The sequence below is a fragment of the Conger conger genome, chromosome 4 (assembly GCF_963514075.1).
Source record: "Conger conger chromosome 4, fConCon1.1, whole genome shotgun sequence".
Lineage (NCBI taxonomy): Eukaryota > Metazoa > Chordata > Actinopteri > Anguilliformes > Congridae > Conger > Conger conger.
This window is the reverse complement of record NC_083763.1, coordinates 31,809,309-31,953,487: the sequence shown is the minus strand read 5'-3', so window position 1 is coordinate 31,953,487 and position 144,179 is coordinate 31,809,309. Positions and strand designations below refer to the sequence as shown.

The following is a 144,179-nucleotide window of genomic DNA, read 5'->3' as shown; positions in this document are numbered from 1 at the left end:
ATATTGTTATTCCAACTAAGGCCTTGAAAGTATACCCCAACAGTAAACCGTGGGTTTCTAAGTCTCTCATGGGTCTTTTGCGTGAAAAGAAAAGAGCCTTTAAGGAGGGTAACTTTCAGGTATTGCACAAACTTCAAAAAGATATAAAATGGGAAATCAGGGCTTGCAAACTTAAGTATAAAGATAAATTAGAAACACAGCTCATAATGAACAACCTGGGTTCAGCCTGGGATAGTATGAAGGGCTTAAGGAAAGGGGAAAGAGAAAGTTAGAATTTAACAACAAATCTGACTCAGTACTGGCAGAGGATGCCAACAGGTTCTATGTCAGATTTGACACACATGACTTCAGCAACAGACATTCTGAACTCAAGAGGAGTCTCCTGGCATCCCCCCATTTATCTCTAGTTTCAATGAGTATAGTGTTGTTAGGTGCTTTAAACACTGCAGACCGAAAAAAAGCCCTGGCCCAGGTAACATCAGTGGCCGCACGCTAAAAGTGTGTGCCGAACAGTTAGGTCCTATCTTTCATCACATGTTCAGTTTGTCACTCTTCCAGCAGAGGGTGCCATCTCTATGGAAGCAGTCTGTAGTGGTGCCTGTTGCCAAGGTCAGTCGCCCCCAAACCCTTAATGATTTCAGGCCGGTTGCCCTCACATCCCATCCTTTGTGAAGTTGATTAAAGCTGAGCTCCTAGTTAAGGTGGAACCCCTCTTGGATCCTTTTCAGTTCGCCTATAGGGCCAAGAGGGGGGTGCAGGATGCTACCATCACTCTACTTAATCTTCTCTATAAACATCTGGAGAAGAGTGGGAATCATGCTAGGTTGCTCTTTGTTGATTTCTCCTCAGCATTTAATACCATTTAATACCAGGCAACCCAGGGGGACCATGAATATCTATCAAGATACAAGTCATCCTCTGTATACAGAATACATGTTGTTGCCATCTGGCTTACGATTTAAAACTCCCATTGCTTTAAAACAGAGGTACAAAAATTCCTTTATCCCTCTTTCTATCCAAGCACTGAATGCACACAACAGAAGAAGATAGCCTTGTCCATTTAGTGACCTATCTATCTATCTAGGTATCTACCTTATATTTATTGAAACTGTATCTTGATTTTAAATGACTCAGTTTTTAATGCACTGCCAATATTTATCACAACTGAACTATTTATTATGCTTCTTGTGCAGAATCTGTCTGTCTGTCTGTATTGTGTTATGCCTATTGTTGTGTGGTATGTGTGTGGTCCTGCTGCAAACAAATTGCCCATTTGGGACAAAGAATAAACTGAACTGAACTGAACTGAACTATTCATAATTATCTACACTATATTGCCAAAAGTATTTGCTCGTCTGCCTTCACACGCATATGAACGTGAGTGACATCCCATTCTTAAACCATAGGATTTAATATGATGTCGGCCCACCCTTTGCAGCTATAACAGCTTCAACTCTTCTAGGAAGGCTTTCCACAAGGTCTAGGAGTGTGTTTATGGGAATTTTTGACCATTCTTCCAGAAGTGCATTTGTGAGGTCAGACACTGATGTTGGACGAGAAGGCCTGGCTCGCAGTCTCCGCTCTAATTCATCCCAAAGGTGTTATATCGGGTTGAGGTCAGGACTCTGTGCAGTCCAGTCAACTTCTTCCACACCAAACTCGCTCATCCACGTCTTCTTGGCCCTTGCTTTGTGCACTGGTGCGCAGTAATGTTGGAACAGGAAGGGGCCATCTCCAAACTGTTCCCACAAAGTTGGGAGCATGAAATTGTCCAAAATGTCTTGGTATGCTGAAGCATTAAGTGTTCCTTTCACTGGAACTAAGGGGCCGAGCCCAACTCCCGAAAAACAACCCCACACCAAAATCCATCCATCCATCCATTATCTGAACCCACTTATCCTGATCAGGGTCGCAGGGGGGCTGGAGCCTATCCCAGCATACATTTGGGGGAAAGGCAGGAATACACCCTGGACAGGTCGCCAGTCTATCGCAGGGCACACACACCATTCACTCACACACTCATACCTACGGGCAATTTAGACTCTCCAATCAGCCTAACCTGCATGTCTTTGGACTGTGGGAGGAAACCGGAGTACCCGGAGGAAACCCACGCAGACACGGGGAGAACATGCAAACTCCACACAGAGAGGCCCCGGCCGACGGGGATTCGAACCCAGGACCTCCTTGCTGTGAGGCGGCAGTGCTACCCACTGCACCATCCGTGCCGCCACACCAAAATCCCCCCTCCACCAAACTTTACACTTGGCACAATGCAGTCAGACAAGTACCGTTCTCCTGGCAACCGCCAAACCCAGACTCGTCCATCAGATTGCCAGACGGAGAAGCGTGATTCTTCACTCCAGAGAACGCGTCTCCACTGCTCTAGAGTCCAGTGGCGGCGTGCTTTACACCATTGCATCCAATGCCTTGCATTGCGCTTGGCGATGTTAGGCTTGGATGCAGCTGCTCGGCCATGGAAACCCATTCCATGAAGCTCTCTACACACTGTTCTTCAGCTAATCTGAAGATCACATGAAGTTTGGAGGTCTGTAGCTATTGACTGCAGACTCTGCAAACTATGTGCCTCAGCATCCGCTGACCCCACTCTGTGATTTTACGTGGCCTACCACTTCGTGGCTGAGTTGCTGTCGTTCCCAATCGCTTCCACTTTGTAATAGTACCACTAACTTATTGCACAGGTGGCATCCTATCACGGTACCACACTGGAATTCACTGAGCTCCTGAGAGCGACCCATTCTTTCACAAATGTTTGTAGAAGTAGTTTGCATGCCTAGGTGCTTGATTTTATACACCTGTGGCCATGGAAGTGATTGGAACACCTGAATTCAATGATTTGGATAGCTGAGTGAATACTTTTGGCAATATAATGTATCTCTATTTATCTGTCTGTGTTCCTGTAGAAAAGGCAGGTACAGTGCATTCTGTACGTATTTGGACAGTGACACATTTTTTGTCGTTTTGGCCCAGTTCTCCAGCACAATGAATTTGAATTAAAACAATGACAATGAAGCTTTACTGGCATTGACACTTCTTTGGCCTTCATGTTGAGAGACAACAATAGCAGACTCCCAATGCAGATGGCAGTCCTAGAATCAGCTCAAGTCCTTTTGTTAGCTCTTTTATGCACAAACTAACGATGAAACAACACACCTGTCCAAGAAACATTTCAGCAGCCAATTGTCCAATTACTTTTGGTCCCCTAAATTTAGGGCGGACTATGTATAACATTTATATTTATAATTTTTATTCCAACACAGTTCACCCAATATGGATGTAAAAACTCTCAAACACACAGTGATTGTTTTATTTCTTTCAACTGTTTGCTGGAGTACAGAGCAAGAACAACAAAAAAACTCTCCAAATACTTACGGACTTCACTGTAGTGCACACACTTTTCACAGGTGCTCGGGTTTGAAATATTAATGATGAATACATGCACACTTCCATATGTTCCACGCTCCCAAATCGAATTGAATCGAGTGTGAGTGGTCAGACTGGCTGCCCAAACTGTCTGTAAATCAGGCAACCCAGGGGGACCAGTGCTCCTCTTCACGGAAGACTCACTCTTTACATTACATTACATTACATGGCATTTAGCAGACGCTCTTATCCAGAGCGACGTACAACGAAGTGCAGATCAAACACAAGTATAAGTGCGAAGAGGACCTGAGAGGACAGTACAGTTCCGAGTCCTCTTAGATGTTTAATCAATCTCTGCGGAAGGGTGCCGTAAGTAAGAGATATGTCATGGCTTTACCTCAATGCAGAACGTGGGCTGGACAGCAGGGCGGGCAGCATACAGGCCTTGATCACCGTGTCTGTGGCTTCCAGGCAGATAGTCTTTATATCCCAGCCTCTCTCTGCAGGCTTAATCACTCCCATAAAAACGCCACCCACAACGCACCACCATCGCCCTATTCGACCGCGCTCCTATAGTACTGTCCAGTGTGCATGTCAGGAACAAACTCCCTGTAAGCAGTTCATAAGTCACTGTAAGAGAGGTAAAACCGTTTGGTTCCAGGATATCCATTTTATTGTAAAGAAAGGACAATTCATGACCTTGGAAATATAAGGTTCTTTCTACGTTCTGAGTGGTTTTGAGATATTGAGCTTCAAAATTGTTGGATTTCGGTATTTCTTTTGTATATTTTTATTTGTTTCCTATTTTAAGTAAAAAAAAGTTGTTTTAGTTCATTGTTCATCGTGTCAATGTCTGTAGTTTGAATACCTTTTTTGCATGTAAATCTCAACCAACAGATGGCCCGAGAGATAGGTATCCAGAGCCATCGGAAGGAAAACTTGGTTGAATAGAAATTATAATATATATATAATATGTGAAAAGTGATCGATCTAGCCAGGAATGGAAGGCATTGTCTTAGGTAGGAGTGAATTATGGCATGCACGGAGCCTTTCATCCTGGCTAGCCCAATCGTAGAGAACTTGTACTTAAACTGTCAATGATGATTTGTGTCAGGCTGGAGATGCTTGTAAGACAACGCAGATTTGTAACTAAGGAATCAAGAGCTAAAGTGTGTCTTTCACCATCAAATTCGATAAGAATCTTTCCTTCCTGAAACGCAGCTGGAAGCAACAGCAGCCATCAGGATTAATTAAGAATTTAATTTAATTAAGAAAAATAGAAGAATTCTTCAAAAGATACCAAAGTGAATGGGCTCAAAGCAGATACAGGCATTTACATTTTGCATTTTTTAATCTTAAACAGTATTTATGTGTAACGCTTAACACATATACATTCACTGAGCATTTTATTAGGAACACTTTATTACACTTACTTATTCTTGCGATTATCTAATAAGCCAATTGCGTGGCAGCAGTGCAATGCATACAATCATGTAGATACGGTTAAGGAGCTTGAGTTAATGTTCGCATCAACCTTCAGAATGGGGGAAAAAGTGACTGTGGAATGATTGTTGGTGGCAGATAGGGTGGTTTGAGTATCACATGCTCTAGTTTCTACAGTTTGCAAAGAATGGTGCAAAAAACAAAAAAAAAAGCAGCAGTTCTGCAGACAGAAATGCCTTGTTAATGAGACGTTAGAGGAGAATGGCCACTCATTTTTGTGCAAGTTTTTATTTAAGTTTACCTTATGATTCTAAAGTCTCGAGTTGCTCCACGCCCCCAAATACCACTGCTCACAAGGCCAGGTGAGTCTGTTGGTCTGTTGGTTCAGTAATGGCTTTTGCAGACATTTTGACCTGCAGAGTTCTGGCTGCAAGCATCCTTCAAAATGTCATTTGCACAAAGAAAAAAGTAATGACGGCTGTAATTCCACATTCAAACAGGCTGTAATATATCAGTTTGAAGAGCCAAGACTCCTGATTCTGTGCTGTGGCTGCTGCAACGTCAGAATGTAGGTCTGCGTTTACTCGGTAAAAAGTATATTTTTACATTCAGTGCAATAAATGAAAAGTGAATAGGGTATAATTACGTGGCCTTCATTCTCCTGCTAAAGGATGAAGCAGCTTTAGACCTTGAGAATGTCAGAATGTGCATTTAAAAATGTAATTATTCTAAGTACTGTAGCTCGAATCTGGGTAACGCAGGAAAATGGTAAGAACATGTAAAATGGAATTGATGCAGTGAGTTCCTTGGAAGGTTATATACAGTAAGCCCTATTACTAAAATGGTGTTAACCCACAAAATTGAATTTAACCAATCTCACTACAATGAGCAAATCACCATCCCCTTTTTATTGTGGGGAATTTAAATTATGAAGAAAGTATTGTTCTTTTCATAGTAAATAAACTGGCACTTCTCATGTTTCACTGTGGTATAAATATGACGTGGCGTACACCGTTAGTCATCCATCAACATGAAGGAGGTCCGAGAACACACAAAGCAAATGGCACAATGGCACATAAATCAGGCAAAGGCTTTAATATCCATTTAAATGTCTGTTAATATCCTGCACTGTTAATTAAGAAGTTTAATGGCTGGATCTGTGATGAACCTTAAGTGTATTTTGCCATCACATACAGTGAGTGGTTTGAGAGCCAATTAATTCTCCAAGGATCACAGTTGGTTGCATCTTGGTCAAACCTTTGTCAAACATACAATTAGTGACTTCCTCCTTGCCGCCAAGCTAAATTTCTGTTTAACAGAAGAAGGCCTCTGCTATCATCGAACAATAGGCATAAGCCGCTCTTTGTTAAATGTCATCGGGACTTTGATTTGGACCAGGTTCTGCATTCTCCTACATTCACAAAAAAATGATTAACTTACTGTACTTCAGAAGTGAGCTTTTGCTTGGCCACTGGAGACCCGGACCTAAAGCAAAAACAACTCGCTGTTCTCCAAAACAACAGATGTACTAAGACTTTTGGCACAATTTTCAGGCGCACATATGACGCATTCAGCCCAGGAAACATTGTTGTATGTAACCGGCCCACAGGGCTGGAACTACAGTGTGCATGTGATCTAGGCTGCTCTTCTCTCCTTAAAGCATATGCATTAAGCAAATGCAAATAAAGGGCAGAGATATTATACGTGTGGCTGATTATGTATTCCGTTGAATTTACTAAAGTTAATGCCATCAACGAGGGTCGGTTTGTGCACGAAATTCATCCACCTCTAAATAGCAGCCGTAAACAGATACAGAGACATAGGCTCCAAATCTTGGAATAACTTCAAATAATCTTTGAAACAAAAATTACACTATTTCACATCCAAAAAATCATCAAACATTTTATTAATATTACATATTAATTCATGATTGCAGCCAAGCAATAATTAAGGCTGGGTGTTTGTCACAGAAAATATTTAGAAAATAATTTATGAAATTAACCAATAAATGAAATAACCTGCTCAACAATAGTGACAGTAGCAAGTGTTTGAAGTTACTGTCATGAAATATGAGTAGGCTGAATGCATTGATATGCTGCTTTTAATCACTTTTGTCCATCACGGAAAGACATGCTTTTTGCCTATTGTTAGAAACAGAGCATGCTCAACTGGCAACTAAAATAATAAAAATCAGGGTTGTGTGTTTGTTTGTATTCGTTATCCTCCAAAACAATCACAGAAAATAAACGGGGAAAGGCTTTTGTGACAAACAACCAGCCATACAAATAATTGCTCTGCTGGGAGAAATAAAATATGTCATGCCTTCGACACAACGTTCCCATTCTATCCCCACAATAGTCAAGCTCACATTTTACGTGGCAGCTGATATAAGAAATATGCCACATGCCATGAAGATTTTCAATCCACTAAACATGCACTGTTTAAGGTCTGTCTCTTTGCAAAATGCAGTTTGAACGCAGTTCCATTCGCTGATTGCATAATGAGCTGTAGCCTTTGTAAATGAGACAATAATTTCTGGCAGACCTCGACCGCACCAACATAGCTTCGTCAGGCCGCATTTTGCGCTGCGAGTGTCATGTATGAAATCTGGTGGACCATACACATGCAGCGAGCAAGCCACAGGCACCTGCATGGCCAACAGGGGTCTCGCAAGCAACGAACACTGCTCTCGCCACTGACTGAAATCTTCCCATATATGACCCTTGGGTGATGCAAAGCTGATTGTGTGCCATTCCTGTGGGGCTGCTGGCCACAGTGAGCACGGGCACCAGCCCAATTCTCGCCCGCTACAAGCATCGCTTTTCTCGAGTGAGCTAACCAGAAGCCCCAGAAGCCAAATAGTTTTCTATTCAAGATTTTTTCATAGTCATAGTATCACAATAAGGTTAAATACATTTTTCTCATAGTGTTAAAGGAATACACCAACATTTTGGGAAATACCTTTTTTCCGACCAGAGTTAGACGAGATGTCCGATTTCATTTTCATTTTTGTGCATTCACTGGCTCTGTTTCCATGCCTTTTAGCTTTGAAAACATTTAATAAACAATGAAGTGAATTATAATAATAATATATACTTATTAACTTATTAATTGGTGTTGCCAATAATTCTGTAGGGCATGGTAGTGTGTGAAATCAGACGATTGCTTTACCTAACTACTGTCATGTACCGTATATGTGGTTGCATACGGTACATGACAGTAGAATTGAAGAGTTGAATTGACAGATGTCTTTTGCTTTCAGTAAAACCCTGTAGTCCTTGTGGTTGAGGAGGGGGAGGGGCAGAGGTTTGGGTAAGGGTGCAGAAGTTTTTGGCATTGGTTTTTATGCTGACAGGGGAAGGAAAGCTGCCATTTGTCCTGACTGATGTCACTGGATGGTTTTTGACCAAGCAAGCCATGAAAATAGGCGAGGCTCAACACAACACAAGATATGAGATAAATACTGGCAGTTCATATCAACCAAGCACAGAAAATAACTAAATGTCCTTCTAAAATGGCTTGTTCATGAAGGGGGTGTAATTTTAAGCTGTCTGTGGTATTGTGAATATTGCGATTGCTGGTGTAAGATAATGTAATAATATTTTAAAAGGTGATGGTCAATAATCTGTTGAATCATGAAAACCTCTAAATATGAAAATGAACCTGCAGGCAAAGTGTTTAGTTGCACTTTTTTATTTTACAGTTGAACCAGATAATTTGATTAAAACATACTCTTTTTTTATTTCCTGAAGCCAAGCCATACCAAGCATTTATGGGTTTTGAAGTACATCAATGTACAGTAGACTAAATTATATGTTTGTCCATTCGCACACTTTATCAGTGTATGGATGTCTTGCAAAAACACCCAACTGCCCTAATTTACAATAGGTGGACTCTGATAACGGGCTTCAAATAGCTTCAAATAGCCAGCAGATCTGCGACAGTAAACTCAAACAAAATGCTGTCATTTTTCACGGCTAATAGGCTCCGGGGCTCTGAGGAGCACAGAGGGAGCATGCTAATTCCGGTAACTACCTTCTAATGTCTTTGTAGTAATGGGAGAGGGTGGTAATTGATGAAGGAAAATGGCCGCCCATCACAGCTTGGTGCTCCTTTCCTTTCTGCAAATACGTAAACAATCTTGTAAAACACTGCTGCCCAGGCTGAAAAGAAAAGACGGAATCGGCCTCAAGTGCATCTCCTACCTTCAGTGGTAATTTGAGATGATTTGCCTTATGCAGAATGCAGTCAGCTATTTACTACTGCAGCAATACTGTTATATGCATAACATTCATTAGCCCTTTTTAAGGTTGTTTTTTTCACCCACTCTAATAGAATGAGAGTATTTGTCCCCGTATTAGATACACCAGTGCCGGGGAAATTTTCCAGCGGCCCCTGCCAAAGTGCTTTTTCTCAGTGGGACATGGCAATTGGATTGCTTGCCTGCAGGGAGGTGGTCAAATGCCATTAAATCCCAGCAGCAGGTATGCACACTGGAAGCTGGTGGAGTTGTGAGAACTTCTGTTTTCTTTACACTGTTGACTTCCACACAGGGCCTTTATCAATTAGCTCTTTCCCATATCTTCTTAATAAACTTAATGAGTCAAAGAAAGCCAGTGTATTCTACCCCCTCTGCAAAATGCATGTTGATACCCTCACCAAAGCAAATGGTTTACAAGGAAAGTGAGGGGTAGGATCAGTTTAATTTTACATTTCTTACTTACTTCAGTCTTCAGATTAATGGGATTGAAGGATAGAGTTGGATTTTATTTTCTGATATGCCAGAGTAGGGGACTTTTCTGCCACAGTGTCCCTGTCTACAGCTTGCCATTTGTCAATGCCAGTTCTCATTTCTTTCCTTTCCTGTCCTTTCCTTTGCAAGGTCAGTGAGAATAACAATTGATTTTTTGATAATGTCGCCAAACAGTACTGTGGAATCTGTCTCCGCTTTCAAACACAAAATAAATTACAAACTGTAATTTCGAATTGTAAAGTATGTACATGTGTTAACTTCAGAAAAGCCTAATGCTACTGACCAAGAAAAATGCTAGGTAGAAGGGTACACGGAAACAGACGGTGACTTCAAAGTAAACAAGGATGACGTTTGCCATGTCAGAAAGGAATGGCATCAGTGAGCAGGTGGCTTCTCCCCCCTCAGCTCTACTTGTAAGGCTTCAAGCTCTGTTCTTGGACATTTTATCTGTCAAATGTGGCAAACAAAGCACTAAAACACATGTTTTATTGTACACAGGCAGGTAATTTATTTTTGTTTTTGTTTCTTTATGCAGCGACCTTGGAAATGTGCTCCACAAAAAGGAGTTACCGGCTAGTTTGCATGAATCGCTAGTTCCCCCTCATTTGCTGGAGGTTTTAGGCTCCCGCTCCCTCCTCTGTTTCACAAGATTGAGAAAAAGCTGCTATGTTACTGTAATGTGAAGGTCATGGACAATGCCTCTCTTGGGTATCTATCCTGGTAAAAGTGCTCTGACAGTGCAGCTGAACTGACCCCTGCATGCAGAACACTTTACAGTAGGCATGCTCTCCACAGGATCATTTGCCTGGGTGATTTCCAGGGACATCATGAGCAGTTGCATAACACAATTCTCTGCGGTTATGCAACATTGTGTACATATATGCAATATTGATATACAGTGTAATATAGGTGTAGCAAATGTTGTTGACTTGGCCAGTCAAGATGGCCCTATAAAACACATTGATCGCATTAGTGTTTGGAGTTATTGATCTGCTGCAAGGTAAAACAAAATCCAGAGCAGATTCAGGGACAGGATTCATCCTGATGCTGCCATTAGCAGTCACATCATCAATAAAGATAGGTGAGGCAGTACCAGTGGTAGACATACATTCTCAAGCCTTAACACTACTCTTTCTGCACAGTTGCCTCATTCCATCATTTTCTCACAAGTTAATACTCACCTCATCTCATCATTGGTGCCACAGGAGATAAGAGCAGTTGCCTGGCAGTCGGAGGGTTGCCGGTTCGATCCCACCCTGGGTGTGTCGTAGTGTCCTTGAGCAAGACACCTCACCCCCAAATGCTCCTGACTAGCTGGTTGGTGCCTTGTATGGCGGCCAATCACCGTTGGTGCGTGAGTGTGTGTATGAATGGGTGAATGAGGAGCATCAATTGTACCGTGCTTTGAATAAAGGTGCTATATCTCTCCATAGTTTGTTCCAAAACTCTGTTCCAAAGAAATGTACTTTTAGGCAAACTTTGTATGCCAACGGATTTGTATGTACTAACCTGCCTGTTGAGGCTCACCATTGGCTTGCATGTTGCAGTGAACCCTCTGAGGTTATGATGTTAGTATTGTCTTTATTTCAGTCTTTGCCCACATCCTGGAGAGTGTTTTTGATTCATTCGACAGTTGAAAATGGGGTTTTCTTCACAATTGAAAGTATTCTGCAGTCAAGTTTTCTTAGTTTCTTGCACTGTTTGTTAACAAAGGCAAAGGCAAAATGGGAATGAATTTTAAACCAAGGAACAAAATGGTGAATGTTCCCTTTAAAATAATTGGACAGATGGGTGGGTGCAACCTGGGGAGAGGCTAAGGGTGAGGATGATCTGGATGGCTGGAACACAATAATGAATAATTATACATATTTATGCCTTTATTGTCTCTTCTTTCTCAGTCACAATCTTCTGTTGCATACAAAACTGCAAGATTATTTCCTGAAGTGGCTAATTAGTGGTGGCTAGGCCATGGAGTGCAAGTTTTAAATCTATATTTCAGTACCAAGCCCAAGGGGCTTTGGTTGAGAAAATTGAGGAAGTTGAGAAAATTCCGTAGTGTTTTAATAGGGGCTCAAAACAACAGACAATAGTATAGCAGTCATCTTTATTGGTTGAATATGTCTAAGATCAAGAGTGCCATATGGCACTTTTGGGACTGAAAACGTTAAATATCAAGTCTATTTTTATTTTATTTTTCAGTCTCAAGATCCAGGCCACCAACGAGATCGGCGCAGGCCCGTTCTCCCAGGCCCTGCAGGTCCGGACCCGGCCTCTGCCTCCAGAGCCCCCTCACCTGGACTGCGCTGCCTCAGGACCCCAGAGCTTGAAGCTAAAGTGGGCCGACAGCAGCGGTGCTAAGATCCCACATAGCGACAATGTGGCCTACGTCCTACAGATTGAAGACAGGAACCAGAGGTGAGACCAGGACTGCCGTCGCTAAACCCGTTTAAACCGTACTCCAGAGCCAGGTTATTTTACTGCATGAAACTATTCTATGTATTGAGTTTGGTTCAATACAATACCATTTTATCCTGATATTTAAATATAGTACATTTTGAGATGTCGTAACTGTAATAAAAAGACGTAACATTCCATTAAGCTTCTCAGCTCAATGCCTAGATCTTCAAAGTGGTCTATATTGGTGCTCAGAAAAATAGGTATTAATTTTAAAACAATAGTCAAAATAATATTAAAACAATAATATTATTAATAAGAAGAAGAAGAAGAAGAAGAAGAAGAAGAAGCACTCAATAATTAATATGAAAATATTAAAATGAATAACCTTAGCTTTGGAAGGAAATAGGCCACTCTCTGTTCAAATGAAGACCATACCTTAGAAAAAAAATATATCTATGGATAGATGTATTAAGCAACATGGAAACAGTCATGGATATCGGCACAGTTTGAGGGTTAATGTCACTTTGCTACTTGGTGTGCCTAACTTTATCCCCTCACTGTGTCATATTCCTATTATATTAATGATACACTGTAACACACGTTACATATCACTTTAATATCCTCTAGGCCACTACTGAACCACACTGTCCGATTCAACATGGTACACTGTACCGCACTAAACTATACTGTACTTAACTACACTCCATGCCAAGGCAGGACTGTGTACTTTCTAAAGCACCTCTATGTGTCTTGCATAGATGTAGCTGCCATTCTATTTATGGCAAGTTGAGTCTAGTTTTTGTAAATGCTGTTTTGTAATGGCCCAGTAATTTTCCTGGTAAATGTTTTTAGTGAGCTGAGCCACAATGTTCTTTACGGTGGCTGCTATAGATGACTTGTTGGTGCTGTTTGATGCCTGGTGAAACAGAACCAGCTCTAATGACTCTGTACCGTCTCTTGGCGCAGCCTGGAATTAAACTCAGGGAAAGGTCATCTTGACCGCTTTTTAATGACTGCAGAGACGGAGATGGCACTCATTCTTTGTAGTTAAGTGAACGCCTGGCTGTGTGCGGGAACCGTTTGAGCCTTCAGTGCTCAGAGCTTAATTAATGACATCAAATCGACCATCCTGAACTCCTGCAAAGGTACATTCCACATACATGTGCTAATCAACCTGCACTCCCCCCTTTGCAGGAGAGAGCCACTGAAAGACATGCTACTGCATTAATCACTCTCCATGTTTTACTGCTTCCAAAGTGCTCACACAACATCAACACGTTACCTTGGAAGGCCTGGTGTGAACCAGTACAGCTTGGTTGTCTTCTGAGGAATTTACCAACATCTCATTGTAGCCATATCTGTGTGTCGGTGGTGCCTGGTGGGCCTGAAAGCTGAGAGGCAGGGTTTGGGAATGGCAATTCCCCCCCCCCCCCCCCCCTCACAAAATTAGATTGATTTCTTGCAAAAGGGTGTATAGACATTATATATTCTTTTGCGTCTTTCTCAGATTTTCAGTGCTTGTTGAACATTCTGGTGTGAGTGTGCTGTACACTTTTCCCAGGAATACATTTGTCAAGTGTAGCTCACAGTGTCAGCCTGGTCCTTACATAACAGGAACTTCTCTGCCTAATAATTTGAAAAGAAAAACAATGGTTTTCCCAGTCATGTTCTGCTACCATCATTTCCGACTGGCTAAATTGGCTCTGCCATTACTAGGCTACTTCCTCCTCTTCTGGAGCAGACTGTGGAGAAGGAGATGGGCGGTGGTGGGGGGGAGGGGGGGAGGGGGGGAGGGGGGGAGGGGGGGGGGGGGGAGGGGTGGATATAGAGAAGAGAGAGAGACAGAGAAAAACGCAGTGATAGAGAGATGGTGTGCTGGTTCATAGTGGCCAGAGATTGTCACTGACACATGTAGTTACTGCCTCCTCACTGTGTCAATTACAGCGCAGATAAATAGGAGCTGGTTTCAGCAACCAGGATGGAAATCATCTCTCTTGTGTGAGAGGTTGCATCAGAAATGGTCAACTAATCCCCAGGCAACTATTCTGTGGGGACAGGACCACGACACTGGCTCTGACCCTATTGGCCCCTGCTCAGAAATGCTATAGGCATTACCTGGTGCCTATACCTGCATAATGACTACATAATGTACGTGAGGAAATGTATAATACATTGATAAAACATGGAGCAGGGGTAAAGGGTCAGAGCTTATGTAACTGAGGTTACTGCTTCACATATCAGGTAGCAAACATTAAGGACTATGCTGAAACCCTTGAGCATAGTCCTTAACCTGCACTGCCTGATATTTCATCCAGAATTATAAATGGATAATGAGCTGGACATGCAATTGCAAAGTCACTCATGCTAACTGCATCAGTTGAGTGTATAGTGTTGTGTAATGATAAACCTGCAATGAATCTGCAAACTAGTATTTTTTCTGGCTTTGTCGTAGTGAAACATTGACATTTCTTAGTGTTAGACAGTTGGCTCTTGTGTTCCTGTGCCGCTGAATGTGGTCTGTTGTTGGCTTGTTGATAGGTATGGTATTTTTAACCACTGTTGACAGCAAAAGGCCTTACATTATTGTTAATCCATTCTAAGAGTTTCTGACCTCCACCACATAAAACCCCCGGTGTGTTAGGTTGACACTCTTTCACAATGGACATAAGTAATCAGCTATGCCATTTACACACTGGCATTTCAAATCAGTTAACGTGAATTTATTCTTTCACTACATTTTCTCATACTGAAGTCACAAAGCAGCCCAGCGAATGTCATGAAAGGATATCTGATTCAGACCGAAGCTGAGAGAGAGGGGAACACAGGAAAATGAAGAATCGGAGAAATGGCAAGAGGGCGGGAGAGATGAAAGAAAGATTAAGAAGGTGGATAATAAGAAGCAGACAGAGCCAGAGAAAGTAAATATTGTAAAACTGTACCTTGAAATTGAAAAATCTTTTGACCAGGTTCTGTGCCGCAGCTAAATTAATACGAACATTTGTCCATTGCCTCCAATTTGCTGAATATCAATTTTAACAAGGGTGTGACTTTCCATGCTAAACACGCTGCTGTAGATGTTTCACTACTGCACACTACCACTCCCCAGATTTCTGGTATGTATATGACTTTATACTTCACACAGATCCATATTCATAGCTGTATTTAGTAGTTTTTCATCACTTACTGTAATGTTGCACTAATGTCTTGTCACTGGTGCACTGGTGAACAGAGAGAGCAGTATCTCTATTAGAGGCCTCTCCTCAAAGTCACCAGCAGTTAAACCCCCCACCCCTCTAGTAAAAGTGAAGGTTGCTTTGATATATGATTCCTCTTTGGGGTTGTGGTCATGGATTCTACGCTAGTTCATTGAGGGCGGTTTTCTGATGACGCTTTCACATTACTAACTATATAGACCCCCCAGGTCCTGGTACAACTATTCACGACAATACACCATCACCTGAGGGACAGAACCATTGGCAGGTGTTACTGCCAATGGTGGAGGCAGGAGGTATCACAGTTCAGGTGGTTTCTGCTGCTGATTGGATGTAAAGCCTCCTTACCTGTCCCTGGGCAGAGGGGTCTTGCAGTGCGTGTCTATAGAATGCTTCCCCCAGAGAAAGACCTGGAGGAATATGGCCAGTGGAGGAACATTACCACTGCATAATAAAGCCAGTGCCTGGGAAAAATTCCCTAGGGGTGCAAAGCTTTTTAATCACCTTTTTATTTGTTTTTATAATGTACAGATAATAGTTGCTAGCATTTGCTGAATGACAACTAATGTCTCATTATCACAACGGCTATACAGTGAAGGGGTAGTAGCACCACTGTATCACCCACCTGAGTGATGCATTGCAGCAATATTGTGCTCAAATGCTCAAGGGGAAGTTGAGAAACAGCTAATCTTTTACTTCCTTCACATTTACCCAACAATGAAGCAGCTGTAATTTCAGTTTATATGCATGCAAATGCCTCATTATCATTTTAATTAAGAGTGCTGGTAAACACAGAACCGTTTCAATTAATCATAATGTTGTAAATTGTACAACCTTGCATATGAGATGCACTATCTGGTTCTCTAATTGCAAATATTTCTGGGATGTAATTTAGAAATTAGGGCTAAATTTGCCATAGTAACCGAAAATGCACAATTCCAAAAGTAAAGTACGGTGTCGTGAACTGATGTACATTTTGTCCAATCAAAGGCAGAAAATTGGCATCATCTCAACAGTTTGTTGAGGAGTGGGGTCTTCGTTCGACTTCTGGGGAGCTTGGTGGGAGAACCCGACAGTAACATTATAGTCTTGTATTCTTCAAGCTCATTTCCGCAGCTTTTGAACATACTTTACGGCTTCCTTCTAGCTGAAATAATAACTTAGCTATTCTTAGTATCTGCACTTTGTTTGAATATTGGCACATTTTTGCATGAAGGACTCTGGAATAAATGGCAATTTATTATTGTAAGTAATTTATGAATTGATTTGATAATTATAGATAGTTCAATTAATTTCCTCCTTGTGGTCTTGTTGCGGTAAGTAGGCTTGTGTTCCTCTAAGATGCTATGAGCAATGCCATTGGGATGAAAATCTGTTTTTTTGCATACTGGACAGGTCTAAGGTGGGAGGTCAGCACAGTCAAATAAACTGAGTTATTATAGAAAGCACTGCGTGCTCACGTGTGTGTGTATGTGTGTATGACTGCCTGCATGTGAACTCCAAAGACAAGTTACTGTTTGTGACTTTCATACATTCCTGTGAAATTCCTTAGTAAGCTTAAGAACTAATAAAATGGATGCTAAGAGGATCGGCCTCATTTCACACAGCCCCTGTTTGCATATTCAAATTAGAGAGCTATAATAATATAATAATTATTCGTTATTTAGCTGATGCTTAGCATTAAACGCAGCAAGCGACAATCCCGCCTGGAGCAATGCAGGGTCAAGAGCTTTGCTCAAGGGCTCAACAGCTGTGGGGATCTTATTGTGGCTACACGGGAGCTACACTAGGGCTTGAACCACCAACCTTCTGGGTCTCGGTCATGTACCTTATCCACTGGGCTACAGGCTTACCCCTACATACACAGTAAGTATAAGATAAAACCAAGACACAGCAAGGTAAAACCAAATGGTTGATAGAAGTGAATTATTATTATGCATCCTCTTAACAGAAATGAGAAGGAGGTCATTGCAATGAGGTGACTCTGGTGCCTGTGTAACACCACGCCCTCCTGCTTCCTGTCCTATAAGGTTTCTGACAATCTACGGGGGGCGGAGCCACACCTACAAGGTGCAGAGGCTTACAGAGTCAAGCAGCTACACCTTCAGGATACAGGCGGTGAGCGAGGTTGGAGAGGGACCTTTCTCCGACCCCTACACCTTCTGCACCACCAAGTCCATGCCCCCTGCTCTCAAAGGTACCGGTCCTCCTTCACCCTTCCACCCTCCCACTCACTCACCATGCATAACCATCCGTACACACCAAGGGGCCAGCTTTCACTTCTCCACCCCAGCACCAGAAATAATATTGCCCTCTGCTGATATTTCTAATTCCATTCAAAAAGCCAATTTCTCCATCCATTTTTGACAAATCAATTGAAAATCAATTCTCTAATAAAGCCTTTTTCTTTTCCAATTGCCAAGGAAATCTGCCTAAACCAGAGATGTAGAGCTGTATGTTTTCTTCTTTGAGAAACAATGATTTCAGAGAAATATCTTTTGTAATAATCTGCCATATATTATGCTCTATATTACATTACGTATGGAAACTTTTAATCAGCTTTTATTACCCAAGGAAAAGGAGGGTTGGCTTTGACCCCCTCTTTGCACACGTGATTAGGAATGTGACCAAAGACACAACATTGGTTTCTATGGGCACTGTCTCTACATATATACTCAAAGATACATTCTCATTTCTTTTCTGCTCATTCTGAAGAAATGCACATCATTCAAAATGTAACTTTTTGTATTCCCACCTGATGTCAAAATCCTATTTTGTAGATTTCACATTTTCTGCTCCAGGTCAGTGTGACACTGTGCATTGTCCTCTCCCCTGCTCTCCCCCAGCCCCCAGAGTGGTCCAGCTGGAGGGAAACAGGTGTGAGGTCACATGGGAAACTGTACCACCAATGAGAGGAGACCCGGTCAGCTACATCCTTCAGGTCCTGGTCGGGCGGGAGTCGGAGTACAAGCAGGTGATTAAAAGAAGCAAGCAGACACTGGGTAGAATTTCACTTCCCAGATGTAGGGCAGTTGTCTTCAACTTTTTTTACCCTCTACTACTCCCGACACCAAACAAATACTGTATATCTCAGGGATGTAAACAGCACCCATAGACGTTAGAGCCGTTCTGGATGAGGATCCAATGACGAAACCACTTGTTGGAAAGACCTGGAATAGTCAGTCCATCCCTGGATTTGCAAATAGTGTCCCTTTCATTTTTTTTAAATGCATGTCTTTTAAAAAGGGAAAAGTTATATTTGATCATTCAGTGCCTGCCATAATGTTTCTGCGCTCATTAAGGTAATACAGTGGGCTCAAAAACTATTGCAAAAATAGAGAAAGAAGACTGCATATAGTTAACAACATGGATATTGATCTATATTTTATGTGCAAACACAGGAAAACGATATAATTGTATTTCAATACATTCTGATGTTTAAATGTTTTTTTATTTAGTAATCTATTTTTTTCTGAAAACCACAGGTGCCAACATTATTGGCACCCTAACAATTATTGTACATAAAATCAAACAAAGTGAAATGTAGTTAATTAAGTTACTGTCATTTCATCACTTCCAGTTTAACTAGAGTATAGAAAAAAAAAGCATGCCAAATCCCTTTGTCAACCATCTGCATGGGAAAATCCAAAGAAGTGTCGATTCAGAAGACACCAATGGTAATTTACCTTCACAAGTCGGGTAATGGGTACAAAAAAAATAAACGATTAAACGTCCCCCTTAGCACTGTAAAGGCAATAATAAAAAGACGTAAAACATATGGAATGGTTGCAAACTTGCCAGGAAGAGGATGCAAGTGCATATTATTCTAGAGTCTGCTATATCTTGTAGTGTGCAAATCATTCTCTAATAACGCTAATACCTATTCTGCCAATTGCCAAGGATATCTGCCTCTGCCTACACCAGAGATGTGGAGCTATACGTTTTCTTCATGAACTTAAGAAAAACAAAAAATATATATATTTAAATAATCTGCCCTCTCGCATATACTCTATATTACATTACATTACGCTTCTATCTAAAGCGACTGACAGTGAAACTAAGCAGTGCACAATCCACCCTGGAGCAAAGTGGGGTTAAGGGCCTTGTTCAAGGGCCCAACAGCTGTGCAAATCTTTATCTTGGTGACACCGGGGCTTGAACTACCAACCATCCAGGTCCCAGTCATGTATCTTAACCACTAGGCTACAGGCTGCCCCATATATGAAAGAAAATATGTGTTCCAGCCAGAGATTAATCTGACAACAGGGACCAGGTTAACAATTTCCTCAGTTGTTATGAGTATTGATGTGTATTGCTGTTGCCAGCACTATCCGATTTGATTTGGGAGATTCATCTACTCTGAGTTACCAGCTGTTGGCTGATAAGGCATGAGATCAATGTTGCCTTCAGCAGAAACCTTGCTGTGGATAGTCTGATGCTTGCGGCAAATCCTTTCCCATTTCAGCTGCTATTAACAGACTCTGAAAAAGTCAGAGACGAGAGGACTTGGTTACGGTATTTGTGTTTCATTGCTTTCAGTCTATACACACACATACATAAATATAAACTGTAGAAGTGCACACATTTCACACAATTTACTGGTGACAGAATGGGAATAGCAGATCCATCTGGTTTCTGTAGACAAATCTGTCAGTCAGTAAAGGTACAATTCCACCATTGCAACACTGAAATCTATTGCCAAGCGAGTACAATTTGTCCCCCCATTTTATTAATCCAAATGGACATTTGATGATGGATGTGCTTCCCGCTGGGAATATAACAGCCTTTTATTGGCTGTAATTGGTGGCAGGCTCAACAGCTGATGTCGGGTCCTGATCTTGATGAGATCCTTCACATGAACTGCCGAGCAGGAGCACAGCGTGCATTCTCCTGTAACACGAGGGCATGTGTTGTTCTGTGTTTCTCTCAGCTCTATAGATATCATCCACAGTAATATACTGTGGTTTATCATGTGGGTTCAAGGACCAGTAAATAAAAGAGTGGAGGAAGAGCTGGCATTAAAGGAATACACCACCATCTTGGGAAATAAACCTTTTTTTCCCCGACTTATCCAGACTTGGACTTAGATTTAATTTTAATTTTTGTGCATTCACTGGCTTGGTTTCCCTGTTAGCATAATGTGTTAGCTTAGCTTAAAGACTTAGCATAAAGACTTGAAGCCTATAGGAGTCAGTAGCCACCTACGTTAACGTTGATGGTCTCCTAATGAAAAAGATGCAGCGAGAGAGAGAAGTGAGAGAAGAGAGAGGAGAGAGGTGTCACCAACGTTGAATGTTTAAAATGAGGTTTTGGGGTTTATAATACATATATTTTTATTCTTAGAAATATTTTAGCAAGATTTATTGCAGAAATGGTGAAACGAACATGTTGATTTGTTGATCATTGCTATCTCTTAATGAATGCTGGAATATTATGCCCGTTCTTGTAGGGCAAGAACGCATCCAATGCATCCTCGATAAACGGGACAGATCAAGAAGACATCATGACATTTTATCCGTTCTTATTTTCTTGCGTTCTTGACATTGAAACCATACTTAGACCATTAAACAAGTTCACAAGAATACAAGAACGAATAAGAACAGATACTTAGAAACACCCCAGGCGTTTAAAGTAGAGGGGTACAATGAAGGCCATATTAATGGTGCAGTCTTTGTCTCCTTTTCTCCCTAACCAGGAGTTTAATGTAGAGGTGTACAGTGAAGGCCATGTTTGATGATGCACTGAAGGCCATGTTTGATGATGCAACTTTGTCTCCTTTACTCCCTAACCAGGTGTATAAAGGAGAGGAGGCCGGGTTCCAGGTCTCAAGCCTGCAGTGCAACGCAGAGTACCGCTTCCGTGTGTGTGTGTGCCGGCACTGTGGGGGAGGCCCACAAGAGCTGCACGGACCCTTCAGCCCCGCCTCGTTCTTATGTCCCCGCCGGGCAGAGCTGCCGTTTCCCGGGGGACCAGTGGCCTCCGAGGTGGGCAAGGCCCACGGCTTCATCTCCTCGGATGAACAGTTTGCGGCCCTCATCGTCCTGGGCTTCGCTGCCCTCTCTGTCCTCATGGCCTTCATCTTACAGTTCTTCTTCATCGAGTGAAGAAAGGTTCACCACATTCTTGCGAAAGGACAGAGAAAAGTATGGGGAGTGGGGAACTTGAGGTATATTTTTTAACTTTAAGTCAACATGTTTTATTCCCATATGCATATGTATTTCTCTCCCACTATGTCTCTGTCTTTCCAAATCTCATTGTTTCTCTACCCTGTCTACATTCTCACGTTCAGGTTTTCGGCATCTTCTTTGTCTTTGGGATAGATTTAACCTTCACAGGAGTCTTTACCTTTGCTATGCATTGACTGGGAAAGCAAAAGCCTTAAACTCAAAAGCCTTAAAGATAGCTATTATTTGCATATGTGTGTATCTTTCAACAACAAAAAAAAGATTTTTCTTACATACATTGATAGCCTTTATTTTCACTATTCTGCCTTGGCTAGCTTCTACTTTTTATCCCATATGTGTCCTTAATGTGGATTGTCTTTGCTAATCCCAGTTTTCTTTGCCCTGCAGTCACCGTGATTTACATGCAATGCTGCTATCCTGTGTTTTTAAAAGAATGAAACCGTATACTTTAATGGTTTTCTGTAGAGATGTTGAGAAACAAATAATTGATGTATTCACACACACATAACAGTAATTATATGGCATTTAATGTAAATGCCCTTAACAGCATGTTACTTCTTAAGAACAATATTAAATGTATTAAAGTAATTCGGTATAAAAGGGCCTTGTTTTGAAGAATCACAGTGTTGTGTTTATAAGCTTGGCTGGTAGCTTGTCTGTTCAAGTGGAGCAGGTGGCAGATAACAACAGTTTGCTTATGGCCTTAAACTTTGACACAGAGAGGAATGCATTGATATGGCATGCTGACACTTATTATCTTCCCCTAGCTGTCTGGAGTTCACTCATCTCCAACACCTCACCCTTATGAAAAAAATACAACAGCCTAATAACATCTTCTCTCCTCTCTCCTCTCTCCTCTCTCTCTCGCTGCATCTTTTTCATTAGGAGACCAACAATATAACACCAGTGCACATTCCAGAATTATCTCTTCAAAACCATTTGCCAGCTATGTTCAAGAATTTCACTATTCCAAAGAGTATTTCCACCATTTCCACTCTCACTTTAGAAGGGCTTTTACATCAACATTGGGGGAGAAGGAAAGCGGTTTGAGCATTGCATTACCTCAGGGACACAGATCTTGAAGGGAAAAATAGAGCACTATGTTTTTAGAGCTTCAAACCATACATTTTACATTGTGACATCACTGCCATCTTGATCATGGCATCCTGACTCTAAGCCCCTTCTCCCTCTTTCAATGTCATTGCTTCTGTTTCTCCCTTCCCCAAGCTTTACCTGCATTGTGGTTTACACAAGTAATATTGTTCACTAGTTAAAAAAATACCTTAACCAAAGTTAATGGGAAATAAGATATGGTAAGATATGATTATTTATACTTTATATTGCATAAAGTACTTTAAATGGCAATTATAGTGCAATCTTCATCTATTTATTTTGAAAATATTAAGCCGAGTAGCAATATCACTTTCCCCCTTGTAGTATGTTTTTTTCCCTGTTTTTATGTTTATTTTAGGTTTATAATTACAGGCCAGCATTCCAATAATCAATAATCCTTTATGTTTTTTGTCCTCATAGTTGTTGTTGATTGTTTGTTGAAGTTCTTCCATTAATTGGCGACATGTAGCATATTAAATGTCAATATCATTAAAGACAATGTTTACATGTAACCAAAAGCATATTCATCTCCTTTCAAATATGCTTTATTTTCAGAGATGTAGCACATGTTTAGCAAGGTTATTGTTTTCCATAACATAAATAAATTGCAGTAGCTCAATTTGTAATATGCTATGAAAGTGCAGGATTATCAAAGTAATATGTAGGTGAGAATGCACATAACCGACTGACACACTCAGTCCAAATAAAACGATGCCTCTCATTAGTTCACACGGCATCTGTACTTTTTAACGATGCCTAAACTAACAAAGCTTGGTAAACTGCTGTATAGCATATCTCATGTTCACGCTTTTTGTTTTATTTTTCTCTAATGTAAGTTAATTAACGTTTGTCACTGACTTAATTGACGTTAATGTCATTAGCCTACTTGGCTAAGGAACAATGTTTTACATCTAGCTAGTTGGCTAGTTGGTACATGTAATGTTCACTAGAAGTTGCTGAACATAAAAGAACACTAAAAAAGACCACTTTCCCAGTCATTGCAATGTGGGCAAAGGAAGGAACTATGTTGTCAGCAATTCTAGTGATGTACTGTTGGCACTTTCATGGCATTTTTCAAAATGGTGTTCTAAAAACCTTTACCATACTGTTTGCCATAGCAAAGGCATTTCCACTTCATTTTCATTTGTATTTAAAGGCTTATATGACAAATTCTTTGTGACAGTGTACAATTATATTAGACTGTTCCCTGATATATTTGCCTATTTTGTCAAATGGAATGTGCCATTTAATTGTTTAACCCTTTTGAAAGGGTTTTTAAGAAATTATTTCACACTGAGAAGAAAACAATCCTTTTTGCAATCAAATTTTTCATTTCATTTTTCCCAATCATGTTTGTTGGTTTGTTTTTCTTCTTTTCTTTTTTCATATTTCACAAGAGAACATATCCGGTATTTTGGTAATATTTTTATCATTGCATATAATATGATGGTTATACAATATATAACAAAAGTGAAGCATTTTTTAAGCAAAACTGTAGTCTTTATTAAATGTATCATTTAAGGATACTGCTTTAATTGAGCAATGTATTGGTCACACACCTTTCAGTGCTGTTGTATACAATGTTTTACGCTGTTGTAAGTAGCACGGAACTCACTGTGCCAAGGTGCATACAAAAAGGAAGAAACTAACAACTTCACATTCTAGCTGTACTGTACTGTGCCTGTGTCGGACGGCGGCCAGGTGCCTGTTGTATCAGGCTTTGGGACAAAGCAAAATAAGTTCCTCTACTGAACATGATCTGGGCATCATCACTAACATCATTAATTAAAATATTTTAAATAGAAGCAAGTAGCAGTGAGAATATCAGATTAAGTATTATATAAAATGCACAAAGAAGGGATTACTCCTTGTACGTATTTAGCCAGGTAAATAATCACTTTATGGCTTAAAGGGGCCAAAAAACTTCCAGCTATGTAGCAACTGCTCCCACTAATTATATTACATTACATTATATTAAATTACTGACATTTGGCAGATGCTGTTATCCAAAGCGACGTACAACAAAGTGCATACCCATACCCAGGGATAAGTGCGCTGAAAGACCCTAGAGGGAAGTAAAATTTCAAGTGCTAAGAATACAACAATGATAAGGACGTTGTCCTTGTAGATTAATCTGACAATGTATAAAACCGTTTTTATACAACACAATGCAAAAGAATGATAGGCTTACATATGAACAGCAATGAACAGCTTAAATAGCCAATAATAATACCATCCTAGCGAACACAAGTCTAGACATAATGACACATTATTGTGAAAAAATAACAGCTAGCAATCAATTAGAGATTACAGGGAGATAAGGAGGGGTGAGTAGAGGTGCAGCTTGAAGAGGTATGTCTCTTCAGTCTGCACCTGTAATTACCAGTAGAAATAGCATGTTTATTTAGCTAGTGCTCCACAAATATTTGTGGAGCTACCTGTCTAACTAGTTAATGCAGAATATTTAAGGTATAATCTTTTCATTTTTTATGTAGTTTCATCAGGAATATGCAACCCATTGGAAATGCCAGAATAATAAACAGTTCAGCTGGCCTTCCTTCCATTTAATTCCTTCGCATTATTCTGAGATCCGCAATGTTTTGGTCAAGGAACTTATTTTGCACTACACTATTTTAGTTGAATTTGCATATTCAAAATCCATTTTTAATAATAACGGTGCAAGGTGTGTGTGGAAGCAATCTGAAAGAAATATTGGAGTATGTTTTTTCTAGCAATAATGGTATGTGTAACAATACATCATTTAACAGGACCTCATTTGAAAAATTTACTTCTCCCTCCCAGTTTAAAAAGGAAAAGATTTATACCTCAAAAAAACAAAAAAAACATTCCACGTTTTCATGATTCACAATGTTTTTAATAATCTTGTATTAAAATACAATTCTTGTATTGTACATTTTTAGACCTTATATGAAAATTACTGCCATACCAATTGTATAGTTTTTTGCAAATACTACCCTATGAATGTAAAACTAAACTGTATCTGTAGCGTATATGTAATATATTTATGCCCAATAAATGTTTAAATTTTTCTGATATTGTGTTTTTGTTTGTTTACATCATGTATTTCAGTTCCTCCACCATAAGGGTTTGATGGAGCCTCCATATTAAGCCACATCACAGCAACTGTACAATTGTGTTGATCATCTCAGTTAAGCATCCACAGGCTCATCAAGATGACTGGTCCATTGACAAATATTCAGTTATATGGTCAGTGTCCAGCTGGCGCAAGAATTTGTGTTTTAGCAGGACATGCATCCTAGTAGTAATATACACTCAATGAGCACTTTATTAGGTATTTATTAGACTTATCTTTTAGATGTGTTAAGTCTTCTGCTGCTGTAGCCTGTCCTCTTGGAGGTTTGATGTGTTGTGTGTTCAGAGATGCTCTTCTGCATACCACTGTTCTAATGTGTGGCTATTTGCGTTACTGTCACCTTCCTGTCAGCTTTGACCAGTCTGGCCATTCTCCTCTGACGTCTCATTAACAAGCCATTTCTGTCAGCAGAACTGCTGCTTTTTTTGTTCTTTTTTTGCACCATTCCTTGCAAACAGTAGAAACTAGGGCATGTGAAAATCCCAGCAGTTTCTGAGATACCCAAACCACCCTGTCTGCCACCAACAATCATTCCACAGTCACTTAGACAGTGACATTCCACAGTCACCTTTCTCATCTGACCTCTCTCATTAACAACGTGTTTCTGCCCTCAGGATGTTTTTCGTTTTTTGCACCATTCTCTGAAAACTGTAGAGACTGTTGTGCATCAAAATGACAGCAGATCAGCAGTTTCTAGGTCTACCTTATAACTTAATCACTGAGTGTCTCTCATATTTAATTGAAGTTTGCATTCTCAAGCATTTCTGTGACTGATGTTATATTGTGATATTAGTGTTACTTCTAGGCAAAAAACATAGTTTCTATGAAATATTAAGAGTGAGAGGACTGATGTCTTAAATGTCATACAGTAAATATGACACATTAAAATGCCAGTGCATTGAATGGAGGTCATACAGAATGCTTAAAGTCAGTTCACGAATTCATTTCCATCCCTTGGAACTATTGCCACATAACCTTTTCTTCCCCAAATAAGAAAATTTTCATTTTGTCACTAAAAAGTTTAAATTCACCATAAAGCGAACAATTGTAATCAGGATCTCATTAGAATTATTTTTCTTTGTATATACTTGATGGTTTGGAGATATGGTGATGTTTTTCCATTGTCCTGTAGCCTATCAACGAAGATTTTACATTATACGTGAACGTTTTCAGAAAGATCTAGGCTACTACTACTGGTGACTAAACTGCTGAAATGTAGCAAAATGTATGCATGGTTTTCAGACGCAACCCTGGTTTTATTGTTGGTCGTTTTGATGTATTTGAGAGTCTGGCTACATAACAAAAAACTAAAACATATAAATGAGCTAGATGATATCTAGCTGCTTTTCAGGCATTTACAGTAAACACAATTTTTGGCTTGAAATACGTTCAATAATCAGGTTTTTGTTCTTTTGCTCTTTTGTAAGACAATTGATTGCCCCAATTTTCTACAGGAATTTTTCTAAAGGATAGTCAATGAAAACTGACTGCTTTACCCCTTAATTGCCTTATTGTCCCCTTTTCTTAACACAAGCTTGAAAATGACAGTCCCAAAATAAAATGGTAACTATTCTTGAACCCTTTTTACTACCCGCATAGTATCTTCTGAAAGGTAACCCTTCTGGGTTTCTTTTCCAAGAATAGCTCTACATATTACTAAAACAAAGTTACAGAAGCTCAAAGAGTGGACGTAGAAGCTTTTTTCTCTCACTGAATAATAATTTGAATTTGAATAATTTCTGTATTTTCTGAGCAGATACAGATTATTGACGCTGTGCCCGGTACGAATAAAAACACAATGAAGCCACAGCCATAACAGTGACCCCTTTCAAATATGATGACAATATCACCAAAAATAAGTATGCATTGTTTTGTTTTTTTAAACCATGTCTAGGCACGTTTCCAAAAAGGACATTTGGAGACTACAAAATGACACATGGAAACTAAATGATATTATGGGTCTTATAAGGTGTAAAATACTGTATTTTGCTTACTAAATTATACAATACTTTTTATCCAGAATTTTTTTGTTGTTGCATTTTTCCCTGCCTGTCACCTTCCCTCTACCTCTCCCTCTCAACCTCCCGCCCATTGCACTTTCTTCAGACAGCAACAGGTCGAGAAGATTGTAAAAAAAAAAATATATATATATTTATATATATATATAATAATAATTAAATAAAATAAAAAAATAATTAATAAATAAAGGACAATCGTCACAATAATAACATCTTGTATACTAACCTATTGATTTGAGTTCAGTTGATTGAAGTTTTTCTCCAATACATTTTATTACCAAATATTTTTTAAGATGGTCACTCACATTGCTCTATATTGTGCAGTCAAAGGTGATTTTACTCTCTATTTTCTATATTCCCTCAGGCAAGAGATTCCTTGGAAGTCAGAGGCGGAGTCCTCTATTTAGACGTAGGCATCACAATATAAATTTTTTGTTGTAAAACATCAAGAACTGTTTTTGCCGATGCATCACAGTCTCAGTGTACCTATTGAAAATGCTCTGGATTTGTTACACAGGCAGAAAAATGCTGTGTTGTTTTATGCAAGCCTAACAAACTACACTGCTCCAAAAAATTAAGGGAACACATGCCCGTTCCCCAGACCTGAATCCAATCGAGCACCTCTGGGACATCATGTCTCGTTCCATCCACCAACGCCACGTCGCACCACAGACTGTCCAGGAGTTGACTGATGCCCTGATCCAGGTCTGGGAGGAGATCCCTCAGGAGAGCATCCGTCGTCTCATCAGGAGCATGCCCAGACATTGTAGGGACTGCATACAGGCATGTGGAGGCCACACACACTACTGAGCCTCATTTTGAATTGTCTTGAGGAATTTCCACAGAAGTTGGATCAGCCTGTGATCTGATTTTTCCTCTTTAATTTTGATTCTGAATCCAGACCTCCATGGGTTAATGATTTTGATTTCCATTGATCATTCTTATGTTATTTTGTTCTCAACGCATTCCACTATGTAATGAAGAAAGATCTTTAACTGGAATATTTCATTCATCGAGATCTAGGATGTGTTGTTTAAGCATTCCCTTTATTTTTTGGAGCAGTGTATATACCATTGGAAATTAGTTGCGGGCCACGGTGGCACAACAAAAGGAAATGAGCTAAAATGCTTCTCAGTCATCAATTCAATACCCTACCCCTAGGCAGTTGTATGCTGATCAGAAATTATATGTAGGTAATTGTATGCACTACTCAAGTTATTATAAATTACATCCACAAAACATAGCCTAATGGCTGAGAAATTTTTCTGACACAAGCCAAAAATTGCCCCCAAAAAAAGTAATGGGACTCACTCTTTCACAAAACGGGCAGGTTTCCCGGACACCAATTAAGCCCAACAAAGGTGCTACACAGAGAGCAGAGTATATGCAAATAAAAATAGAAGACAAGAGTGGATGAGTTGATGCTGCTTCAAAGGGCAGTATGGCTTGTTTCAGTTCCAATGCTTACACAGTTTTCTTAAAATACAATTACATGGCTGATGCTCTCACTGTATAACAGAGGGGTAATACTAGACCAGCATGTATATGTTTGTGTATTTTACAGTGTAAATATGATTTAGTCAAGGACTAGGCTAAATCCCTTCAATTCCCCCATTGCCTCTTGCACTGACTGTTGATTTAATGGTACAATAGGTAATTTCGGACTTCTAATGCTCAACAGAGGAATTGCAGCAACAATCACGCTCAAAACACAACACTGTTTATCCCACCCCTTCTCTGTGAAAGCTGACGTTGAAACGCCATTGGCTGTGGCAATTAGAGCTACTTTTCTACCAATAAGCTTTAATTATTGTACAGCTATATTATGTTTTGGGACAGCATGCCAGCCTGCCAAATGCCCATTTTCAAACCCAAATTTAAGGACAGAATATAAACACAGGCAGAGGGTGAGTCAACATGTCAGTGAGCCTTTTTTAATTATAGGAATGGAATGGTCAATGTTTTAATACACAAAATCTTACCTATTGGTCTACTGCACTGATATTTACATTTTTGTGAGGGAACTAATTTGTGATAGTGGTGTCTGTGTACCCACCCCAACCCCACATGGACATGTCCCAAAGACCAACCAGGTTGAAAAGGATACATTTACAGTTTATCAGAGTGATGAGAAGCTTTTGAATTCAAATTAAAATAATCTTTATTATTGGCTAAGTTCCATGCAATAAAGAGGGCTCCTGGGAGGCAAGACTGTATTTTGTGCATTGAGTCAGAGGAAATTCTCAAGGAAAGATCGTGGAAGAACATTAAAAACTTTGTGCACAACACAATCCAAACTGAAAAGAAGAGACTGGCCACATTCAGTGCAAGCCAGACAGGGGATAGAGGTAATGGGGAGAATTCTGCAAAAAGGCTCAGGTTTACATTGACATGGGCCTAAAATATGTCTGTTGATTTATTCAGGTTCCATGCTGTTCCATGCCATTGAAAACACAGTTCTAAATTCAGATATAAGAATGTTCTCTTAAGTTAGCATAAATCTGCGCAGCTGCATATGCAAAAATACAAGACAGATTGATATTGTTCCAAAATCAGTTCTGATTTATTCTAGTTCCATAGTGGCCATTGAAAGCAAGTTTTAAGTTCAGATGGAAGAATATTATCTTAAGCATTACTCTGCCTGTCAAGTTCAAATGCAAAAATATTACATTTATATTGATATGGGTCCAAAAGCAGTCTGTTGAATTCAGGCCTTTATTTCTTATTTGGCTTCTGTTGTAGAATTTTATTCTTAGAAATAAAGTAAAAGGCTACACTTAAAGTGGGCCAACACTGTTCAACACTTCCTGTAACTGTTCAGAAATCAATTAGTGTAGGCTAATCAGGAACACCGTTTGGTAAGTCATAGTGTCAGTCTTAACAGACTTAGTTTATTGCAAATATTCTCAAACACAATAAATCCCATGCAAGTCCAGAATCCATAAAATAACAACTTGCCAGACATGCCTTCATTAACAATAACAAATTAGCGTAGATAACAGCAAGTTAAGGATCTTTTTCCTAAAGTGCGTTTTATTGTGAGACATGCGTTTCGTTTGGAGCAGCATACCGGTAGGCTATCAAAAGATTTTCGCTTTGGTTTGGGATTTAATTTACTTTTGGACTGTTTGATTCTATTGCTAAATGTTGGGACTGATGGGCACTGAAATCTGGGGGGTATTTGATGATTCACTGATAAGTTTTATGTAGTTGAAAGAGTGTCGGGATTTCCACCCGTCTGTTTATTGCCAAGGCAGCCGCTTTCATTCATTCATTGAACGTGCGCTGTGCTGTAAATACATGGAAGCCTTATTACGTAGCCAAGTAGCCTAAATTTTTAATTTTGCCTGATTTACTTCTATTAAATTCGTAGGCTGGAATGCCTCGCGGCAACAATTGTGTTTAAATGTATACTGCTTCAGCAAGCTACTCAGAAGGGGATGGCAAGCGACTGGTAGCTTGAGAGCAACGTGTTGGAGACCCATGGTGTAGGACTTTTCTGGTATGTTGTACCCTCAGCCTTGATAAGATGTTCTCCTCTTTAGTGCTCCTTTTAGCTGTCCTCACTGTGGCCACTTCTCACTGCACTGCATAAAGGTGTCATCCTGTGTTTCCTGTATTCCAGCTGTGCTGCCACTCTTTAATGAGGTTTCTTTTAATTATTCCCTTTGCTTCAGATTTACTGAATGAAATGTCTATGATCTCCTCATGTTTCAGAGCCTGTTTTGCTAATGCATCCACAATCTCATTGCCCTTTATCCCTCTGTGAGCTGGTATCCACATAAGAGTTATCAAATTATTCATATTTCTGTTTCATATATCTCGGTAACTATATCCTGCCTACTGTGAGATGTAAACGACTGCAATGACATTAATGCAGAACACAAAACTGTGCAAAGAATATCTTGACTGTGTATATGGATAAATGATCTTGGTTTCACAAATTATCTTTTTATTTCACCCACCTCAACCTGAAGAGTGGTCACAGGAGTCATTTTGAAAGCGCCACAACAAAGTCTCAAAACTTGGGCTTGCACCACCTCCAACTTCTTTAATGAGGTTTTTGCTGCTGAACCATTACATTACATTATTGGCATTTGGTAGACGCTCTCATCCAGAGCGACATATAGTTGATTAGACTAAGCAGAAGACAGTCCTCTCCTGGAGCAACGCAGGGTTAAGGGCCTTGCTCAAGGACCCAACGGCTGGGCAGATCTTATTGTGGCTACACCGGGATTAGAACTACCGACCTTGCGTATCCCAGTCATTCACCTTAACCACTACGCTTCAGGCCGGACCATAAGCAATACACCCATAATATTAACACTGATCTAATCAGCACTACATAAATATTTTTATCACAGATCTGCTCGCTCCCTGTTCTGACCTTGTAAAATATCTAATCACATTTAATATATTTTTAGACTTGGTATTTATCTTATGAATATGTTCATTCCATGTTAACTTTGTGTCAAACCACTCAACTAAATCTCAAAAGACTTTCACTTGTTCTATGCTTTGCCCATACATCTTCATCTGTGTATCACTACCTCTCTTTCTAGTGAACATTACTGCTTTGGTTATTTCTATTAACAACTTGAATTCTCACAAATATGACCATATGTCAACCACATTAACTGCCCCTCATATTTTTCCCATAATATGATGAAACTTCTTTCCCCTTTTCCACAAGGCTCCTTCAACCCCAAACAATGACCGCCCAGAAAAGATTTCATTTATCAGGATGGAAAAGAGTATTGGACTTTGGAGAGTAAGCGTCTTTGGGTACCATGAAAAGCGCTATATAAATTTGATGTATTATTAATGACACTGCCCTGAGAAGTGTCATTATCTACCATATACACTCACCGAGCACTTTATCAGGAACATTTTAACTTTATTACACCTATTAATTAATGTGATTATCTAATCAGCCAATTGTGTGGCAGCAGTGCAATGCATACAACCATGTAGATATGGGTCAGGAACTTCAGTTAATTATTACATTACATTACAAGGCATTTAGCAGACACTCTTATCCAGAGCGACGTACAATGAAGTGCAGATTGAACACAGGAACAAGTGTGAAGAGGACCCTAGAGGACAGTACGGTTCCGAGTCCTAGCGTGACCATACAGATACAATTGGAACCCTTGAAGAATTTACAAACTAGCTTACCACAATTTGCAGCTAGAATGCCCCAAGTACAATAATACAATAGCTAACACAAAACACAACAATATCTATATATAACTATAAGTGCCATTATAGTCTATGGCATATACAAGGCTAATCATGGTGGTGAGATGAGTCTTCAGTCTGCGTTTGAAAGAGGTCAGAGACTCTGCCATTCTGACATCCATAGGGAGGTCATTCCACCTCTGTGGGGCAAGGACAGACAGCAGTAATGAGCGAGAAGTGCAGGTGTGGCAAGGGGGAGGTGCCAGATGGCACGAAATGGTGGAATGGAGGGGTCTTGCTGGTTAATGCTGGTTAATGTTCACATCAACTATCAAATGCCAGGAAAAAATTTGATCTAAGTTACTTTGACTACGGAATGATTGTTGGTGGCAGCCAGCATGGTTTGAGTATCTCAGAAACAGCTGATCTCCAGGGATTTGCAGACAGAAACGCCTTGTTAATGAGGAGAATGGAGAGAGAATGGGAGAATTAACAGGAAGGTGACAGTAATGCAAATAGCCACACATTACAACAGTGGTATGCAGAAGAGCATCTCTGAACACACAACACATCGTAACTCTAACTGGATAGGATACAGCAGTAGAAGTCTAAAAAATAAGTCAAATAAATGACCGAATAATGTGCTTGGTGAGTGTATATACAGTGCTGTGAAACAGTATTTTCCCCTTGTATTTCCTCTATTACTGCATATGTTTTACAGTGAATGGTTTCAGACCATTAGGCAAAATGCAATTTTAGACAAAGTAAACACAAAACACTTTTCTAAAATTGTAATTTATTTAATGAAAAACGTTCAAAACATCCATATCACCCATGTGAAAATCATTTATCAGCAGGGTCATTGTTCATTAACACATTACAACATGACTATACTCCAAATATGACTATCACATGACCATACTCCAAAGTTTGCCACCAATGAGCAGACATGAATTCAAGTGCACATATTTAAATGCAAACATACATTCATTTTCTTTTTTTACATTCATGTAGTGGTAGTGCACTACTTTCAGACCCACAAGATACGGAGAAGTTAACATTTGCAAAGGACTTTAAATGCTGTACTTGTATGCCGGACAATCAAAAATTAATTCAGCAAATTGACATTTAATTTTAAAACATTATTTAATCGCACTGTATATTCATGATAACATGCATATGCATATGGAAAATGACAGGAAATCATTTGTGGCAGCTGCTGCATCAGATGATGTTCTAATCACAATGTCCTTGTGTACTGACTCGTGGTGAAATCAATATTCCAAAGTGGTCAGGACAGCAGAATCATCAGTATCTTTCCACACAGACTGCATCCACCTTATAGCAATCCCTTTTTGGGAACGTTGTGGTATTTTCATGGTTTATTGAATTTTTTTGGGGGCGGGGGGTTTATGTTTCTCTTCTTGTTATAGATTAAGTCAAGTGCTTTAATAATATTGCTTTTTTACTCTCTGGTCTGGAAATATTGTTCACCATATCTAGCATTATTGGTCATATTAATCAGACAAATACACTTCTGTTTCCCTTATATTGTAAGTTGTTCTGGATAAGACACTCTGCTAAATTAATGGATAGAAGTAATGGAAGTAACGGCATGTAATTAGTAAAGACAGCGATCTTAGTCCATCCATCAAGTTATAGCAACAAACAACTAGTGGGTGAAGTCATGTGGGAAGAAGAATATAATTCACAAATACACATCCAAACAATTAGTTAATTCACACCAGTTAGAGTTAAAACAGACCTAGTTCATATAGCAAGGCTAAGAACCTCACCGTAAAAGAAATATACACAATGTAAAAAAGTAGTGGAAAACAGAATGTTGAGTGAAATAATTTAATACTACATTTATTTCACTGGTGAAAGATAATAAATAATAAAAAGAAAATCTTAAAAAAAAACAAAGAAAATACATGTATGGGTGGGGAAGAATCCCAGTGTGTGCTTATCTAGGAGCCACACCCAAAAATGCAAAGAAAAAGATAAATACAAATACACACATCCACTACTGAATTCCCATGTCAATATCAAGTAATGCTAAAGGCTAAGCCATACAACTTTTCACCCTTTGTGTCTATCCATAAGAGGATGCCAAGAAACCAACACAAAAATGAAAATATTTGCAATTATAAATAGTATAATGATAATAAAAATACATACTAATATATATTACATATAATAATGTCATCTAATAATATATCATATTCCTATATTTTGATCAACTGATCATCATGATTTATGCATTGGTAAATGAAGATTATCTGCTTGTTTGGTTGGGTAAAACTGAATTTGTGAATTGATAACCAAATAATTCTTAAAACAGTGAGCTAAATCTATTCTCTTGTATATCTAATGTATATCTCACCTTGAAGAAAAAATACAGGAATAAAGAATATTAATGTCAAGGATATGTTGTAGCTGTCATTTTAAAGAGTGGTGCCCTTAAAAAATTAGTTTTAGAAAAAGTTGCTAGTAAAAAATGTTCTTCTGCAAAATAGTTGTATGGAGATACTATGTTATTTTTAGGTCTTTTTAATGCATTTGATAATGTTAACCATGATATTTTGTTTTCAAATATGTGCAGATATGGTTTTGACCATAATATTTTTAAGTGGGTCAGTAGGCATGTTCATGATAATACGTTATGTCAATGGCATATACAATGTGGTGTATTACAAGGATCCACACTAGCAATATGAGTACACTACTTGTGTATATTGTTTTTGAATCTAAACATGATCTGATTCTATACGGAACCCTTGCACAATTAAAGAAAATAGCTGAAATTACAAAAAGTATTCATCCCATCTGGAGACTTTTCAAATTCAAACCCATACCATCCCTCATCTCAAGTCAAGTCCAAGTGGAATCAATGTGGATTTAAATGCACAAGAATCACTTTTGGGAACCAATGTATTGCTTTGCTTTCCGAAGATCAGTTAAAAGACAAGAGCAAGGATAACTGTGGAAGCAAAATCAGTAGAAAGCCTCTTTTAAGTTAATTTAATTGCTGAATCAGAAACGCTGAAAAATGGGGCTGGTGAGTGGCTCATTCGGTTAAGAACTTGCACACTGCAAAATGCTAATGCTGAATTTATGATTTATCATTCATGTTTGATGAAGAGCTTTGCAGCTCAAACTGTAAACACATTCTGTATTTGCCCTGCTGTGTGGCTCATTTACCAGTTGGACATTCCAAATTAGGACACTCCAAATTAGAGTCGGAATTGGATTGGCCCCATCTAAATGGGCAATATAAAAAAGAAAACAATAAAAGAAACATGACAGGGTAGGCCCTGTTCTATTGCAGTGAAGTGAAAACTATTAGCAAACAAAAGGTCATTCCTTTCTGAAGGAGTGGCATAAATACTGAAACTATTTTAGAGTATTTAATTAAAACTGAAGTATCACGAAAAACAGCATAATCTGGACTAGAAAATTGATGGTCTCACACCATTACTGTATATTAAATTAAGATTTCTCTTTAAGATCTCTCATCAGCAGAGATGGGGTTGTTCAAAATAGGAAAGGAATCTGCACACCCCAAGATCCTCCCTTATGGCAGTATCCATGGTCATACCCTGTAATAGAAATGATCGTCTAAAAAAGTAGGTCTTGGAAAGAAAAAATATGCTGTAACAGTAATACACTCTGTGGGAGGAACAAGGGACTTGGATTAAAATATGGCTTTCAGGCATTTCTTATGGGTGATTAAGTGTGGCAAGAATAGTACCTGCATTAAGATGATTACAGGAGTAAATGACCCCGCTCAACCACTCCGCTCTGCTGCCACAGGGCAATTTGCACATCCTGCCAGCTGCATAAATGGCTCTCGCTTGTCCCAACTGCGGAGCTTCTCAACCCTACCCCAATGGTATAACGACCACCTCATTCCAATAAGAACTGCTTTGCCCATTTTTTGCCACTGTCTGAAGACTCAAACAGTACCTTGACTCCTCTGTAGGAGTATCCATTGCCACTTCTTTGTTCACCTGTCTGAATTTGTAGCCCCTTGTTGTACTTTCTAATCTAATCTAGTAACACTTGAATTTGTATTTATATTATATTTGCATTTGTGTTTCTTGTAGGGTAGTGTAGTTAGTCCTAATTCCTTACTTGCCCTACTTGCCATGTGCACTGGAAATGATGTTCATGGCTACTCAACGATTTCTTTGTTCATTGTAGCTTATCCATCCTGCTGTGTATATTCTAATGACCTTGATATGCACTTAATTGTACGTCACTTTGGATAAAAGCGTATGCTAAATACAATGTAATGTAACGTAGTTATATCCACCATAATCGGGCACCCAGGTGGTTGCACAGACTAGACTTGCACACGTTTAGGAAAATGTAAAACACCGATTTGGTAGGGGTAGAGTTAATAAAATATGACAGTTCATTATCAGATATCAGGACTGTGCTCGTGCAGCCTTTTTTCTGCTTGACCTCTGTGACTCATCTGTTGCTGTATTTGTACAGTGCTAAGTAATAAAATGGATTTCAAAAGGAGTTTTCTCCTTTTAAATCAAAGTGAAGAAAAACCCATCAGTATTAGTATAGTGACAGAGTATAGACATACTAGTGAACAGTTAAAATAAAACAATCCCTATTTGGTTAGTGCACCACATAGTTTTACTTCAACTGTTTGGTTGCTGGAGTAGAGAGCAAAAAAAAAACAAAAACAAAAAAAACTGTCCAAATACTTATGGACTGTACTGTAAATGCCTCTGATACATTGACCAGTTATCAATGTCCCTCAGAGCAAATGCCCTTTTATCTTCAGAGTTCTTTGCTGTGTTAAGTGCACTTTTACTTCAGTTTCTTCACAATACCTATGGAGACAAAGACATAGTACATGCACAACATAAAGGTTGTTCCACACTTATAACTACCACAGGTTCAAATATACAAGTGTAGCACTCTTGCACTTGCCTTTAGTTAGGGTACAAAATGTGGTGCTACAGTCATCTACAGTGCTTATATTGTCATCCAGAATTCAGTAGTTGTTTAATTAAGGCATTCATCGTTGGGATATATGGGTGTGACAATGGCCTGGATTCAATCAAAACCCTCCGCTTCATCCTTCATGAACACAATTTGCCAAAACCTTTGGTGATTAAAAAAGTTGGCGAAATGTCTTTGATGGATAAAGAGAACACTTGTCCACAAAGATAAGGACAAATGTTGCTTGAATTAGGCCAATGCGTAAATGTGTAGGAGATTTTTTTCTAGATAGAAAATGCCTATAGGCAGCAAATACTATGATTGACTGTAATTTAGAACAGCAAATACAAAATTATTTGTGTGTCAACATGGCTATGTGATATGTCTGTGTGCTGACTCCCCAGTGTCCTTCAAATGTTCAAATGTACTGACTTCACTGCTATCAGATAAAAAATACATTTATTGGCTGCTATGATTGTAGTCCATGCACTATCGTCGAATATACATGTACAATAACAATTTGTAGAATGTTTGTTTGCAACCTCGTTCATAAAAACTATATTAAAAAGTAATTACCATCTCACATGACGCTGAATGTGCATTTCTGTATTGAAAAAATAAAGGAAACGCAAGGACATGTAGGTATGACAATTCCTGTTCATTTTCTTTGTTTAACGAGAATGCATTGGCTTGGGCATTCTCCCACTGGTTTCTACGCTGCTGGTATATTCATATAAATCAGTCACCTTCCCAGAAATCCATAAATAACTTTCAGGTACCCGTCATGATTCAACCATTAATCAGAAGATTAAAGCTTTGAAGGCAACAACGCATTCCTTTCATTAAGAAGTGGGCGATGCGACGTCACGTGCTCAAACTCGACTCTGTCCAAATTGGGCAGCTTTCACCCTTCAGGGTAGACGCTGACCTACGCGAGGTCTGTTTCATCCCAAAAAGTTTTCCGGCTGCGACCCTGTACTTCTTTGACATTATGTTGTAGAGGATGGGGTTAATCGCAGCGCTGAGGTAAAAAAGTACAAAGGAGACAAGGTTGCAATATTCGCTGATCTGCGACATAAGGGGAGAACCGACCTCCGAGGACTTGGAAAATAAATAGCGACCCACGTGAAAGGGCAGCCAGCAGAGCACGAAGGCGAACACGACCACAGCTGCAACGAAAGGGAAATTATATTCTGATTAGAATTCATCTCCAACATTACTGAATCACACTGAAATGTCTAAAAGGTTCAAATGTAAGTCGCTGTAGGCTTATAGACACTGAGTTTTAATAAGCCTGCAACCTTCATTTGGCACTCACAACACATGAGAACCCAAACATAGTTTGAACTATAATTTACCCATTTGACAGTTATGATACTTATAAGTATTATTAACGTTGCAGTTTTTCGACAGTATATAAATTTAAGTCATGCGTCATGGTGTCTCTTTCGATGAAGGCATTGAGCCCACTATCTCGACTATCCTCCTGAGACACGGCAATTATGCTAATTGTGTCCCCTGTAGGGGACCATATTCCCTGGTCTTAATCTCAAAAAGCATCATATTCGACTACGATTAACATATACTACTGGGACATTAAAAAAAAATAAAATATATATTTCTTAAACATATGACTGCAACATGTTTTTCATCCAAGAGAAAGTTTTTTCTGCCGAATCTCAGGAGGATATAGGCTAAGTTTAGTAATCCTTCCCCACGAGTTAATATTAAAAAACATGACCGAATTATCTAATTTAAAATATGATTATCTACAAAATAAATATGTAAATGGCTACATGTTTCCACGAAGAGACAGTCTTACCTAACATTTTTACTGTTTGTTTATTGTTTTTGTCTCGACTCGAGATGCTGGGTCCCATTGTTTCTCGCTTACGCCTCCACAACCTCCTCCCGATAAGGCTGTACAATATAGTTAGGCAGAACACTGGCAAGAAGAAAAAGAGGCTGGAGACCCACACCATGATGGTCAGTAGTCCAGACCTGATAGCGTATTGTGTCACCTTGCACTCGTTGGTCTCCCATGGATTCGTTCCGTTCTCGTGCTCGACCCCAACTAAGACGAATACCGGTCCAGCACTGAAGAAAGCCACCATCCATAGGACGAGGATGACGCCCCTCACTCTACCCTTCGTAACTGCCACCTTGGCCCTGAGAGGAAAACAAATAGCAAAGTACCTCTCCACGCTCAGAGCGGTGATGTTGAGAATAGTGGAGTAGGTGCAACTCTCGCTGACGAATTGAAACAGTTTGCAAAGTTCATCTCCAAAATTCCATGGCCGGTACCTCCACATTCTGTACAAGTCCAGAGGCATACAAAGAAAGATTAGGAGGTCTGAAAGGGCCATACTGGACAGGTACAGGTTAGTAGTTGTCTTCATGTCCTTGTAATTTGTGACCACCAGAATGGTCATTAAATTCCCGGTAACACCAGCGAGAAAGAGGAGAGAGCAAGTGACGGTTATCCCCATCAGAATTGGGGCGGGGAAAAGGGTAACTGGGTAATCCGACTCCCATTGTGTCCAGTTGAGCCGACCATCCCCATAAACTGAACTGAAATTCAACGAGCAATTGTAACAATCCATCCAGTTAGTCATATTTGTGGTTATAAACCCGATCTGTATGAACCTGACAGTGACTTCGCGAAAAAGATGTGTGGCCAGTAATCCGGTCGGTGACTATGCATCTCCGCTTTTTATTGGAGAGAACGAGCAAACTCTTAAACAGAGGTGAAAGCAGGTACAGGGGCTTTGGTACCAAGAGTTTTGTGAGGCAGATAAAGTAACAGGCGCTGAAGCATTTCCGTCCGAGAGAAGGATTGTAACGACTTTTTATTGTTTATTGAAATGCCACGTCCCAGTTGTCGAAAAAGCACCAAAGCATCCTTAAAACCACAATTCACTTCAAGAATCCACTGATAATCGCACAACGTACTATATTGGAAAGCAATGATGAAAACGATTAAACGTAAACAATCAAACACAAACTTTAAGGTTTTTAAACAACAACAAAAATAATGTGTCAAGTTTTAGGGAGCCTCTGCTGTCTCCACAGTCAAGTGCCTTCTCCTGCATCGCCCTGGGGAGCACGTGGATGTCACCAACCACACAGACATGCGCACAATCCCATAAACAAACCACTTCATGGCATAGCATACACTTGAACAAGGTTTGAAAGCAGCGATTCCATAATTGTGTGTGTGTGTGTGTGTGTGTGTGTGTGAGAGAGAGAGAGAGAGAGAGAGAGAGAGAGAGATTTATACAAAGAAAATAAAAATGAGTTGGTAGGCTCATCATTTTTACCAAATAAAAAAAGTACACTCCTTAATCAAACATGTTGCATGTGCTGCCATCTAGTGATGCGAATTAATATTGGCCTAATCTGTTGGTTCATGTACTGTATGGTGTTTAATGTACGAATGGGTTTAATCCCTTTAAACGGCATCAATATTCTGTGAAAACTTAAATATAAACTATATATATATATATATATATGAATTGGTTGCTGTCCTGGGTCCTGAAGTCTGAAGAGATTCTAAATGATCAATTTCACAGTAAGAGAGCGTATATTTAGTTAGTTATTAGGAAATAACTGTCCGACAGGGTGCTACCGTTTACCATCCTGAATGGCAGTTATTTCCTCATAACTGACTTGTTCATAGGATATTGTCCCGCTTATACCACGGCTAACTTTCCAGAGTAATGTAGCTATGGACAATTTATTATTAGTTACCAATTTTACCAATATTATTAGTGCAAGCACTGTTATGAACCTTAGTGGTTTCCAAGTTTCAGTCACCCTACAGCTTTTGCACCTCTGCCTGCTTACGGACACAAATCTCTCTTGCAAATCAAGACCCGCATCGGATAGTTTGTGAATCTGTCATGGGGTTTTGCCTCGCTCAGTTGGTTTTGTGGGCATTACCTCTTGGGGCCGCGAGAGGGTGCTCCTGTCACATTCATGTCTCCTCCGTGTAGTCAGTAATCACTGATTACACGAGAAGTTGGTAATCGTGAACAGGTGTGTCTCATCTAGGCCGGTTTTCCCTATACTCGGGGCTTTTGTGATTCACTTCAGGTTCTGTCATTCACAAGGCCAGTAAAGAGATAGTTGGGGGGACTGGAATGCGTTTAACATTAAAATGATTTCAGTAACCTCCTTAGCTATAGGACTAACGTAGGGACTGAGTAAACTCCTGACACTTTGGTCAGGTTCCTAGCTTGGAGACCTGCTGCTTTGCTCATTTGCTCGTTGTCTCTCTATCTGATTTTTCCTCTCGCCTCGGTTTATCAGCTCATTCAGTGTTAGCAGAGCTGGAGGCAGAGTTAGCTGCTGAATGTCTTTGTCACTATCTTTTGTTATTCACTACCCAAGGTAAACGGTAGTTGGAAGACGGGACTGCTTGCAAAAGTAAAGGAATCCCACATCTTCCTGTAGTTATGGGACCAAGTGTATGGGACCAAGACTGGCTTGCCTCACCACTCTTGGTTGGGTTACTAGCTCTGAGACTCGCTGCCTGACATTTCAGCAGTTTGATCTCTCTACCTGGAATTCTCTCTTGCCTCGGTTTATCAGCTACGTCCCTTTTAGGGTAGCTGGAGGCAGAGTCCGTCTTGCATATTTACCTGCTGATCTACCTTCTTTATTTTTCAGTAATTTACTCAAACAAGGTTATTCAAATAGAGATGCAGAAATACGCTTTTATTGGGCTAGAGTTTTTGCCCTGGCTTTGGTTTTTCTGTGATAGCCCTTATAGCTGCAGCGACATTGTGTGCTTTTTGTGCTGGCCTCGGTTTAGTAGCGCTGAGCCTTATTTGGTCAAGGTTTGTTTTGTAATTTCCCTTTTATTCACAAAGCCACTATACGATTAACTGCTCTGTCACTATGAGCTTGTGTTAACCGTTTCCTCGGTAGTAGAACGGGAGCGGGTTGTACCCTTTCCCTTCCTGCCTCATTTTGTAGCTCTCTCACTGCTAGTAGGGCTAGAGGCTGACTTCCCTGGGTGTACATCTTTTGTCATTACCTGCCATGTCACCAAGTTAGGTTGATATTTGCTGGAGGTCTGGTTTCCGGGAGTTAGGCAGTAGCGTTGTCTGTCTGTGGTTCCTCGCCTCGGATGTGCCCTCCTGGGATTGCTAGAGGAGCTTGGTTGCTTGGGTGACCTTGGTCGTGTGTCGGAAGCCCATGTTACTTCTGTTTGTCTGTAAACAAGCCTTAGAACTCACAGCAGTGGTATATAGAAATTTCAGTAGTGCTATGATCCAATCATTTTATAATATGTACTTACCATACCAGTCTTTCTATGCTTCAGTTCAAAAATGCAGAGAAGGCAAGGTCCCCCCACACTTGTTTTTCCACCCACGTTACAAAATACAGATAGAGCTCTGAGTTGTAAGCGTGTAGCGTAGTGGTTAAGGTAAATGACTGGGGCCTGTAGCGTAGTGGTTAAGGTAAATGACTGGGGCCTGTAGCGTAGTGGTTAAAGTAAATGACTGGGGCCTGTAGCGTAGTGGTTAAGGTAAATGACTGAGGCCTGTAGCGTAGTGGTTAAGGTAAATGACTGGGGCCTGTAGCGTAGTGGTTAAGGTAAATGACTGGGACATGCATGGTCAGTGGTTCGATCCCCAGTATAGCCACAATAAGATCCGCACAGCCATTGGGCCCTTGAGCAAGGCCCTTAACCCTGCATTGCTCCACGGGAGGATTGTCTCCTGGTAAGTCTAATCAACTGTACATCACTCTGGATAAGAGCATCTGCCAAATGCCAATAATGTAATGTAATGTAATGTAATGTAATGCTTTCAAATGGCTTTCAATCCTGTTACTGTAGTGATTGAAAATTGCCCCCTGAAAAAAGGAATGAATGTGAGGCTGGTGAGACTTCAGGGGATAAGGAAAAAAGTCATTTCTTTTTAATTTTCAATAATGTAAAATGTCTATAAGGCTCACCTAATTCCAGCAAAGGTGGCAATTTGTAAAGTAATCAATAAATACATAATTTCCCCATGATTCATCTTCAATCTTTACATAATTCATGTTTTTAAACATTCTGTTGTGGTTTCCCAGGAACAGATGAAGCCCAATCTTGGGCACAATTTAGTCATAGGCCATTTTAAATGCATCTTAAAATAGCATTTTCTTTAAAAAAAAAAAAAACCTTAATTGTTGCTTGGAGGAGAGATGCAACTGTTGATGCAATTTGTAAGACTCCTACAGATGACAACTGTGTGATTAACTGTATGATTCCCCCGCATCTGATACACCAAACAGTGGAAATATCAGAGAGGCGAAGGAAAAGAGTGCAGTCGTATCGTGTCATACACAAGAGATTCAGATGTCCTCCAGTGGCTCTATATGGATTGCTATCTATCTTGGTATCTATCTCTGGCTTGTATAGCCTACAATTATTATTGTGCATCTTGTGACGATGCAGGTTAAAGCAAATGAAATGTATTGTGCAAAATGTACAATAATAGCAATATGCTATGGTGCACTGCAAAATATGAGTAATGAAAGGCTATATGTGTGTTTCGTGCAGGAGACCGTGTTGATGTGCCTCCCCAAACCATTCCACATTTCCCCTTATATGCCAACAAATCAATGAAAAACAATGAATCATGAAATAAATGCAGTGACAAAATGGCAGTAACATCAATGATCCTGCTTCTGTTATTTCTGTATGTCTAACAAGCCTGCTCAACCTTTGTAGTACAGATGGTGTCTGACTCACAGGTAACTTAACCATGCATTTATGCATTTAAGGTAAAGCAATTCACTGAATACATGTTTACAGAAAGATAAATTGTGCATAAAATCTGCATTTCTGCTTCCCCATCTTTCTCTCGTCTCTTTTCCATGGCCAGTTCAATGCTTGTAATTGGCATTTTGGAATTCTGTCACACTATCTTGCTGTTCACGATATTGTTTTGTACAATTTGCATTAGAAATGCCTCTTTTCCAATTTACTCACATTGTAAAAGCCCTTCAATATCCATCCATTTCACCAACTGAATGGTCTTGACTGCAAACTCTAGTCATGTATAATTATTTTCTTTTTGGTCCATCCCAGGTTTCTGAAGCAACCTTAGGTCTGCACCAGTGCCTATTGCTGTAATTAAGCTTTCCACTGGTTATCTGATTGTACCTTTAATATCAACGTCAAAGTCATTCTACATTAAAAAGGCCAATTTTAGTCATGGATTAACTAGACTACAATTAAGTTAATACATATTATAATGCTGGGTGAATAAACAAAAAAGAAAATGTGCCTACTCCGGGTTTAATATAAATCCTCTCCCCTTTGTTTAATTTTTTCCACTTCTACACAGCCTTTAAATGTGGAGTAGCAAAAAGAAAGAACAATTGGGATTTAATCAAATTAATTTATGTTGCAGCAAGAGTATTGTCTAATTGGAAATGCCAAATCATTTTGATTAGTTTACGGAAAATCATGAATTAAATAAAGAACCTATTTTAGCATTTATAATCTATAATCTCTTCTTGCTGATATATGGAAGAATATTTGCAGCAAGCCAAAATCTGTATTATACAGTAAAGGTCATACAATCTCCAATCACTAGCCTGATGAAATACATCAAATATCCTTTAGTGGTTTTTTAACCTACGGACTGAACTGTTTTTTTGATAAGCAAATGAGAGTAGAGGCATTACATGAAGTGAAATGATTTCAATTAATTTAAATGAAATGTTAGTTAAAGTTTAGGTTTCAGATTTGGATATATACTTCCCACTGACACCACAAGGTGGTGCACCACTGTAATTTTATCATGCACAGGGACAAGGTTACTCTGGTTACTGCACATAGGCCTACTCATGGCAACCCACACAATTTACAAACATAAGATTGTATATGATGTGCTGTGCTTTACCTGAGTAAGGATCTGTAGAGAAACGACTCTCCTGTAAGAGACAGTAGTGAATACTCCCTCCCACTTTGAACTGCTCACATCTTAACATCAGCAAGTCTCTCAGTTTAGAATGTTAAGATGCAACAAAAACCTATAGCCCTATAGCCCTCCAGGACCTGTGACAGGCATGTCTGGACTACACAGTGGAAAAAATAGTTTGATATAACCAGCTCATATGAAAATCCAGAATGTTGGGGATCATTTATATTGATTGTTTCTGTTTGCTTTTACTTGTTTGAAATAAATTCTGTGAAATTCAAAGGCAAATTGCAAGCATGCTGCAAAGAAATATAATCATAGCATCACCTGATAATTATAATTTTAAAGAAAGTAATTTTGTCTGGTATGCATACTGAATATTACTTTTAAAAAAATTGTTCCTACAGTACACAGCATCAATTCCAACCACCATCATGCATAGGCATAAATTGTGGTAAGATAGGTCTCACATTATAGGCCTCACATTGCAGGCCAGTTTATACAGCCACAGAGCATCACACATCACATTTGGTTTATACTCTGGCCGACTGTAGTGCATTTATACTTTTTGGACAGCGACCACAGTTTACATCAGGCGACAAAATAGCATTCATGAACATCCTGCGATTCCAGTCAAGGGACTACAAACTGGCCTTATGAGTGCTAGCACTGTTTTTTTTTTACTCTCAAGAAGACAATATAGACTGTCTCCCTGTCCTTTAAACAGTGTGCATAGCTCAGGCTAGTCCCAGTGAAGTTGTCCGGGTAAGGAGTTACTATATGCTAGCACAATTCCGTTATGTTTAACACCCTTCAGTTTAAATGACCTCATGAATTTCTTGAAACAGTGTGGCACACTTTTGCACAATGTACATTTAAGGATTCCTGTGTATGGAATGTTTACTATTTTTAATCCAGCTCTGGTTTTCCCAGCAAGTTTACCACCCAAGTACAAACCACTTAGTGTTCTGCTGTTTTTCACGATAATGTGAAAATGATGGATGAAACTGATAACGCATGGCATTACAGCATGTAAAACCTTTTGTGGATGGTGTGTGGAGGAGGTGTCCATCATATCCTTCACTAATGTACAACCCCCCTCCTGGTTGACCAGAATGCTGAGTTGGAGAGGGAGTGACAGATATTGAGCCAGTTAAAGTTGGGGATGATTAATTAACTCTGATTCGAAGAGCCTGGTTGGGAATTTTGCCAAGTCATCAGGAAGCACCCTATTTCTTGCAATAACTTAAGCGCCGTAGATCTTTCATGGCCACAGTGAATTAGAGATTAAATTTCAAGTCTCATTTAAAGAGAGTTTGAATACAATTGAAAAGGCTACTGTATAGGACAATATAACCGCCAGCTGGAAGCTTTGTCAGATCAGGATGTGCAATGCTTGTTACTCTCACATTACATGGAATACATTTTCACAGAGAACAAAATATGTATTTGACTCTCCTTTTGATAATCTCCATAATAATCTTATTTACATGGGTGGAGGTATTTGCTTCTCTGAAATCAAATAGTTACTCTTGGCTGGCAAATATTACTCTTGGCTGACAAATAGTTACTCTTGGCTGCAAGTCTGACATAGACACAACAGTCACAACATTTTGTTGGTAAATCTGCACTGTTTGACCACAGCAACACTTGCAGCTTTAATTTAGTGACTTCCTCTAATATTTTTCCAATCCCATATTTTACAACATACAAATTTAGACTCAAAGGTCTCTTCCTTCCTGCCAAGGCCCTGTCATTAAATTGTCTTTTCACTTCAAACCCTGTGAAACCATAAATATTGTTTGAGTGTAACAGCTCATTTTTTTATTTTTATTTTTTTTACTCCTGTTCATTATTGTTATACTATTAGCTTGTAGGTCACCCCCCCCCCCCCCATCAATAATCTCTGCGACGAACAACAGCAGAACTTCAGAGACAAATTCAGTACCCTGGCACACATAACCTGGCTGGTCTTGGGTATAATTCTAATCGGACTTAGCTAAAAGCCTGTCTTGTGTAGTCCAGGGATATGCCTGCTGCTCTAAACTATATAGTCTGATCCAATTCATAATAACATTAGTGCTATTACAAGAAGACTAGTTGCGGACTACACAATATCACAATGATTTTTGAGCAAGTTATACATCTCAATTTATAGTGGGGCAAAGTTGTCACGTGTGAGCTGCCATTTTTTGTTTTGAAGGTGAACAATAAGAAAACTGTGACTCACCTCTGATTAGTGTGACTTTTACCACAAGCGAGTAGGAAGTTGAATTTCGAGGTTATTGTTTTGGAGAAACAGTGTGAGAACTTACCCATATGACAACTTACCCTCCCCTACATATACACAGTTATGAGGCTGTCATTTTATTCCCTTGGTGGGGTGGGAGGAGATGAAATTGCTCACTGAGTATACACTGGATTACAAGCAATGTTCTAACCTTGGTTGATGGAGCAGTGTTTAGGTAAAAAAAAGAAACATGTGGCTTAACACTGACAGAACACCCTCTGGTGGACAGGAGGAGGGAGTGGGGCAGCATTCCTGAGACATCAATAAACAGCTTCAGGAGAATGCAGGAGAACTACTGCTTGTTCAGTCTCCAGCATGGCAGGCCTCCAGGGGCTAACAATTTCCTGATTGGATATAAACTACTTTGAAAACTCTCTGAAAATGTTTGCTGCAGTTGTCAAATTAAAAGATGCACACTTTTTCCCAAGTTTAAAACTGCAATTCCGACAGATAATGCTACACAATCAAATAAACCCAACACAAATGTCATTGTCAATGTGTAGTAATAATTACGTGAATACTTAAATCATGTAAATAGTATTGTTTATTGAAAATTAATATGAATACTGTTAATACTAAGATCATAAAATATATTTTAGCAGGTGGCACAAGCATTTCACTAAAAACATGGGTAATGTTTTCATGCTGATTTCACGAGGGTGTCTGATCAATAGGACAGCAGTGTAGCATAAGGGTTAAGACTCTGGGCTCATAACCCATAGCAGGTTCAATTCCTAGAAACCCTTGAGGCAAAAAACCCTAAACTTGCTTCAGTCTATATCCAGCATTATAAAATTGATTGTTTTGATCCTGGATACTGATTGGCTGAGATCACATTTTTTGATTGATTATAAATCCGATACAGTAAAGAGTTAATCAAACATCCTGTTTGTAAAAAGTATCCAGAAACCTTTACTTACAAATAATATTACAGAATGAATAATACTGTGTCATTGTTTAATTTCGCGTAAATGTTATAACCATTTTAGCAATACAGCTCTTGAGGCTGTGCTGCATCGTGAATACAGCTACAGAGGTTTGCCGTGTCGTGCCTAACAACACCCCTGTAGGCGTGACTGTATTCCAGATAAAGCACAGCATCTCAAGCCATGTTGCTTAAGTATAAACTGATGCTGTAGATCTAAAAAAAATGTCTTAAATGTAAAAATATCTGCTCATCCTTTCACATCTTTGTTCCAAACCATGCAGGCAGCCATGTAAGATCTAGGAGTCTGTGCAGAGGTCCAAATCGGCAAACTGGAAAAGATACTAACAGTATTTTGTTAATATACCTATATACAGTAGGCTTCAGAATTATTGGCACCCTTGATAAATATGCAACACCCCTGGTTTGATACTTTGTGCAAACACACCTGGCAAAGATGAAACCCATGAGTCTTTTCATATAATTTGTGAAAAGGTTAGAAAGCACATTTGGAGGGATTTTTGACCATTCCTTCATGCAGACGTTTTCAGAATCATTGATATCCTTAAGATACCTCCCTCTTCAGTTCAGACCACAGTTGTCTTGTAGGATTAAGTCTGGAGACTTCAACTGACATTGCAGAACTTGGTTATTGTTTTTACTTAACCATTTTTGTCTGGGTTTTGTTGTATGTTTGGTGTCATTGTCCTACCTACCTCAAGTCTCAGTTTCCTAGCAGAGGCAACCAGATTTTCTGACAAGATTTTAGGCTGAGATTAACTAAATTAAGTAAAATTATATTGCCAATTTGATTTTGTTTGATTTTGTTTAGAATAATCTTTATAATTTTGGCACTTGTGGTTTTCAGAAAAAACTGAGATTACTAAATACTAAATTGACTGATTTTACATGTATACAGTAGTATGAAAAACTTTGGGCATCTCTGGTTAAAAATCCTTAAAAAATTAATATCTAAGCGAACATGACCTCTAAATGGTACAACATTAAACATGACACATTTCTTCACATTTTAAAGCTTTTTATTAAACATTTTTACAGTTTCAAAAATAATATAAAAAAAGGAACTCCTCTTTGGGCAACTATAACAGCTTGTAAAAGCTTCCTTCAAACATTAGCCTCGCACAATATTTTCTGTGTCCCCAGCTTCCACACAATCCCAAAGCATAACGGATCCACCTCCATGCTTCACCTTCTTTGGTGGTGGCCAAAAAGTTCAATTTTTCATCGGTCCAAAGCACATTGTTCAAAAAGGTTTCAGGCTTCTCAATGTTTTCTTTTGCATACTTCAGACATTTAATTTTGTGTTGAGGTCGTTCTTTCTGGCAACTCTGTTATGTAGGTCTTTGTTGTTTAAAGTATGCATGTCCTGTAAATAGCCCATTCTATCTGAAATCTTTCTTGGTCTTCCAGACCCTGCCTTGATTTCACCACTCATTGTTAAATAGAGTGATGCGTTGTTATGTAATTCAATCATACAGAATTGCTTGTATTTGTACATATTGCTTCAATGCATCGCATAGCTATTCAACTGGCAGTTTTGTTTGCTCATGGTATGTCTCATGTCTACACCCAGCAGTACTACAGGAAAGGCTACTTCCCCTGCCAGGGTTTTCTTGTTACACTTGTTACACCATAGAAAGAGAACATGCTCAAAATGGGCACAGGAATTTCAAAGCAATGCAAGGATACACAGTCGTTCAATTTTGCCTACCTTTGGTTGCCTACATTTATGGATGATAAAAAGGGCTGGAATTCCCAAACTGTCACCTAATAGGTGTAAATACCCTAAACTTAAAGCTGACAGTATGAACTTTAACTTCATATGAATTTCAAATCCAATGCACTGAGCTAAAACAACAAAAAACTTTCTTTCTTTTTTTTTTTGCAACATATTTTTCACTGCAGCAACTTGCATTAGGTCTGTGTAAAAATATATAAATTGTTGCAGTAACTTATTTTCACGCCGGGTCTCAGGAGGCTTTGTTGCTTTGATGAGGAGTGAAAAACGACTAACATCCTGGTAGTTAAGCCACTCACCTCCAGACACCTACTGGTGAGGAAAAATACATCATGAAAGCTTAACACATGACACGTCCGACCGGCTAAACTGGAGATAAAACAGCTTAATCACGTAACCCAGCGAACGCCGTTGTTATGGTGTATAAGTTCAAGAGCTGAATTTTGGGACTCTATTGGGGCGTAGGTTCATAAGCTTCCATCGTTGTTATTACTGTGAAGAAGACCAGATTTACCTTTTGAGAGCAGTCTATTTCAGCCCGTATCATGTGTTGTCCGATATATCAATTCCAGTTGGGCGGGTCCGCCCGAACACGCAGTGAGGAAGCTGATGACCAGACCAGCCCCATTGCTTGCTGTTAGGTCATACACAGGCTGAACTTCACTGATCCGCGCGTTTCCGGAGGTTGGTTTCTAGGAGCATCGTATTCTCCAGCAAGGTAGTCTCCCATAACTTAAAAAATAATATATATGTTGTGAATAGGTTACTAGAAATTGTCACGGTTTTTTTTTTGTTAGCTACTACTTTTCTTCAAAGGTTTTACATGCGATAAGACGGAACTGCACAGTGGTTACATTGTTTAAACACAGATGCACTGTAAAATGATCATTTATGAAAACATACGCGCCAAAGTGTAATATTCTACTTTGACAACAGAGATCTGTTACAGATCTATCGCTATGTAATGTATCGCTGGCATTACAAACATATATTCGCTATGAGCAATTGCTGTCTTGACGGGCTGCACCTACGTTTGTATAGCTTACTGTACACGCTAGTGATACGTTGGTTTATCTCATAGTAAAAGCGCGTAAAGACGCAGCGAGCAGTCCAGATTGCAATAGTAGAATATCGTAAACGGTGGTTTGTTGATCTCTCAGACTGAACATATCGCACCATGCCTTTGCGTCTGGTGCATGCTACGGGAAATACTGCAGCCTAGACCCCGCTCTGCACAACTTCGTGTATACTACATGCTTCATTCATTAGTTTCGAAATCGCACAAACTGCGGTGACATAAAACAAAATGTATTGGTTGGGGTTTTAAGTGTCCTTTGTGTGGCTATAGACTACGTGCCTTGCAGCGGCTTGGTCTGCGGAGGTGAGAGTAGCTTAACCTGTCTGTCTGTCAGTCCGAGAGCAAAGTTTTTAAAATCGGGCAGGCTCCAGTTCTGTGAAAATCTAAAACGACTTCCATCACGACACGTGGGATATTGCACATGTTTGCACTAGCGAACATTGTTTAGTTTATGTATATTTACAAAGACACAAAGAAAACGCATTTTTTAATGTTTTCAACTGACAGATAGCTTGATTCATTGCTGAATGTCCTTAATTGATCCACGTCCTGCAAACATCTGCTTCAACCATGCGGTACACCACCTGATTTCACTAATTAACTTATTATCTGAACCAAGCAGGTTAAATAATTTGTGAAAACAGGTGGTGTAGCGCAAAGGTATTAACAAATACCTGCAGACACTGACGCCCACAGGACCTGGAGTTGAGTAGGGCTGGCCTAGGGCTAGTCTAGATCTGAATCAGCTCACTTGAATTCTATTGAGTATGCAACTTATATACTCAATAGTAGGGAAGTGCGCTGATTGGGACACTGCTGAAGTGTTGTATAAAGTTGCTCTGCATTGCCACTCTTCTGGTATGGGACAATACAAACTATTGCCTGTGATTTGTTCTTCATCCTTAAAGGAGGCAATGGAAAACCTCTGAAGGCCATAACACGAGGTAAACTGGAATTACCTGTTAGGGATAACCGAGGGTTGCACAATGGGATGACAGGAGGACATGACAAGCCATCGTACACCTAAGAAAATAATTTAGAAATTAAACATTTATTTCCTCCCATTACCATGTGTGATGACTAACACCTTGCCTGACTTGAGATCATGAATCACAATCATGTGATCTCCTAACCATGTGAAACATCAGTTTTCGTATTCTTGACAGCATCCTTGTAGTACATGGGTGTGTCTGTTTTGGAGTTTAGATGTTGCTAACCTGAAGAAAATATCCGGTAACATAAATTAGCTTTATGTAAAATTTGATATGTTGTGAGTTGGTAAGTGTGTTTATTAAACAGATGACAACAGTAGCAACAGCTTCAAAGCAACGGTATGGAATGTATGACATTAAAATGGCTTTATTTGCAATCAAAGATGCAGTGATTATTAATTCCAAGGGAGGTGTGACTTCAGTATGCCATACTGGGTAGAGTAGTCATGTACATAATATAGGATTTCTATGGTTATATTTGCCAAGTTCCATGGTGTTTACTGTGCGTCCCAACAGGTCAGAGGTTAAACTATCTGCCAAATATGAACTGTATATTCTGTACACTGTAGTGGCAAACTCCAAATTCTTTACCCTGAAAGTTGTATTTCTCTGCCCTTGAATCTTATACTTTAATGAACAAGGGCTTGCATGCATTTTCATGAATAGTCATAAAAATGTTTTATACCCTTCTAAACGTCACAAGTTTAAACACTGATGTATTCTGCTCAAAATGTTTTTGTCAGGGTGTAAACCAAAGAACTCCGTGAATTGGATTTTACCTGTATTGCTTGCTTTTTAGTTCTACTCTAAAGTGACAGTCGAGGTAAATTTTTTTTCTTCAAGGATCGAATTTCCCAATGTACCCTAAAAGTACAGTAATGTTCTCTTTGGGTACAAATGACAAAATACTTTTTCAAACAAAACATATACAAATTAATTATGTATTGCTGGCTAGGGGGAAATTGTATGTGCCTGTAAGGTACTGCCCCAGCAAGAAGCATTTGTACCTTCTTAGGCACTTTTTGTACCTTTATTTCTGAGTGTATCTAATGTCCTTAACTGTGGAAGTACTGGAAGAAGCAGCGGCAAGTAGGCTTTTTGAACGCATGCAAGTTTTGTTTATTTAAGACCATCGGATCCAGTCATACTTTTACGACCGCTGTCAGGTGCCTGAAAGACACAGCACACACTTCAAACCACTGTGTGTGGAAGTGAAAGCGGTAAAGATGGGGGAGAGGGAGAGAGACAGTTGTTTGTTTCTGCAATGGTCATGCATATTTTATAAATGTGTCCTGCCTATCATTTGGATATGGAGTTTTTAGAGGGCTGGCCTTGCCCTCCATATGTATCAGGAACAGAGAGTGGATGGGTACAGTCACTAAGTAAACAGGGGAGGGATATGGTTGACTTTGCGGCCAGGTGTTAGTGGCTGCATGTAGTTGTTAGAGTATAGATTAAAGGTTATAGATACTTAAATCAATAACAATAACCTCCTTTATAGATCTCTTTTCAAACAGCTCTATGAGGACTTTCGAGGTGCATTTCTTCCAGAGAACACATTATTGTATTTGGTTGTCTTTTAGATCTGGAAATAAGTACATGTTGTAATCATGAGTATACAGTGACAGGGGTGGATATGGTTGAATGCTCTCTAGAATATTTTATTTTAGTTGTTCCCTCGTTTTACTTTTCTGAAACCTTCCTATGCAGAAATTATGTCATAATATTGACTTGTTCTGTGAACCGTTTTCCAATTAGTCCTTCATGATGCATTCATTCATTCATATTTTATGATCTATTTGGTCATGGGTCTAACATATTACAGCAGTTAACCTTTACAGCAAGTTACGCTCAAACCGTTCTGGCAGTTATGCTCCACACATTCTGCCATTTATCGCCTCACAGCAAGGAGGTCCTGAGTTCGAATCCCGGTCGGCTGGGGCCTCTCTGTGCAGAGTTTGCATGTTCTCCCCGTGTTTGCGTGGGTTTCCTCCGGGTACTCCGTTTCCTCCCACAGTCCAAAGACATGCAGGTTAGGCTGATTGGAGAGTCTAAATTGCCCATAGGTATAAGTGTATGAGTGAATGGTGTGTGTGCCCTGCGATGGACTGGTGACATGTCCAGGGTGTATTCCTGCCTTTCACCCAATGTATGCTGGGATAGGCTCCAGCCCCCCTGCAACCCTGTTCAGAATAAGCGGGTTAAGATGATGGATGGATGGATGGACATTCTGCCATTTATGTTTGGCGGTTTTGTAGTTCTACAAAAGAGTGTTAAAAGTTCTATTAGTTCTATAGTTCTATTGATCCTGAACACATTCTGGAAGTTATGTTCAACATACACTCAGTGACCACTTTATTTGATATTTATTGGACCTATTTTCTGGCCTTTTGGTGTTTTGCTGCATCCACTTCAAGGTTTTGTGTGTTGGGTGTTCAGAGATGCTGTTCTGCCTACCACTGTCGTAATGCGTGGCTATTGGAATTAGTCTTTCTTCTGTCCTCTCTCATTAAGGCATTTTTCCCACAGAACCGCTCACCGGATGTTTGTTTTTTGCTCCGTTCTCTGTAAACTCTGTTATCATTGTGTGTAAAAATCAGCACCACCAACAATCATTCCAGGGTCAAAGTCACTTGGATCACATTTCTTCCCTATTGTGATATTTGGTCTGAACAACAATTGTATGCATTGAATTGCTGCCAGATTTTTGGCTGATTAGATATTTGCATTAGCAAGCTAGTGTACAGGTCTACCTAATAAAGTGCTCACTGAATGTATTTCACTTGTTATCCTCAACAGGTTCTGCTAGTTATCCTTAACTGATTTTGCAAGTCATCCTCAACATGTTCTACTAGTTATCCTCAAAAACCTGGCACTGTTCTTCTTGAACCAATCTGCACTCATTGTAAACCTTTCTTTGGCAGTCACAGGCTTGATGTAGACTTACCACCATCTCTGTGATCTGCACAGTCCTTTAACTTTATGGACAGCTGAGTGCAGAAGTGATTTGAGGACTATGGTTAGAGCAGCAGAATGTTCTTGTGTGGGAATGTTGTGTAGGGCAGGAATTAGAGCACCATTACTGGGAGGTACAGAAGGTTTGGAATCCAGTGCGGGATTTGTGACTGTTTTGGTTGCTTGCTCTCCTTACTCTGATCGTACACAGAATATGGTTGGGCTGCCTGCAGAGCCCTGGAATGTGTAATATAATGAAATGTCATTTTAACCCAAAGACCTCTGACCTCTGCCCCTGGAGCATTGGGGATTCTATGAGATTACAGAGGTACCCTGTCTCTTGCTGCCAAGCCTGTAGGTACTGCAGTGTTCCAGGGAATTGTCATGTGACAACAAACTCTCCATTCCCTCTAGTCTACCTGTAGCCTGTCAGAAAGCACGTATAGGATATTTAGCCAATGGGTGCTAGCATATGAAATGGGTTGCATGAAGTGTGGCATTGTACTCTACCTGGACAATCTGTAATAATTGGAAGCCTATACGTTTGTTCCATTTAATTATTTGGTGATACTGTTCATGAAATACACCATATGGTCATGAGATGTTTTTCAAGTCATTTCGAGATGATTAGCTTGGCTGTGTAAAGAATGTTCTTTGCACAAGGGAAAACCGCACGCTTCTGTCTTTTCCAGTTTTTCTACCACATGTATGTAGCAACAGGACTGCAAGGCATGCGCCACTTCCACATTGTTGTCATGACATTGCAATCTCAAAGATACACTAGTACTTCCTACTTTCTAAAGATGCTAGAAGCAATAACATCAGTCTATTTCTGTTAATGGTAATCTTGTTAACTAAGATCACCAGGCAATTTTGTTGTCGCTTTTTCCCAGTCTGTTTCTTGTAGGCCTATTTTTATTACATTTTCCTTTTTAAGTTAGAAGTCCATTCTTCCTCCTCATTTGAATAGGGTTTAAATTCAAATTTGAAATGCAGCTTTCCATTTTGAGAATTTAAGAATTAAAACATGAAACATGACAAATTTCGACTTTGGTGATGAGGCTGTGTGTGCAATCTGAAGGAGGAAGTTGTCTTGTGGCCGTACCCATCTAACAGGAAATGCATCACCATTGTGTACGGAAAGCAAAACCTTCTCTGTGTGTGCGTGGGTTTATATGAGTAACGAGGGGTCGAGCAAGGTTGTTACCATTGGGGAACGTTGGGGAAAACCATATCCTCTATTACCAGGGTTGGGGGTATTTTATTTCTTTAGTTTTGAGTGAATCTACTGAGCACAGGAATACAATATTTATTCAAATTCAAATATATTTTTAATTGCCAAAAAAGATATGTTTTAAAAAATATTCAGCTGACCACTAGCCTACAGTATATGATGCCAGCCATAGTAACTGCTGGTTAAATATTTGGACAGTAAATATAGGGTATATTTGCACTTGCGAAGTAGCATGGTAACCACAATAATCTGAGAAGTCTATTATGTATTGTTAGTCTGGATATTGAGTCCATGGCTCAGTGAATTGTTTAGACTATTTGCATATCTACAGTATGTAAAGAAAAATTATAATTAATTTCCTCTCTGTTAACATCTTACTGTACTGTCTTTGTCTATCCCTCTCTTTGCCCTGAACCCATCAGAACAAACATTACAGTAAGACAGATGTCTTGTCAGACTATTGTCATTCTATTCTGTCTCCTTTTTCACTCTCCACACTCTCAGAAATAAAGTGACAGTTTTCTTAAAGTACGGTACATGTTCTTTTGGGTAAAAATTAGTACATTTTCAAGAAGAAAATGTACGCATTAATAATTGTATAATACTGGCCCAGCGACAAGCTTCCTGCTCATTCTGCCCTGTCACCATATTCCTGTACTCTCTCTCGCCTTCCTTATTACCCATACCCACCAGAGCAAACATGATGGTGTCCCTGCCATAACACTCAGACTATTATATGTATCCTCCTGTTGTCACTCTCTCCATTTCTTTGCCCTGATGCTGAGAAAATGGGATAACAGTTGTCAGTGAACCAATGGTTTAATCTTGTATTGTATTAAAACATTTATTTGTAGCAGTTTGTGATCTGAATACCAAAACAAGGAAGTACATTGCCCTATGCGTCATATCCCTGGTGGAAATTTCTGCTTGGATCCACCCTGGTTTTAATGTGGTCCGGCAGGTTTTAAACTGGTTCGACTGGTTTGAAGTTGGTTTGGAGATGGTCAAGCTGGCAGCAAATTGGTTGGGTTAGCAACCATGCTGGCAAGACCATGCCCAGAGAGAGAGACAGAGAGCAAGACAGAGAGAGATATTATGAATAAATAGAGTTCTGGTCACAGCTGCATGTAACAAAAGATTGATTCAGATTCGCTACCAGTACTGGATGTCTCCATCGTTTTTCTTGATAAAAGGGCTGCTTTGTGAATTCACTATTATAGGCCTAGAATTAATTTGTGTGCCGATTATGTGCCCGGATGTGTGCCTGGATCCTGCTCATTTAAATAATATTTTTATGTGGGTGTGTATTTGTAAAACATTATGCCTTTGAGGGTTTTGGATCCAATGGCAGAAGCCTGAGTTGTTGTATGGAGGTGTTCAGATGCGGTAAAATGAACAGGGAGTTTGTTTGTCATGAACGGGCATTTATGTGTGATGCTCTCCTCCAACCACAGGGTGGCAAAGGTGCTTCATTGTTATTATTTTCATTAATAATGTACTCACTTTCCATACTTTGCCAGAAAACATGGGAAATGTTTAGATATCTGAAACTAGAAGTTTGTCAAGTAATTTTGTTCTGTGCTCTGTGGCTTGGGAGGATTAGTCTGCTCCACTACAAAGGTTTCAGTTGAAGTGATATATTTTTCCTGCTAATTGTTTTCAACAACAATGCTTTTCAGTTTTACACTGATCTGCATCATGTTAAACCCTATATCTTTTAATCAGAGCAGTCAATATGGCGAGTCAGCTAAGCCAATGGTATATCTAGCTACCTAGGTAATGAACAAATTGCAGTTAAAAACAGTGAGCCACGCAGTGCACGTTAGTGATCATCATTGCAGGTCCCCTTTTATCTCCCTTTCTGTGATTGGCAAAGTCAGTTAAAATGTGGTACCTTCAATGTTTAAAATGTACTCATATTATTAATGCAATACTAGTTCACTAAGACACATTATTTGATGGGAATTGCCATTCATATGGATTATTCCAGAATCTATTTAGAATAATAGCATAATTCATACATGTAGTTGAATGTTTGCACCTGACATGATATGACATTTTGATTGATACGATTATTGGAAAAGTTGATGATGTTGGATTTTTAACCCTTTTGCTTAATGGTCCTTCAATCGGCGGCATGGATGGTGCAGTGGTTAGCACTGCTGCCTCACAGCAAGGAGATCCTGGGTTCGAATCCCTGTCGGACAGGGCCTCTCTGTGCGGAGTTTGCATGTTCTCCCCGTGTCTGCGTGGGTTTCCTCCGGGTACTCCGGTTTCCTCCCACAGTCCAAAGACATGCAGGTTAGGCTGATTGGAGAGTCTAAATTGCCCGTAGGTATGAGTATGTGAGTGAATGGTGTGTGTGCCCTGCGATGCCCAGCATACATTGGGATAGGCTCCAGCCCCCCTGGATAAGCAGGTTAAGACAATGGATGGATGGATGGATGGATGGATGGATGGATGGTCCTTCAATCCAGGAGGTTCCTTAACAGAAAGTTATGGAGACATTCTGCTCCCCCAGAACTGCTCTGATAACACCAGTACAATATGAAAGTCAAACTGGAAATGTCCCCCCTTTTTGTCCCCTTTGTTTATTAAATGTATTTATTGTTCTATAGCAAACTGTTAAGCTGTACACTGCTCCTAAGTATAGTGCTCTTGCCTGTCTGCCAGAGTGAAGTTCTTTGTGTGACCAACCATCTAGTAAGATGAAGCAAGACCCACCACTCGCTGGTCAGACAGACACCTGCTGCCACCAAGGGGAAACAGTATTATGTATTAACAGTATTAAGTCCCCAAAACTGCTCTGTTGGGGTTTCCTAGTTATACAATGTGGTCTTTAAGTCATGTGACCCATCACAAGCTCATAAAGAGTTGCTGTTGACTTTTCCTGTTTATATGTTGCTATGCCAGAAGAGCAGGGGCATATTTAAAGGAGGATTACTCTCTGCGCGTGTGTGTTTTTGCGTGACTTCATAGAGGAAGTTTACTGTGGTGTGGCGTAATCCTAGTTCTGCATTAGTCCACTCTGCTCTGAAGCAGACTGGGTTGGCGTCTTTATTCAGGAAAGTGCGAGTCAGTCTGTTTGTCTGGGGGTGTGACTCTGCTGCGTTTTTCTTTTTTTCTTTGGGTTTGATCTGCGGCTTGAGAAAGCGTGACTTCTCTTTCCCGCTTAGTGCTTTCCTCTGAAGGGCTGTGGGATGTCTGAACTCGTATCGCCCCTTTGAACTTCTCTCTCAAGCTCAAAGGGAGGGACCTCAAAGTGCAGTGAAACAAACTTGCCGTTTTGCCTTCAAAGTTACCCCACTCTCTCTCTCCCACTCTCCCGTATATAATTTATCCTATTTTTGCCTCCCAATTTTATTAATGGCAACCTATACAAAAGGAAATATCAGTGTACACAGGGGTCTTCCATTCTTGGTGTGACTTACAAAACTTTAAAAAAGAATTATTTATTGGCCTTGGTGAATTGTTTGTTTTTAGCGCACAGCCACGAGGCACGCAGATAACTCATCTTTCTTCTGTGGTTTCCGTCAGTGCTCAGGCGATTAATCCGCTCTGATTGTACTGTCACGCGGCACCGATCTATGACATTCAGAAGCCCTTCTACTCGGTCTCCTGCAGGAAGGGGAGACACCAAACACTGCCGTTACTCGCTCTGAGTACACTAGAAATACTGGAACACTAGAAATCTGAGGCAGCAAAAAGAAGGTTTTTGGCTTTAATTATCTTAATGCAGTAGTTAAAATGGAAAGTTCCTTTTTTAAAGGAGTACAGACTGCAGCTGTGGCACTGCAGAGCATGACCAGACTATCAGTGAATCACACAGAGCCCACATGTCATCTGCAAGCATTTCCCAGCCAAGAGGTATGAATTAAACCTGACACTTCAGCGATCAAATTCAATCTTGAGCAACCAGCTGGCTGGGACATGCCACCCCCCCTCCAAACCCTGCAAACTCCCCAAACATCTGGCCGAGCAACACACACACATACACAGACATACACACACCCACACACAGCATACACACACAGTGTACACATACGCACACCCACATACACAGTATTCAAAGACACACACACATACACGGATATACACACACAGTGTACACACACACACATAGTGTACACATACGCACACACAGCATACACACACAGTGTTCACATACGCACACCCACATACACAGACACACGCATACATGTATGCACATACATGTGCCCGCACACATACATTCACACACATCATACGGACATGTGCACATACACACAGGTACTGCATACACACACCTGCACATATACACACACTGCATACATACGCACACCCGCATACACACACACGCACTCGCACACATACACGGCATACACACACAGTGTACATACACAGCATAAACACAGTGTACACATATGCACACACAGCATACACACACAGTGTACACACACAGTGTTCACATACGCACACACAGCATACACATAAAGCATACATAGACACACACACACACATAAACATACGCACACATACACACAAGCATGCACGCATGCGCGTATACACACACAAATGCACACACACACATGCACGCGCACACACACAGCACAATGAAAGGCATCTGAGATGGCATGAGAAAGTAGAAAGGAGCCAGGGAGAAAGATGAGAGGGGAGAGAAAGAAAGAGAGTCCAGAGTCATTTGGAAAGAGATTAAAATGTTTTGCAGGAGACTGGATCCCCCCACTCTGTGGAGCACGTGTGAGCCAGCGACTGATTGGTCCAAGCGAGATGACAAACAGGGGAAGAGAGGCCTGCCCCTTTTTTGTTTTGGCCCGCCTACATGTGGTCTGGAGATCCCTCCTCCCGGCCACTTGCATTTCACGTGAGGACAGGCAGTCAGTCAGTCAGGGGCAGAGCCTCCAGTGGAGAGTCCTGTTGTGTGGGGAAACACAGCAGACACCTGGGAGGAAGAGGGGCAATATGGGGGCCGCACATCTGTTGGGGGGGCAGGTCAGTGAAGCGCCGCCACTCTCAGTCCCTACCAGGTCTCCAGGCTGGGTGTCCTAGGAGAATGAGATGTGTGTGTGTGTGTGTGTGTGTGTGTGTGTCTGCATGCATGCTCCATGTATGACCAGCTTGAAATTACCAACTACCAGCTGTTTCAAAACTGTCAAACTATGTTGAGCTGGTCTGAGCTGGTCAACCAGCCTTTTTCAAAAACCTAGCTTGAGCCATTCTTTTTCAGCAGGGTGTGCTCCTCAGGATTCAGGAGAAGAGATAGAGAAAGAGAGGAGAGAGAGAGACCTGTGAGTTTGTGAGTAAAGTGAACTTAAGTGCTTCTCTCTGCTACCTTTTGGGTGTACCGTGAGACTCAAAGGGTTCATCCCAACTTTCAATCCAAATGAATCCCTGTGGAGCCATGTAGAGACTTGGCCTGGACTTGGGTTGTTGGGTTGTGGTTGTGGTTGTGGTCATGTTGTACGCCAGCGAAAGGCTCCCCCCTTGTCCCCCTGTGCTGGTGCATCCTGGGGGGGGGGGACAAGGGGGGAGCCTTTCGCTGGCCTCAGCCTCCATTAGCTTTTTGTAAAGTTTGTTTGTATTGCCTCTTTGTGCTTCGCGACAGGTTTCTGTTCTGTTTTTAGTTTTTTTAACCATGATTCTTAGAAATAGAACCACCCCTGAGCAAGGCTTTATGGTAAATATTTATGTGTACAGTAGAGATAACATTGAGCTGAACAGACTTAATTTTGTGTTTGAAGAGTCCACATACCGTAGTATAAACGCGTACCGTTCCCTGCTAGGCAACTCAAGCATCAGCGGTTCAAAAAGAGGTCGGAGAGCTCGCTGTTCCTATCAATGTAGCTGCAGGTGGCCTTTGCCTTTCGTTGTCTTTTTAGGGTTGTTGTTTTAAATTGCCTACTAGGTGCATGCACTGCATATCCTACACAGCATAAGCACAAGCATAGGGCCTGAGGTTAAGAGTGAAGCTTTGTTGACACAGAGGTTGGGCTAGCACGTGACGCACTTTACCCCTGGAGCTCAGCAGTTTGTTGTGTGTCAGTGCACGCTTTATCTGGCTCTCATATTATTATATTGAATAGCCGCCACTTTATCTGGTTTTCATATTATTTCAGGTGTGGTGGGCTAGCCTTGGCTGGACGGGGAAACAATAAAATAGATGGAAGGATGTTATTATTTCCCGGATAGAGACAAGGATTTCCTCAAGCAGCAAATGACAACTAAATGGTCTCTTGATTTTAAAAGAACACCCTGATCTTAAATGACTGGAATGAACCCAAAATGGTTTGTAATAGAGGACTAAATTGTTCAAATAAAACCCCCTGTACAGAAGTTTTGTTTCCCCTTTGCCTTGAAAAATGATTTTTGAGCCTTGCGTTTGATGGTCACTTTTAAATTTTTTAACAGGTTAATCATTTTATTTATTTAACTAAATTATACTTTTCTCTTCCACCTAACATAACTTTGACCAAGTTTAAAGTTAGCTAGCTTGCTAACGGTACCTGTTGTCAATGACAGTCGACAGAGTGAGCATAAGGGTAGCTAGTGAGGCAACAAAATGCAGTTTGGTCTCATACATACTGGTTGTATGCAGAGAAACACTGGTTATTGCCTAATATAATCAGATGTTCAGTCCCGTGTGCATGTGTGTGCACGTGTGTGCAACCGTGTGTGTCTGTGTGTCTGTCTGTCTGTGTGTCTTGGACAGGCCCAGACACCTGGTCAGCGAGGACACTGGCAGCTTGCGAGTGGGTGCTGATGGCAGTGTGGGCAGGCAGCCATCTCTGACTGTACCCAATTACCTTAAGTGCTCTGAATTCTTCTGCATGTAGGCGGGGCACAAGGGTGGCCACTGCAGGATACCCGTCTCTTGTCATTAACCAAACCTGCATAGATCCAGCTTCCCTGCTGAAAAAAACTGCTCAAGCTAGGTTTTGAAACAGCTGGTAGCTGGTTGACCAGTTCAGGCCAGCTCCATTCTTAACATAGCTTGACCAGCTCAAGCTATGTTTTGAAACAGCTGGTAGCTGGTAATATCAAGGTGGTCATAGCTGGATTTTACATTGTTACATTGTCCATTGTTAATTATTCATTGGTAATTGTTATTCTGACTGAATTGATTTTTTTATACTAAGAACAAAACAAACTGGAAACACATATTTCAATTACCTAAATGCCTGAGTTTGTTTTCAGCTGTGTTTGACAGCTTCAGCTCATGGCACCCTGCCATGTCTGAGCATCAGCTGGAGAACAGGTTTCACAGTCCTGGTATGTGTGTGGGGCAGATGTTAGAATGACCCAGTTCAGCTCGAAGTTGTCTGCTATTGTGTGCTGTTTAGATTAACTGTGTAAAAGTGCAGCATTTGCCACATGAGAGACCACTGTTTCCTGTCTCTCTTTGCAACAGATTTGGTTTCATACCTGGGATCAGTGCTTTCTGTCGTGTGCTGGAGTTATAATGCTTACTTTAGGTGCCCTGTCCTGTCCTGGCTGTAGTGGGTATGACAGAGAAATTGTGACTCATCGCACGCGGTCCAATCAGGGCAGAGCAGTATGAGAGTAGCATTTTCTAGTCAGGACCGTGGCACACACCTGGCCAATTTCACATGGTCCAGTCAGAAACATTAAGTGTTACACTTCACACATGTCGGTCAGTCGCAGGGAATGCATCTCACCTGGTCAGGTCAGGGCAAAAGACCACATGTGGTCATCCTCAGTCCCACTTAGAACTGAGAAACACAAACATTCTATTTCACCAGAGTCAAATACACCATTCAAATACTTTTCTGTGCTCGATTGATCTTGCCTGGTGGAACTGAGCCAACTAAGAGGACCAGAAGGCAGGGTTAGCACTTTTTGAGAGTATTTCATGGTTCCATTACACAACACGAGCTCAGTAAAGCATACAAAAGTACTTGAATCTAAAACAATTACATATTTCACCCAGATCTGTATTTCTCACATTCCAGTTGGGACAGAGGACTGGACGTATCCCTTCTCCAAAAGCCCAAAGTACTCCTCTGTGTGTGTGTGGTTTAGCTTTAAACCTCCTTTTTGAGATGCTCTGTGAGAGTGAAGTTTATATAACCTCTCTGTGTTGGGCTTCATACTGCCCTGTCTGTGGCACTTGGGCGGCGAGGCGGCCGGTTGGAAACTGGAGTCTTTGGCAGCAACGGTGAGCGTCCCGCGGGTCAGACAGTCAACCTGTCACCTCCAGCACGCCGCTGTCAATAGGAAACTGAGACTGTCGCAGTTCTCCACCTCTCGGTGTTGAACACCTGTACAGAGTTTCACCTGTGCCTCACACTCTTCCCAGGGCTTCCGTACAGTGGAGACCTGATCAGTTCCAGGCTTGGTTTTGAACAAGGGAAAATTGCCTGTATAATTAATGCATTTCTCAGACACCTAAGTTCACTCATTTTGTTTGGGTGTGCAAAATCTAGCTTGAGCTAGACCCTTTTTTCAGCAGGGTTGTGGACCTGTTTGATTGTGCGTGTCTTGTCTCTTATTTCAATGCAGACTAAAAACACACCTTTTCAAACTGTACCTTAGTCCTACCTCCTGATTTCAAACCCCCCCCCCCCCCCTTCCGATATCCCTACCCCTCTTGTCTAACCCAAAAAAAAGAAAAGGAAATTTCACTTATGGTGACTGTATGTTTAGAACAGCACTTCATGTGTATTTTACTAGTTATGGATGTGATGCTTTTACTTGTGGAAGAACCTATGCACTTGTAAGTCACTTTGGATTAAAAGCGTCTGCCAAATGACTAAAATGTAAATGTAAATGGGTGTGTACATGTAAGCCTGTATGTGTGAAAGAGGGTGAATGTGTTTGTGTACGGTATATGCTTGTCTATGGTGATTGGGTGTGATGATTAACATAACATAATAGCGAGAACAGGCCATGCAGCCTAACAATGCTCATCATTTTCCAATTACTAAGTGTATGTACTGCATAGGTTAAGTGAAACACTAGACCATATCTAGCACTGTATTAAGCCGGGTCTTGAAAACCCCCAAAATGTCTGCCTCTACTACATGAACTGGCAAGGGATTCCCCACAGTAACTCCTCTCAGCGTGGAAAAATCCATCCTAACATTTGTGCGCGCATGTGTATGTGTGTGTCTGCCTGTCAGTCTGTCTGTGTGTGAACCTGTGGGTGGGGGATGTTTGTCTGTTGTAGTCTGGTTTTCATAAGTCAACGCTGTGCTTGTATCTGCAAATATCTCATCATCCAATCATGTGGCAGCAACTCAATGCATAAAAGCATGCAGAAAGTTCCATTGTTGTTCAGACCAAACATCAGAATGGGGAAGAAATGCGATCTCACCGACATTGGAATGATTGTTGGTGGCAGACAGGGTGGTTTGAGTATCTCAGAAACTGCTGATCTCCTGGGATTTTCATGCCCAACAGTCTCTAGAGTTTACAGTGAATGGCGTGGAAAAAAAGAAACGCCTTGTTAATGAGAGGTCCAATGAGAACGGCCAGACTGGTTCATGCTGACAGGAAGGTGACAGTAACTCAGATAACCATGATACAGCAGTGGTATGCACAAGAGCATCTCTGAACACACAACATGTTGAACCTTGAAGTGGATGAGCTACAGCAATAGATGACAAACACGTCTAAGTAATATGTTAATTAAATACCAAATAAAGTGTTCAATGAGTGTACAATTGTGATGGGTGTTGCAGTATTAGCATAGTTGGGCAATACAAATATAGGAGAAGCTTAACAACAGATTTATGCATGGCTCCTGCTCCGGCATGAGTCTGATTGCATCATCTTACTCGTTTGACATCTGTGATATGTTGCCTTTCATTTGAAAAATTAAAAAGATGCGGCAGTTCGGAACAACGGGAGAGTATGAAAATAGTGCTTTGAACTGGGAATCTGTTTCCCTTTACATATTTCTCTTCACAGGGGGAGTGTAGGATACCTGCACCATTCCTCACATCATTCACACATCAACTGTTGAACAACAGCTTTGGGTTCCAGTCGGTGGGTGGGACGGGACGTCGTTTGACAACCTTCTCTGTTCCAAGCATTGTAATTAGTAAGCTGACGTAAGGAGCCACTCATGAATTCAGACCAGTCGGGTGACTGATAAGTCAAAGGCAAGCAGACAACTCCTCCTTTCCACACAAAAAGCTTTAATCAAACAACGGAACTCCTGTTCTGCCAAACCGTGATCGTGTCTTCAGCACCGTGAGCTATGTCGGAATGTGGTGCCACTTAAACAGCAGGAAATACAGCTGCCCCTAGTCTTGGCTCCAGAGAACCGTCATCCAGTTGATTTACTGAGAGTGGGAGCACAGGGCAGCACCTGCGACAGTCAAACCCAGTCATTTGCTAGTGAGCGAGATGATTGACATCCCAGGGGCATCCAGGATCCAGATGGTGTGATTAAGACACCCTGCAGAATGTCTATGCACAAGAAAATACAGCTCTGTTTCAGATTGAAGCAGAATTAAGTAGAAATAACTCCTGCATCAATAGGACAACATCTCTGCCAGTTATGTTATTTGTGCTTGAATTAGCTGGAGAATAAGTCTGAAATGTTCCCTTTTTCAATTCAAATGTATTGTACATGGTTGGGAGCAATCTTGAAAACAAGATTTACCTGTCTGAACGCAGCAGACTAAGAGTGATGCCTGATCATGCACTATAGATAGAGCTGCTGTACCTTTGCGTTCTTCTTTGGTAGCAAATTTTCCTTGTGTATTGGGCTAAATATGCGAGAGCGTTACATCAATGCCGCCATTGCAGTTACAAATCCACCATCCATAAGCCTTGTGTTCATCGTGTTTTTTCATGCTGACACCGGTCAGAATTCTGTGGAGGTGGCACAAGATTTGATTAAGGGGCTGCCTTGGAATTCTGTAGGTAGGAAAAATGCTGCGTAGGAAGCTTGGCAGACTTCCTTATTATAACTCAATGTACACTTTTAAAAAATGATGGCTGTGTGTGCTATTAGTTGATCTGCAAGTGTTTGCTTATGCTAATTAGGAAAAGTTCCCATCTGAGGGTGTGGTTTGAACCATCCTACCCTGATCTCAGGTCCTGCAGTCAATCGAAAAGAATGCTGTTGTCATGCAGTAAATATTTGTCTCCATATCCTCTTGGTCAGACAGGGTGGGGGTGTGGGTGAAGATTTAGGAAAAGTTGATCACTCTTAACCCTTTCCACATTTCCCCCTAGAGGGCCATTTCCACCTATTTTGTACTAGTACTATAAAAGTGTCAATATCTCAAAAACAATTTACTGCACGCACATAGCTGAAAAAAATTCAGGAATTTGAGACAAGACAAATTTATGTCAGAGCGTGTTCATACAGCGTACACAAAAGATACACTAAAGTACAAAAAAATTAACTTCTTATGTTTTTATAGTTTAGCACTGAATATCTAAATTTCAAGGACCAACCCAGAACTACTCTGTATTTGTGCACAAACTTGATATCAAATTACAGTGAGTTTTCCCAAGACTGCCCCCATATGTCCTCAAGTGTCCCCAAATAAAAAACAGCTGAATGAACACATGACTGATCAGTAAAGCTTTTTTTTTTTTTACAAAATGTAATACAAAATGGAAATTTAATTTCACACCTGTTTTATTCACATATATGACAGTATGTTTTCATAAAGCATGGTCAAAGTGTCCAAAAAGCTCTCTAAAACTCATCTTAATGCTTTCTAAGCAATCTGCATCTTTAATCTGCAACTGTATTTCAAAACTAGAGATGTGCATTTCCTAAAGAAAATGTGGAGTGTGATTGCTACTACTGCTAATACTATTTACAAGCTGTACAGGTGCAGCAGTTACATTATCAATGAAGGCGTGTGAGCCAGTACCTGTGGCAGCTATATATGCCTATAAACTATAACACCCCCACCACCATATTTCATAGATGAGGGAGAATGCTTTGATTCTTGGGCAGTTCCTTTCGGTCCACACGTTTCTCTTGCCATTGCTCTGATACAAGTCAATCTTGGTCTCACCTGTTCGCAATACCTTTTTCCAGAACTTTTTGCAGCCTCGTTTAGGTAATTCTGAGCAAGCTGTAACCTGGCCATCCTGATTTTGCAGCTAATTAGTGTTTTGCAATCCAATGTGTGTTCAGAGTCAAAATAAATTGTGCCACTGTCCAAATACTTACAGACTGCACTGTACACATATGGACTCATACTGTAGACACATAGAGAACCATGCAGTCTATTTATACTAATGTCCTGAAAAGAAAGAAAGGTATGGTATATGTGCTAAATCTGTGGGTGGGTGGGTGATGGTGACATCATCAAGCTATTAAACCTTCCTTGCTGGTTGTCAGGGTGACTGTCCACCTCCCTCTGGCTTGGCCCTTTCTCAGAGACAAGAAATGTTTCAGTGGGTGAATCAGAGTCAGTGCCTCACCCCCTCCTCCCCTCCCTCCTCACCCAAGAACTCCTCCTTCCACACAAAAAGCTTTATTCAAACAAAGAACTCCTGTTCTGCCACACCATGATCATGTCTTCAGCACCATGAGCTATGTCAGAATGTGATGCCACTGAAACAGCAGGAAATACAGCTGCCTCTAGTCTTGGCCCCAGAGAACCCCATCCAGTTGGTTTACTGGGAGTGGGAACACAGGGCAGCACCTGCTAACCAAGTAATTTGCTAGTGAGCGAGATGATTGACATCTCAGAGGCATCCAGAATCCAGATGGTATGATTAAGACATACCCTGCAGAATACCTATTCACACCTATTCGCAAGACAATACTGCTCCATTTCAGACTGAATCAGAATTAAGTAGAAATAACTCCTGCATCAATAGGACAACATCTCTGCCAGTTATTTTATTTGTGTTTGAATAGGGTGGAGAATAAGTCTGAAATGTTCCCTTCTTGAATTAAAATGTTTGGTAAGAAGTCGATGCAGTAGAGTTATTTCCACTTTATTCAGTCTTTGTTTGGGGTATTATTTCTCTTGGCTCTACATTTTGTTCTGGGCAGTTTGGAAGACAGTGTGCTTACTTCTTGCCTCAGCTAAATTGAATTAAACTATTTAAGAACATCTAACTGGAGAAACTCTTGCCAAACTGCAGATTGTTCCAAATATCATGGTCAGAATTATAACAAGCAAAAATCCAGAAATGCAAAATGCTGGGACACATTTTGTATCTTGCTACTGTTTCCCCTGATCACTGTTATGACCACTGTTCCCCATATCAAGCATATAAAAGTTTTCCAAACTTTGTTTTAGTGGATTGTTTGTCATTTTAGCACCTTACAGACATTCTTTGCAGCCTAAACTTCCTGAGTCCCAAAAGCTTTGCACTTTGTCACAACCCTCAGCACTTCCTACCTGCCACTGTGAAAGAAAGAGGGGGGAGGTACAGAGCAAGATTCCTACAGTTGACTGAGATCTGTTAAGATTGTGAGTGAAATTGAAAGATGTATCCTGTAATTTTGTCAATGCTTTGTTAGCCTGATCCTATTTGTTCCCAAGGGAATATAGCATTAGGCTAATTTCTGCCTCAGTAGCCTCATGTGGCTTGAGGCTGCTGGCTGTTAACCCCCGTGAAAGAACTCTGAAAGCATTTACGTTTCCAGGCAACGGAATGCATTGGTGCGTGTACCCAAGCATGTTTGTGTGTGATTGCGTGCATGTGTGTATTGATGTGTTTGCACACACGAGTGAGTATTGTTTATGTGTGCGTGTCTTAATGTGTTTTTGCACACACAAGTGACTGCCTTTTGTATGCTTGTGATGATTTTGGCCAACACAAGTTAATAACACTTTTGGGTGTGTTTCTCTTACAGACTGTAGGCTCTAGAAGGCTTTGCCAAAGAGTGGCAATCCAGGGAACTCATATATAACCCTGCTTGTTTAAAGGGCTAAAAGAAAAGACCTGTAATCTTTTATTGACCGGTTCTGTGTACTTCTATGTCTTGTATGTAGTGGGGGGCGCAGGGGGACTTATTCGATCCCTCCTGGCTCTTCCCTACAGTCCACAATTTGTTCACTTTGCCCTCGCAAACCATGTTTTCATCTTAGCTCCCACAAATCCAGAGATGGTTAGAAAATATCAGAGATGAAATTCAGGGGTCAGAAAGTAAAAGTCCTGCTATGTGTTTCTTCCACCCATTAACTCATCTGATTTGACTAAATACAGTATTTCTACTGAAAAATTGTGCTAATTAGCGCACCCAGGTGATTGGAACAAAATACTAGAACAAAATACTTTCAGAAACTGGATTTTCCACTTCTGGAAAGGGGGAAAAACAAAAGCTGTAATGTGGAAAGAGAGCAAATCAGGGGTTGCTCGGGGGCTCAGTGTTCTAATGTGTGGATGGTCCCCACAGTCCGGTATGAAATCTGTGCTGGCCAGCATTGCTAACAGCTAACGTTGCCCTCGGAGAGGAAGGTGCCAGAATGACAGCAACCCCCACAAGTCGACCTATTCGGCTTAGCTTCAAGTGCTTTCCTCCAACAGGTTTTGGGAGCCCTGATCTTGCGTCGACACCACAGACATGTTTTTAATTAGCATTCTCATAGCGGCAAACTTGCAAACTTGACAAGAAGCAGTGACCGTAAGCAAGCCTGTAGGTGGCAGCACCATGGCGGCCTGTAGCGTAGAGGTTAAGGTAAAGGACAAGGTTGGTGGTTCTAATCCCGGAGTAGCCACAATATGATCCGCACAGCGGTTGGGCCCTTGAGCAAGGTCCTTAACCCTGCATTGCTCCAGGGGAGGATTGTCTCCTGCTTAGTCTAATCAACTGTCGCTCTGGATAAGAGCATCTGCCAAATGCCAATAATGTAATGTGGTCCAGCTGAATGAAGTGTGATCATTGCTCCCCATCCCCCCGTCCACCCAGGTGACCCCTGCTCTGCAGGTTCAACACGAGCCATGCTGCGTCAGTCAGAACCCACCAACAGCACCCTCCAGCTGGTGGCCACGGACATGACCGACATCATGGAAAACCTGGACACCCGAGAACTGGACTTTGGCGATGGGGACGAGGTGGACTACGACGGGAACGATCCCAATCAAGGTGAGAGAGGAGGTGAAAGGGTGGTAGGAATGGTTTAACACGTGGCTGATAGGCTGAGGTGTGGTCATTCAGACACAAAAATGACGGCCTCTCTCTCTCCACACTACTTGGCACTGGATGAAGGTGAGTCACTATGATGGTGTGCCAGAGGGATGCAAGTCAATGTGTGCCAGGCACAGCTGATGTGATGTGGCTACTGGCTAGTCTGGTCGAGACCAGGGTCAAATATGTAATTGCTTTGGTTCAAATACCTTTCTGTGCTTGATTTAATCTTGCCTGGTGTTGATCCAACAAGAGGACCAGAAGGCAGGGCTTGCAGTTTTTGATCGTATTTCAAGTTCCAATACACCTCTGTAAAGCATATAAAAGTATTTGAATCCAAGCCTGTTACATTTCTGACCCAGGTTTGAAGCACGGCTTCTTTTTTTGGCTGGGTCTGACCTATGCAGATCTTTCCATTAAGTTGATTGGCTGGTACAAGGAGGTCACTCAGGACCAATTCTCTGGCTGTGTCCTGTTTGCATAAGTACAGACAGATTTACACCGGTTGTTTGTCTTGTCAGGGAAATAAATGGACTGTATTATACTGCGGTCACATGGATCACGGTAAATGTCAAACCGGATTATAGTGGATGAGAGCAAAACTGTGGTATATGATTAGAATGGCAAAGAATGCAGTCGATGGTAAGGGGAGAATACACTTGCCATTGAAGTTTAACCCCTTATGTATCGCCCCCTTTTCTTTACTCAAGCTTGAAAATGACATACCCAAAATAAATCATGATCTCTCCTTCTGGGTTTGTTTTCCAAAAGTCAGAATTACTCTGAATATTACTAAAGCAAAATTACAGAAGCCCAAACAGTGAAAGAGGAAGCTTTTTTTGTCACTGAAAATATTTTCTGTCTTTGAATGGATAAAGATTATTGTGGCTGTGGCTTGAGACGATGATAAAATATATGTACAATAATGACAAAAAAAACATCTTGCATACTAATATTCATTGAGGTCTATTGATTGAAGTTTTTGTCAAATACCAACAAGTCAAACACATTCCTCGATTTCACATGGTATTTATTATTCAAAAGCAGGCTGGCTGCTTATTTATAAGCTTACTGAATAATAATAAAATATTTTGAGAATGAAATATTTGAGATGCTCACCCTATATAAAATCCCATCACATCACTGAGAATGGCCTCTATTGTGGAGTCAAAGGTGTTTTTACTGTTTTCCTCAGAAATTTTCTCTCAGATGAGAGATTCCTTGGAAGTCGTCGCAAAATGCCAAAGTTTCCAAATGAAACTGCGTATTGAAAATGCCACGGTTTCGTTATGCAGGCGAAAAAAAGCTGTGTTGTTTTATGCAACCCTAACAAACTATACACCATTGGAAACTTAATGTCATTAGCTAAAATTATTTTTAATCATCACTTCAATAACATGCATGTAGTCATTTCGTTGCTGGACAGAAGTTATACTGTAGTTGATTGAGCACAGATGGGGAGAGTACCAACTGCATTACGGTTACTGATCAGAGAAGCTTATACGTGAGCTCATGGTGTTCCAGAGGGCCTATACAAAATGTAGATAATGACATTCCTATGTAAAGTACTTTTGTAGAAGTATGCAACAGTGAAATGGACAATGATGACAATTCCTCTGGAGAAACTTAAGTAAACAATGGACATTCTATTGACGTTTCTCCGAGTTAGCACATTCTTGGATTTAGAAACGATTATGCATTTGGTTTACTGGACCCTTGCAGTGAAAAGGACACTGACATTACCGTATTACTGTCGATTTCCAAAATGCAGAGTCGGCGAGGTCCCTCCACATTTGTTTTGCCACCCACGTTACAAAATAAGCTACTGTTGTCACTAAAGCAATGGCATCTTAAAAAAGGTTACACAGATGAAACCATGAGTTTTAACATGGTATATAACAAATGGTATATCCTGTTACCATAGTGATTGCACCATGAACAAAGGAATGAATGCAAAAAAACCCTGGGCCGGTGAGTGGTTAAAATGATGTAACTTTTTGACTCTATTAATTGTCATTCCAAACTAAATGTGACACAACAAATCAACGCAACATTCATTCATTCATTATCCTAACCCGCTTATCCTAAACAGGGTCGCAGGGGGGCTGGAGCCTATCCCAGCATACATTGGGCGAAAGGCAGGAATACACCCTGGACAGGTCGCCAGTCCATCGGAGGGCACATACACCATTCACTCACACCTATGGGCAATTTAGACTCTCCAATCAGCCTAACCTGCATGTCTTTGGACTGTGGGAGGAAACCGGAGTACCCGGAGGAAACCCACCCAGACACGGGGAGAACATGCAGACTCCACACAGAGAGGCCCCGGCCGAAGGGGATTTGAACCCAGGACCTCTTTGCTGTGAGGCGGCAGTGCTACCCACTGCACCATCCGTGCCACCATCAACACAACATGGACATAGAAAACAAATCATTAAATGTTTTGCCTTTTTTTTTGTTGATGTTTCCACATTGGAAACTGCGTCTATAATATAGGACTATCACTGAGAAACATCGCAACAACATATATTTTATTTGTCATCATGCCGTCCTGCCCTTTTTTCCCTCCCAAAATTGCTGTTCTTCCGACTACTGTCTACTGTGATCCACGTGAACGCAGCCTGAGTTTGTGTGTTGGCCTACCCATGTATTGTCTGCAAAGATTGAGATTGAGAACTACTGCCCCATGCTGAGCAAATGTAGGTGTAGGTAAGCAAATCTACACCAAACTATGTCAAGAAACAACCTTTGACATACCTTTACAAATTACTCTTACCAGGGCTGCTGGGTGTCTCATCTTATTGAGGCATTGTTCTAATGGTCATGCACAGTATGGGCCCCATAGTCGGAAATTGGATCCTAAACTTACCTGATACACCACTCCGTCCTCTGTCTCTACAGACCAGCGGATTCCCTTCTCTGCAATTTACCGCACCACAGGCTTCAAGGAAGTCAGTGCCAGGGTGTACCTCAGCTCCTTCCCCATCACTGCCAAAATCTTGGAGGTTGAGCGCTTCACCTCCGCCCAGGACCGCTTCAACGTCACCACTCAAAGGAGTGTGTCAAAGGTCAGTCCGGTCACATGGTTACTGGCATGGTCAAATATCTGCTTCCCATACAGTAAAGCGGAGTACCTTCACTTATATTGGTACAAAAATGATAATTGCAAACATTACAGGAGAGATATAATTTACAAGCATAATCAAAACAAAGCCTTATTGTAAAAGGAAAACTACTGTAATAAACATTATTATCATTCATTGGTGTAATACTGAAGGTGAAATATTATATTATTAAGGCCAGGGTAAAACCATAGAGCTATAGCATTAATATTAAAGAGCACTGGTAACCAGGTGTGAGGATGTGGTGAAAATGTACATTTGGGATCAACAATCTCTCCGGTTGGTTGCTATACACCCAGTTTACATATCGGTAAGCACATTAAATATATTTTTTTTATCAGGAAAACAGATGGGAAAAGATGAAACATTTTTTGACATGTACCAAGCTTGCATAAAGTAACTGATATTTACCCAGCAATGTTTAAATTATTAATATGTCTCGCCAGGCATTCTCCCGAGGCTTACTTTTTAAGAGAACTATAGGATGTTAATATACACTCACCGTGGACTTTATTAGGAACATTTTTACTTTATTACACCTACTTATTCATGCGATTATCTAATCAGCCATTTGTGTGGCAGCAGTGCAATGCATGCAATCATGTCGATACAGGTCAGGAGCTTCAGGTAATGTTCACATCAACCATCAGAATGGGGAAACAATGTGATCTAAAAAGTGACTGACCATGGAATGATTGTTGGTGGCAGACAGGGTGGTTTGAGTATCTCAGAAACTGCTTATCTCCTGGGATTTTCACACACACTTGTCTCTAGAGTTTGCAAAGAATGATGCAAAAGAACTTACAAAAAAATCCAGTGAGCAGCAGTTCTGCAGACAGAAACACCTTGTTAATGAGAGAGGTCAGAGGAGAATGGGCAGACTGGTCAAAGCTGACAGGAAGGTGACAGTAACGCAACTAACCACACATTACAACAGTGGTATGCTGAAGAGCATCTCTGAACACACAACGCATTATAACTAAGTGGATTGGCTACAGCAGTAGAAGTCTAAAAAATAAGTCTATTAAATACCTAATAAAGTGCTCGGTGAGTGTGGACCCATGGCAGCTTCCATATCTTTTTTATGATTTTAATATGCATCCGAATGTGTCACTGTATGAGCATTTTGCCTCTGGATTTGGACTCAATTGCTTCTTGAAGATTGATTCAATGTTATATGTCTGTTTTGTAATGCTTTTCAGGCTTGAACACCTAGCCATATAATACTGTAACTAGCCCGGGGACATGCACCTCTTATACTGATATACTTGCATACATGGACATCCACACCCACACAAATACACACACTGTTTTTCTGGTGCCAATTGCTTGTTTTGCCATACTTGTATTCTTCAATATACTGCAGTATTGTCCTATGCCTATTTAATCCTATTTGAATTGCCAATTGACCATTAGCTAAATATCCACAAGTCCTGTCCTACTTAGCGACTGTTGCTATGCAAGACAAAAGAACATTGAGTCAGCTGGCAGCATCTGCTCTAATGACTTACCGCAAGATATTGCAGATGTTTTTTTGGAATTATAATCCAGTATCTTCGTAAAGTAGTTGATACTTGATACAATCCTAAATAATGTATACATAGGAAATATTGAAAGATGAAGGCATTGATAAAGGACTGGAAAACATTAGTTACTGAACAGTGGTTGGAATAACAATACTCCAGCAAAAGTAGCCCAAGAAGTGCTTGCTAATGTTTGCGTTGCCTTTATAGCTCGTTTGACCAAACATTGTTCGAACTTCCCTTTCCTGTAGGGCTATTCTCCAATTGCGCTACACTGTTGTGGGAGTTAAGCCTTATCTGGCAATGTACTGGATCTATATTGTTACTCGCTCTGCAGTACACTGTGTCATTATCACACATCCATTTCATAGTTATCAAGTCTTAAGTGCACGTGCACGTTATGATATGGCCAGAAATGAGCTGTAATGATTCACATTGTCTAGATTATTAAGCTACTAGTTTAGCAACCTTCTCTCATTAGTAAACCATGTCATGTGTGAATGCTGTTAACCTGTTAAATACAGGATGGTGCTTTGTTGTGTGAACCAGATAGCCACAAGGATTCCGTAACAGTTAATACTGCAATGTTTGGTCTTCTGCAGCCATTTCTGTTGCTTGGCCGTCTGAACATCAGCAGATGCAGGTGGTCTCAGTGGAGTTTAGCAGTGTTCTCATGTTGTCCTCTTCAGGCGCTTCCCGCTATGTTTAAGATAGAGATGAAGCACGGGAACTTCACCTGGATTGTGAAGAGGAAGGAGAAGCACTTCATGGAGCTGCACAGAGAGCTACTTCGATACAAGACCTTTCTGAGAATCCCCCTGCCCTCCAGAAGGTTAGCATATGGCCTACAACAGCCTCTTACACACACTCAAATATGCCCCTACCCTTCATACAGAACCCATACCCTACTGGAAAAATAGCACAAGCTAGGTTTTGAAGCAGCTGGTAGCTAGTTGACCAGTTCAGACCAGCTCCCAGCTCAACATGGTTTAGCTGGCTGATCAGTTTCGACCAGCTCCCAGCTTGACATGGTTTGAGCAGGTCTAGCTATGTTTTGAAACTGCTGTTAGCTACCAGTAATAGCTGGTTGACCAGCTCATGCCCAGCTAGACCAGCTTTATGACAGTTTGGCCATGCTGGTTGACCAGCTCATACCCACCTTGACCACCTTGGTCAAGCTGGCATAGCTGGATTTTACAGCAGGGTTTACATGACACATCCTCGCCTTCAATGCTCTCTGCCCCCTCCTGCCCATTTTGAATTCACTCAAATACACCCCCTGCTCCCCATGCACTCACACCACATATCCCTGCGCCTACATACATAGGCTGCTTAAATCCCTCTTGCCAGCTGTATTGGATTTGACCAAGACTTGACATGGGCAGTTTTGGGAATTTAGATGAGAGTAGACATTCTAAAACTGGACAGTACACATTGCTAAGACTTTTTCAAAAAACTAAAACCGCCCTGCCTCGTCTCATGTCAGCTGTTTGATGTAGACTGGGCTTCAGGGCTGTGCTGTGTCTACCGTAGTTGCTGTGACTGTTCTGGCTGTGACTGTATTTCTTACAGTATACGACTGGCTGTGCTGTCTCTACCGTTGTTGCTATGACTGTTCTGGCTGTGACTGTATTTCTTACCGTACACGACTGGCTGTGCTGTGTCTACCGTCATTGCTATGACTGTTCTGGCTGTGACTGTTCCCTTTGTGCCCCTCAGCCACTCGGTGCGCAGGCAGACGATCAGGAGAAACGAGGCACGGCAGATGCCCAACCTGCCCAGGGGTGGAGGAGACGATCTGGTCAGAGAGGAGCAGGTGTCCAGCCGAAAGGTCAGTAGCCATGTTTACATGCAGAATATTTCTTCATTCCAAATAATGAACCATTTACATGCACTCCATGCACATGCATTCCACACCAACTACATTATGATCCATAACCATGAAAGGTAGACTATAAGTAGACTGTAACTAGCTCAACAAACTAACCAGACTACCTAGTTCATTTGAACTTTTAACATCCCATTGCAGAAGCGGTGTTAACGATTTTATTATGGAAAATGCTAAACGTTCCTCCACGAGGAGTGAGCCTGGAGAAATTATGACATTTTTTTGGGCATACTCTCTTTTGCTGGCCAACTGGATCTATCTTTCCCCTTGCTCAATGTCTCTCCTTTGCACTTTTGTTTTTCCAGAAACAACTGGAAGACTACTTGAATAAGCTTTTAAGAATGTCCATATACAGAAACTATCATGCCACAGTAAGTCTCAACTTCACTCAGTCAAAATGTATGGATATAGAGCAGTGCTACTTTGAAATTGTCATATACAGTACCAGTCCAAAGTAACAGGATTAATGGTATTAGAAACTACTGGAGGATCTGTTGATTGTTCTGTTCGCAGGCTGTTTCTGAGAGGTTCTGGCTTGTAAATTCTTTGAGCAGTGCAGTACTCTGCATGCAGCATTTATACAGTGTGCGCTCATTATCCAGTGGAAATTGATGCTGTGTCTGGCAGGGTTAAATGGCACACGCTGTTAATGAGAGTATGTCACTGGGATAACGAGAATGCTCTTAGAGCTGCTAATGACTCTTCTGTAATTTGTGTAGTAAAACAGAAAGAGCAAGGTCCTCTTAATATCAAAGATAACTGGAACACAAGAAATTGCAGTTTGAAGTATTACGGAGATATATGCCATTATTTAGAGACATGAAATTTGAATATATATTGGAACAGAAACTAATGCATTTGTTGCTATTAATTAGAAAATAAATCTTGAATCCAGCAGCCTTCATTACTCCACTCTCTTTATAATGGCATATTCTTTTTCAACTTCATCGATATTGTTTCTGTTCACTCAGTTAGTATATTGGCTCACCCACCAGGCAGTTTCCCTCTGGCAAGTTGAACCCATATTACTGCAACGTTTAACTCTGGTAGCACGGATTAAGTTGGGATCCACCCTTGGTCTTGTGTTTGGCATGGACATGGCTCTGAGGTGGAGAATCTCAGAGAATAGAGGATATCTCATCCTTTGTGACATTTTGGGGTCTCCTACTGCCGCCTAATTCTTCATAATCTTAAAATAATCTTTACTTTCTTTCAGATGGAGTTCATCGATGTCAGTCAGTTGTCCTTCATTCATGATTTGGGACCAAAAGGCTTGTAAGAAACTTTACTGTACTTTTTGTACCATCTGTACATCAGATTTTTAAAGTATCGTTTTGAAATATTTTTTGTATATCTCGGTTACGATGAGGCTAAAAGGCTTCAAACGTTTAGCCAATTTTTTTACAGAACTTTTAGGAAAGCAGTCTATGAATCTGAATTGCTTTTACCAGAACCAGAACGGAAAACAGGCATGAACGTGCAGCTCGACCACCTGGTGCACGTAATGTGGGAACCATAAGGCGACCAGAGCTGGCAGACCAGAGTGGTCTAGCTGGAGTGTAAAGATTGGGCAATTGGGCAATTAAACACATGGGTTGAAAACACAATCCCGTTTGATTTAAAATAGACACCAAATCTTTTGTGACTTGGTTGAACCCAGTAATGAATCGTAATACCAGTCCCTAGCCCTCTCTTGCTGTTGCATGCTGGGCATTGTGCCATTATGGTCTCACAGCATTCCTTCTTGCTATGAGGGCTCGATGTGTGTCTCTATGGCTGTACTTAAATGCTCCTCTGGGGCTTGGGGTCAGGTTGGCTCTTCCTCTGGTCTGAATAATACATCACAAGTCCCAGGGTTTCTCTTTAATATTTGATTGTTGGCTTTTTCATAGGGTACAGTCACCCCCACTCACATGTACACATGTGCTATTAGTAACTTTTCATATCTGTGTATTATATGCTATGTATGTATTATACAGTGGGGTGCAAAAATGTGGGCACCCCTGGCTTGAATGTCTGTTGCAATTAATCTGTATGTGATTGAAAGCAAACCTTAACATGAGACCTTTCTGCAAATTTTAAAGCAAGATTTTTATTTTTATTTTTTACTGTTTATAAATTATAAAAAAGGAAACAGGCCCTGTGCAAAATTTTGGGAACCCTTTTGGATTATTATTTGTTACTTTTTAAGAATACAATTACTAAGGCACAGACCCAGGTGATTTACTCGTTAACCCTTCAATGAGTCAGGTGAGAATAATTCCAGGGCTGTCATTATCTTACTGTCACATGCTGTGACACACCCCTGAGAGGATAGACAAGCTGGACACAGGGAGATATCGAAAGTCCAGATTGCATCTGCGTTTTATTTACACACACAGGAGTGGAGAAGGGAGAGAGAGCAAACTAAAAGTGAACAAAAAGTCTTACCCCTTCACCCTCACAGGATCGGTGTCAATATTAGAGACTAAAATAGTAAATGCAAAATAAACCATACCAAACTGTAGCTTTTCAGCTCTGTAGTTTTTCCAGTCTTTAGCGCACACAACTCTGCCTCCCGTACAGTGGCTCCCCGGTCTCAGACACCTACTGTGGAAAAGAGCAGACGTTTTAACAGCCATGCTTCCTTCCCGCAAACCATGCCCTTTACATTTATGCATTTAGCAGTCGCTATTATCCAAAGAGTCTTACACAGCTTACATTTTGATAACATGACATAACATACAGCTGGCTCCAGAATTATTGGCACGCTGAATATAAATTGAGAACAAATGCTGCATATCATAAACAGCATGAATATTGAGCTATATTTTATGTTCAAACATATGGGAAAACTTCATAGTTTTATTTCTTCATATGTTTCTTATTTATTAATCTAAATTTTTCTGAAAACCACAGGTGTGAAAATGATTATTGTAAATAAAATTTAAAAAACTGAAGTTGGCAATACCATTTTACTTTAATTCAGTTAGTCTCTTTCTAGAGGAACTATATTGTGTCATTCCATCATTTCCTGTTTCACCAGAGTATTAAAAATGTAAAAAGATAAAAAAAAACCCTTCCGTCAGCATGGACTATTCTTTCAGAAGACACAAATGGTAATGGACCATCACAAGTCAGGTAATGGGTATAAAAGAATACATAAACGGTTAAACATACCACTTAGCAACATAAGTGCAATGATAATAAGTAGAACATATGCAATGGTTGCAAACTTGGCAGGAAGAAGGCGCAAGTGTATATTATGGCCATCTCAGTCTCCAGACTTAAATCCCATGAAAAGCCTGTGGTCTGAACTGAAGATGGGGTTACCCCAAGGATATCAATCAATTTTGAAAAGTCCTGCATGGAGGAAATATCCCTCCACATGTGTTCTCTAACCTTATCAGAAATTATAGGAAAATACATCTTTCCTAGGGGTGTTTGTATCTTGTGTTTGTATCTATGCATCTGACACATGTTTAAGCCGTGTTCTTGTTCTACAATCCTCAGGGAAGGCATGGTGCTGAAGCGATCAGGAGGCCATCGCATCCCAGGGTTGAACTGCTGCGGTCAAAGTAAAATGTGCTACCGCTGGTCGAAGCGGTGAGTACCTGAGCTTATCAGCTTCTCAACTATGCAGAGCAAGCTACCCATTAGTATCATTCTTTTCCTACTTGGAGTGCTCTCAAGTTTGAAAGTTTGGTTGGGAGGGTGGTGGGGGTGTAAGATCTCTATTGAACATCTCACAGTGGGATCATCCAGTGGGAATATGTGTAATATGTGTAATATCCCACAGAGGAAGTATTATCTAAGAGCACCTCACACATATAAATACAGACACGTAGATACACACACACAGGCTGATATGCATGTGGGAATATACACTCTGAGCAGTTTATTATGTATTTTTTAGACTTATTGGTATTCTGCTGCTGTAGCCTATCCACTTTGCGGTTTGACACTTTGTAGGTTCAGAGATGCTCTTTTACAAACCACTATTATAATGTGTGGTTATTTGCATTACTTTCACCTTCCTGTCAGCTTCGACCAGTCTGGCCCTTTTCCTCTGACCTCTCTCATTAACTGTTGCTCACTGGGTGTTTTTTGTTTTTTTGGTCAAAAATCAGAGATCAGCAAAACCACCCTGTCTGGCACCAACAATCATTCCATAGTCAAAGTCAATTCAATCATATTTCTTCCCTATTTGGTCTGAAAAAGGACCTCTTGACTATGTTTGCATGCTGGTCTGAATTTAGTTGCTGCCACATGATTGGCTGATTAAAATATTTGCATTAACAAGCTGGTGTACGGGTCTACCGAGTAAAATGGCCAATGAGTGTCTCGCAGGCTGCATTCCACAAAGAGATACAATAAGCTCACCCAGCCCACGAAACCCAAAGAATACTCAAATTCTTTATTACACTGTCCTGTTTGTCTCTTGGTAACAATGTTTCTCTCTATGCAGTTGGCTGGTGGTCAAAGACTCCTTCCTCACCTACATGAAGCCAGATAGTGGGGCCATTTCCTTTGTCCTTTTGGTGGACAAGGAGTTCAGCATCAAGATGGATTCGAAGGACACTGAGACTAAGCACGGGGTCCGAGTAGATAGCCTCTCCAGGTGAAACACTGTTCATTTATTCTTACTTTTCCCATGCATCTGAATTGAATTTTGTTTCATAAAAAAGGAGTATTAGGCTGATACGAAAGTCAAACACAGTGCAGCTGTCACGTTTCAGGTCTGTCTTGCCATGTTTTATGTTTATTCATTTTGTCTTAGTCACGTATTGTCTTATCATGTATTGTCTTATCATGTACTATGTTAGTCTAGGTTCGTCATGTTGTTTAGTTTATTTCTTGTTACGATTTATTTTCTCGTCATGTCTAGTTATGTTTCGTTACGATTATATTACCTTGTTATGTTGAGTGGTTATCGTCTTAGTTTCGTTTTGTGTTATGTTTTGATTTATGTTTATTGTTACGTAGACTGGTTACTGTTTAAACATACTCTTTTACATGTCTTTCCGCAAACCTTGCGTTCCGCCTTTTCTCTCTCTCTCTTTCTGTCATTCACACCCTAATTGTTTCCATTTGTCTATTTACTAAAACTACTAACGCTAGATCAGGATTGGGTAGAACTAACAAACTAATTATGTGTTCATGTTACCTTATGTTTCTCGCGCATTTCATTTACTAATTTACTAATGCTAGGGCAGGATAGGTTCATTACTAACGATTACTAATTACCTTGTTAAACTTGTCATCTATCGCACCTGTTTCTCATTTCCTTGCTGCTCTCTAAACTAATTGTGTACACCTGTCTACACCCGCATTTATAGCCCAGTCGCACTACGGTTCTTCGCAAAATTGTCTGCCTCTTGTTTATCAAAGCAACTCTTGAGCATTATTTACTGATTGATTCACGTTACGATCCAAGCCTGTTTTACCGACCATTGTGTATTGATTTCTGTTTCGTTGACCATCGTTTGTTTTTTGACCACGTCTTCGCCTACCGTTTTTGTACCTTTGCCTCGCTGATTGAACACATTTGGCTGGATCTACGTGTATGGACTTTGCTTGTTTTGACTACGCTTCTGGGATTCGTCCCGAATAAAGCCCTGACGGGACTTTATCTAACCATTGTTTCTGAGTCGTGCATTTTGGGTCCAACCCCCACACACCCGTCTCAGCAGCCCCATTGTTAATGGTTCCATTGATGTATTCAGTGAAGAACACCAGTGCCACCATGTTGAATCAGGGCCAATAATTCAGATTTGAGTCTTGAGTGAAAAAATCCACTCAAACTAAAAGATTCTCTTGGGCATTTATCAGACACAGCAGCATTCCGACACATTTTTATATTTCATGCCCTTTTGTATTAATTGTGCGGTCCTCAAATGTGACACTTGGCAGTGGGAACTATTGTTCTTTGAGTTCAGAGATTTTGATTGGTTGGGAAAGATGTGCATTTATACACATTGTTAGTAATTGTTATTCCCACTAATTCCCTGTACTGATTTTACGATTTTTGCCACAGGGCTCTCGTGCTAAAGTGCTCCAATTTTCGACACGCGCGCTGGTGGGGGCAGGCCATCGAGGACTTTGTGCAGAAACACGGGAAGGACTTCCTCAGGGACCACCGCTTTGGCTCTTTCGCACGAGAGGAGGATAACATCCCAGCCAAATGGTAACCATGGCTACAGCTCTTACTTGTGGCAAAGAAAATGTTCAGTTCTTCGGCTTTTCCCATGCTGATGGTTGACAGGGATTTTGCATCCTTGTTACCTCATTTTTATACTCTTGTGAAACAGGAAATTATTAGTTGCATTAGACTGAAATTAAGAAAATTAAAGTTAAATTGTATTGCCAATTTCACTTTGTTTGATTTTATTTTGAATAATTGCTAGGGGTGCCAAAATTATTGTGCTTTTATAACTATGGTTTTCAGATATTACTAAATAAAGAAACACTGAAACATGACAGGAAATGTATTGAAATAAAAGTATATAGTTGTCCTGTATGTTTGAACTGAAAATATACATCATTATCAATGTTGTTTATTATATACAGCCTTTTTTCTAAATTTTTATTAACGGTGCTAATAATTCTTGAGTCAACTGTATATACTGTTGAATTGCTTTGGCCATTGGGCCATCATTGGCTAGAATATCTATGAGCATTTTAGTTGGACCAGTTCTTTTATTGTTTTCAAAGGGTAATTTACACCTTAGATCAGGGGTGTCAAACTGAATCCCCAGGGGGCCGCAGTGTCTGCGGGTTTTTGTGGTTTCCTCTCAATCAGCTGCCAATTAAGGCCAATTAAGGCCTTGAGAACAAGGCATGTGGATTCTTTAACCAATCAATGACTTGAATGAACCCAGAACACCCCAAAAACCAGCAGACACTAAGGCCCTCCAGGACTGGAGTTTGACCTGCCTTAGATCAAAGGGTGTTACAGATCAATACGAAACAGCTCACATCCGGCACCTGATTGGTATCATATCCACGGAAAAATTTAAATGAAAATGCAAATCGGCAATTACATTTTGTTTTCAATCCATGTACATATAAACCTTATATGACACTTTATATGACAATTAAAATGTAAAGGCAAGAGCCGCAGTGGCGGTTGCAGTTCGTTGCAGTTGCACACCGAGGACCGGGGTTCAATGCGAGCCAAGTTTGGCAGGCTCTCGTGGAGCAGCATAATTGGCTCACTGCTCCAGAGGGAGGGACTTGGCAGGGTTAGTGGATCGCCATGCACAACATCACCCTGGGCGCCTCGGAATCACGGTCACGAGTATGAGACGAGACGGCTTGAAGAAGGCTTGTTGCTCTCCTTCAGGCCGCCGAGGGATGGGGTGTGGGCGGTGTATCCTCCAGCTAACACCTATTGGATTAGATGGAGTACAATTGGCTACCAAATTGGGAGAAAAATTGAAAAAAATGTTTTTCTTTTTTTTAACTGTAAAGGCAAAGTCCATTTTGTATTCAGTTTTTCTCATCCTCTACAACAAAACCCTGTCATAATGAAAATGAAAATGAAAAACCAAAACAGTTTCGTATTTTAACCGCATTATCAGTGACAAAAATCTGTGCTCGGCGATATTCTGTCACAACCAGATGGCAAGCTTTTGCTCTATCAAGAACAGGCTGTTTTAGTGACTTGTGTCTTTAAGGCTATATCAATAAACCTCTGTTTTGATTGGCTGGCTTGCTCCAACGAGGTGAACGCCATCAGTGCCGAGTCACAACGTCAGGGTAGTCCACTCAGCTCATTTAAAGGTAGATTAGGCAGAATTCCTCGCTCCTGTGTTTGTACATGAAACAACGTATACGCCCCATTCTCTCAGTTGCAGACAACCTTGTTCCATGATAGCAATGAGTTGAGAAATGCAGTCTGATATGATTCGTAAAACATTAGCTTTAATAGTCACTATCCACACAGGCCATTTAGCAAACTGCAAGTAACTGACATTACCTGTGTTTGTATTTAGTTTGCTAACTTCAGCTACTTAGCTAGTGGTGATGCTAGCCACTAATGCTAGTGCTAACACTAGTGTATTTCAGGCTGCTCTTTAGCCTGCCTGTACAATTCTGTAACATAAAAATGCAAACTCACGAACAGATCAGCTCATTGTTGCTTTTGATTTTATCTCAAGTCTTCTGAGTATTTTGGAGTATTTTGGATTTATGCCAGGAGAATCTCCTGAAAATATAAGCAGTAACTGTTCAGTGGGACCCAGCTGTCATGGCCAGCCAGCTGATACAAAACTGAATTTAGTTAGCTGCTGCTTTATTAGCTAGCTATCTACTGTTACTGAAAGCTGGCTAGCTATTTTAATGGTTAGCCACTAAAGCTAATCTCTCACAAACCCAGCTCACCACTGTAGTAGCCAATCATCTCCTCTTGTCCCCCTCTTCCTTCTGTTGGATCATAGAGTGTATGAGTTCAGTGTATTGGACACATGCTTTTCAGATAAAGCACAGAAATAAAAAAGGCCATGCCCAGAAGAGACCTGAGGAGTTTTTAGAATAACAAAGACAAGTACACAAGCTATTGGGTTTTGGGCAGAAGGTTGCCAGTGTATCATAGTAATGGGTGAGTATGCAAGGTGAAAATCCTGCATCGTATTCATGTTTTCTTCATACTGATTGTGTTGATACTTTCATAATGTCACTTTCCACAATATGGGACCTGTAAACGAAGTTATACAAACAAGAGCAAATTACCCTAATGAGCTTAAACAATATTAAACAAACAAAAAGCAAAGAATCACATTCTCTGGAAACACAGTAGATGCTAGGAAGGCTAGGAGGCCAGGAGGAACCTACACGCCTGGCTCATTGCCACAATAATTGCCACGTCGCTATCTCTGTCATCTAGCACTACTCCAAGGTTCTTGGCAGTAGAATATGCAGTGGTGTAACCCAGGGTAAAATAAAGGTTATGTAGGAGCCAGAGAGGTCAACTCCGTGCACTGGTAGTACCAGGGCTTTCCTTTCCTTGCAGTTTATACATATACCGATGGTACAGTCATTTCGCTCCTTCATAAATACTCATACTATTCAACAGTAGAAAGAAAGAACTGTCAATGCTAGGAATACAAAGCTGAGTGTCTGGTATAATCTGAAATTCTGTAGAATCTGTGGTAATAGACAGCATGTAGGGACTCTTTTAGGGACTCTCATTCTAAAATTGTTTCCCTTAGCTCCCTTAGCCATTTGTTTCCTGTTGTGCCATCATCTGACCTGCTTTTGTGCTCACCTTGGCTCAGCTCCTAGTTCAGCTGCGTAAGCTCTGAAAACATTTCAATGCGTCTGGAACACGCACACGCCCAGATACAGAGCGACTGAAACTTTGGGTTATTTCCCTTGCCTTATTGCCACTAAGGCAAACATACGTATGCAATCCTCATAAATTGTACTCTGTAAATACAAGAGGATGACTTGATTTTCTTGTTTAGTTGTGCAAATAAATCTCAGATTCCACAGGATCCCCCTGAATTGTCTAGGGGATTTGGGTTCCTTTTTAAATGTTCAGTGTCGTGAGGCCTTGTTTCTGAAGAGCTTCTGAAGTCTCTTCCTGTACTGCAGAGTTCACTGAGGCTTGTCAGCTGTATTTTTTGTAAGCTGTCAATTCCACAGAAAAGCTGTTGGAATATTGTAGTTTTTTTTCTAATTGCCCTGCAATTACACTGCCAAAAAGCTTGTTTTTAGTCATTATATCCCATAATCATTTGCGATTCCTGTATGGATCTTACTTCCGTTAAATTAATGGCGGCTGAAAACAGCAGCAGAGTTCACAAAGAACTGTTTTCATAGAACTCTTTAGTGTTATGAGAAGAGAACAGTCTTGCCCTCCTTTTGCATTTTATGAACCATCATTCATTATTTCATGTTCTGTGCTAAGCCTTGGTTTTCCGTTCCAGGTATGTTAATGGGAAAACCTACATGGAGGATGTAGCCGATGCTCTGGAGGAGGCCAAAGAGGAGATCTTCATCACAGACTGGTGGTAATTAGCTTGCTCATCTGTTTAGTCTATTCTTGGGAATAAGAGGAAGCCTACAAATGAAGATTTTCGTCGCATATGATAAATGACAAATCCGAAAACATTGAGATGACAAAACATCTGTGATTGATGGAGCTATCATGCTCCGAAAATATAACATATACTGTTTATCAACGATATCCCGCTGTTACAAGTCCATGAATACAATATTTTATTACAAACCACAATAAATGCCACATCAGTTTAATTGCACATTGAAATATGCAGCCATGCAGCCAAACGGCGATCTAGCTAATTTTGAAGGATAGGGTGGTGTTGTCGCCACCCCAAAGAAAGCAAGGAAGGTTGGTAGAGTACCATTTCGAGTTGCTTGTCTGTGGTGTTCAAATTCCTCATCAGTTTTACCGCAAACAAATGATCGCTTGTGTTTTTCTGTCAGGGGGTGGGGTTGGGGGGGAAGAGATATTTGTGTCACCTTGTGGAAACAGGTCCATTAAAATATGTAGGGGCAGCCTGTAGCGTAGTGGTAAGGTACATGAGACCTGCACAGCTGTTGGGCCCTTGAGCAAGGCCCTTAACCCTGCATTGTTCCAGGGGAGGATTGTCTCCTGCTTAGTCTAATCAACTGTACGTCGCTCTGGATAAGAGCGTCTGCGAAATGCCATTAATGTAATGTAATGTAAGCTTGTGTTTTACGCACCTAAACCTATGTCTACAATCATCGTGACTCCATCTGTACACACTCCAATGCTTATTCCACTGAAATCCACTGAATTATTATTATTTTTTTTAATGTCACCTTGTGGAAAACTGCAGTTGCGTGGAAATACGTGAGCTTTTTAACACACGGGTCTAATTGTCTGACCAAAGGGAATTGAATCAAGAGAATTGGGAAGTGGCCTCAATTGGGAATTGGGAAGAGGCCATTTCTCTTACTCGCATGCCAGGAAGTGAAAGTTGTTTGTGGAGATAGTGGATACTTGTGTGGTCATACCCCACCCCTCCCGTTCAATGAGGGGTCAGAGTTGGTTCTCAGCAGCAGACTCCTGTTACTGGTAATCTGACCAAAATGGCCGGCTCTGAACTTGTATATTATTCACACAGAAACCTGAGGTGTTGTCAGCATCACCTTAGCCAAGTTTGTATTTGAATATCGGCTTGTGATCGGGGCGTTTATAACCTCTACAACCACTTTGGAGTAGTGTCCATGTGGAATGTTTTGTGGGTTTCGTGGCATCTTTAGATTTTCTGAGGCAACCGTTTGTTTCATAGATTCTTGCCTGGTGATGTCCTAGGCATTTGTCTGGTTGAGTGTTTTTTCTTGTTGTTGTTGCAGGCTGAGCCCTGAGATCTTCTTGAAGAGGCCTGTCGTCGAGGGAAACCATTGGCGGCTAGACTGCGTTTTAAAGCGCAAGGCTGTGAGTTTGCCTACTTTATTTCCTCAAGGGTCTCTGATCTGATATCTCTCATGCCAACACACAGACACATACCTAGACACACACACGCAAGCACACACACACGTGCAGGCAAAGCATGAGTGAATAAATAACAATAGAAGACGATTGATATATTCAGTTTCATTTCAACTTGAATTTATTTACGTCCATGTAGATTTGTCTTTCCTGTTTATTATTGCTGAGGGAAATTCCTTACCTGCAGTATCGTTACTGTCTTTATACTGCAGGTGCACTAACATTTGGTATGACAGCCTCACTAATGGCATAGTCTTTAAATAAGCATTGCTTCTTTATTAGTGCAGTTATTAACGAAACTCCCCTCTTGGTGCATCCAGAAATGTCTTCTGTTCTTTGGTTCATTTTTTATTAGCTCATTATTTGTGACAACCTTTTTTTCCGATAAATGCTAAATTGCCACATCATATTCGATCAATTTGGGAGATGGCTGATTTCCTGCAGAATGCAGACATTCCGCCCTTGCAAAAAATATATATAATATATTTCCGAGAGACTGGAGGGAGGTATTACACTTTTTGTTTCCTCAGTTCACAGGGGGATAATTCAAACGTTTAAACTTCACTTCTGCCTGTGGTGCAGATTGCTGATTTGCAGGAGATTTTCTAAATTCTATCCGAAGGGCTTTACAATTGAATCCTCTCACCAGTGGCGTAACAAAGCAGTGTCAGGCCCCAAAGCGAGATGGTTGAGCCGGGCCCCCTATCCATAACAACCTCTCTGGTGGCCGGGAAAATGCGTCCCTCTAAGGCCTTTAAAAATCTGTTGTAGTTCCACCACTGCCTCTCCTTCACCAACAAGGACTGGATGGCATACAAGGCTCCAACTAGCTCGTCCGGCGCAATTGGGGGTTAGGCGTCTTGCTCAGGAACAGTTCATCACATGCATCACTGCCAGAAGACCGCTCTTACCTGCTGACCTAATGTCACTCCCCATTTCTGAGCACTCGGGTATCAGGGCGCAGGTGACAAATTCCAGTAGACTCCCAGACCTTCCGGCGGGAGAGGGGGGATGCCTGAGATTGCATGCGGCCATACTCCGCTCTTGTTCCTTCTAAAATCCTCACATTTGGAAAATAGCAACACTGGTGGTGGCGGTGCTTTGGCAAATTCGGGATTTTGGAAGCGTTTTTTCCCCACTATCCATGGGAAAGTGCAGAAAAGCGCATGCTCTCCTCCACAGCTTGTGAAGTCGGCCTCCGCTTATCACGCCGCAGTTCAAACGTTGGGCTCGCAGAGACACGAGTCAGAAAATACGATGCTTCATGGGTAGCTTAAAAAGCGAATATGTGGTATTCAATTGGCCAGCAAGGGTGCGTGATCAGATGTGATAATCCTGGCTTGCTGAAACCTTTCCATTCTGTGAAAACACCAGAGCCTAATGAAAATCCCTGTGTGGCTGCAGGCTACTGTCAACTCTGGATTTGATACCAGACACTGGGGCCATCCATACACCGGAACAGTGCTAGAACGTCAGAGTTTGTGTTATATTATGTTGCAAGGCTTCATATTCTGTATAATTCTGTGAAATTCTGTAAAGTGACTTTAAAGATAAATGGCAGAAAATAACAATGCGTTTGGTGCTTGTCAAGGAAATTCAGAAAGGGACCACAGGTTTTTAGGAGTCTGTAAAGATTTAGTCCTTGAATAGCATATCATTTAATTTGCATACTCGAGGTTATTGCAGATGGCCATCTCTGAATGAATGGGCCTTGTTTGGCAGATATGCAAAAAATATTCTTGCATCTGTAGCAACAAGGCGTGCGGATCTTTGTGATGCTGTACAAGGAGGTGGAGCTTGCCCTGGGGATCAACAGTGGATACAGCAAGAGGACACTGTTGGACCTTCACCCCAACATCAAGGTATTTATCATACCATTTTATCAAGGTGTGACACGGTCTGTGCCTGAGACTATGTGAGGCACAGACCGTAAAACTCAAAATTGGTGATACAAAAAGGGATATGTTCTAAGTTCTTTAACAAATCTAGAAAAAATTCAGGAAATAAAAGCTGAAATTTGGTTCTGTCATCTCCTGTGCATCTTTTCACCTCAAATTCAGTTGTGTTCAGTGTATGACAAAAAGGAATTGACCTTGCTGCTCCAATACATTTTGAGGGGACTGTATCCCATGCGATTATGCTGACAGTAGTCTTCCCACAGGTCATGAGGCACCCTGACCACGTCTCCTCCACAGTCTACCTGTGGGCTCACCATGAGAAAATAATTGTCATTGACCAATCGGTGGCGTTTGTGGGTGGGATTGACCTGGCATATGGACGTTGGGATGACCGGGAACATCGGCTGACAGATGCGGGGAGTGTGACACGCACAACGGCTGGGGAACAGGTGAGAGAGAGAGAGAGAGAGAGAGAGAGAGAGAGAGAGAGAGAGAGAGAGAGAGAGAGAGAGAGAGAGAGAGAGAGAGAGAGAGAGAGAGAGAGAGAGAGAGAGAGAGAGAGAGAGAGAGAGAGAGAGAGAGAGAGAGAGAGAGAGAGAGAGAGAGAGAGAGAGTGTGAGAGTGAGTGTGAGTGTGAGTGTGAGTGTGAGTGTGAGTGTGAGTGTGAGTGTGAGTGTGAGTGTGTGTGTGTGTGTGTGAGAGAGAGAGAGAGAGAGAGAGAGAGAGAGAGAGAGAGAGAGAGAGAGAGAGAGAGAGAGAGAGAGAGAGAGAGAGAGAGAGAGAGAGAGAGAGAGAGAATAGATGATTGTGAAAAATATATGAGATGATATATTTTATTTTATTTTATTCTAAATATCAGCATTATTCAATCTACTCTGATAGGGAACCCTGTAACTGGAGTATATGCATTGCAGTTCACTTTCTCCCTCACAAGCTAGTGACTGCTTACCATGCTACAAGCAACACTTGAACACTACAGGATGTGTAGTGCTAATCAGAGGAGGCATATTGCTCAATTAAAACCAAGACTAAACGATAACTTGCAGGTTCTTGGTGTGTCTCAATGCCATGTACTTTGGTCGTAGTTGGCTGATGAATGACGATAAAACGGCGCTTTAGTCTTTTTTGGCAGGGTTCAGTGTCCACCCTATCCCATTAGAGGGAATTAGTCCCCAATGAGTTCCAACAGAGTTCCACTCTACTTAGTGCTTGGCGCTGAAATAGGTGGTTTGTGAGTAATGGGGTCCTGTTCAGGCGGTGTGTATCACCGCACTGCATGCTGCAGCACATTTAAGAGACAGGGATCCTGAGTCGCAGAGCTCCTCAGACACCCTGCATGTCTGTCTGAAGGAGCTTCCACTCTCTGCAGTGTCCCGTTTCAACAGCAGGCTACTGTACCGGGCTCCATTACTGTACAGTTCATCGCTTAATAATTCAGTGATATGGGACCAACCAAAAGAAGGTTAAAAAAAAGGCCAGTCGTTCCTGAAATGGTGAAGTGGATTGAAAAGGAAAAGAATGAGTGTAGTGTCTGAAAGTTTGTTGATGTACAATTCAGCACTGGCCAGCCTGCTGAATACTTTTGTAGGTCATTGTTGTCTTTCAGGGGGAAATGTGAGTACTGTAATAATTATGTTTTTGTGGGCTTGCAGTCCGGTGCAGAAGCTGACCAGTCTGGCATGAGTGTGCCCCCAAGCGACTCTCCCGCTGCTACCCAGAGCAACGGGCAGAACGCCAAGGCGACGGACATGGGGGACCAGCCCAAATTGAAAGGAACAGCGCGGACACGCAAGCCCCGCTTCAGCATCAAAAAGCACCTCCATAAACACGGCCTGCACCATGCAGAAAGCGTCAGCAGCCTGGAATCTGAGGAGAGTGAGTGTCTCTTATACATGAACACACACATGCACACGCAAATGTGACCTGCTCTATCGAAATCAGTCGCTTTGACCCCAATACATATTTTGAGTTTTAGAAACTATTTGAAGTTTGAGAATGTAAGCTTTCTAACAATACCAAAGTTATCTCTCTATGTTTTTGAGAAAAACGGCTTCAATGTTTTGTCACAAGATGGTAGTTACTTGCGGCTGGGAGACTACCGACACTGGGCGAAACTCTGGGGCTATACTCTGTCATCTCATGGATAAACCTTTTAAAACTATATTTTTCCTCTGAACATTTACTCTTGACATTAACACATACAGAGGCATGCACACTCACACAAACACACGCACACACAAACACACACACACATCCAAGCACATGCACATTCAGACATGTACAGGTACACACTCACATCTCTTACTGTACATACAGTAAGTGGAAAATCTATATACATATGTAAGCACACACTTGTACAGGTATCTAAATGGATACACTTAAAAATACTGGTTCAATTTTGTTTATTGAGCGGGTGAGATTCTCCATTTGTGTTCTAGAGTCCATGTTTCGGCTCGTGATTCAAAGCCTTCTGGACATTCTGGGCTGCAAAAAAACCCAACTTTATTTTATAGGCTAGATCCTACATAATGGCTTTTACAACTTACAGCACACACACACACATACACACCTTTACTCAACCACAAACATGCCCTGGGTAATGTAGCATTTCACTTATTTTGTCTCAAAAGCACAGCAACTACTCATTGTTATCACCCAAAAATCATTCCCCAGAGCCACAATTTATGGGATTAAACCCACACTCAGAAGTCTCCTGGAGGTGAAGGTTACAGGAGCTAATGTAAAACTGGAGCAGCACTGAACCTTACAAGACATTCAATTTACAGTTAGCAGCTGCCCACTGCCAGTTAGTGGTTTAATGTTATTTTTTCCCTGTTAATGAGAAAATTGTTATTCTACTGTCTTGTTAAATTAACTGTTCTGCCCTGCAGGCTATGTCCAATTAATGCATCATCTTCTATAAAAATTCTGTAGTCCTATTTGCTGTGGTGAATAGCTGAAATTGCTTTCATCAGATGAAGATATTTTATTTTCATCCTTATTAAGTAACAGTTCATTTCTGTTTATTCAGAAGTTTTGATATATTTTCAATAAAGAACAAATAAGATCCTCACAATGTTGCGAAAAGGTTTACGCATATAGAGTGAATGAGTGCAGGTAGCCAAATGACCAAAGTCCAAACATTTATTTATTTTTTTACATATCGTTAAACACACCTCTCTATCATGGTTATGGATATTGCCGAAATTGTAATATTTTAATCGTGTATCCGAGAGGCTGAAATCTTTCTGGACATATTTGCCACAATGAAAATCTCACCACACCACCAATTCTTTGCCTGTAAATCCCGGTTTAAAAAAAAAAGGTTGTATTTCTTCGTTAAAATTGAAAAGCTTGTCCTCAAACTCAACGAAGTCAGAGCTGTCCGCCATATCACTCAGACTAGTTTTTGTGGGAGTGTCATGTGATTGCCTACACACAGAATTTCAGTGTTTAATCAAAATAATCTCTACTGAAACAAGCGTGACAGTTCTCCTTTAAAATTTAAATCCAACGGATCCTGACACAAAACAAAAGATAAAGCCATGCTTAATCTCCAAAGGTCACACTACAGAAGGTATCACTAATTGAGTCCGGTGTGCCAAGTCTGCATGTGTGTGGGTTGCCTGACTGAACTGGTGGAATGGTGGGGGGATTTGGATTTTAAAGTGCATAACCTTTGCAGGTTGGTCTAACACCGTTAACAGCCAACAGAATTTAATCCCAGGTAGAGGGGTGGCACTGAAGATGACCCCGTTATCGGGGTTGTCGCAAGCGGGTGAGTGAGGATCACGGTTCACGCGAGGTTTGACCGCTTGACCGCCTTCCCGCTGAGCTCGCTCTGCGTGTGCGGCTCTGTTGCCTTCCAAAACTCCAAGCGGGGGGGGTTTGTTCTTGGCACATTCACAGCGAGAGACCAGTTCTGCCTGGAATTCTTTTTTTGTTTTCATGGTATCTGATGTTATGATAAGTTTGATAAAAGCCACACGGAGAAGGTTTGGAAAAATGTAACTGAAATACTCCCCCACAAGACCTGTGGTCTTGACAGAGCTCTGCTCCAGGAATGTAGAATGGTTGTCAAGAGGTTATGCACAGTTGCTGGCTCCCAGTATTGTCAGTATTAAAGGCCCCATATTGTTGAAAGTGACATTTCCCTTGCTATGTCAATTATAAAGGTGTTGAAGGCTAAAAACACTGTGAAAGTATCAAAATGCACGGTCCCGAAATAAATCCACACAATCCATATGAAGAAAATGTGTATTTCAACAGGCCGTTTGGACTTCTGTGAAGTGATGACATCATAACGATACCCTTGTTTGCTTCAGTAAGGCCCACCTGGCTGAATACATCAAAGTGCTCGGCTATATCTTTTTGATATCAGTCAGCCTGAAACACTCACAAAAACAGCCTGTTCTTGCTAAAGCTCATGAGAGGCGCTGGAGAATGGACATTTTTCATTTTTGGTACTTTTTCTATGTTGAATATGTTTTTATTTGCTGGCTTGGCAGGCCCTATTGCCCAAAGACGGATGGCACTAGATACAGTGTTGATCATGTACACATATGAATAATTACTCAAAAGCACCCGGGCCATGTAGCTTTGCATTAGTAATGCCCCACCAGGGAAACAAACCTGCAACCTTCCGATTGCAAAACCAGTTGCTTCCAGTATGTAGCAGGGTTACGTGGGCAACACGGTGGCACGTGGGTAGCATCATTGCGTCACAGTAAGAAGGTCCTGGGCCCTTCTTTGTGGAGTTTGCAATTTCTCAACGTATATGCATAGGTTAATTGGAGAGTCTAAATTTCCCCTTGGTGTACTCCTGCGGTTGCCCTTGACCGAGGCACTGACCTCACAACTACAGTTGGTCCCTGGAGGCTGAACTATGGCTGCCCAATGCTCCTAAGTTATTAAGATGGGTCAAATGCAGAGGACACATTTAATTGCTAATCATGAATTAATACTTTGGCTAGTTTGTTAGTAAAACTATGGGAAAGTGCGGGAAAGTGAAGGCTCGTAGCAGGCTACACTCCCTGATGACATAACCCTCAAATTGAAAATAACATTGTTGCCCTTGGCTAGGGACAATTTCCCTGACTGGTAACGCATATCTAAGAAATATTTGTGTGAGGCCAGGATTGAAAACCCCTGAGATGGACTCAGGCACACCTGTAATTCCTTACACTTAATCACTATGCATCTTTGCCAGTCCACACCTGGGCTCTGACTGTGAAAAATGGCACTTGCTCACCTCAGAAGAGACAAGCCTCAAAGTTTGGATGCCATTGAAGCAAGGGCAGTATCAGAAAGGGCAATATCTACATGTCCACCTTTGAACTGGACTGGATTAACACTGTCAGTGTAATTTTCCAATCATTGCCCCTTCCCTACTTTTTAACTCCAGACCTGGGTCAAATACGTAGTTGTTTTGGATTCAAATACTGCTGGAATGATCTTCCCTGCAATTGCAATTGAGGCCCAAAAAGACCAGAAAGTGCGGTTTGAACTTTAGAGAGTATTCCATGAGTTCCAATACACCAGACAAGCTCAGTAAAGCGTAGAAAAGTATTTGAATCCAAAACTATTTGGTATTTGGTCTGCTTAACTTGTTTAACTGAATTAATACTGACAGTGTAATGTAACAACCGCTGGCTTTTTTTCATAACCGGAATACAGAACCCAACTAACTGTCTGTGTAAGTTCTCTTAAGAGACTAACCACTTTACTTCCTGTGGCCTGTGGGCTCTCTGATCTCAGACTAAACGAAAGTAACAGCTGTTAGCTCTAACGTGCAGCTAAGATTCTATCTACTGAAACAATGTGAATGTTTCTCTGTGAATGTGCTGTGGGATGGGCCCTCTCTTGCTTTGCATGCCTCATCTAAACTAATACCAGTATGGTGAATGAGTGGGAGAGTCAAAGACTGACTGTGATTCCATTAAAAAAAAAAAAAAACTACATCATCCTGTTCCGGTCCACAAAACTGCTATCGATCTGGCAGCTGAATTGCCCATCCTCCCTAACCTTTGATTGGCTGTGCAATTCCTTGCATTCCATACATCCTCTCTTGCACTGGTTGTCAATGAAAGAGACATAATCTCCCTGTTTGCCTTCTGACTTTGATAAATACATTATTTAAGCAAATACTAGCCCATGGTTTAAAACATGAAGTTTCATTAATTGTTTTCTGGAAATATACTAAGCTTTTTTTTCTTTCTTTTTTTTTTGCTCTCGCCTGACTACATACTAAATACGTTCAAGTGCTCTAAGAGCTATATAGCCCCATAAAATAAAATTCACAGAGGTTGGGGGATAATGGAATGTTTATGCTAGAAGTAACCCCCACCCCCCACCCCCCACCCCCCACCCCCTTACCCCTTCCCAGAGACGGGGTCCTTAAGAAGCCTGCAGACTGGTGTTGGGGAGCTGATCGGGAACACCCGCTTCTGGCATGGGAAGGACTACTGCAACTTCGTCCACAAGGACTGGATCCAGCTGGACAAGCCTTTCGATGGTACATTTAAGTGTTGTGCCAAGTGGTGTGATTATGCAGAAGAGGCTAAGTCTTGTGGTAACAGTATGGGGAACTGGTGAGCAGTGTGGAAGATACCATTCTGACACCATTTGTGTTGGGTGCGGAAGGCATGGTAGGGCTCATATACCTAAAGAAATGGAGAAGTGCAGTACTGGAGTACTGTTATTTAGCTGATGCTTTTATCCAAAGGGGTTAAGAGTCATTGTTGCTGAAGGGCCCAGCAGCTGCATGGATCTTATTGTGGCTACACCGGGGCTTGAACAACCAACCTTCCAGGTCCCAGTCTTCTTGGGTACTTTAGCCACTAGGCTAAAGGCTGTTGATGTTATAGACTTCAAATTTTCTCTTCTTAATTTGAAACCCACTCAATGACCCAGTTACAAGATGGTTTCTCTGGACTTGTTCTTTAGATACACTTGAGGGATCTTTTAAGCAAATAGATCATGTGTACCACGTAAAAGCAATCGTTCAATGGACACAATCCATTTCAATCCATCGATTCTTTACCTTGTGTTCCCTACTGTATGTGATTGTAGCCAAAACTCTCCTTCCACTGCTCTAGACTTCATCGACAGGTACACAACTCCCAGAATGCCCTGGCATGACATTGCCTCAGTGGTTCATGGGAGGGCAGCAAGAGATGTGGCAAGACACTTCATACAGCGCTGGAACTTCACCAAGGTGAGGGGCGCACACACACACACACACACACACACACACACACACACGCACTTGCCTGTCATGACTCAGTGATTACATTATCATGACAGTGAAAGGCATTGATACACAGAATATCCACATAAGAAATGCCTGCTTGTTCCACTGCTTACAATAAGAGATGTCTTTTTGCTGAATAGCAAGTCTGGCTATCCATCCATCCGTATGTCTGTATTTCATATGATTCAGGCCAAATGCTGTTTAATGTTTTTTACATTTCTGTGTGAGGATATTTTGCTAATTTGGGGAATTATGTAAGAGATATTTGTTTTGTGATGATTATTTTCTTGCTCAAGATTTTAATTATCTTCCTCAGATCATGAAGCCAAAGTACCGCTCTCTCTCATACCCCTATCTCCTGCCTAAGTCCCACACTACTGCAAATGAGCTGAGATACCAGGTCCCAGGCGCTGTCCAGACAAAAGTGCAGGTAGTGCACATGAGTTTGTATATGCTTTGACCCACACGCATATGCACATGTACAGAAAAGATACGCACCCACACATGAACTCATACGCATGCATATTTACATGCATATACACACACACGATTACAAACAAACACATGTGCACGCACACAAGTACACGCACACACATACGCACACACACACACACACAACTACACACAATCACATGTGCATGCATGCACACAAACATGAGTACACATTTAAACACATGAGTTTAAAATGCACACACAGCTGTGCTTGCACACACTTGCATATGCACACAGATACATACACACGCACACACATGCATGCACACACACACAGAGCTGTTCTTGAGTTAATCATTTCTTCACTCCAGATCTTGAGATCTTCTGCAGACTGGTCAGCTGGTATCAAGTACCATGAGGAATCCATCCACAATGCCTATGTGCATGCCATTTCCAACAGCAAGCACTACATTTACATCGAGGTGAGCCTGCATGCCACGCACTGCATCCTGGGTCTAAGGCTTCCTTTCCAGCGTGCTCGTGGATCTCCACGACGACGCATTAACTCTTTGCTGATTTGATATTTGTTCGCTTCCAGAACCAGTTCTTCATCAGCTGTGCTGACAGCAGACATGTTTTCAACAAGATCGGAGACACCATTGCGCAGAGAATCATCAGAGCCTATCGGTGAATAGCTTCTATGCATTATCACGTTGTTTAGTTCTTTCCATTCTGAGTGTAACATGTTTGCTGGCTTTCTTTAGCCATAGGACAGCCTCTGAACTGAAGTCAAGGCAGTGATTCATTTATTTGCATGGTTAAGGTTTATGTTTCTGACTTCAGAGAGAAACCCTACAGAAAACTCAGAGTTAATTGCCCTGCAGGAAAATGAACACAATGGCATTCAACATGGAGACACATAGATATCATTCTTCAGCAGGTTTATCATTTAATTTCATTATTATCAAACTGCAGTAAAAACATTCGCACACATGTTAGCCATAGTTACAATGTAGTAACCTTGCTGACAACAAAGGAAACGTGGTCACTGAAAGCCCATCTAACATGGTCACTCAGGTCCAAATGACATGGTCGCACATTTCTGCTTTGTATGCAATTCGAAGAAGTCAGTTATCAGGTCCATCTGTCCCCAGCTTCCACTTGCCTGCCGTGCCTCGCCAAGGAAAAGCATTCCTGATATTTTCTCTCCTTTTAAAGGAAAAACTTTCCTTCAGGAAGAAGAGTATTAAAAACCACCAGTCGTGCCAAAAACTTGAACCATTGCAGTGCACTTTGTCATCAGCATTATTCATTATACTTAGTGTCTGTCTTTGTTATCTTATGTTTTTTGTCTTCTGCCTGGAAACCTAAAACTAGAAATGAAAAAGTAAACATAAGATTATTTTGTGGCAAAGAGAGGTTTCTGTCCTGTCTTATCTTTTAGGTCATGTTAATTCTCACTTTGTAACGGAGAAAGGAACATGCTAACGTCAACTGATTTGCTGATGTTTGGGTTCTGAATCCCAAAAAATATAATTGTGGAAAACAATCACGGACAACACTCTCTGGAAAAAACAAATACTAATCCCTGGTGTGGCCATGATAAGATCTGCACAGCTGTTGGGTCTGTGAGCAAGGCCCTTAACCCCACAGATTGTCCCCTGCTTAGTCTAGTCAAGTGTAAGCCGCTTTGGATAGAAGCATCAGCTAAAGAGCAAATTATTATTTATTTTTATTTATTTATTCTCCACTCTCCACCCCAGGGAGGGTAAGAAGTACCGTGTCTATGTGGTGACCCCTCTGCTGCCCGGGTTCGAGGGCAACATCAACACTGGAGGGGGCAATGCCATCCAGGCTGTCATGCACTTCAACTACAGGTGAGGAGGACGAGGAACAATATATGTATACATTTTAGAGAAAATATTTTTAATCCAGAAAGACTATAGGCCATCTGTACAGTGAGGGGCGGAGCTACGGGCGGGACTGGTGGTGTGACCGCACCGGGTTGGAGTGGGGAGGGGCCCATGCTGGAGTTTGTGCATCAGTGACAAGAAGACAGCTGAGTTGTATTGATGAACCTGGAGACGATCTTTGCTCATGCTAAAAATTCCTTTGATTTGCTTACTATACCCCAATGGTTACAAACCAATAATGTGTTGTATCTGTATATGTAACTGTTTGTAATTGTGGTTTGTGGGAAACTATTTGTTTTGGATGATCTATCATAACCAGCCAATTAGAACAGAGCTTCACTGATATCAATGAGCCTTAAAGGCACAGTCACTAAAACAGCCTGTTCTTGGTAACACTCATGAGAGGAGCTGATAAATGGACATGTAAAACTGGATAGAGATTGTTTGTGGTACTTAAAACCAAACAAATGTCTTGTTATGGATATCAGGACCTAAAATTAAACAATGGAAATATGTAAAATATGGGAACTAAAATTTTCTGCTTGACTGTTTGGAAGAGCACATCATTATTTTTTCATAGCTTTTTTATTGCTAAGGGCATTAGGGGGTTAAGTCATAAATGTTAACTGGTAATTCTACATTCCTCGCCTCAGCTGTGCATTGCACTGGTGGATTGGTTTTAATAGCAGTGTGATTTTAGCTCCTCGCGACAGCTCACCACAGCTTAATTACAGTATTTAGCGTGTAGTTAATTATACTGGGTTAAAAGGTGCCATTCTGTCATAATCTTTACCTAACGCTCCTCTCTTAATTTTCACTGGAAATGCCAGTATGTTGTCCCTGTTTTGCGCGGTTATTACAGGGGAAGGGAACCAGCATGAGTTATAACAGGCACAGAGCAACCATAAACCTTCCTGAAGTCTGTGTGAATATGATACATTATGTGGAAGTCCCTCTACACCTTATTGATCTGCTAGCATCTCCGTGCTTTAGCTCCTGACATTAAGCTCGCCAGGAGAGTGATGCCTTGCCGAAGGCTTGTCTGAGCTGCCGTAGTCCTAACAGAACATAATGGTGAGAACAGGCCGTTCAGCCCAGCAATGCTAGCATTTTCCTACCCCTAAGTGTACCTACTGCTTAGTTTGCCTCAAAGCTAAATATTATCTAGCACCGTATCAAGCCTGGTATTGAAAACCCCCAGTACTTCTGCCTCGACTACATGTCCTGGCAAGCTATTCCACAATGCTATTCCACTTGCTGTGTGAAAAAAATAATTTCTAATACCTGTCGTGCTTTGACGGCAATGGAATCTCTAAGGCAAGGCAAGACTGTACGTGAACATCAGGCCAGGGCCAAATACGTCATTGTTTTGGATTCAAATATGTTTCTGTGCTCGATTGATCTGTGCAATTGAGCCAACCAAGACCAAGCAAACCCTGTGGGGTGGAGAGTTTTATTACTTGAGTGATCAGTCCTTCATACAGGAAAACGATGAAATTCGGCCACACTGCTAGAAATAAAGTGAGGTACTTTTTTTTGTTCTTCAAGGATCAAATTTCCCAAATGTACCCTGAAAGTACAGTAATGTTCTCCTCAGGTGCAAATGAGTACATTTACCAAGCAGAAAATGTAGAAATTAATTATATGTTGTTGGCTCAGGGTACAATTTTATGTACCTGTGTTCCCGTCTCTATCGGTTACCCTCTCTACTTTTCCCATCTAAATAAAAGCAAAAAAGGGTACACTGTCCCTTTAAAATAAAATCTATAAATAAGGTTTGCTGGGAAAATGAGTGGAGGGAAAATTGATCGTGGTCTTTTGAAACAAAAGGCTGAACGTGAGGTTGTTGGCTTTCGGCGATACGCTCTGATAGACAGTTGCGCAAGCTTTCAGCAGCTTTTGCAGTCAGCCAGCAGCAGCAGCCCACAGATTGAATCGACACCATTCAGTTATAGTGGAATGAAGTAGGATGGGAATTAGCATCTTTTACTACACATCCAGTTTTTATTCCTGACGTGTACTGTAATTTGTCGCATTTTCTCCCAAATGTGAATGACAATCTTTCATTGATGTTAATGTACTGCCATATCTGTAATGCTACTGTTTTTTAATCACTGTATACCCCTATATGGTGTTTAGAATGCTAAATCATTCTTTCATGTGGGGCATTGCTGCCATGTCAGCAACAGTAGGAAAATTTTATCACGAAGTGCCCTTATACAGGTTAGCATTAAGGGATAGAGCAATAAGGTGCTGTAAAAACATGTCAATGAAACAGGAATGACAAAAATACAGAAAAAAGCTACAGATTAAATGGCAAATATAGAGAGAGAATGTGGAACAGCACTAGATCCCATAAATGGAGATTAAGCTGAAAAGCCATGCTAAAATAAAAGCTCACAGCAATAGAATATGGTGCTTAGCTGGCCTCCTTTAGTGCGACACACCTGTCACACTAAAACAAACGGCAAGCCTACTCAAAGTGAATGACCCACAAAGACAAATGCTACTATCCTGTGATGCGATGCACATTCCAGCACACTCAGAACATGAGCAGGGCACCCACCCACACATAATTCCAGGTCATCCCTGCTGAAAACACTGCTCAAGCTAGGTTTTGAAACTGCTGGTAGCTGGTTGACCAGTTCAGACCAGCTACCTGCTGAACTAGCTTGACTAGGTTGACCAGCTCATACCCAGCTTTATGAGCCACTTGGCCGTGCTGGTTCACCTGCTCATACCTCGCTAGATCAGCTAATGACCAGCTTGACCAGCTCAATTTTCAAGCTGACATAGCTTTCTTTCCATGTGGATGGTTTGACCACCCTGGACAAAAGGCAGGGGTGTCCAGGTCTGGGTGATTCCTCTACTGGCGACAGTTTAGCACAAATTATGGTTGAAGTGAAAACCTTCAGGACGGTGGATCTCCAGGAACAGGGTTGGTGACCCCCTGCTCTAGATGATCTGGACTGTGCACTTTATAGAAATTGATTTTTCCTTTCTCTTTAATTCTTTTCCAGAACAATGATCAGAGGCGATTGTTCGATCATTTCTCAGCTCAAGAGAGAAAGTGAGTATTTTTGCTGAATTACGTCTATCCCTGTCGACCGACTGATTGGTACCGTGGGGAAAGAACATGTGCCTTGTCTATGAATTTTGTTTGACATGTTGTGCTATAAATACTGAGCTGTGATTTGAGTCTTTGGGTATTTTGTGACCTGGGGAATGCTGTATCTATATAACAAACTACATTGCTCACATTAGTCATTTTGTATGTGTGTGAGTTTTTATGTTTGTTTTTTCCCGTTATTATTTGATCCAGCTGCTTTTGTATTTTGTGCATGCGTGTGCGTGTGTGCATGAGAGAGAGAGAGCGAGAGAGACAGAGAAAGGGAGGTACGCAGGAGTGCAGACCGAGAGGAATAGCCTCTGACAAGGCTGGGTTGAATTTGACACTTGACCTTGGTGCAAGAGCACAATATTCATCAATGCCTACAGATGGGCAAATTCCCATATATGGGGCTGTATTTATGGGAACTTCCACAGCCGGAATAACAAAAAACACAGGTCCCCCTACTTCTGAGAGAACATATGAATTCCACAAGGATCGCTCCTCCACTGCACAGGTTAGCAGGCCCTGTCGCCACCCATGCCATTTCATGTCAATCAGTGCAGCGGTTAATCAGAGATGTACAATCTTAGGAATGCAGGCGTGGGATTGTTTTGATTGGCTTGCTGCGGCCTTTCCACCAATGCACTGCAGGTGTGGTCAGGTCCCTCACAGTGCATAACAGCTGCGCTTTTATGTTTATGCTAATAGGTGGAGCACTGCGCTAGCGCTGCTATTGATCTACCTTTTTAGGGCCCATTGTACCTGCCCCATCACTCTAACCTTCTGCAGGGAAGGGGACAGTTTACAGCTTACAGTAGAGCCTGGTAAAGAGGAAGTAAAGACATTGTTACCACATTATTCTTTATTTACTTAGCAGAAACCCTTTATCCATTGCGTTTATGCTGCTGGATATTTTGCTGAAATGCATTTTTCTGAAAGGTACCACAGCACTGGCTTATCTGGTATCAGAAACCACTACATGCCTTGCTCGTAGCTAGGTTAACAGCAGCGTTGTATACCTGGGTCAAATACATAATTGTTTTGGATTCAAATCCTTTTTTGTGCTCTGGCTTATCTGGTATCAGAAACCGCAACATGCCTTGCTCGTAGCAAGGTTAACAGCAGCGTTGTATACCTGGGTCAAATACATAATTGTTTTGGATTCAAATCCTTTTTTGTGCTCGATTGAGACAACCAAGAGGACCAGAAGACAGGGTTTGCACTTTGTGAGATATTTCATAGGTTCCAATACACCGGACAAGCTCAGTAAACTGTATAAAAGTATTTGAGCACCATGGTGGCGCATGGTTAAGGCATCGGACCTTGTTGGGGCCTTGAAGGACTTGCAGGGGTCAACAGGGTCACTGCATACAGAAAGCGCTCCGGATCGCCCTGGATTCACGGTCCAGAGCTCGAGACGATGCAGCTTGGAGAAGCCGTGACAATCTCCTTCTGGCCACCGGGGACTGGGTCGTAGTAGTGTTCCCTCAACTAACATGGGCGACTGAATTAAACAGTGTGCAATTGGCAACGAAATTGGGAGATAATCCGGAACAATACACAGTGGTGTGAAAAAGTTTTTGCCCCCTTCCTGATTTCTTTTTTTTTTTTTTTTTTTTGCATGTTTGTCACACTTAAATGTTTCAGATCATCAAACAAATTTAAATATTATTCAAAGACAACACACGTAAACACAAAATGCAGTTTTTAAATGAAGGTTTTTATTATTAAGCGAGAAAAAAAATCCAAACCTACATGGCCCTATGTGAAAAAGTGATTGCCCCCCCCTGTTAAAACATAACTTAACTGTGGTTTATCAAATCTGAGTTCAATTTCTCTTGCCACACCCAGGCCTGATTACTGCCACACCTGTTCTCAATCAAGAAATCACTTAAATAGGACCTGCCTAACAAAGTGAAGTACACCAAATGATCCTCAAAAGCTAGACATCATGCCGAGATCTAAAGAAATTCAGGAACAAATGAGAAAGAAAGTAATTGAGATCTATCAGTCTGGAAAAGGTTATAAAGCCATTTCTAAAGCTTTGGGACTCCAGCGAACCACAGTGAGAGCCATTATCCACAAATGGCGAAAACATGGAACAGTGGTGAACCTTCCCAGGAGTGGCCGGCCGACCAAAATTACCCCAAGAGCGCAGCGATGACTCATCCAAGAGGTCACAAAAGACCCCACAACAACATCCAAAGAACTGCAGGCCTCACTTGCCTCAGTTAAGGTCAGTGTTCATGACTCCACCATAAGAAAGAGACTGGGCAAAAATGGCCTGCATGGCAGAGTTTCAAGATGAAAACCACTGCTGAGCAAAAAGAACATTAAGGCTCGTCTCAATTTTGCCAGAAAACATCTTGATGATCCCCAAGACTTTTGGGAAAATACTCTGTGGTCTGACGAGACAAAAGTAGAACTTTTTGGAAGGTGTGTGTCCCATTACATCTGGCGTAAAAGTAACACCGCATTTCAGAAAAAGAACATCATACCAACAGTAAAATATGGTGGTGGTAGTGTGATGGTCTGGGACTGTTTTGCTGCTTCAGGACCTGGAAGACTTGCTTGATAAATGGAACCATGAATTCTGTTGTCTACCAAAAAATCCTGAAGGAGAATGTCCGGCCATCTGTTCGTGACCTCAAGCTGAAACAAACTTGGGTTCTGCAGCAGGACAATGATCCAAAACACACCAGCAAGTCCACCTCTGAATGGCTGAAGAAAAACAAAAGGAAGACTTTGGAGTGGCCTAGTCAAAGTCCTGACCTGAATCCTATTGAGATGCTGTGGCATGACCTTAAAAAGGCGGTTCATGCTCGAAAACCCTCCAATGTGGCTGAATTACAACAATTCTGCAAAGATGAGTGGGCCAAAATTCCTCCACAGCGCTGTAAGAGACTCATTGCAAGTTATCGCAAACGCTTGATTGCAGTTGTTGCTGCTAAGGGTGGCCCAACCAGTTATTAGGTTTAGGGGGCAATCACTTTTTCACACAGGGCCATGTAGGTTTGGATTTTTTTTCTCCCTTAATAATAAAAACCTTCATTTAAAAACTGCATTTTGTGTTTACTTGTGTTGTCTTTGAATAATATTTACATTTGTTTGATGATCTGAAACATTTAAGTGTGACAAACATGCAAAAAAATAAGAAATCAGGAAGGGGGCAAACACTTTTTCACACCACTGTGTATATATATATATATATATATATATATATATATATATATTTTAAAAAGGATTTAAATCCAAAAGAATTGTGTTTGATCCAGGTGCGGTTACCTGTCAGGAAAGGCTTGTCACAGAGCCATCTTGCAAGCTGCCAGCTGTATCGTGAGGTAACTCCAGCTGCCCCAGGAGTACATCATGTGTGGCAAAGACCTCCCGTGGCACCGACATTGTCTTCCGTTGGGTGGGTTGCGAGACTGCAAAGGGGCGAAAGTCCCGGGACGGAACACAGAGGTGGAGGTGGATTGGCCGGCGGACCGGATGACCCTAGCCTCCAGCGTGCAGCCACCCGCGGCATTAATAATCGAGCAGGCTGCCGGAATCCCGTTCTACGGTCCGTTGCGAGCGGGACAGCCCCCCTCCCCTCCAATTGGTTGTCTCCAACTTGGCCCCAACTTCCGGGCGACCCGTTAGACGGCCCCGGGGATGTCGACGGGATCACATGACCGATCTGGCCCGGGATTGCAGGGGGGTGGGGGGGGGAGGTGTCGCCGCTGGTCACACGGAGGATGACGCAGGGTAACTGAGAGGGAGGAGGTGGGGAGGAGGTGGCACCGCTGGTCACACGGAGGATGACGCAGGGTCACTGAGAGGGAGGGAGCAGGGGGAGGAGGTGGCACCGCTGGTCACACGGAGGATGAAGCAGGGTCACTGAGAGGGAGGGAGCGGGGGGAGGAGGTGGCACCGCTGGTCACACGGAGGATGACGCAGGGTAACTGAGAGGAAGGGAGCAGGGGGAGGAGGTGGCACCGCTGTCAGTCATGTGTCTCTGTACTTATACTTTATTGATAGTGTTTTGGGACTTTTAAGATCAAGCAAGATTCAATTTCAAAGCCTACAGTTACAGTATATGAAGCACAAATTAGGGTTCTCACACACATCAGTACTTTATTACATTACCTTGCAGACAGCAATGGCAGACGCTTTTATCCAGAGCAACGTACAACAAAGTGCATAACCATAATCATGGACAAATGCACTGAAAGACCCTAGAGGGAAAGTGCTAGGAATGCCCGCAGAGATAAAACTTGTACCTCATAGATTATTCTGATGAGAAAAACAAAAGTAGCAATAGAACAAGCAAACAATGCATACTCGTACACATTTGTGAAGGCCTTATTTTATGTTCCGGAATTAAGTTTTACAGAGGGCTGGTAATACAAGGTATTTTGTTTTGCAATAAAGTCATCTGGATGTATCTAGTTACTGTGGTTATCTTATATCTGTATAGCTTGTTGCTTAGCTGTGACGTTAACTTGGCTTGGCTTTTCCATTGATATAGTGTACACTCAGTGACCACTTTATTAGGTAGACCTGTACACCAGCTTGTTAATCTTTAATCTTTAATCAGCCAATCATGTGCCAGTAACTAAATGCATAAAAGCATGCAGACATGGTCAAAAGGTTCTGCTGTTTTTCAGACCAAATATCAGAAAGGGGAAGAAATGTGATCAAAGTGACTTTGACCGTGGAATGATTGTTGGTGCCAGACAGGGTGCTTTTAGTATCTCAGATCCTAGTATCTCCTGGGATTTTCACACACAACAGTCTCTAGGGAACGGCGCAAAAAACAAAAAAAACATCCAGTGAGCAGCAGTTCTGCGGGCAAAAACTCCTTGTTAATGAGAGAGGTCAGAGGAGAAGGGCCCGACTGGTCGTAGCTGACAGGAAGGTGACAGTAACCACGCAACAGTGGTATGCAGAAGATTGTCTCTGAACACACAACACGTCAAACCTTTAAGTGGATAGGCTACAGCAGCATAAGAATAACATAAAAAAGTCTAATAAATACTTAATAAAGTGCTAGTGAGTGTAGTTCAGCATTAGTGTTGACTTCATACATTTTTTGGGTAGATCTTACTTTTACTTTCCTTCCTTGGTCGGTCTGTGTTTGAGCCAGCACTAGTCATCACCACATAGTAAACAGGAAGGCTGATCTGTGGCCAGTTGATGGCCCTGTGCCAGCCAGCTTTGCGGCCATGGGGACAGGCAGACTGATATGAGGCCTGTGTGTACTGACGTGCCTCTCTCACACAGTGGCTGACCAGTGGATGAACTACATCACGTTCGGGGGCCTGCGGACCCACGCAGAGCTGGAGGGCAAGCTGATGACTGAGCTCATCTACGTCCACAGCAAGATGCTGATCGCTGACGACAACACTGTCATCATCGGTGAGAGAGAATCCCATAATGACACCACATCCCATTGGCTGCACCCCTCTCGCTGTTTCAAAACATGTCGTATCCTAATGTCTATGGGTCTCACTTTTAAGAGTGGTTTTATATCTCAATGTTGACATCCTAGTATTTTTTTTTTTTTCTTCCACGTAGTCCTCCTGTGTGTGTACTTTTCTTTATCTCTTCGTTTCCTTGTATTAGTGTCTTGTTCAGCCCGTTTAAGGAAAGGCAGGGTGCTCCAGTGGGGTTGGGGTTTCAGCCTGTTAGACTCCTGCAGCCTGTTGCACCAGTATAACGCAAGTTCAAACGTAGGCTAGTTTGCTTATGGTCAACTTAGCTAAGATTTAGCTTAAGTATGAATTGTTCAACCGAACAAAGACGCAACTTTTGCTTTAAACTAACTAGTTACAACGTAACATTTAGTGTGGACATTACTCCCTAACTTGCGATCAAACTTATGTTATACTGATGCAACAGGCTGCTGTACTGTTCCTGTATACCAGGGATTAGCTACTCACGGTCCTTGAGGGCCAAGAACTGATGGCTTTCCTCCCTCCCTTTTACCTGGAAGTCAGGTGTGAAGACAGTCTTGCCAATCGGTAGCAGTAATCATCCCGGAGGAAAAAAAAAACAGAGCTGGATTTGAACTTGGAACCAGCCTGTAGCGTAGTGGCTAAGGTACATGACTGGGACCTGCAAGGCCGGTGGTTCAATCCCCTGTGTAGCCACAATAAGATCTGCACAGCCGTTGGGCCCTTGAGCAAGGCCCTTAACCCTGCATTGTTCCAGGGGAGGATTGTCTCCTGCTTAGTCTAATCAACTGTACGTCACTCTAGGTAAGATACATTACATTACATTAAGTCTGCCAAATGCCATTAATGTTATGTAATGTAATGGATTTGATGGCCAGAGTTAATGATCCCCGTGCAGTGAACGGTAACTCGTGCAACAAAAAACATTATCTGAAAATACCAAGTGAGGTATATAATGAGGTCATTTTCTTTGCATTTGAAAACCTTTAAAACCTACTGAGGATTTTTGTATCAAATATATACTTTGCATTACAGGTCAAACAAACAAACAATATGCAAATGATTACGTAAAACTGAACAGAAAACAGAAAAATCTGAATGTGGTCCGTCCATACAACATGTTCGGGTGGCTCCCCCTGCTGTCTGAATGCTGTTCTGCAAGTAGAGCGTGCAGTGTTCGACTTGTCTGCAAGCCTTGGGTATTTGCCCTCATTATGTGCAGAGATTACATTTTATTATACGATTGCATTTCTGGCAGTTCAGACTAAGTGTCTCGCTTAAGTGCTGCAACCCCCCTTGGGAACTGAGAGTGAGTCTTTCTGGTTATGAGCCAATCAGATCAAATACGTGCCTCTCGCAAGCTTTTGCTTCTCATCAGGAACTGTATTTGTTCAGACTTCTTGAGGAGGGGAAAGTGTGCTTAATTATTTTACTTCGTTTGGCAGGTTTAATTAGTATGTAAATGAGGTATCTCCTACAGTGTTTAAACCCCCTTTCCCCTAAAAGAGAGGGGTTTGCTTGTTTCCTTCTCAGCGCCCCCACAGTAGAATGGGAAGAACCAGCCATTGGGTTGGCTCCCCAATCCTCTATTCCCTCTGTGCAGAACAGCATTTTCCAACCTCTTCTCAGCCTTTAGTACACCATAGTGATCTGCAGGCAGGTATTCAGCAGTCCTGGGTCAAATACGTAATTGTTTTGGATTCAAATTTGTTTTTAATCGCTTTGCTGAAATTGTCTGGTGTATTGGAACCAGTGAAATACTCCCAAAAACTGCAAGCCCTGCCTTTTGGTCCCCTTGGTTGGCTCAATTGCACCAGGGAAGATCAATGGAGCATAAAAAGTTATTTGAATCCCAAACAATTGTGTATTTCACCCAGGTCTGCTATACACGACATATGACTTGGCAATTGAGTCTGCTTCTTTTCACAGTGTTTAATACTTGTTTGGCACTCGATTAGCACAGTGTTCAGAGAAGCTGATTCAAAACTCACTCACTCACTGCACTGCCAGTTATATCCTGAAGCAAGGTACTCGTGAATTCTGTGTATATCTGGCCTTATAAATGGATTGTATTCAAAGTGCAAGCACTATGTCGCTCTGCTGAATCCCCAAATGCAATGTAGTCTGCCCATTGCGATTGGCGCGCGGAGCCATTCCATGTCCTAAAATGTGTTGTGGTTCGATAAGTGGAATAGCTGCAGGTGTGACCATGCCTTGCTTACATTACATTAGTCATTTAGCAAACACTCCCACCTACAGCAGCTTTCACTGCTTGCACTTATTATTATGTTTTATGTGTGGTCCATTTATACAGCTGGATAAGTAGTGATGCAGATCAGGCCCCTATTTTATATACGTTGCTTGAACAATCTAAGATAATTTGATGTGCCTAGTGTCAAATTATCAGGTTAATTAAATTCAGCCTTACCCTGAAGCCACACATCCCGCAATGAAATTGTGTTGCATCACTTTGGTTTCCCATAATCAGTTGCTTGTGGGTTTGTGTTCTTCATTAACAAAGGCATGGTCGTGCCTCTGTTAGATAATGTCCGAACCACACTTGCAGTCAAAATACAAAAATTGCCAGCCTTGTCATTTTGCCATTCTGGGACCAATATACATGAACAATCTTTTGGTAAGGCAAAGCGCTATTGAAATTAGTCCTGGAAATCTCATAAAAATCTGTTTGGTAGTTGTTGTTTTTTTAAAGATGAGTGAACATATTAGCATTTTTTGTGCTCTTCTACAAACTTTTTAAAGCATTGTACAGTTTCTCACCCAATTGGAACATTTCCTACTTTTAAACGGACTTGTGCCTTTTCCAAAATGTGGGTTTTCATGTGTTATGGTTGTTATTAAAATGTATATTCTGTAGAACAAGGCCCCATTGAAAATTAACAGTGAAAACTTAGCTTGTCTGTTAGCCAGTGACTCTATAATGTAAGGCATGGTGCAACTGCAAGCTACATACGATTATACATTGCCGGAGCCATATGGAGCCAAAATGGCAGAATGGCAAATAAGTGACGCCACTCCGGCAAGGAACTTAACGGCTCTGCTGCCTCCTAATGTCCAGGAATGTGAAAAGCAGGCAGTGTTTCCCGTGTCATTTAGCTTGTGTGTAACTCAAAGTATAGTAACAAATGTATTGGTAATAAATATACCATTGCAAACGGTTAGTAGAATAAATTCATCCATGCATGTTTATATAGGCTACTAAAGTAATCGTGGCTGCCATGCTTGTTAACAGTCATGCTGGTTTTATGTAGGCTACAACCAAATATATAAACCCACTTCCCTGTTTTAAATTGCCAAATTTGTTTGTTGGCTATGACCCAAAAAAACCAACTGATATTTCACAATCTGGGTACGATGATATGTGTGATAATAACGACACAAAAATTTTGGTAAATATTTCTGCATGGCCTAATTTGGGGGGGACACAGTCATTGATCTGTATAATTGTAAGCCCTTTAAAAAAATGGTATACAGTTATTTGAACATTTTCATGGCTGCTACCATTAGTTAGGATATACACTATGTACTTATGTAATTTGGCAGTGATTATCTCTTTCAGTTTATTTTACAGAGCATGAATTACTGGAACGTAACAAGACACATAATTGGTACATTTTAAGTACATATAGCAACAAAATACTTACCTGATTGATTTCTAGAAATTAATAAACTCTTGCGTTCCTCTGAAAATAATCAGGTTATAATTTGGTTGTTGATTCAAAGAGAATATTTGATTGAATCCTCAGCAGCATGCCCAATGGTACATGTTGTTTGAAGTAGACCATCATAGTTACAGTACCCATAGCAGGTATTAATGCATTGTGTGTTGGAAGCCTTGTCAGTGCATATATCAAGATAATGTTCTCGGGGCTTCTGTGAATTTCGTGTCTTTTTAAGCTTTTGCCAATCATTATGTCTTCTTGAAAACCGCAGATTTTGGGTTGAATTTCCTGTATTTTTTTTACACCATTATGACGTTATCTCTCACTTTAAACATAGTTTTTGGGTTGAATATCAGTAGCAGTGGTGTACCATTGGATGCTGAAAAAGCCTTCAGTAAACTAAATGGATGATTACTCAACCTGTTTCCAATGCCTTTTTGATTATCAATCAAGCAATGAAATTACTGCATTACAAATATCAATACATATTGTATGTAGCATACTTGGCTATCAGTTTTCTTTGTGTAATAAATCAAATTGTGGAACATTTAATACATAGGCCCAGCCTATCTTAAAGGGCAGCCTACCGATTTTAACCGGTTTCGTTTAACTCGCGTAATATGAAACACCATTTAGGCTAGGGTATGTTTCATTAATCTACAGAGATGTTCCTGAATTAGCATATGTGAGATGCAATATCTTAGAACATAAGCTGTTAGAGTATGATGTGTTCAGATCAGACACATCGGGATGTAAGCTAGTTTAGCTTTAAATGGGCTGACCATGTGTAAGATTTGTAATTGTCTATGGGAATATTTGTCGGCTCGGCAAAAAATAATTGTTATGATAGGGCTATTTCTTCAACACAGGATGTCGACTTTGATGACGACAAAGCCAATAAGCTTGTCTCCATTTGCTCCACTCGTTAACTCAACTCCACTTCCACTGGAGTAGAGGAGTGGTAGTGGAGGAGTGGAGTAAAGGAGGGTGTAGTGAAAAAAATTGGACACACCCCCAGTGTTATGAGCACAGTTTCCTGACCATTATACTACAACGCTCCTAAATTAATAATTAGTTATTTAGTTGGTGCTTTAATCCAAAGCGAAGTGCAGTTCATTAGAAGCAGAGGACAATCTCCCCTGGAGCAATGAGGGTTAAGGGCCTTGCTCAAGGGCCCAACAGCTGTGCAGATCTTATCATGGCTACACCGGGACTTGAACCACCAACCTTCCGGGTCCCAGTTATGTACCTTTGCCAGTTATGTATCTTCTAAATGCCCTCCAAAATGATTGTGTTTGTGTTCTACTGTATATCACCCCTCAGCGCAGTGGATAGCACTGTTGCCTCACAGCTATAAGGTTCCAGCCTTTATGTGTGGTGTTTACATGTTCTTCCTGTGTCCGTATGGGTGGGTTTCCTCCCACAGTCCAAAGACATAGAAGTTTGGCTAATTGGAGAGTTTGAATTGCCAATCGGTAAGTATGTGTGTGTGTGTGTGTGTGTGTGTGTGTGAATGGTGTATGTGTGTGTTTGATTATGTATTTATTATTCCTCCCCCTGTTTCAGGCTCAGCCAACATCAATGACAGAAGCATGCTGGGAAAGCGGGACAGTGAGGTGGCGGTCATTGTGGAGGACACAGAGACAGTGACATCGGTGATGGACGGTGAGGAGTACCAGGCAGGGAAGTTTGGACTACAGCTACGGCTGGAGTGCTTCAGGTGGGTTCCCTTTGAATGTTACATAAACTCTAAATTAGGAATAAGTATTTAGTCTTTATATGTCATACACTTTTTGGCGCTAGAGATGGTTCCTCCCTAGTCAGGATGGCAAGGGGAAGAGTATGGGACAAGGCCAGGCTCACTCCTGAAAATGTTTATAGAGACAGAAAGAAAACACACACAGACAGACACACGTCTACATGCAATATTTCTAACTTCTTCTTGTCCCTGGGAAGTTCAGTGCCAGGAACCAGGAGCCTTTGTGGAAGTCCGAAGAATTTAGTATATGGAAGGCTGAAGAATTTTGTGCATTACATGCTTCTAGTCATAATACAATTATACCATGGTCTGGGTGAATACTCGATTCTGATTGGATGCCAGGTGGTGATTCAATTTGTATAATCGTTCAACATTTGGCAGGTGTCCCAAGTCAAGTTTACTCAAGTTCATACACTGCTGAGAGTTTGCTGCAACTAGAGACCCAATGCCTGGAGTCTTTTTCCATAAACGCAGAGTGATAAGGTAGAATCATCTGATGCGACCACTGTGGACCACCTCATTGTGGATTATTCCTTAAATATTCTCCTCCCTTCAGGGGCAATAGTAATGACAACCTTAGTAATAGTAATGACTGCCAAGGTGGGTTCACAAAATATAGTGTAGTAAACCACATAATATGACATTTGAAAATCACAATAAAATAAATATCAAAACCATGGAAGAACAAGAGAACAACACAGGGTGGAATTAACATGCAGACCCTCCACCTGTGTTATTCAGGAATGATACTGCAGAAGCAAGATATTCTGTATCTGTTTTTCTTCGTTTTTTACTCATTTGCACACGGAAGTATCTCTGGGAACTCCCTTTGGAGCAGACGTGGGTAAAATACGCAATTGTTTTGCATTCAAATACTTTTCTGTGCTCAATTGATCTTGCCTGATGCAATTTAGCCAACCAAGAGGACCAGGTGGGGCTTGCATTTCATTGGTATTTCATTGGTTCAAATACACCAGACAAGCTCAGAGAAGCGTAGAAAATTATTTGAAAAAATTATTTGAAAATTATTTGAATTTAAAATAAGGACATATTTGACCCTGGTCTGCTTTGGTGAGGATGGTACAAATCCATTTCTGTATTCTGCGCCATTATTAGTGACCTTTTGTCTCCACAGAATGATCCTTGGTGCCTTCACCGACCCCACCATCGATGTGACAGACCCCATCAGCGACCAATTCTACAAAGAGGTGTGGATGGCCACTGCTGCCCGCAACGCGACCATCTACCAGAAGGTACCCAGAAACCTCCTTTAACACCCACATTTTTCCCTCTCCCTCCTAGAATCTCCCTCTTGTCTGCTGACACCAAGAACAATAAAAGTACATATAAATTATTATATTGGCTGGCATCAGGGTTTGGGTCAATTACATTTTCAATTCAGTCAGTTAAAAATTAATTGGGGAAAAAAAGGACTGCTGGCTAGCATATTCGGTAAAAGCACCACGCATGCACATATGATTTTGGTAAATATAGTGCTTCCTTCCCTGAAAATAGAACGGCCCAGGTACTTTCCTTCCCTCGGCGAAGCCTGGAAGGCAGCAGGTTTTAGAACTAGAAAATTTAAGAGTGACAAATTAGCAAACTAGCTAACTCGGAAAAGAAAATAGATAAAGATAATTTGATAAAAAAGACATTAAATAAAAACTGCCTGTGAAGTATATACACATCATCTGTGGTTGGCTGAACTGCACCTGCTGCCTTCCAGGCGTCACTGAGGAACGGAAACTTTGACTCCCTGATCAAGCCCCGCCTGTTCCTCCCCCCTCCTCTAGGTGTTTCGGTGCTTGCCGTCCAGCGATGTGCGTAATATGCTGGAGCTGGAGACCTTCAGGAGCAAACCGGGCCTGGAGAAGGAGGACCCGGTTCGAGCCGCGGAGGAGCTGAAGAAGATCCGGGGGTTCCTGGTCCAGTTCCCCCTATACTTCCTGAGCGAGCAGAACCTCCTGCCGCCTGTAGGAAGCAAGGAAGCCATGGTTCCCACTGATGTCTGGACCTGAGACCAGAGGAGCAGGGAGGGGGAAGTAACGGGAGCCGGAACCAGAACCATCTACCCCCAGCAGCTCAGCATCTAGAACCCAGCCTTGAACAGCAAGATGGACATCTATCAGTAGACCGGTAAAAGGCCTCTGGGAGTTGTACTTCTGTGTGCCAGCTGAGAGAGACTGTATCTTTTTATACAGTGGGAGGGGAGACTGTTTTTAAAAAATCTTCTTGTATAATTAACAATCTTTTGTTCTTTTTCTTTTTTTTTTTACTAATATCGGGGAAACTAACACTATGCAAGTATAAAAAAGACGTATAGCAGATACTACTGCATGTGTATATTGTTATGTGTCCATATGTGTTGTAAAGAGCCTTTTTTTTAAAGACAAAGGATTGTTTCCAGTTTAAAAGAGAGAATGAAATCAATGGGATCATGGGAGCTAAGCTAGGACTTCCATGTCCTTTGTTTGCCTTTAATACCTGTGTGTTATATGCAACTCCACTCTGTGGAACAATATTGCCTGAAAGGAAAATGTAAATTCAATGGTTTCTCGTAAAAAGCTTAGTGTTGCTACAGCAGTGGATCCCAGCCTTGGTCCTAGGTGCACACCACATGAGTTACAGCAGTTCTCACTCCAGCGAAGCTCCCATTTAGTTATGTTGCACAAAATTATTAATTCAATATGGTTCTGGATTTGACATCACTTGAGTATTTTTTCTAAACTGTTATAAAAATTTTAAGGGTTATGTTCTTCAGAAGGGTGATATGAAAGAGATCAAAGACATCAAGCATGCTTAACTTGAATGAAAATGCAGAAGCAAAACCTGTTTCTGCAAGTTATTTAGCTTCATGAATTGATATATAATTCATAAAAAGATAAATATGCTATGTCACTGGCAAAATAGGTTGAACAGTGAACTTAACATCTAGTTCAACTTAAATGAATCTGTTGAACCAAATTATGGATGAACATCTATATTTAGCACAAGCACATTCATATACTGTGTCCAGAGTGTAGGGACAAAAATCGGAATATAATTTTTTGCTTGTTCATACCCACCCAAAGGATAACTCAGCTGGGAGAAAAATGTACCTAAGTTCCAGGGTAAGGAGACATAGGGCCACGCAACACTAACCACACTACTGGACCTGTCCATACCCTGGGTGCCTTGTAAAGCTAATAGACATGCTCCATTACACTCATTCTGCAAACCGCCTATTCAAGGTTATTTCTTGGCCAGTTGAGAAGCAGTTGTTCTTTAAGCCATAAAACAACATTTGAAGCACTGTGACTTGGTTTCGAATAGCCAATCAGGAGTAAGGGCAGACAATCTGATCACTCAGTGCTGAGGGCAGCATCTTCCCAAAAGCCAATCACCATCACTGTTGTTGTCACATAAAACTGTTGTTTGGTATGGATTTCACTTCAGCACCATCACCCACATCAATGTCTATTGTATGTCTTGTTGTCTATGCTGCAGGGTGCCCCTGGTTCAATTCAGGACCAAACCTAATACCTTGCCGCTGCTGTTAAATTAACGTCACTGGTTTCCAGCAATGAACTGCATTTTTTTGCACATTATATGAACTTCACATGGAAGCGTAAACTTGTTGTTGCTAATTGTGGACGATGAGAAAATGTAAGCAATTAAACATACTTGATTTTCATGATGGTGTAATGTTTTTTTTTGGTCCCTCTTTCCCTCTTTCCTGCCCTGCAGAAATGTTTTCTGAATCCAGCTTTAGGTACCGGTACACTGCCATTTTGGTGCAGGACTTTGCACCTTTTTTTTCCGGGCAGATCTCAGGAGAATGTTACTACAAGAGTTGTGTTTTCCACTGTACTTATAACATGAGATAAGATATACTTTATTGAACCCTGAGGGGTAATTTATCCACTGCATTTGACCCATCCTAGTTACTTAGGAGCACATAATGTGTGGTCTGTTTCATTCATTTTGCATTAGGGTGGGCTTCTGTCGCCAGGGTTTTATTTTATTCTTTTAGCAAAAATGGAAATTATAAAGTAATTGCTCCCTCATTTCCCCACAGCATTAAACTGGTGCCCTGTCTCCTTGTTGATAGGATTTAATGGTTTTAATTAGATTAATCTTGGATTCATTCCTTTCCCAGTGTTTGTGACTCTTTTTGCTACGTCTGTGCTGTATTGGAACTTTCCTGGAAAAAAGAAAGTAACAAACTCAGAGGTGATTTTCCAGAAATGAAAGAAAGTGATTTACAGTATATGTGTGCCTGTTGGTGGCAAAGCGGACTCACCTCAACCTCCTACAAAGGGCAGATATTGCTTTGCCAAAGATTATTCTGCACACTTCAACTGATTTAATTTAACCTGTTACAGATTGAGAAAATTGGATTGGCGGGTTGAGAGAGCCAGATTGGCAATATATCTTGGAAAAGCCAACAGTTGTAGCAGTACTGATGTTAATCACATCGACGTCTTGCAAGACATTTCCATCTCTGTTCATTGGGGTTTGCTGCTTAGTCCAGAGAAGTCTGCTCCCTGCTGGCCTGAGTGATATCTGTCTCACTGCCGTCTTGCATTGGGGTCCCACATGCAAAAGGTTTCTTAAAATCATATGTTAATTGGTTTTCCAAAATGATACATATTTTTACATGATGATGGCCCCTTTTATATATACTTGTGTGCAAATTTTGCAACAAAAAAAGTATACAGAAAATAGAAAAAACTTGTCATATAATTCTTACATGAATTTGCTAGTTTTTTAAATTATATAAGTAATTTCAGAATTGAATTTTATGGTGAGATCATAAGAATAGTATATGTCTAATATGTCACCATTTATAAAATTATTCCATATTCCTATAAAAATAATGGTTTTCTATACATTTAATTTATTAAAACAGCCTAATCCACTTATATGATTAATCAGGATTTTATGGTGACATCTCAAATGTGAGATGAGCGTAGTCCATCTATTCTCTGGGGTTATGCTTTGTCCCGAAATAAACCAACACTTACTTTTGACAAATCAGAATATTATTGTTTTGGTGGGGTTTCCACTAGAGATGACAGTTCAAACTAACTCAACTACAAATAATAGCTAAAACCTATACTGTATGGCTGTACAGTAACCTCTCTTTCCAGATGAAACATTGATAAAGCGTCTGCCACTAGTCATATATCTCAAATGCTGCCGCATGTACTGTATATTCAGTCCTTTTGTGAACTACCATGTTGCATTTCTCAGATCAGCCACAAGGGGGAGGTGTTGTGCCGGTCTGCGCGCTCTCGCTTGGCCAGGGTCACCTGCGTGTTTCTTGGTGTTCCAGGCCATGTGACGCTGGGGGCTGCTCCTCGCGTGTCTGTGGATCAATATCACCGGGAGAACTGATGGGCTCACAATAATCTGATACCGTCCATTAATAACGTCGCTCACGTCTGGCCACTAAACGTGTTATACAAGCTGAAAGCAGACGCGTTTGTTTCACAGTGAGATATTTAGTTCTTTAATTCCTTATTGGATCTGTTTTTTTCCGTTTTAATATTTTGATCCATGGACCATTTTAATAAAATATCCATCCAACCATCCATCCATCATCACCCGCTTATCCGGAGTCGGGTCGCGGGGGCAGTAGGCAAAGCCGGGTATTCCAGGCGTCCCTCTCCCCAGCAACGCATTCTAGCTCCTCCTGGGGGATCCCGAGGCGTTCCCTGGCCAGGAGAGATATATAATCTCTCCAGCGGGCTCTGGGTCTCCCTCGGGGGCTCCGCCCAGTTGGACGAGCCCGGAAAACCTCCAAAGGGAAGCGCCCGGGAGGCATCCTGATCAGATGCCCGAACCACCTCAATTGGGTCCTTTCGACGTGAAGGAGCAGCGGCTCTACTCCGAGCTCCCTCCGGATGTCCGAGCTCCTCACCCTATCTCTAAGGCTGAGCCCGGCCACCCTACGGAGAAAGCTCATTTCGGCCGCTTGTATGCGCGATCTCGTTCTTTCGGTCACTACCCAAAGCTTGTGACCATAGGTGAGGTTTGGGACGTAGATCGACCAGTAAATCGAGAGCTTCGCCTTCCGGCTCAGCTCCCTCTTCACCACAACGGTCCGGTGCAACGCCTGCATTACTGCTGACGCTGCACCGATCCGCCTGTCGATCTCACGCTCCCTTCTACCCTCACTCGTGAACAAGACCCAGAGATACTTGAACTCCTTCACTTGGGGCAAAGACTCGTTCCCAACCCGGAGGGAGCAATCCACCGTTTTCCAGTAGAGAACCATGGCCTCGGACTTGGAGGTGCTGACTCTCATCCCGGCCGCTTCACACTTGGCTGCAAACCGCTCCAGTGCGTGCTGAAGGTCACGGTCCGATGAAGCCAGCAGAACCACATCATCCGCAAAAAGCAGAGATGCGATTCTGAGGTCACCAAACCGGACACTCTCCTCACCTCGGCTGCGCCTTGAGATCCTGTCCATGAATACCACGAACAGGACCGGTGACAAGGGGCAACCTTGGTGGAGTCCAACACCCACAGGAAACGTGCTTGACTTTGTGCCGAGAATTTGTGCATTTTAATAAAATATAGAAATCAAAAATACCATCGATATACTTTTTTGTTTATGTATAATTATTTTCTTCTTGTTAAGAGGGAACAGAGAATGTTAAATGACCATTCAGTGGAGTTATTTACATTGTTTTGTGGGATGTTTTGTGGTAGGTGTTTTGTGGGGTTCTGCACTTGGGGTGATACCAGAGGAGTTTAATCTGATTTACTGTGCTTCATTTTGTTTTGATCTTTTGATTTGTTTTGCTTTGAGGGGTTCTGGATCGTTACATTTAGGCATTTAGCAGACACTTACTGTAACAAGGAACAGCCAACTTTTACACGCAATACAATTTATACAGCACGATTCATATTAAATAGCTTGTTGAAGGACAAGCTATTTACAAGCCCAGTTCTCTGAGTCACATTTCCCAATAATGGTGTCTCAACATTTTATGAAGACTCAAAAGGTATAACTTACTAAAGTTGTTTACTTTTCTAGGCATGTTTCCCGAACTATCCCTTAGGGCGAGCTACGTGCGACGTTATTAGGCCCATCGAGAACTCCAGGATGGATTATTCACTCCATGCAGCGACTGCTTGACTGCGATATGAGAGAAAGTAGTGTTAGTTACAAATAAAACACTGCAGGAATCATGACTGGTGGGAACTCTGATAGAATAGAATAAAAAACTTACAAACTGAATTACCAAACCATAAATATAATTTTTGTCAAATGGGTGCAAGAGCCCGGCACCTCAGATTCCGTCCCGCTATGCACCTGGCAATACGCCTTCTTTGGCATGTCATGTTTTATTTACAATATTTTAATATCTTTGTCATGGTGCCGTAAATGACTTTGCAATCAGGGTTGATTTGCCAGAAGCACCATCACATAACTGGTATAATTCTCTATTTTCTCTGATTGGCTTACGTTTTCAATAAAAGCGCTCCAACAAAAACAACATACGCTATGGCGGAAAAAAAACAAAGAAAGAAGCATTCCCACAGCTTCACAGCAAATGAAATGGAGATATTGTTAGACGTGGCGCTGAATAAATAAACATTATTTTGTCCAATAAAACAAAGAAAAAAACTGTGGTTAAACATCGCTCCAGCCCACAGAGAGAGCGGGAAATCGTCAGTTTATAAATATAATTTAAAACGCAATTAGGCAACATCACATAAATATGAATGCAACAGTCATTTGAGACGTTGACGACTCAACTACAAGGGGGCAGAGTGAATGGGGTCAATGTGGCTACACCAGGTGCTATAGCCACTAGACTACAGGCTGCCCCATGTAATTAACATAATTCATAATTTATGGTAATTATATGCCAAATGTAAATCAAGACTGGTCTTCCTCCAAATCTACATCTACAGGAAATTGAATATCAGTCAGTCACGTTAAGACAAGGGATAGTCAAGAAAGGAGAAAGTATAAAAAGCCCTTCCTCACACCCCCAAATCACCTGTCCCTCTCTGGGTCTCATCTTTCATGCTCATCAATGAGATGACAATTTACATTATAAAAACTCAAGAGGATCTCTTTCCAAATATACTGACAATTTACTCACGGACAACAGAGCTAAAAAAAAATGCACTCGGAAGGCAAAAACTTTTCTGATTGCGTAATACAAAATAAATTCGAATGTTTACTGGTTTTAAGTAATTTATATGAGTTTGACGTAATTTATGTGGAAGTTATTGCTATTATTTCCTTCATAGAATTATACATTTCTAATTCCCTCAAAAAAAGTTTTGAAATGTATGTTCCGAACATATCGCTGTTGTCACTGTATTAGCACTGTACCTTATATCATTGGAAAGCCTGTTAATTTCCCTTTACAGTGATGCCCATGTATAAGGATCGTGCATTTGTGGGATGAGCAGCACACCTGATTATATGGGTGGGGTCCCAAGTGAAATGTACCAAATTTCCCTGCCAATGTCAAAACATTTATTCTCCTGTTGGTATTGATTTTGTTTTGAGTTGTTTGGAGGATTGGATGTGTTTTGAATGGATGTTTGTGAGACTGGATGTTAACCCATGTCACAGGTATCTATATATGTCTTGTTTGTTCCTTGTTACTGATAAAGAGTTCAATCATCCAATCCCCCAAACAACTCAAAACAATAGAGTCAATACCAACAGGAGTTCACAAGAAGCATCTGCCAATGTGAACCATGACTTGCAAAAAAGAGATCTCAGAAGACCTGCAATAAAGAATTGTTGATTGCATAAAGCTGGAATGGGTTACAAAGTAATCTCAAAGAGTTTTGATATTAATCAGTCCACAGTTAGACAAATTGCCCATAAATGGAGATGATTTAGTAGTCTGGCTACTCTCCCTAGAAGTGGGCACCTAGCCAAGATGATTCCAAAGGCACAATGCAGAATGCTCAATGAGGTAAAAAAAGAACCCTAGAGCAACACCTAAAGGTTTGAAGGAATCTTTTGAACTAGTTAGCATCTCTGTTCATGAGTCAAATATTTTACAGGCATGGTGTCCATGGCAGAATGCGACAGAGGAAGCCACTGCTCACATACCAACATGAAAACATAATCTCAACAGTGTTGGAGGGAGCATCCTACTTTTTGTCTGCTTTGCTGCCTTGGGGCCTGGACAACTTAACATTATCGAAGGGAAAATAAATAACCAAGTTTATCAAGTTTGTCCTCCAGCTGAAATTCAGCAGAAGTTGGGTGATGCAGCAGGCTTTTGGAATGGCCCAGTCAGAGCCCAGACCTTAATCCAATACAGCTGCTGTGGAATGACTTCCAGAGTTGTTCACACCAGACATCCTAAGAATATGGTTGAGCTGAGGCAGTTCTGTAAGGAAGAATGGTTCTAAATTCCTCATGAACATTGTGCAGGTCTTATTTGCAGCTACTGGAAGCACTTATTTGAGGCTAGTGCTTCCAAAGGAGGTTCGACCAGTCCAAGGGTTCGCTTACTTTTTATTCCAGCACTGTGAATGTTTAATGGATGTGCTCAATAAAGACATGACAGAGTATAACCGTTTGTGTGCTATTAGCTTCTGTACATTGTGTTTGTCTAAAATTGTGACGTCAGAAGATCAGATCACATTTTATGATCAATGACCAGAAAACCAGGACAAGGGTTCACATACTTTTTCTTGCCACTGTACTGATAGAGTGTGAACGTGGGCTAACAGAGCGAAAGCACTCCTGATCACGTTTATTGGTACAATATTTGATCAGATAGTGAAATCTCTCAACAATTCACCTAGCTTCAAAACTAGTCAGCTAATAGCTAACTAACATATGCCTAGCAACAAACATTTGTTAGAAGAATTATTGAACTGAGCTAGAATATTAGGAAGGAAGATAAGCACTGGGTGATAAAAGACAGTCTACCAGAGAGATCAGTGATCAGAAAGTCAATAAAAAAGACAGTGAAACTGTTTTATTTTCAACAAAATAACTGACACAGAAACCATCGCCATAAGGCTGTCATAACACTGTCATACACATTACATAACAGTTGTCACTTTAGATTAGGGGCCGCACAAGGATTTGTAAATGCCTAGCAAATTATTAATTAATTAATTAACTGATCATGTATAATGGGTCAGAAGTACTGAACCTCATAATTTAATGTTGTACAAATAATTTATAAATAATAGTAAAAGTCATTAAGAAATCATATATAAATATCTAATCTTTATAGTAACTTATTGTTTACTAATCATTTACATATATTTGAATAATAATAATTAGTTAATGATTTGTACCTGACTTAGAACACATTAACTATATTGCAACTGATTATTTATGAATCATTTACAAATGTATTAAAATAGTTTGTTAATGTATGTTTCCTCAATAATTAATAACTTATCAATGACAAGGGATCACTATTATATTGTTACTGCATCTCTTGACCTAAATGGGGCATGGTAAAAGTTAGTAAGGCAAAAGCACAGGGATGTCATGTTTGCTCAGGAAGCACATGCTATCATAGAAGAGGCCATTTTGATTTCAAAGTTGTTCTCACCACTGTCATGTGATGTGGAAGACATTGTAGCAGGTAGACTTTTGAAGGTGGGAGCAACATTTGTGCACTTTGACATTTTTTTTTATGAATGTTTATGCCCCATCAAATGGGCAAGAGCATATGCTATTTTTAAATATACTGAACAACATGTTAGTTAATTGTAGCACTGATGATATGGTGCTTGCTGCTAGATATTTTAATTGTACAGCTCAATACACACTTGGGCTAGGAATCACAATTTCACGGCTGAAAGCCTCATGATTATGCGATGTCTGGAGGCATGTATATGGGTAGCCGAAACAGTATACTTTGAAACATACCAGAGTAATGTAATCTCAATGTCATCTCAGTGTCACAAGAGACATCACACAATCTATGAAGGCTAGTTTTGAGAGGGAAATAGAAGCCCTTCAAACTTTGGTTGAGATGTGTTTCAGAGTGTGTGATGTTGCAAGGGTGTTTTATGTTCAGTGGAGGGAGCTGAGCTTTTTTTGGTGGCTTGAAGAAGGCATGTCAATCTCTTTCCTGCTGCCGGGGCACGGGGTCATAGCAGTGTTTCCTCAACTAACATGGACGACTGAAATAAACAGGGTAAAATTGGCAACTGTCAGGTTCTGTGCTTTTCGTTGTCTAGTGCTCTAGTGCTCAGCGTTTCCGTGTTTTGTTACCCTCTGTGCACACCATAGTCTATCAGTTCAGTCACCTCATTCATTCGTTTCTTCTGTGTTTCACTTCCTGATTGTTTCCCCACACCTAATTGTCATTTCCTTCTTGTTATCTATGTATTTAAACCCCTCTGTTTGTAAAAAACATTGCCATTGCGACCGTACTCTCCAGTGTTATATTCTGATTGATATCTGTTACGACCGGTTTTGTTTTCGCCTTTAGCTTTGTCTTGTTTTGAAGCGCTGTGTAGCAACCCGTTTTCGCTTATAAGCTTCTGTCTCTGGATTCTGTTTTTGTTTGTTTCGCCCACTCGATATCGACCCTTCGCCTGCGACTATGACTTTGTTTTGGATTATCCTTGCTATCTCTGTTTGCTGGTGTATTGACCCTCTGTCTGGACACTTAATTACGAACTGCCTATCCCTAGCTGATTCTGTTTGCTGGCTATCAACCTCTGCTTGTTTAACCTGCCGAACTTATAATAAAAACTCTGAAAGCTACTCCTGGTTCTCGCTACTGGGTCCTGTTATCCTAATTCCTGATAACAACCAAATTGAAGGAAAATGGGAAAAATCTGAATCAAATTCAAGAAGAGTATCAATTCATCGCTTCATTCAGAAAATACTCTACCATCAGATATAGCCAGCTCTTCTCAATTAGGCAGTTTAGTAGCATATGGCTTATGTATTTATTTTTATTTGCATTACAAATGTGTTCACATATTATCAACATTATTTCTAGACACATGTAGACTAATCATCCAATCATCCAGAATGCAGCAGCTCGTCTGGTCTTCAACCTTCCCAAATACTCACACGTCACCCCCCTGCTTACTTCCCTCCACTGGCTGCCTGTCATGGCTCGCATCAAATTCAAAACATTGGTGCTAGCCTTCCAAGCAGTTAAAGGGTCTTCCCCAGCTTATCTGCAAAAAATCATCAGACCCTACACCCCTGCCAGACCTCTTCGTTCAGCCTCCACAGGCCGCTTGGCACTCCCCCTCTCAGAACCTCCACGTCACGCTCACGACTACTGTCTGTTCTGGCTCCACGGTGGTGGAACGAACTCCCCGTTGAGGTCAGAACTATAGAATCTCTCCCCACCTTCAAGCGCAAGCTGAAGACACACCTCTTCAAGCAGCACCTCTCCCCGTCCCTCCCTACCTCCCTGTGAACCTTAATTGTTGTCTCTGTGACTTGGTTTGTGTATCGGTATTTTTAGTTGGCTAGGTAAGCAGTGTTTGGATAGTTAACTTTGGTCACTTTTGCTCTATTTGTTTGTTTGTTTGTTCAAAAAAAAAAAAAAAAAAAAATTGCCCTTGTCCTTATCTTTGTTGTACAGGTAGCAGTTGAAATTGTACTTCCCTCTAGGGTCTTTCAGCGAACTTATCCCTGGTTATGGGTATGCACTTTGTTGTACGTCGCTCTGGATAAGAGCGTCTGCCAAATGCCAATAATGTAATGTAATGTAATGTAATGTTCCGCACTCACACTCAAAATATAAGTGTGAAAGATCTGCAATGCATCGATTGTAAACAACTTGAAGCACATGTTTTGTTATTGCTGGTTATTTTGAAAGATAACATGGTACATAGCTGAGTGTATCTTTTTTGATAAGTGTAAGCTAGTCTACTTAGTGATTTCAACAGATTTTAACAGATACATTGAATTCATGATTTAATACAAAGAAGCTGTATGTTACTTGCCAATGGAGTAGTCCTATCATTGCCACTCTTGTTAATCAAGAGAAATGAATGAAGATGGGTTGAGATCAATGATTAGCTTAAAGGAATGTTTTGGGCCCCACCAATTTTGAGCTCATGAGACGCCACCGCACACACAGTTTCCATCTGTTGCTATGTATGTCCCTTTCTTTCACACACATATTTTCTCCCTCTGTCCATCTGTCTCTGTCAGTACATACAGTAGCTCTCTCTCTCTCGGTTTCTCTCTCGCTCACTATATTACTCCACTCCTGAGGCTATTCGAGGTGCTTTCAGATCTCATTTCCCCTGCTTGATTAACCCAGTTTATGTTAACGTATGAATCAAGCCTGAATTAAGATTGCATAATGACCCTTTTTTAGCAAGATAGGGAAGGAGTATTTTTAGCTTAGATGGCACGAGGCACACGCTCTCTCTCAGCGTTCACGCACTCACTCCCTGAACAATGCTTATCAGGAACTACAGCCCAGAGCCCTCATCCGAACCAATAAACACCAACCCACATCTTTTCCAACATCTGCCATTTCCCCATTGGCTTCACAAAAAGTACAAATAGTACAGTTCTCACTTCATTACTACTGTCACCCACTGCAGTATATGCTAATGGTAGACTTTCAAATTGGCCTGACAGTAACTGAGCAGCAAGGGCACTCAGGGTTATGGACATCCTTTGGCTCCCCTGACCCCTACTTTTATCAGCAGATAAGGGCCCATACAACAGTTTTTTCCCTCTCTCATCCTTTTGGGGCAGCAGTAGGCCATGGGCAGAGACAGAACACACAAGCACGTAACTATAGAAGGGCCCAAGGCAATGAAATTAAGCCCATTGCTGCCCATTGCTCTCTGTGACAAGCCTGATGGCAGTCATAGCCAAGGAGTCATTCAGCATGTCACTGAGCAGTTACGTATGTAATTCCCAGAGCCATGTAAGAGGGCACCCACACACTCACTTAACTTATTTAACCTGTATATGATTCCATATCTTTACTGCATCATTATAGGCACTCTAATTGCACTCTAATTAATCTATGGTAAGTCTGTAAGGACTGTGACTAATTATACAATTAAGGGCCAAATGAAGAGCCTGTTAGTACAAAGAGTACAACTCTTTTAACCAGGGGTAACCAGTCTTATTTAAAAAAGCGTGAGTGCTGGTTTTTGTTGTAGCCCACTGAGGTGATCCTGATTTAATTATCAGTATCTAATCTTGACAGTACTGGCGACCTGTCCAGGGTGTATTCCTGCCTTTTGCCCAATGTATGCTGGGATAGGCTCCAGCCCTCCTGCGACCTTGTTCAAGATAAGTGGGTTAGGATAATGAATGAATGAATAATCTTCATTGATGTCACGTGTGTGCCTTTTGTCCGTCCCCTGAATTTTGTCTTCTGTATCCCACTTTGCTTTCTGTAGTTCCATTTCTATTCATCGTTCGTTTTACCTGTCCTCTATTTAGTGTCTCCGCCTCCCTTCCTTCCTGTCATTTGCTCATGTCTCTCACCTCCTGCTTAGTTTTGTATTTAAGCCCACCTGTTTGCTCTTTTCCTTTGCAAGTTTGTCTTTTCCTGTTTCTGAGTCTGCCCTTGTTTAATTTTGAATCATTTTCCCCGGTTCTATCCTGTATTTTCTGGCCAGTTTTTCTGTACATTTTTTTGGGGATTTCCTGGTTCTGATCTTTGCCTGGTTTTGGACTCTTTTGGACTGTTTTTTGGATTTTGTGGTTGTACTTTTGCCTGTGTGGCCTGCCTTCCTGTTTTCAAACTCTGCCTGTTTGCTGACTGTCTGCCTGAATTACAACCATAGCCTGTTCCTGGATTATGTTTTGGATTTGCGCTTTGTATAATAAAGCCAGCCGTATTCTTTTCCATGAGTATGCGCACGGTTCTTCTGTCCCGCACCCTTACAATTGAAGGCTGTGATTAGTTTATCAGTTGAATCAGGTGTTGTTGTGCTAGGTTAGTGCAAACTGGTACTTTCTCTGATAAGACTGGACACCCTGGTGGTATTTATTTATTTGAGATGCTTACAGTACTGCAAAATGTTGATTGTTCAATCAGTAACTTTGAAAAATTCTGTATTGGCTACTTGGAAATGCATACAGTTGGCGTGTGTGATTTACATGTGTCTGTGTTCATAGTTTTGTATTTGTTATGGTGGCATGGATGGTGCAGTGGGTAGCACTGCTGCCTCACAGCAAGGAGGTCCTGGGTTTGAATCCCAGTTGGCCGGGGCCTCTCTGTGTGGAGTTTGCATGTTCTCCCCGTGTTTGCGTGCGTTTCCTCCAGGAACTCCGGTTTCCTCCCACAGTCCAAAGACATGCAGGTGAGGCTGATTGGATGAGTATGAGTGTGTGAGTGAATGGTGTGTGTGCCCTGCAATGGACTGCTGACCTGTCCAGGGTGTATTCCTGCCTTTCGCCCATTGTATGCTGGGATAGGCTCCAGCCCTGTTCAGATAATGGATGGATGTATTTGTTATCATATACATTTGCCTGGCCATTCATCTGCAATGCAGCCACGTTCAAGCACGTAGCCAACTGCCAATTTTGGATAGGAGTGTGGACATCAACGGTTCTCTGAAACACCTGGTGTCATGAGCTGCTTCTTTTTCACACCACAGACTACAGTTAATCTTGCACAGAGTAGAGTCAGAGGAAGACCTTTCATATGCAGCTTTCACCTGCAGTTCAAAGGCACTTGGCTGACCAGCAGGGGTAGCCAGATAACAATGAATGCAGAATCTCTCGGGAAAACAGACCAGCAGAAGAGGTAACCAAGTTGTCAAAGTCAGATGACTTTTAATTTACCACAAACTAACATTACAGCAGGCTACAGCCGTAGACTTAGAGATCAATAACATGTTTATAATGCAACTCATGAGGTTGAGGTGTGGAATTTACTCCACTGCCAGAACTTGACACCGTTTGTAACATTTGCACATTGAGAGCATCAAATGACTAAGTTAAACAAACTTTCAAGGTTTTTTTGTGCCCTTGCGCCAGCCTGTAACATTATAGCCAATACATTTTGATTAAAGATAGCTAACCTAATTCACGATGCACTGTTTCCAAAAGTGAAAAAAACACTAATTTTCAAGCCCCAAGGTTAGGTTGTGTTTTGTAATGTAAATCTTTCTGATCTTGAAAATTGCTTAGGCCTGATGGGAAACGAGTTGTACTGTTTTATGTTTTATGATCCCCACATTATAGCTGTACATTTTATGTCATGTTGTTGTCATATATTTACTAAGTAAATTGCATTTGAGGACCACAAATATCAATGAGTGTTTTTGAGTGGATACAGCTTATTGTGGCTTTTTAGAATTAGACACTATAATGCATTTGCTTTGCTGGACCCTTGCTGTGAAAAGGACACTTATCTTAATTAATGTAGTCTGCGGATTTCTAAAATGCAGAGAATGTGAGGTCCCCTCATGCTTGTTTTGCCACCCAAATTTTACAAAATAAGGAACTGCTGTCACTAAAGCAATGACATCGTAAAATAGGTTATAGAGATAGAGCCGTGAGTTCAAGCGGTATATCCTGCTACTATAGTGAGTGAAATTGCACCTTGAAAGAAGGAATGAATGCATAAAAACCTACACCAGCCCAGCCCTGGGCCAGTGAGACTTAAGGGGTTAAACTTTATGAGTTTTTGGCATTAGCAATACTTGCTACCTAGCTAGCAGGCTAACAAACTCATAGCACAGTGGTCGAGTCAGGAAATTGAATTACACGCATTGCATAAACCTAATAGTGGTGTTGCATGTAAAACCCATTGTCTTGTTTACTTCCCCCCCACCGTATTGTGTTTGTCTGAACATCTCTTCCTTGTAATATCTCCGACTCATTTTTGGAAAGAGCTTTTATGTAGCACTTACTGTAACTATGTATGAGGCTGTGAAAGTCACCAATCCACAACAACCACATACCTCACATGGAGCCTTCATACTTGACCTGACTTCATGCTTGTTTCAGTTGGTTATTCTGTTTTTACAGTGATCTATAGGTTGTGTTTTAGTTTTACATTTGAATTATGTTTTTTTACATATGGAGGGTTACCCATACGGTCATGTGTGTCATGTGTTTGTCCATGGTCAATTTACAACACATTGCAAAAGTTAAGAAGAATACCAATTGACCATTTTTTATTTGCTTCCTGTTTAGTAAGACAGTCACATGACAGAGAAGAAATGAGGATCTACTATTTTCTACTGTCTGGTGCTAATCTAGGGCGAATTTCCCCAAAACACATCTCACTCCAAATTGTTTTGAGGATTATGTTGATCTGAGAACAGTTGCAGTGGTGACAATATGATCAGATGACATAAACTCGCAGTGCATTGAAACTGGGTTCACTGGCGTCTTAGATTGTGTGGGCGACATTGGCTAAGGAGGGGGTTCCCGGGTCTATCCCACCTTGGGTGTGTCGAAGTGTCCCTGAGCAAGATACCTAACCCCCAATTGCTCCTGACAAGCTGGTTGGTGCCTTGCATGGCAGCTAATCAGCGTTGGTGTGTGAGTGTGTTTATGAATGGGTGAATGAGAAGCTTTAGCTTTGGATAAAGGCGCTATATAAATGCCAACCTTTTATAAATGCCATCCGTCTTGCTGTCTTGGAAATGGTGGCTCAGACAAGCTAGCAGCCCTACATTTACATTTTTTACATTTTAGATACTTCTCGTCATTTAGCAACTTAGAAATGCATATACCTCTACATCAGCATCAAGTCCATGAATAGAAAAACATGCCTGTAGAGCAGTTATAAGCAAAAACAATAGTCAATCAAGTTGTATTATTATTATTTTTTAATATGAGTATACAAGAGGGATATTGTGGGGGGGACGGGGGGCAGGTAAATCAGGTGGGAGGACTGAGGTCCAGTCTGCACTAGGTGGTTGACAAGCTCATACCCAGGTAAACCGGCTTTATGACCAGCTTCAACAGCTCAATTCTCAAGCTGGTCAAGTTGGATGCATAGATGATGGTAGATGGATTTTAGGGTATAATTCTATTTAATTACACGAGTGCACCACCCTCTCCGTTGGAAAGTTAAAGGAAAGTTCTCTGCTAAAGGATAAGTATAGTGATCACTGATCGAACAGGGCAAAAACCAAGTAAAAGGGGGATAAGGTATCAAATGTTTGTTGCCGGCATGCCAAAGGTTATGATATCAGGATATGAAAGAGAATGCCGAGTCAAGTCAAGGATGTGCAAACATACAAGCCGTATGCCAAACCTTCCTGGACTGTAATAGTGCCATTCACTGTCATCGAAACTTGACAAGGAGACATCTGCGGAGCTTCACACCAGGCACAACAGTGCTTTTGTGGCCACAGTAAAACTGACAGATCACAGTAGGGAAGAATGCCTAGGAGCAATTTAGACTCTCCAGTTTAGGCCTTTTACCATGGGAGGAAACCAGAATACCTGGAATAAACCGATGCGGACACGGGAAGAACAAAATTCAAAAACTAAAAAAAAAAAAATCTAAAATTCAGAACCATCTTGCTATGAGGCAATAGGGCTACTCTCTGCAAAACTGTGCCACCCAAAAGAAACATCACATTTATTATGAGTGGCAACTTGCATGTGCAAACAATATGTTTTGATGAATGCAAGCAGATATGTAAATTAACCAGAACACAATCAAAACAGGGTCATTGTGCAAAGTAATTATATTACAAACAATGGTCCACATTGAAATTTATGCATTCTGCAAAAAGCGTCTCGACAGATGTGTTTACAAATGTGTCTTTCTTGTCAAGCTTTGCTCGGATGTCCGCCAAGATAGCACCATAAGGCGGTTAAAGGAAGAGATTTCTGCAAACTTTATGCCTACGCAGTCGCTTAGACAGGAGAACCGTGCCTTCATACAGTTGAAATATGGGTTAAACATCTTATATAAATGACACAAAGCACTGACCCTCCTGGGATTCAAACCTGGGCTTCAAACCCCCAAGTCCAGTTTTCGAACCATTACAGTGCCATGCAAAAGTATATCTCCCCCTTTCCTCAAATATTGCATATTTGTCACACTAAATGGTTTTAGATCTTTAGACAAAATACAATATTAGAGGGAGGGAACCTGAGTAAACACAAAACACATTTTTAAAAATGTATTTAATAAAAACTTATGAAACATTAATATTGCCCATGTGAAAAAGTAATTGCCCCCTTAAAATGTATAACCTTCATTTTAACAGTCCCTCTATCACCTCCATGCCCTTCTATAATTTTTTCCTTTTTCTCTGTTCTCTCTGCTCTCACTCCAGTCCTTTTGCCTCCACCCTTCACTCCCTATTTGGACTTCCTTCCTGTCATTCATTAATTCCTCTCACCTGTTCCTCCCACACCTGTTTGTCATTGTTGTTCATTTATGGATGTATTTAAGCATGCCTGTTAGTCTGTCACGTTTTATGCTTGTCATGTCATGTTTCATGTTTAGTTATTGTCTTAGTTATATTATTGTTATACAATTATGTTAGTCTAGTCTCGCCACGTTTTTATGTTTTATTTCTTGTTACGTTTCATTTTCATGTCATGTTATGTTTCATGTTCAGTCTTGTTACAATGTATTTTCTAGTCTTGTCATGTCACGTTATATAGTTTATTCATGTCACAGTTGTTCCAAGCCTGTTTACCGACCAAAGTTATTGACTTCTGTTTTGTTGACCACTGCCTGCCTGTACCACAAATTTTGCCTGCTGTCTTTGTGCTTTTGCCCAAAGCGAACTTCGGTCTTGACTCTTGCACCGCCCTCGATTCCGAGCCTGCCTACTGTCCATCTGCACTACTGCCCCGCTGACAGCTTTTTGCATGGTGTACCTATTTAGAGACTGCCTTCTCCTCGGTCCTGTACTTTGGTTTTGGCTGGATTCACTGTGTATGAACTTTGCTTGTTTTTGACTACGCTCATTGGACAATCCCTTATTAAAGCCCTGACGGGACTATCACACCTTTGTTTGTCTGAGTCGGGCATTTTGGGTCCAACCCCCACGCATCCGTCTCATAGGCTTTCTGTTTTACCTGCATTCATGCTTGTAATGCTGTCTTGTGCTTGCCTCTGTTTCCCTTGCCCTGGTTTACCTGCATGGTTTCTGCCTGGCTATTTTGGATTTATCCTTAGATTGTTGATTCTGCACTTGACTGACTTTCCGGTTTGTGAACTTTGCCTGATTATGTTTGCCCCTTAATCTGCCTGCTATATTAAAGCCTGTTTCCATGTTACCCCTGAGTCTGCTCTTGGTTCCCTCTATCTTGCACCCTGACACCTTCACCTCCCTGTGGAGGAATTGTATCCCACTCTTTGCAGAACTGCTTTAATTGAAGCAAATTGGTTTTTCAGTAAGAACTGCTCATTTCAGAGCAGGATCTCTTTTGGGTTCAAGCCACTCAACTATAGTTGTATCTTTTCTGCTGTTCAGAAGTGGACTCGCTTTTGTATTTTGGATCATTGTCTTGCTGCATAACCCAATTACACTTCAGCTCATGGAGAGATGACTGGACATTCTCCTGAAGGATTTTGTGGTACAGAACAGAACTCATGGTTCCTTCAAGAATAGAAAGTTGTCCAGGTCCCAAGGCAGCAAAGCATCACACATCACTTGACTTTCGATGTGATGTGAAATGCTGTCATTGGCTTTACACCAGACATAATGCCATCCAGAAAGAAACTCATGTCCAGAGAACATTATCCCAATAATTGGGATAATCCAGGCTTTTTTATGCAAATGTGAGACAAGCAATTATAAATATCTTGGTTAGCAATGGTTCCTGGCTTGCTACTCTTCAATGAATCCCATTTTTATGCAGTCTCTTTCTTATTGCGGACTCATGAACAGTGACCTGAGGATAGGGAGGTCTGCAGTTCTGTGGATATTCTTCTGGGATCTTTTGTGACTTCCTGGATGAGTTGTTGTGGCACCCTTGAATAAATATTTGCAGGCTGGCCTGTCTCTGGGAAGATTCTCCATTTGGAGATAATGGCTGTTGCTGTAGTTCGGCAGAGTCCCAGAGCTTTAGATATAGCTGTGACCCTATCAAAAACTTTCTTCACTCTGATGGTAAAGTTCAATATGAGTGAGGTTGAGATTGAACAGGGCTGGTTGCAATCAAGCTTGGCTGTGTTCAATCAACTGAATCTAATTATCAATTCAATTTGAGGAGCACTTCACTTATTCACATGGGTGTTTGATAACTTTTTCATTAAATCATGTGAATAATAACTTTTAATATAGTTATTTCAATGTATTTCTCTCCTCATAGTACATTGAGTAGGCTTTTACCCTTGGCTTTTTCTGACATTACGCAGGGACTGGTTTTAACTGGAAAGCACTACTGTCTTGTTTTTTTGGTAAGCAATTAGCAAAAAGAACAATAGCGATACATCAATGAGAATATGAATGAATGTTTTTTTTTTTTGGGGGGGGGGGATTTTTCCATTTTTCTCCCAACTTGGTAGCCAATTGTACCCCGTCTGATTCAATTAGAGCTAGTATTAGATACACCACCCATACCCCATCCCTCGGCGGCCCGAAGGAGAACGACACACCTTCTTCCCCATGCCCGTTGCCGTAATTCCGAGGCGCCCAAGGTGCTTTATTGTGCGGCGATCTACTAACTCTGCCAAGTCCCTCCCTCTGGACCAGCGAGCCAATTATGCTGCTCCACGTGAGTCGGCCAAACTGGGCTTTTTGGCAGGACCCAGAATCGAACCCCGGTCCCCGGTGTGCAACTGCAGCAAACTGCACCCGCAAGTCTGCTGCATCTTAGCCTGTTGCGCCACCGTGGCTCAAATGAATGTTTCTTACATATTTTTTAATATTATTATTTACTTTACTTTAAGACACGACTGAGAGTGTAACAGGCATTTGGCTCTCACTCCACTCCTTGTGCAGCCCTCTCTCTCTCTCTGGAGTGCAGATTAAACAGTGAAAAGACTGATACGATCGCCCTATCCTGCTGTGTGGAGAAGATTCTAGATTACAGAGAAGATGTGCTGCCGTGCACCGAAAAGATACCCATGTAATTCCATTGTGCTGGAGTCCACTCCAGCCAGCTCTCATGGGAGGGAGTCCCTATGGAGCTGAAGCTATCTTAAAGTGGAATGAAGAGGGGGGCATAATTGAGGAGGGGGGGGGGGGGGGGGTAGTAGTAAGAGAATGATTGAGAGGGAGAGTTCAGAAGGGGAGAGAAACTGAACCTGAGAGATGAAATGGTGAGAAAATGGGAGAAAAAAGAACTCATCAAAAATAAAATACACCCGTCTTCCATGCTTCTATTAAACCCCCCAAGTTCACTCTCCAACCCCCTTTTATTCAACTTTCTGGCCCCTTCCACAGCAAAAACAAACAAACAAACCAAAAAAACGTAGGTGCGGGTGTTTGGTGAATTATAGGCCGAATAAGACCTTTCATTACCCACAGCAGACAACACAGGGGAGATTTTTCTGACACATTGCACATAATTACAGTACATGTACTCACATGCATACACTCTAAGGAAAGATGTTTGACAGGGAGGGTGAGGGACAAGAAACTGTTAATTATATAATAGAAGAGGTGGGCAAGTAGCCTAAGCGTCCAGTGATTCTATTTCCAGCATTCACGCCCTACCTTCTTTTTTGCTCTACATTGATTCATTGCTCTACATTGTTCATCTTCCGACTGACAGCACTATGTCAATTTTCTCTGACATATATCGTATATATATCGTATATATGACGTATATATCAAACTAAAGGGAATCAGGTCTGTTTGCAACCGTGCCCCAATATGTTTTTATTAGGGAAACCAGGACCTATTAGGGAAACCAGGACCACACAAGATGCATACAAGCGTTGCGAGAATGCCAGGACAGCATTTCCAGAACGCCCCAGGTTGGCATGGATCACCTTCTGGCCTTCTTCCAGATTCATGTGACAGATTTGTGACAATAACACAAATAAAAATGTTTGATATGAGTGGTGAAGAAGCCAATAATTCAAATCCATAGGCTTCCAAACAGAGATACAGTAAAGTGAGAATCTTGGGAGGGCTGGCTCCCTTCACATTCCCAAAACTTCACATTCCCAAAACACTGATATATTTCACACACTGTATAATGTATTCAACCCAAAGCCTATGATTAAAGTGAGAGATAATGTCATAATGGTTGGCAAAAAAGACCGTAAAACTAAGTTTTAAAGAAAAGATAATTATTGGCAAAAGCAGAAAAATACAGAAAATTCATACAAGCACCGAGACCATTATCTTGACCTATGCACTAACAAGGCTTCCAGCACACAATGCATTAATGCCTGCCAAGGTTACTGTAATTATGGTGGTCTACTTCAAACAACATGTACAACTGGGCAGGCTGCTGAGGTTTCAATCAAATATTTTCTTTGAATCAGCAACCAAATAGATTATTTTCAGAGGCACGCAGGACTTCATTAATTCCTAGAAATCAATTAGGTAAGTCTTGTTACTTTCTAGTAATTAATGCTTTGTAAAAGAAACTAAGAGGTAATCACTGCCAAATTACATAAGTACATAGTGTATACTTAGAAAGCACTTTTATTAGGTATTTATTATGCTTATGTTTTCAACTTAAGTCTTCTGCTGCTGTATCCTTAGAGGTTTGACATATTGCGTGTTCAGAGATGCCCTTCTGCAAACCACTGTTGTAATGTGTGGTTATTTGCAGTACTGTCACCTTCCTATTTATTCCCGCATAACTGCTGCTCACTGGATGTTTCTTGTTTTTCACGCCACTCTCTTGTTGGGGACTGTTGTGTGTGAGAATATCAGGACCGTTGAACAAGCGATGAGGATGCAAGCGGAGATATTATAACAAAGTCTTTAGAATAATATAGGCGTGGGTCAATAACCAGCAAACAGATTCAGCAGGGATAAAACAGTTTGTAGTACAAAGTCCAGGCAATGGGTCAAAACTCCAGCAAACAGGTATATCAGGTATAATCCAAAACGTAGGTCACCTGCAATAACAAGCAAGCTAAACAGACAAAAGCGGAATTCAGAAGCAAAAGTCAATATATAAAAATGGGTTGATAAACTGTGGGTCAAAATTAAACAGACGGGAGAATCTAAACACGGAAGTCGGGCATGAAACAGGTCATAACAGAAGTCAATCAGGTAACGCTAGAGTATGGATTTGACACATAACAATCTGGTGATGAGACACACAAACTGAGTGGTTTAAATGAGACAGGTAACAAGAGGGAATGGCAATCAGGTGTGGGAAACAATCTGGAAGTGAAACACAGGTGAAACGAATGAAGTGAATGAACTGACAGGGTGGCTACGGTGTGCATGGAGATAACAAAAACACGGAAATGCTAACAACTTAGAATACAATACAGTGAAAACACAAAAACCTAGAAGAGAATCCCAGGAGACCAGCAGTTTCTGAGAAACTCAAACCAACCTGTCTGGCTCCAACAATCATTCCACGGTCAAAGTCACTTAGATCACATTTTTCCCCATTCATTTTTCCCCATTCTGATGGTTGATGTGAACATTAACTGAAGCTCCTGACCCGTAACTGCATGATTTTAAGCATTGCACTGCCTTCACATGATCGGGAGATTAGATAATTACATTAATAAGTAGGTGTACTGGAGTTCCTAATAAAGTGGTTTGTGAGTATATACAATGGGGGAAATAAGTATTGAACACATCAACATTTTGTCTAGTAAATGTATCTAAAAAATCTAAACATTAAAGTCCATATGTAAATAAAGTTATGTGTAATAAAGTGGAATGACATAGGAAAAAAGTATTGAACACACTAACTGAAATTAATTCAATACTTAATGGGGAAGCCTTTGTTTGTAATGACAGCTTCAAGGCGCTTTCTGTCTGAAATAACTAATCGCCCGCAGTATTCAGGTGTGATTTTGGCCCATTCCTCTACACAGATTGTCTTTAAATCTTTAAGATTGCGGGGGGCCCTCTTGTGAATCTGGATCTTCAGACGCTTCCACAAATGTTCAATTGGGTTTAAGTCAGGTGATTGACTGGGCCATTCCAACAAGTTGATTTTCTTTTCTGAAACCAATTGCGAGTTTCCTTTGCTGTATGCTTTGGATCGTTGTCCTGCTGGAAGGTCCACCCACGTCTCATCCTCAGCATCCTGGTGGATGGCAGCAGGTTCATCTCAAGACTCTCTCTGTACATGGCTCCATTCATTGTTCCTTCAATGATATGAAGTCTGCCAGTACCACGAGAAGAGAAACAGCCCCACACCATGATACTTCCACCTCCAAACTTCACTGTTGGTATAGTGTTATTAGGGTGTTGTGCAGTGCCATTTCTCCTCCAAACATGGTGTGTTGTGTGACAGTCAAAAAGTTAAATTTTGGTCTCATCTGACCAGAGTACATGCTCCCAGTAATTCAAATGTTGTCTTTTTTTCAGTAGTAGAGTCTTGCGGGCTGAGCGCCCACAGAGGCCATGGCGGTGGAATGCATTGGCTACTGTCCTTTCTGTCACAGTTGTACCTGCTGCCTCCAAGTCTTTCTGGAGCTCTTTCCTAGTGGTCCTTGGCTCTTTGGTTACTCTTCTAAGTATCCTTCTGACTCCCTGATCAGAAATCTTGCGAGGAGCTCCTGTGCGTGGCCGATTGATGGTGGAGTGATGTTGCTTCCACTTACGGATAATGCCCCCAATGGTGCTTACTGGAAGATTCAGAAGTTGTGAAATACGTCTGTAGTCAATTCCATTTTCATGTTTTGCAAAAATCTGGTTGCGAAGGTCTCGAGAGCGCTCTTTCCTTTTACCCATCATTAAATGTTTCTTTTGTGGCACCTTGGTAACAAAAAAAAAACCTTTTATTGCCCATCAATATATTTTAACCCAGCTGACATTAATTAGCACAGATTGGAGGTAGAGTTGCCTCCTAATTAGTTATGGTTTTCAGCTGGTTCCTTGCCTTTCCTTGCTGTGGTGTACTGCTTTTTCTTAGTGTGTTCAATACTTTTTTCCTGTTTTATACCACTTTATTACACATAACTTTATTTACATATGGACTTTAATGTTTAGATTTTTTGTCTGGATTTCTTGAGTTAATTCCAAAGTCTGGTGCAAATTAGGTTAATTGGAAATACATTTACTGGACAAAATGTTGATGTGTTCAATAATTATTTCCCCCATTGTATATCTGAACTAATGGTATCAGTCATGGTATTATTGGAAGCTATAAAGGGGGTGGAGTCGTTATCTACGTAAAATGTAAATACAATGCTAATATGATTAAATTATTCTCTAAACCTAAACTTCTTGAATTTTGGCAGTAATACTGGCGCTGTCCAGTGATATGCATATAACAGTTATAGGTTCAAGCAAAGCTCCCTCCACCTCATCTGTCTCTGTTCTTTCAAATGTATTGGCTGAATTTAATAATTCTGAGTTTGTGCTTTTGGGAGATTTAAACTGAGATTGGTTCACCCCGACCTTAGACGGTTTGAACGGTATCTGTTGTGAGCTGAACCTCTCCCAGTTAATCATCACAAACAATCCTCATAAATTCTCATTTTCTTCAAATGATCTTAGTGACCACTGTGCTATTGCATGTGTTAGGGATACTAGGCTACCAAAACAGCCCAGTGAGTCATTATAAGAATAAATTTTAAAACGTTAATTGAACAGGTGTTTCTGCACAATTTAAATTAATTCTTGATTTCGGCAGAATTAATCTGATCCCAGATGTGGACACTGCCTGGAATTATTTTCATTCTGTTTTCTTATCTTACAAATAAAGATGCACCAATCAAAATATTTTGAATTAAGGGAAGAAACAACACTTTTCCCCGGAGTTTTCTACTTTAATTCATGAATGGAATATTGCCTGGGCCAGAGAATTACATTCCACTTTTCCCTGGGCTAGATTTAGGAATCTCCGTTAGGAAATCTTTATCTAAATTCAATCTGTGACAATTTCATTAACTCCTCTAAATTTTGGAAAATCATTCAGTTTCTCAACCCTACTGTCTCTACGTCCCTCCCCCATTAAATCAATCACAACTTTTAGCCAATAAAAACTTTTAGCCACTTTTAGCCACTCTGAGACAGATCTCAGAGTGTTCATGCTGATGATCAGAAATTAGTTCATTTCCTGGGGTGTACCCCAAGGGTCCATTCTGAGTCCAGTCCTGTTCACTATTTATATAAATAACATTAGCTCAGTGGCAAAAACAGATTACACAATTGTCTACTCCTGCGCCACCTCCCTGTCAAGAGCTGTCCAAGATCTCCAAGAATCTTTTTACTCTATGCAGGCTGCTTTTAATGATCATAAGCTGATTTTAAACATCAATAAAAAAAAAAAGTTAAGCATTTCTCCAGATCAGGCTGCCAACGTCTCCACCTCTGATGGGAAGTTTATTGAGTAGGTGTCTTCTTATAAATACCTAGAAGTCTGGCTGGATGAACAGCTTACTTTTAAAATACACATTAACAAGCTTGTGAAAAAAAACAACTAAAGATTAAATTGGATTTTTGTTTTAGAAATAAGACGTTTTAACTGTTCACTCAGAGCTGCTCAGAAAAAACTGATTGTACTTGAATTTCTCCCAGTGATTGATTATGGTAATGTTCTTCATATGAATGCTTCTGCTACCACTCTTCAGGCTATAGACACAGTCTATCACTGAGCCTTAAGCTTTATCTCAAATGCTAAATCCCTTGCACATCGCTGTTATTTGTATGAAAAGGCAGGTCTGACTTCATTATCCCACCGTAGATGATGGCTTTTAGTTTTTTTGCTCCATGGTCCTGGAACCAGCTCCAGAAAGATATCAGACTGGATCACTTTATCCCTGTGGGTGATTTTAAAAGTTGACTTCAGACATTAAAAATTGAGGTATGCAGCCATTTTTTTTTAGATTGTATTAATGTGCCATTTGTGTAGTGCTTTTTTATTGTTTATGTTGTAGTCTCTGCTTGCTCCTCCCTTGACCAGGGCTCCCCAACAGCTAAGACATTTTCATTTTGGGGTGAAATATCAATTTAAGTATCCGTAATGATGAATACTTCACCTAATCAATTCCGATTCTAACAAATATTGTGATGGATACCCATTCCCATAACATAAAGGTAAAACCACATAACTGTCATGGCACACTTCACACGTATATTTTACGTCGCAGCAATATAATGTCATCAGGTCAAACCAAACATGTTAACGTGACTAAGATTACTCACTTGTTTTCTCACTTGATCTCCCTAGAAACTTGATGGGGGAATTGATAGGGCTTATGTTGGGAGGAAGTGCGACATCTCGATGAGCACATTGCCTGTGCCCCATTATCTTTCACTCCACTCTCCTTTACTCCACTCCCCACTACCACCCCTCTACTCCAGCGGAAGTACATGGAGCAAAGAAGCGGAGTTAATGAACTGAGCAAAGGAGTGAACGAGGGGGAGTGAAGAACATTGGGTTTCTTGGCTTCACTGTTATCAAAGTCAACTTCCTGTGTTGAAGAAATAGCCATATTGTTATTTTCGCCAACCCCCACATATCCCCATAGCCAATTACAGATCTTACATGTGGTCAGCCTACCTAAAGTTGCATAGTACGATATAGACAGTAAAAACGTAAAGTAATATTCTATACAAACATAACTAGCCTACTGTAATCCCACAATCCCGGTGATTCCAATACATTGCTAATTCAGATACATTGCTGTAGATTAGTGAAACTTAGCTTAGCCTATATAGTTATTATCGTAAATAATATTTTCCAAT

General features: G+C 41.0%; 3 protein-coding genes across 5 annotated transcripts in view; 2 read left to right on the top strand and 1 right to left on the bottom strand.

Annotated features, from left to right (window-relative positions):
* The window catches only part of LOC133126251 (fibronectin type III domain-containing protein 3B-like), a 137,583-nt gene extending 112,045 nt beyond the window's left edge, over nucleotides 1-25,538 (top strand). Inside the window, exons 23-26 of the mRNA XM_061238265.1 lie at nucleotides 11,777-11,992; nucleotides 17,217-17,383; nucleotides 18,033-18,160; nucleotides 20,979-25,538. Coding sequence (XP_061094249.1) covers nucleotides 11,777-11,992; nucleotides 17,217-17,383; nucleotides 18,033-18,160; nucleotides 20,979-21,290 — 823 coding nt within the window. The 3' untranslated portion in view covers nucleotides 21,291-25,538. The remainder of the gene's footprint in view (nucleotides 1-11,776; nucleotides 11,993-17,216; nucleotides 17,384-18,032; nucleotides 18,161-20,978) is intronic.
* A 13,092-nt stretch (nucleotides 25,539-38,630) lies between these two features.
* On the bottom strand, nucleotides 38,631-41,746 carry LOC133126598 (growth hormone secretagogue receptor type 1-like). Its single transcript, XM_061238943.1, has 3 exons — nucleotides 41,709-41,746; nucleotides 39,589-40,337; nucleotides 38,631-38,935 (listed from the first exon to the last, which is right to left on the bottom strand). Exons 1-3 carry the CDS (start codon nucleotides 41,744-41,746, stop codon nucleotides 38,631-38,633), a joined length of 1,092 nt encoding a protein of 363 aa, XP_061094927.1.
* Nucleotides 41,747-51,071: 9,325 nt separating this feature from the next.
* LOC133126252 (phospholipase D1-like) lies at nucleotides 51,072-119,169 on the top strand. 3 transcript variants are annotated; one of them, XM_061238266.1, is made up of 26 exons: nucleotides 51,072-51,383; nucleotides 71,791-71,967; nucleotides 74,914-75,080; nucleotides 77,347-77,489; nucleotides 78,377-78,488; nucleotides 78,851-78,916; nucleotides 79,762-79,820; nucleotides 82,038-82,130; nucleotides 82,993-83,145; nucleotides 84,562-84,711; nucleotides 88,457-88,540; nucleotides 89,874-89,955; nucleotides 91,761-91,871; nucleotides 92,171-92,356; nucleotides 93,560-93,782; nucleotides 98,293-98,421; nucleotides 99,005-99,123; nucleotides 99,476-99,589; nucleotides 99,963-100,073; nucleotides 100,190-100,278; nucleotides 101,355-101,468; nucleotides 104,525-104,574; nucleotides 109,885-110,019; nucleotides 115,304-115,457; nucleotides 116,632-116,749; nucleotides 117,290-119,169. In XM_061238266.1, exons 2-26 carry the CDS (start codon nucleotides 71,823-71,825, stop codon nucleotides 117,512-117,514), a joined length of 3,132 nt encoding a protein of 1,043 aa, XP_061094250.1. In that variant the 5' UTR covers nucleotides 51,072-51,383; nucleotides 71,791-71,822; the 3' UTR covers nucleotides 117,515-119,169. The 3 variants fall into 3 exon arrangements, with proteins under 3 accessions (XP_061094250.1, XP_061094252.1, XP_061094253.1); XM_061238268.1 differs by lacking the exon at nucleotides 51,072-51,383 and adding an exon at nucleotides 61,839-61,916; XM_061238269.1 differs by lacking the exon at nucleotides 51,072-51,383 and adding an exon at nucleotides 74,102-74,721 and having other exon boundaries at nucleotides 71,845-71,967.
* The last annotated feature ends 25,010 nt before the right edge of the window (nucleotides 119,170-144,179 follow it).

What these genes read in the sequence shown, in the direction of transcription:
- LOC133126252 (XM_061238266.1), top strand. Translation starts at nt 71,823, where the DNA reads ATGCTGCGTCAGTCAGAACCCACCAACAGCACCCTCCAGCTGGTGGCC. An exon ending in CAGCCTGGAATCTGAGGAGA is followed by an intron (nt 93,783 to 98,292) that starts GTGAGTGTCTCT and finishes ACCCCTTCCCAG; the next exon opens with AGACGGGGTCCTTAAGAAGC. An exon ending in ACGCGACCATCTACCAGAAG is followed by an intron (nt 116,750 to 117,289) that starts GTACCCAGAAAC and finishes CCCCTCCTCTAG; the next exon opens with GTGTTTCGGTGCTTGCCGTC.
- LOC133126598 (XM_061238943.1), bottom strand. Translation starts at nt 41,746, where the DNA reads ATGAATGTGACAGGAGCACCCTCTCGCGGCCCCAAGAG. An exon ending in CCCTCTCGCGGCCCCAAGAG is followed by an intron (nt 40,338 to 41,708) that starts GTAATGCCCACA and finishes GTTGAATTTCAG; the next exon opens with TTCAGTTTATGGGGATGGTC. An exon ending in ACAAACAGTAAAAATGTTAG is followed by an intron (nt 38,936 to 39,588) that starts GTAAGACTGTCT and finishes CTTTCGTTGCAG; the next exon opens with CTGTGGTCGTGTTCGCCTTC.